Here is a 121,896-nt window from a genome sequence, read left to right on the forward strand (position 1 = left end):
TATGGACTTCCATTACAGTCGACTATGACAGTACACAACACCAGTCTTATTCTTCTTCTTCTCTCTTGTTTAGGGAAATTGGTACGTTATCTTATGCAAGCCGGCAGAATGACATGGACAGCACAGTGAACTTGCACCCGAGAAAAAAAGTTGCACACCATGATGAGTGAGACAGACTTGCGTTACTGTACCGGTCCAGTACATGCAGGTGGTGAAGCTATTACTTTTCTATTACGGGTGGCACTGAGAATACTCTGTTACAAGGGCTACTGCTTAATTAATTTACCTTTCACCCTACAGTGCAAATGAGTACTAGAAAAGGAAAATGAAGAAGCTAACTAATTTGATTATCTATCACTTCACATGGGACGTATTTAATGACAGATGAGATGACTTTAGGTGCTTTGCTTAATATTGAGTGAACAGTGATACACCCACACATGAATGACGTACTACAAGTAAACTAAAGTTATTAAGAGAGGTACGGAGTGTCCACCGTAATAACCAGATATATGCTGTGATTGCAAACGCAATACAAAGTACTGCTACTATTCATGGTAGTATTGGACACATTTACAATTTCTTTTCCTTGCCTTCCCTGCACTGGAACGGACGTGCGGGTGCGGTGGTACATGCTCTTCAAGGTAACACTTACTTCACCTGGCGACCATCTACTCTCTCTAGATACACATGTGCTATCTAAGAGTCAGAGAATACCATGCTCCAGGCATCCATTCAGTCAAAGTATACGCACACATACAGTTTCTGTTTCACCCACCCAGGCTGCTGTCCTTCCACCCATCCTTGCTTCATCATTGACCCAGCCATGCACCATACCATATTCTTTCCTTCCCAGCCACCTCGGGGGCCAAGCAAACACATATCGTTCTTCTTTGCCAGCCATCATACAAGTTCACGTCCCACTTACTTACACCCTTCTTTCGCTTTTCGTTCATCCCATCCATCACGTTCGTCTAAGAACTTATTGGGATTCTTCTCACCAAAAACTTCACAGCTAAGTCGAAGTACATTTCAAGGAGGCTACTACCTGGTTGATTTGTAATTGTAATACACCCGTGCAGAAAGCACACTATGCAGTCTTCAATCTCAATAAGTAAGGAATATATAGCTTACCTGTTTCCGCCACCACCGTTTGATCCCCCACAGGACCGTCCGCCGGCTCTTGCACCGCCTCCTCCCCAGAGGCCTCCGAGTCCTCGCCCAACACAGCCACCTCCGCGCTGGCCCCGTCACCAGATGTTACACCTACAAAGTACATTTAAGAATGTTATAATACACCACTCACTACTATATAATATTTGGTCTAGGAGAAATGTTAAAAAAACAGAATACAATGTAATAATTTGTGACTGTCTACTCCATAGTAAAAATGTCCCATTTTCCAGGGAAGGCTGTTGTCTTGCTGCACTTTTATGCACAACTGATGAATGCTTGCTTTTGATTTTTAACACGCACCACTTTTTCTCCTAACAGACAGAAGCTTGACTCCTAAGAACACGACCAGGATCAAGTTCAAACCAGGTGAGAGCTCGGCTCGACCACAAGAAATGTGTCCAATTAATCGTCAGCACTAACCACTTTTCCGTTTTCAGTTAAATAGTTTTATGACAAAGTAGATTTTAATAAATGTGTTTACTTTTAATAAAGCTTTTAAACTTAAATAGACTCTGTGGTTTTTGTTCCTCTAGACTAGAGTGGATAAGCTAAAGGTTTTGGAATTTTTGCAAGCATGAGTGCCTCTGACACTTCTTGACTGTGCTGTGACTCCGTACTACTCTCTTGTCCTGCGTACGATAATCTAGAGATCATTGGGGATCTATAATCGGTGACTTCGGGAGCTGAATGACTCTGCCACACTATCTAGTCAGTAAGGAGACAGTGCATAGAGGTATTGCTGAATATAATGGGAGTCCAATGGAATTGCCAAATGTCCAATCTTAGTTAGCTACACAGACAGACTAATAAGAATAGTCTAGTAATACCACAGGGAGTCATATTCGAGGCAGGATAAGAATTTATATCCAGTCTACAAGAAGATCAAAGACGATTTAGAAAAAATCGAATGAGGAACGCTAGGAAAAAATAGGTACTGTTTATTAAAATGTAAACTTACTGGGGCCAGCAAAGGAGCCCTCGCCTGCCCGATCCTGGCCTGCATCCTCAGCACCCTCCTCCTGTGTCCTCTTGCCCTTGGGGGGAGCTGATGTACAACATGAAAGAAAGAAAAACCAGAAAACATGGATGAGATTTTTCAACCAAATCAAACATTTCAAAAGAACAATAACAAAATATTTTGGAAAAATAGCAAATAGATAGACAACTATTCCACGGGATCTATCTCATGTGGTATACTACTACGTTATTCGTATTGCCTGATTTGCGGAACGTTGACTTAGAAAGTTCCTATGTAACTCAATAAACAGACTACTAAAGAGGTTTGCCTAGGCCTGGCACTGCAGGCAGCAGTGCGCAGCACGCGAATTGACAGACAAAGTCCATCCTGCTTGCAGATCAGTGAATACTCAAACTATCAATCCACCCGCCACCACCGCCACTATTTCTTCTTATAGCCATGTGTCTAAAGGAAGGACTGGACTTCAGTCTGTTGGGGCTGATTTAGAAGTCCCTTGCGGAAGTTGCGGCTCATTTTCCTCCATTGTTGCGTGCCTTTTGTGACGCAGCGGCAGAACAAAAGACTCGCCATGGTGTTGGTGCGGCGTATATATTAAAAAAAAACACATATGGGCATATGGGCGATGCATCACGTTGTAAAGCCCTGCGCCATCAGGGGGCGTTCCGGCGCAAGGGAGGGCGTACCTGCGCAGGAACGAATCCTAAAAGTGGCCGAGGGAAATCTACAAGATGTCAATCAGTCACTTTTAGGACAATGATGCATGACTCAAACCCTGCGCGCTTGAAGCCGACGTACGGCTTGATGCAGCATTGGGGAGATAGGGTACCCCAGAGCATTGCTGGAGCTGCGCCATCGTTGGCACGCAACTCCAGCAATGCGCTGCCTTTACGGCACAGATGCGTAAGGCTTCTGTGACGTTTTGGGCCAATGGGTGGTGGTGGCATGGCACACAATTACTGCCGCATCCCTGCTACTTTGCAGGGATGCGCCGGTAATTGAAAATATGACCCTTACTGTCTAGCATTACGCAGTTCTTTTCTTTACACTACACTCATACATAATTTCTCAGGCCAATGAAATGCTTCTGAACACAACATACAAAACAAAGAAGCATAGTAGCAAGCAAGGCTACTGAAAAGGAGAGCAGTGCACCTGAAATGCATAGAAGATTTTGAAATATAATTTACCTCAATGTAATCGGCAGCATTATTGCTCTTGGTAAAGAACAAAGATTTGCAAATAACAGAGCAGGATAAAACAGAGTAGTAAATGTACTACTACTACTACTCACCAAGCCCGGGGACCTCTACGCCGAGCGCGTCCAGCAAGTCCCGCTCCCGGTCCATGACATCGGTCCAGCGGTGGGTGGCCTGGTTATATGTGCGCCGGACCCCAGAGATCTTGTACATGGCCCGGCACACCTTCTCCCACCGCTTGCGACGCTCCCGGATGCCATAGCCAGTCGCGATCTTGCCGCCTCCCAGGATCGTCTTGGGGAGGCGGCGCTGGACGTGGAAGATCAGTGCCGCCACTTCCTCCGCGCTGAAGATCTCCCTCGGGACCACTTGCTCCCCCCTTAAACGCCCGCACGGGAGCCGGGCACGGGGTGCGGGACCCTTCCCCTTCTCAGGGTGCTTCCCGGCTCCCTTTACCATGGTCTGGGCAGAAATAGAGTTAAATGATAAACAAGAAATAGAATAGTGAAGAAGAAAAGAAAAGAGTTTAAAAAAGTAGTTTAAAAGTAACTAAAAGCTGCAGAAAACACAAAAATATAGAGCTAGAAAAATAGAGGGATAGATAATAAGTAAAATTAGATCAAAAAAACTTCAAACAAGCAAAGGATGGCAGAGATTGAGAGAGGATAGAGAAAGCATGCCCAGAACCATAGCAATGAATGAGAAACAAGATGTCCGCGCCCGTTCACGACCGCGTGGGTAAGTTCGCGCGAGATTTTTCTTGCGAGTACGCGCGAAATTGTACTAGCGAGCAGCACACTTTGCGAGATTACACATAGCGGGCGGAAACGGAATTACGTCACGCCAACAAGATGGCCGCGCCCGTGTACGACCGATAGGGTAACTTGGCAAACGTATAGCTAGAAGCGCCTCGCGAACACGCGCAAGATCACGCGAACATACACGTCGCAAAAAAAACAATTTTGTATTCGCACGTATTCGCGGCTTCCGAAATCGATCTCGCACGGATTCGCGCCCAAAAAAACGCGCGAAATTGCAGAAAAAAACGATTTTAGCTAAACTGAAAGCAATGAGCAGGTGCAAAAGTTCAAACTTAACATTAGTAACATTCCAGGTAGTGCTTCCTGATGGGCCCCTCCAGAGTTTGCAACTATTCTATGACCCTGCTATGACCCAAACAGCAGGCTCATAGAATAGCTACAAGTAGACCATAAAGGTCCTGTGAAAAAAAAATTCACTGCAACAAAAAGCAAATTACAGTTAAGGAAGGAAGCAGGTGCCAGCCAGACTGGAACTTTCAAAATTACTGACACATTAATGAAATATAAATTAATTGATGGCAGTTGAAGAAGGGCAGGTGTGCTTGCTTTTTTCAACCGCCATAATCTACAGTGATAAATAAACCTAATGGGTGGCAGTGAGGATGTACCAGAGGGTGGCATGGGTGTCCCAGAGGGTGGCAGTGGTGAAACAGAGGGTGCTGTGAACCTGTGATGATAAACCAGACGTAGAAACAACATAGTCGCGGCCGTTGCGAGCCGAAAAGTAAGTTCGCAATTGCGAACTTGTCCCAAAATCGGCGCGAACGCGCGCCAACACAAAAAACGGGAAAATCCGCAAATCCGCTAGAGTTCGCGGATCTTCGCGGATTGCAAATCCGTAAATCCGCAAGTTCGCGTACGCGAGATCCGCTAGATCCGCCCATGCTTACTTGCAATACGATCTCCTTGCTAAGCCTTAGACTCGCCTTTTATTACACATATTACACCCTCAAAGTAGACCCTGGGTAGCTTATATGGCAGGGTGCTGTGTCATTAAAAGGTTGGACATGTACTCTTATGTTTTACATGTCCTGGTAGTGAAAATTCGTTTTACACTAGGGTGAGGCCTACCCCTTCCATAGTATAACAATAGGGACTTCTTAATATATTTATTAAGCTGTAATTTCAGACTGGGAGCAGGTGGCTATGTCATGTTTGGTGTCTATGAAATTGTAATGATAAACCCTATGTAATGGTAAAGTTATGATTATGATTGCAATTTAGAAAATGCCACTGTTAGAAAGTTAAGAAAGGGTTAAAGGCCTACAAGGGAATCATTTCTAGAAAGTTATTTAAGAATTATTGCTTAAATTATTTGTCCAAATAGTAACAGTGGAAACTAGATCAAAACAAAACTGTCAATCAAGTTGGTGGAAGGACTAATCCTAATGAACAGGTGCAATATGTACAATTCTGGAGTGAACATAACATAATTCCACACAAAGATTAATCTTGTGACTCAGATCAAACTTAATATCTCACTAATAAGATCAAAGATGAATGTTTGAGGAGGATTATCAATGTCTTCACACCATGCATTTTGACCTATTAACTAGTAAAGTCCTACAGTAAGAGTTTGGCTCAACTTCGACATTTCGATCTCTGTTGTGCTTGGTCCGCAAGATCATCCTCAGGACCACAATACGTTGGAAATATAAAGATTACCGCTCATGAACTAAAAATGTTACACATATAAAAGGATATTAAATACACATGTAAGGCTGTACAATATTACGTGATGACCGTGATCTAATCCAAGTGCCATACAATAACCTGTATGCTCCGGCGTGTTTGACAATATCAAATTCTGGCGGAGATACATTGACGATGTTCTAACCATTTGGCAAGGCTCCCAGGAATCTCTACTGGCGTTCATCACTTGGCTTAACAACTGTGACCCCAATTTACACTTTACCCACAGCATGGATAAAAAAACAATGGTTTTCTTGGACATAGAAATCCAAAGGGAGAATGACACGCTCACAACAAAGACCCACTTCAAACCAACAGCAAAAAACAACTTGCTAAGATATGAGAGCTTCCACCCACGGCCATTAAGGGAAAATCTACCATACGGCCAATATCTGCGTCTACGCAGAAACTGCAGCGAATTGACTGACTACAAGAGCCAGGCAGAAGAACTAACAACCAAGCTGAGAAACCGTGGTTACCCAACACAGATCATTAACAAATGTCAAAAGAGAGCGAGGAACCAACAGAGGGATACCCTCCTGGAAGAAACCGTGAGGAACCAACCAGCAACTCCATTGACATGCGTGACCACTTACAACGCAATCTCAAACCAAGTCAGTCGAAGCATAAATAAACACTGGTCCATGGTCAATTCCGGCAACCTAAATTGGGACAAGCCACTTTTTTCTTACAGACGGGCGCAAAGCCTGAAGGATAGTCTGGTCAATACCAGACCAAAGAAGACCCTCGAGAGCAACAACCCCACGCTCACGCAACTATGGGGGCTACCACCTGTAACAGGTCATTCCCGTTGTGGCGACTGCAGTGTCTGCCACCTTACGGAAAACACCAAAACGTTAAACCTCGAAAGGGACAAGATCTGGGAACAAAGGAGCCACACGAACTGCAACAGCAGCAATGTTGTGTATCTAATCACCTGTACATGCGGGAAGCCTTACGTGGGGATGACGACCCGTAAAGTCAAGCAACGGATTTGTGAACACAGAAGCACAATACGCTGCAAGAAAAACATTACAAAACTGACCGACCATTTCCTGACAGCCAATCACACCCCTAATGACATGAAATGGACAGTCATAGAGCAACTGCAACCAGGCCCTAATGTACAATCCCGCCTCTTCGAGAAAGAGCAGCGTTGGATTTACAGGCTTGCGACCCATAAACAGGGGTTGAACGATAATATTCCGTGGACCTCTGTGATGAAATGAGCATTTTGTCCCGATTCCCTGTTAAATATCAGATATACAATTCTGGGCCACCCAACAATTGACTGTGCACATTGGCACTGTGTCGAGACTAATGAGCATCTTGTTCAGATTACCTGCCAAATTCCAGATACACAATTCTGGGCCACCCAACAATGTGACCGTCCCCCTAGTTCTCAACAATCTCACGTTGCAGTCACCCTTTTCTCTAATAACAATGTCCTTTTACATGGACTATTGTCCATTTGACACAACCACAAAGTCCTAGGTCTATATTCAAGACCCATCCCTTAAGAGTGATTTCACCCGCCTTTTTGTTTTCATCGGTATCTCCATTGTTTAATCATTCGTATTCATGCTAAAAACTTTTTTTAGCATCTATACTCGTTACGACCTACTAAATATTCGTAACAGCCAACCCTCGCCTCGCCCCCACGCAGGCAATGACGCCTGCATTCTACTTTCCAGCGCGTACTGCGTATCTATGGCAACCGAGGGCCTCGGCGGCTTGCCATACTCCAACCCCGCCCCCCCCCCCGGTGACGCGGACCCACGTGACCGCACCCGGAAGCAAGCATTATCTACCATTGAAGCCCGCCCGGCATTTGCAGCCGAGCAGCGGACGGTAGATGTAGGTAACGGGCCATACTCCATGCCAGACAACTGTAAGTAATTGACCATTCTTACCGGCGTGCACATTTACACGCGCGGTCTGTTTACCGCTATACCGCCATATTATTGTCTTGATCTGAATCACGGACACAACACCTCTTTATTTAGAGTACGTTGTATCGCGTGATGTACCTACCCCCTGCCCGACGAGGCATCAAACAAAAACAAAAATAGTAAGCCTGACCCCCGCCATCCTATATTTTTGTCACCTTCTGTGTAATCCATGTTCTGTCAGTCTTGTTTGTCTATTCACTTGGAGTCACCCCCAGCCACCAGAGTTTGACTCGTGATAAACCACATTGCGCGTCACAATAGCCACGCGCTGCTAAGATAATATGCTTATATTTTTTCTTTTATCCAACTAACCTCAGCGATAATATGGTACTATCTGCATGTGATTTAGCACGCACCTACCAGATATTGATATATCTCCTACTGGCCTAATAATAAGCGGTCACCCACGATATATCACAATGCTCATCAATAATTTGAGGTCCTATAATCACCACTGTGGCATGCAGAATGACTGCACTAAGAATCTGCACGACGTTACAGGCTAGTAATAACGCTTTGCGCCTAACGCCAACTCATTTCTTTTTTTCCCCACAGGTTTTTGTTTTAATTTTAGCTCCACAACGTTGTGAGCATTTTTACCGAGACACACTGTGCCTCAGGTTGCACAAGGATTTAGGATAGGGTGAGTCCTTTAGGAGGCTCATACCGTCCATCTCCTTTGGTCCTGAAGAATACCGGGAACTATCCCATATGGTAGAAACATGTTGACCTAAAAACACCACCAACACATAGAGAGATACGTAGGTCGTAACTTCCCCCTTCCAGTATCTCGCATTTTGTTTTAATATTGTCCAGTTGCTTTTTAATAAAACTCAATTTTGAAAGACAAACCAGGACATTTTTTAACATCACCCTTTTTTGCACTTACACTTCACAAACCCGCTCCACTGTATTTCAGGTGTCGAAGCACACCCTGGTGACGCTAGGCCACCAGGGTGGACCCCGATGATGAAGCATGTCACCACTAGGTGGTGAGTGAGGGGTTTATTAAAGAAAAGGAACATTTCTCCTTTCCTAGTGTTGACCCCCACCTGACACGCCGGAGCATACTCCTTCTTTTGTTTTTCATATCCTTGTCCAGGGGAACAGGAGTACCTTCTGCCCACTTGGAGTGGGCATCATCCCTTGCTCTCTCCTTTGTTTTTCCCATACAATAACCTGACATGGAGAAGGAAAGCAACAACAACAACAAAGGTTCATACAATGGAAAAAACTAGACACCCACAAATCCAACCTCCAGCTTGAAGAAACCCCAGTAAACATGTGACCAAAAGTGCCATTCATGCAGGACCTGCGCTGTTTACGGATAACATATACTGTGGTCTGGTGGTAGACTGACTCTGGATACCAGCCCCGAATATATTAGCCTGTGTTTTGCATTAGCTAGCTCCCAGTGCCACTAGAATCTCCTATTTACCACACTGAGATCAGCAGTAGCAGCAGGATGTGTCTGAAGAGTCAGTGACAAATTTAAAAAAATGTGCGGGCCCACTTCTTCATAAGGAGGGTTTGGTATGACTTAGGTGGAGTTTCAGCATCAACAATGTGATGCCCTACCTCGAGCAAATGTTGTCCCATGAGGGCTTCCAGTAACATAAAGGTAACCCACACTAATAACATTAAAAGTCTTAAGCCTTTGTAGCTTAACTGATGATATTCATGTACTTTATCAATTCCTCACAAATGTGGGTAATATTTTGAATAATTTATAATGAAATGTTTTAGGAAATGGAACCAACATTTTGATTTTATATAGCCAGGATACATTTAATGGTGACTAGGTTCCCAATAGAGATGTTATTTTAAAAAGGAATTTATCGTAATTCATAGACAGAGTCTCCTTAATAGATCTACTAATGTATATAGCCTAGTTATTGGACATCATCTTTTTGATTGTGAATCCTAGGTTTGTAAGGGTACATTAATAGCTGCCTCTAGACCAAGGAAAAATGTAGGTCCTGTCTAAGCTATGAATATATCCAAAGAATTTGGAATATACCTCTATATTTTTCAATACAGGACGAATAGATAATTTTGTTTGATAAACTATTAGAGGAATGTCATCGGAAAAGGCCGCTAGTTTAAATCCTACATTTTTAAACCATGCCCCAGTAGAATGTTTTATCGTTTTTCTAGAAGTGGTTGCTTGGCCACCATTCTATTGCAAATATAAATACAGGACAAGATAGGAGAATGCTCTTTTGGGCCACACAATGTTTAGAAACAAAATATATTCTGAATGTTTAGGAAGAGGAAACAATGGGTTACCTTCTCCTTTGAAAGGTCAGTAACCTTTCAATGTTTGCGACTGCAATTCTGGTCATAAACCATTTACATGGCATTATGAATCGCAGTTTGGAAGGGGCAGTCTAAATTCGCTCCTTCAAAATTGCGATTTACTATGAATTTCTAAATCCATTTTGTGATTCAATAACCAGTTACCAAATTGGAAAATGGGCTTAGCATATCCAAAAAGATAATTTAGCGATTGGTAAGCATGTGATTTAATGAATTGCAAGATTTGATACCAATAAATGGCTTTGTACATTTTTCCCCAAGTCAGGATTGATGATTTAACTATTAGCACTTCCATAAAACTATCTTCATCCATTTTTGATCCAGTCATGTTCTGAAATACATTGTTGAACTTTGCTGTAAGTAATCTCCTAAACTGGCTAAAGTATTCAGTGGGAACTCCATCAGGACACGTAGACTAAGGGGCATATCTATGAAACAGTGGTGCAGCGCAGCAAGTCACCTTGCTACCCTGCTCAGCTTCACTGAAAGGGCAGGAATGTGCGGCATTTGAGGCTTACGGTGCACTCCTGACTTTTCCTCCTGCACTGGCCCACAATGGCTGCCTAGCACCAACGCAGACACCCTTCCACCAAAGTTCTAGGGAGCCCGTGTTGCATGCAAGATTATTTTTGTGCATGAATGGACACCTTCCTGCACAAAACCAATCCTGAGAGGCAGTTTCCTCTTTCTGTGGGTGCTTCGGAATGCAGCACACAGGGAAGTAAGGAGGAGAAATAAATATATTTTTCCTCGTTATGCCGCTCCTGAGGAGGCATATCTTTTTGGTGCATTCCCAGTTTTTCAAGATCTTTTGAAATATGAGAATGCATCAGAAACCAGCAGAGCACCTACACACCTCCCATGAATGCCTGCACAGGGCAGAGTAATGCAACACAGCGATTTGCGATGCGTTACTTTACTCCAGATCTTTGGAGCCACTCAAAGCCAAACAAAGTGGCTTTGCAAGGCTTAAATAATTTGGCTTAAGGTTTGCGGTGCTCTTGTACCACCTTGTGTGGTGCAAGAGCGACTTAAACTGGGCCATATATATGGCCCATAGTCTTTTTTAACAGTGCATGACTACATTAATTTCTGTGATGCTTGATGGATCTTTTAAGTATGGCATATCTACTTTGTTTTTCTTCAGATGTCTGTCAAAAAGCTATAATATTTTTTAATCTATCTATTTTTTGATTAAAGTAAATTCCTATGGATATCTGTCACAATTTTCAACATATCTACTAGAAAAACAGAGTTTCACACTTTTATCTCTAAATGTTGTGATCCTAGTGCACTTTTTACATTTGTTTTCTGATAGCTATCTAGCATCTTACCAATTTTGTTAGCTTGCAAGTAACATTTAGATTTATACTACTTAAGTGACCACCACATTGCCACATTGCAATATTTCTTGCACTTCAATGTTAGTTTGTTTAGTTTAGGTCTTTTTACTCTTCAAATAATTTATCAAAATCCTTTAATATATAATCTTAGTATTCTAAATAGTCGATCTGATCATGTATTATTTTTACGTACAAAGGCAATTACCCTCCCCCAGAGAATTTTTTCCTACAAGCATTCCAATTTGTATTGAAGTATTTATTCATTGAGATGGAAGAAATCTTTCTTTGTATTTCAAGAAATAAGTATTACATCTCCACCAATAAGAGCATGCATGTTTCCTTTCTGTGTATAGAGTAGGGACAGGACAGGACAGGCCAGGGCAGTAAGACACTATCTATTCATTTATTTAATAGGCAATTACCTACGTAAAATAACCTACTCATGAGTGGGTTTTAGTGACTGTGAGGAAAGCATAAATTATTGGAAATCCCTGTGCAGACAAAATCTTCAGTAGTAGGTCACTATCTATTCATTCATTTAATAAACCATTATCTACATATAAATAACCTAAACATGGGTGTTTTTTGGTGAATGTGAGAAAAACATAAATTGTTTAAAACATCTGTAGAGTAACCTCGACTGATTTTATTGTGGGTATCTTTAATCATGTTTAGCCTACATTTATAGGATTTTGTTGACCCAAATACAGTAGAGGATGTACCTTCTCGTATATATCATAAAACCAGCTAGCCATTTCAAATGTTCTTTAAGAATCAGAAGTCCTCAGACAGAAAAAATATTATGTTTTATAATTTATTGCCAGAATGTAGATTGATTTTATTAGGGGTTGAGTTGGTACTTTCTCAAATTCATAAACATCTAATATCTTCATCCAATCCCAGAACATAGAATTTGGAGAGGAAATACTCTCCGTATATAACAATGAAACAATACCTTAACACAGGGAAACATATGCTTTACATTGTACTTTTTACATATATGCATAAAAAATATTTTTAACATTTTGAAAAGTATAAATGTGGTACAAACACAGTCAACATTGTTGCCCTATATCTTTTTATGTCCCATGAAATAAAGAGAAAAAGTACAAGGTAAATCTTATCAGAGGCTTGCAGCATCCTACAGACGAAAAACTGAACTCTGACTTTAAGAATACCCATGAACTACTACAATCATGGCTTGGGGTACAGTAACACTTAGACCCCTCTCTTCCTTTAACCTCTTTCATTTTATGCAATTTCTGTGGTGTATGTTTAAAAAAGCTTCTGTATTTTTCTCCTTATATTTCTCGAATACAGAAGCCCCCTTTCATCATGGCAGACAAATGGAAAAGGGGCGACCGCTCGGTCCCCCCGAACGTATGGATGGGTGCCCCGAACCTCCCGGGAAACCATTTTGGGCGGGGTGGGCGTAGCCCGGCTGGTATGCCCGAAGTGGCGTAGCCGGGGTGCCCCTTCCCCCGCCCGAGAGGGGTTGTCCTAGACACCTCGACGGAAGACCACGCCCCGTAGGCGTATCGGGGACGGGTACACGCCCTCCCACAGAAGAATAAAGGAGCGGGAATCCAGAAGATCGTCCTCTTGTTCCTCGGATCGGAAGGCTGCACCCACTCGTTGCTCGTGAGCCCTCGACGGAACAAGCAGCAATTTTGAACGTAGTAATCCTGTTTTTTCTCTTTCAGTTTCGAAGGACCTTGTGGATCGACCAAGGGCGGAGGACTCGAAACCATGCCTAGCAAGAAAGCAGGAAAGGGTTCCGAGACGGAAAGGGTGTTACGCCTATTGTCGAACCGGATGGCTTGTATGGACCGAAAGCTCGGTCAGGTCCAATCACTCGGTAGAGGTTTGGCGGAGGTGAAGAAGCAATTGGCCGCATTGAATGACCCAAGTCAGCTGAAAAAGGTAATAGGCCCGGCCTTGCCGGGAGTTGTCCCCGGGGCTAGAGGGAAGCGGGTAAAGGAGAGGGCTGTTTCAGGGGGGTCCCAGTCTCAGAGGTACCCCCTATCACCCCCCTCGTACCGGCTGAGAACCCAGATTTAGGCCAGCCGATCCCGGTGGTGATAACCCCGGCCGAGGATGATGAGATGCCCCCAGAATTGGCTGCACAGTTGACGGCATGGCTTAAGTTGAAAGGGGGGGGCACAGTGAGCCCGGGAGATCCGGCCGAGGAAGCCAGAGTACTAATAAAGCAGTTACGGCAATCGAGAGATGTCGCAAAGGCGAGTGTTCCTCTTGTTCCCCCACAGGTGGCACCTGGAGTACCAGCAGCTGGTCAAGAAAAGACGGCGGCAGCAACGGCCGATCCGGGTAAGCTCGCATTGCCAATGGTGGGGGAGGGCTCAATACCCTCAAGGCGGGAAAAGGTTGCACAGCACATTCCCATGGCCACGAAAGAGTTAATATGGGGAGACAAGTATGTCAACATGTTTTCATTGTTAACCGACCATCGCGAGATGGAGTATGCTAAAACGCAGAAAGATTTGTGGCACCCGAGTGTCTGGCGCGCCAAGATGGCCGAGTTCAGGGTGGACGAGACAGTGACGAACTGGGTTAAGGCCTTCTCTATATTTACCGCAGTCATGGGGGAACGTAAACCTGAGGTTATGACTGAGTTGGTCTGCTATCAGAATCGCATTATGGATTTTTATTCAATGTATGAGGGAGAAGAATGGAAAGGCTATGACATGAAGTTCCGTAAAGCAAAAGAATATGATGCTTCTTTGTCTTGGGATTGTTTGGACTCTGTGTCATGGCACAAGCAACTCCTGCCAGGGGCGACAGGTATGTCCTCGCCGGGCGGGAGCGGGTCCGGAGTGGTCCGCCAGAAGCCCGGGGTGCCCTTTCGAGCAGGCACAGGTGGGGGCTACCAGCCTAGAGTTGGCGGGAATGGCGGACAAGGGGGGGTCTGTTGGGGCTTCAATCGAGGCAACTGTAACAGACCACAGGGGACATGCAAGTTTAAGCATGTGTGTGCCGGCTGTGGGAATTCCTCACACCCGGAAAGTGCATGTAGATCAAAAAATGGCGGGACGGGGGGAAAAGGTGGGGCTAAGCAGGAGTGAGGTAGACCTTAGTGACCGATTGCCCACACCCATTGATCTCATGGTTATGATTCCGTGGTTAAACAAATACCCTGATCATGTATCCGCTGGGGTGTTGAGGAAGGGATTCTTACATGGCTTCCAAATCCCAGTGGGGGATTTTCGGGGGAACTCCTTTTGTAGAAACCAGTTATCGGTACAGCACAACCCTGGCGTGGCAGAAAAGAAAATAGCAAAAGAGGTCAGTTTAGGACGAGAGGCTGGCCCCTTTTCCTGCCCGCCGGTGGCCGAGTTCATCTGTTCCCCGTTAGGGGTTGTCCCGAAGAAAGATCCCGGGGAGTTTAGACTCATACATAACCTTTCTGCTCCTAGGGGTTCCTCGGTGAATGATGCCATTGACCCAGAAGTTTGTTCAGTACGATATGCATCGTTCGACGATGCCGTGGCCATGTTGAACCACCTAGGCCCTGGGGCGCTGATGGCGAAATGTGATATTGAATCAGCGTTCCGGTTGCTTCCGGTGCACCCGCAGGATCAGCGCCTGCTAGGTTTTGCATTCCAGGGAAGTTATTACATGGATAAATGCATGCCCATGGGTTGCTCCATTTCTTGTGCTTATTTTGAAATGTTTAGCTGTTTTTTGGAATGGGCCTTCACCGAGGCCACAGGGCATAGACATGTTATGCATTATCTGGATGACTTCCTGTTCTTGGGGGCAGCTGGTGATACGAACTGCACACAGGCGCTGCATGATTTCTGCATCCTCATGTGTGAATTTGGGGTCCCATTGGCACCAGGTAAGACGGTTGGACCATCTACTTCACTGGAGTTTCTGGGAATTGAACTTGATTCTGTGGAGGGGTGTTTCCGATTACCAATGGAAAAGGTGGTCAAGTTCCGGGCTTCCTTGATGCAATGCCTGGATGGGGAGAAGGTGACCCTGCACCAGTTACAACAAACGGTGGGTCAGCTTAATTTTGCCTTGAGGGTGATGCCTATGGCCCGCCCCTTTTCGCGCTCTATCGCGCAAGCAATGGTAGGTCTCACAGAGGGTCACCACCTTACGAGACTGTCGGGGGAGGTTCGCCAGGATATGCGGATTTGGTTGGCATTTCTGGCGGACTTCAACGGTCGAGTCGTGTGGAACTCCCCGCCAGAGTCTTCGGAGGAACTAGGTCTATGGACCGACTCGGCTGGGAGCGTGGGTTTTGGCGCCATCTTGGGTAATCGATGGTCGGCACGAACGTGGCCAACATGGTGGCACTCCAACGGTCTCACAGGTAACATTGGGTTCCTGGAGTTATTCCCCATCTGGGTTGCTCTCATGACATGGACTGACGACTTCAGGGACCGCTCGGTGGTGTTTTGGTCTGATAACATGACTGTTGTCGAGTGTATTAACCAACAGGCAGCACGCTGCAAATTGATCCTGAGGTTGTTGAAAGAAATTGTGCTGCTTTGCATGAGATGGAATGTACAGTTCAGGGCGAAACATGTGCCAGGTGTACTGAATCATGCGGCTGATGCACTCTCTCATTCACATATGCAGGTATTCAGGGGTTATCTGCCCACTGCGGACCTAGAGGCAGCACCATTCCCCAAAGCAATGTGGCTAATCGGTGCCCCCGATTACAAGACCTCGTGGCAGCGAGTCTAGCCCCCAGGACGAGGAAAGCATACGAAGGAGCGTTTCGTTCCTATTGCACATATTTGGGTCCGAAAGAGAGTCGGAACTGGGGTCAGGAGGAATCCTTCCTGGGGTACCTGATTGCACTGCACAGAGAGGGCCGATCAGTGGCAACGGCCAGTAGGCATAGGGCGGCCATTTCCTTCATGGCCCAGGTACACGGAATAAGGGACCCTACGGGTTCCTTTTTGGTGAAGAAAGCCCTTCGCGGCTGGAAGCGCCTTGAGGGTTGCAAGCAAGATACGAGGCACCCGATTGGCTTAGACAGACTGTCTCTGCTTTTGGCAAAGCTGGATGAGACATGTTCCTCCCATTTTGAAGCAGTTCTGTTCCGGGCAGCGTTCACATTGGCATTCCATGGGGCTATGAGGGTGAGCGAACTTGTCGCTAGGAACAAGAAAGATATGGAGGGAGGCTTGTGCAGGGATCACATCCAAATAAGGGGTGATTCGATGGTAATCGTGATAGCCAGGTCCAAGACCGACCAGGGGGCTATGGGAAATAGTGTTGTCATACAGCGCAAACGTGGGTCCCCCATCTGCCCGTTGAAGTGCGTGGAAGACTATTTGGCGCTAAGAGCGGCCGCATGGGGGGGGAGTTTGCTCCGACATATGGATGGCACCCCACTGACGAGATTTCAGTTTCAGAGGGTACTAGCACTGGCAATCGCTGACGCGGGCATGGACCCGTGCGATTTTGGGACCCACTCCTTTAGGATAGGGGCTGCTACAGAGGCTACAGCCAGGGGTCAGAGTGCTGAGGAAGTGAAACAATTGGGCCGTTGGTCCTCGAATTGCTTCAAGAGGTATGTGCGATTGCACATGTTGTGAGTGATCAATTGACATGCACTCACTGTTTTCTGTCTTTGTTTACTTTACAGTTTCGCGAGCCTGCCACGCGGGGCGGAATTTGAGGTCGACCCAGCATCAGGAGACCAGCGGTCAGAGGCCACCGACTGGAGAGAGGATGGTATGGGTCGTGGGCCACTCATACGTGAGGCGCGCCGGCGACGTATTCAAGGAAGGTGACGCGATTCACGCACCTGGCGAATACGGGTTCAGAGTGGCCTTCCATGGGAAGGGTGGGCTCAATTTTGACAACTTTGAGCCATTTTTCGAGGGACTTCTAGGGCGGCATAGGTCACCGCCATCTGTAGTCATAGTACACCTGGGAGGCAACGACTTGGTGACACTGGGTAGACGAGTGTTACTTGAACGAGTTTTGTCGGCTGTTAGCTGGTTGGCTAAAAGAGTCCCGGGGTGCACGATTGCCTGGTCCCACATGATTCCTAGAAGGAGATGGCAGGGGGGCCTTTCGGTGTCAGCACTGAACCATTCAGTTAAACGGGTCAATAATAAAATTGGTAGATTGTTCCGTTCTGCACAGTTGCATAACATTCCTCATGGGTGTATTCGTGGTGATCATATGTATCTGAATGATGGGGTTCACCTGTCCAGGGAGGGGAATGACTTACTCATAGGAGACTTCATTTCATGGCTAAGGGGTTTGAGGAAGCATGACCTTTAGGAGGAGTTGGGGGGACCGGATAGTCGGTCAACTATCCGGTCTGTGGCGGTAAGGTCATGATCGGTGAGCAGTTATTTCAAGGTCCCTAGAGTGGGGCGCCACCCACAATGGATGGGAGCGCCCGGGGGAAGACGGCCATTGGCCCCTTCCACGGGGAGGCGGCACCCACTAAGGATGGGGCGCCTATGGGGAGATGGCCATGGGCCCCTCCCAGGGGGGGAGGCGGTTAGATGCCCCTCCTACTAATTTCCCGGGGGCCGGATATCCGCGACGGCGGATAGAGAGTGTGGGGATGGGGGAGAGTCCACGCTGTCCTTCCTACAGAGACCTCATACGGGAACTCGGACGACCCTTAAGATGGCGTCGAGTAGTAAGGGGGCCCCCACCACGACAAGGGAAGTTACAGTTGGCAATGAGGGTAGAGCCCTCTGCGCATGCGCCGCTCACACAGTGAGGGCGGGAGTCTGGTAGTAGGGATCTGACACCGGTTAAGACCTTGCCGTTGGCCCTTAATGCTAGGATGTACAATTTGAGTTAGAGTGTATGCATTTTCAGGATGATAGCCAAAAGTACATGACTGCATCGAAATGTAATAAATGACAAATTGTACATAATGCATAATGATGAAACTTTTATTTAATGTTTTAAATTTTGTTTCATATTTTAATAAATACGGCCGGGAGGGTGACTCCCTCCCGCCTTCCAAAAGTTCAACTATTCTCCGACTTCCCATCCTTGGGGATATGTGTTGGGAGGGGGTGGCGGGCATCCCGGCCATATGGAAAAGGGGCGACCGCTCGGTCCCCCCGAACGTATGGATGGGTGCCCCGAACCTCCCGGGAAACCATTTTGGGCGGGGTGGGCGTAGCCCGGCTGGTATGCCCGAAGTGGCGTAGCCGGGGCGCGCCTTCCCCCGCCCGAGAGGGGTTGTCCTAGACACCTCGACGGAAGACCACGCCCCGTAGGCGTATCGGGGACGGGTACACGCCCTCCCACAGAAGAATAAAGGAGCGGGAATCCAGAAGATCGTCCTCTTGTTCCTCGGATCGGAAGGCTGCACCCACTCGTTGCTCGTGAGCCCTCGACGGAACAAGCAGCAATTTTGACCCACCCACCAGCCCCTGATAGCAAATGTTTGGAGGAAAATAAAGTTTTTTCTGAGTAATGAAAGTATAGGCCTTTTTCCTTGGTACAGTGAATAAAGGAACTTTTGAGAATAAAGAATGGTTTGCATTGGAGAAACGTCTTCTTGCAGGAAAGATCAGTGATAACAGTAAGATGATGTGAAATTTTTCTTTTCTAGTAGGTAAACAACTGTCGTATTTATTTGTCGGGCGGTAAGGTCATGATCGGTGAGCAGTTATTTCAAGGTCCCTAGAGTGGGGCGCCACCCACAATGGATGGGAGCGCCCGGGGGAAGACGGCCATTGGCCCCTTCCACGGGGAGGCGGCACCCACTAAGGATGGGGCGCCTATGGGGAGATGGCCATGGGCCCCTCCCAGGGGGGAGGCGGTTAGATGCCCCTCCTACTAATTTCCCGGGGGGCGGATATCCACGACGGCGGATAGAGAGTGTGGGGATGGGGGGAGAGTCCACGCTGTCCTTCCTACAGAGACCTCATACGGGAACTCGGACGACCCTTAAGATGGCGTCGAGTAGTAAGGGGGCCCCCACCACGACAAGGGAAGTTACAGTTGGCAATGAGGGTAGAGCCCTCTGCGCATGCGCCGCTCACACAGTGAGGGCGGGAGTCTGGTAGTAGGGATCTGACACCGGTTAAGACCTTGCCGTTGGCCCTTAATGCTAGGATGTACAATTTGAGTTAGAGTGTATGCATTTTCAGGATGTTAGCCAAAAGTACATGACTGCATCGAAATTTAATAAATGACAAATTGTACATAATGCATAATGATGAAACTTTTATTTAATGTTTTAAATTTTGTTTCATATTTTAATAAATACGGCCGGGAGGGTGACTCCCTCCCGCCTTCCAAAAGTTCAACTATTGTCCGACTTCCCATCCTTGGGGATATGTGTTGGGAGGGGGTGGCGGGCATCCCGGCCATACTCAAATGCTCGGTCTATGTGTATGGTTACTTGGGTTAGGTTTCTGAATCTGGGATATCTCCCTGTGTGTAAAAGTCAGAAAAAATATTTTGTACCACTCATAATCTTGGGAATGGAACAGGCATACTCCATTTTGGAGTCTGCAATATCAGTGTATAATAAGCACCATATTCACAATGGAATTGTGTGCTCTGCTTTCTGTATCAGTTGAGGTATCTCAGAGAACATTTTCTAACATCTGTGTTGTGACATTGGTTGTAATGTGTTGCTTAATGGGACTTTATGACATCAAGTAGTTTGTTGGTTCCCCTGTTGCCATGATCTACTGGGGAAGTTAATGCCCTGCTGGCTGGCTGAGGACCTCTTTTTTGGTTGAGATCTGAGCTGTTTAAACCACTAAAATCACTGACTCTTCTTTGTGATCCTTGCTACAACAATATTCGCCTGTTTGTTTTTCTATTTCATGGTTCACATGACCATTGTTTTTTCCTTTCTCATTTTGTGTTGTAATATTGCCCTCGCTTTTTCATTTTTAGGTCTGCATTAGAGAAGACCTTTTCCTTTTACTTAAATCAAATGTGTGATAGTCTTACTCAAAGGGGCTTTCAGCAATCTTTCTCATCCAATGGTCTGTTGATGTGCCACTCACATTTTGCTTCCACTAATACAGCAAACAGCAGAGGGCAAAGGGCCATCCTACTTCAGCCACTAGTTAAATTCACTTTGTGTGTTTGCATTTAGTTCTCTCACAGTAAGCACATAAGCATGCAAGGTAGTTCCCTTCAGTAGCAGTGTTTTTGCTTCTACTTCACAATTACTTTAGTGTTGCCATTGGCCTGATGTATTAGCAGGGCACTTTGATGTGAGCATGGGGAAAATTCCAGCTTTATCATTTCCTGTCTCCTGCCAATGCTGTTGTAAATTCCTTTTGGAGCGGCCTTTGTTTATCTGTCTACTGCTATTTCATAGCATGTCATATTGTGTCCATTTGAAAATGTTCAATATTTGTATCTACTTTTTACTTTGTATTAAATGAAGTATAAATATATCCATCTATTTCAATATGATACACAAACCTAAAGCTTCAAAATTATAGTATGCAAATTCATAAGAGGGCAATTCTGCTGAACACATTTGTAGACATTTATGTCCATTTATATAAGATTTTATAGGTACTTAAAATGTACATGTGAACATTGATATGATATTGCTTTTGAAATGATTTTGGTATGACCTGTTAAAGTGACTTTTCTTGGCTTATGCTAACAAGGCCTCAGCTAAGTTTTAAAGTCAACTTGTTCAAAATGAATATCTCTCCCTGCACATCCACTGTCTATTATTTCTGGTGTACACATTCATGCAAGTCATGTTTGTTTATTTCTGTGAGATGCTGTTCTCAAAGATGTCTCTAGCATTTGCAAAGTAATATTTAAACCTTCAAGGTTTCGTCCTCCTGCTCGCTGTACTGTATTCATTCACAATAGTTCACTGTTGTTTTGTACTAGTTTGTTATGCTATCTCCAGATGATATTTGCATTGAGGGGGCAAATCAATACTCATGAAGTGGGATAGTATATAAGTGGGTAGGCGGTACAACAATCTAATGTTCAATCTTCTAATTTGCTTAAATGATATTCTTTTGCTCACACCATGATGAATCTGCAGTTTTCATTCTGATATTGAAAATATCTCCTATATCAATCCTCAAATTTGGGGGTGAGTCAGGACTCCTATGAGACCTTCTGATGCTACTAGGGATGCTGTCCAAATTCTTACAAATTTTGCTACTCATTTAGAACTTAGGAAATGTTGGATTTTGCCTAAATTCTATATTTCCCTTTTGAAGACAGCATTCACTGTGATGGCTTTATACACCTACACGTACAATACTGTGTTGTACCTGGTGTATTGCTGTATTAAACCTTTCTAAATGTTCTTATTCCACCTTAGAACACACTTATTTAGTCTGTCCTTCTTTAATTGACTGTGTTTTGGAAATGCCGTTTTGTACCTTATCTGGAGACACATAGCCTCATGCAATTGAGGTTTTATACTATGCACGATCCACCGACCCATGGACATGGTTTTGAGGTGGCTTTTGGGATGTAGGATTTTAGGGCGTTCCGATGCCCACATGTTGACTCTGGACTCAGTTTCACCAAATTTTTTTTAATAAACTTTGTCCAGGAAAAAAACAGCGTTTATCATGTTTAATTTGCAGAAAAGTTAATATGTGGACAATTCTGAAGAACACGTTTACCCTGGACTCAGTTTCACCAATGGTTCTTTGATAAACTTTACACAAGAAGAAACAAGCAAACATGGTGTTTAACTTGCAGAACATTTGCAACAATTAGATTTAAACATAGGAGGGGTGTAATTTGGGTTTTAGTATCCAAGATTGTATTTATTTATTTTTGCCATTTATTGAGCGCGAACGAATACCCACAGGCGTCTCGGCGCTAGTTTATTCACATAATTTTCCCAAACTGTACACACTGTGACCTCTAGACAGCACCCAAGAAACATACGGGTGCTTCAGCATTTGCAAATGGAATTACAGTTATCTTTATGTGGCAATAAGATAGCTCATTTAGAATATAACCATATATACTTTTGTAGCTAGTGAGATAACTCAATATTATACCTATGTATACATTTATAAGCCAGACAGACAGCTCTTTAATGTGGAATCTGTGATACCTTCATCAGATGCTGACATAGCTCAGTGGGTTCATTCTGAGTAAGTTATCCACATCTGCAATGCAACCTTGGCCCTCCTGATGCTGTGTATTCTATCAATGGGCAGCATTCTTTGTGTTCTATAGTATATGTGAAACAAACAGTCCATTTAAAAACCCACACACTAAAATATCAATAGTGCACCACCTCTGGGACCAGTCTGGAAAGTTTGCAGAGAACAGAGCCTTTTGAAAGACAACATAAATTCCTTCCTGACTTCTTTCTTTCATTCCTTCTTTCTTTTGACTTTCTTTATATCCTTCTTTCCTTCTTTTTCTTACTCTTTTCTTCTGTTCATTCTTTCTTGCTTTGTTTCTTTCTTTTTCTTTGTTTCTTTGTTTCTCTCTCTTTATTTTCTTTCCTTCTTTCTCCTCCTCTTTCTTTCTTTCTTTCTTTTTTCCTCCATGCCTTCTTTCTCAAGTCATGATGCTAGCAGCCAATGCCAGACCGGTTGGCTTTTTAGGTCAGTGCTAGCAAAGACGTTTTGTTCTTACTAAAATGATGTGTATAACATAATTATAGGGGTTCGAGCGAGCCTCCATCTATTAGTTAATGTTAATGTTAACAAAAGCTTATAAAGCGCACGGTCACCAAAGGTTTCATGGCGCTGATCCTGTGTAATGTCGTTGCGTACAGACTATTAGTAGGCTTGCTCAAACAACCATGTTTTCAAAGCCCTTCTAAAACCCAAGAGGTTATCACAGCTCTTGGTTGTCAATGGGAGAGAATGCCAACGTTTAGGGGCAAGGTAGGAAAACCTACAGCCTCCCTGCCACTTGAGTTTGATGGCTGGGATGGTCAGTAGGTGTAGATGGGCTGATCGTAAATTGCGCCTAGGGACATGCTTTGTGATCATGTCGTTGATGAACTTAGGGCTCTTGCAATGCAGCGCCTTGAAGGCAAGACAACCCGTCTTAAACACAGCCCGTTGTGCCACAGGCAGCCAGTGACGTTTTTGCAGACAAGGCCTGGCTGATTGCCATCTTGGCTATGTAGATTAGTCTTGCCGCCTGATTCTAAACTATTTGTAGACGATTAAGCAGAAACAGCGGCAGACCAACATAGAGAGTGTTTGAAAAATCAAGGCGTGAGAGAACCAACGCTAACACCACCTGTACAAGGGCTGGGTGGGTCAGAAAATGAGCGATCTTCCTGATTTTTCGCAATTGGAAGAGACTAGGAGAGACCACTGCACCATTTGTCCTCTGAGGGAGAGATCTGCATTTATAGTGACCCCTAAACTTTTCACAGGAGGGGAAGGGGTAGGGGGGGGCCTAATTCGCTTGGCCAGAAGTGCGGGCCCCAACATACAACGCTTTTTCCGGGCAACACAAGTTCCGTCTTGCCCGGATTGAGCTTCAGATGGTTAAGGTCCATCCAACGCTGGATATGGAGCATAGTAGTTTTGAAGTTCGCAGAGGAATTAGGAGAGTCCAGAGGAAAAACAAGCTGGGGGTCGTCGGTGTAATTAAAAATGAGTTTGCGGTTGTGTTATTCCAATTTCACTATTACTTTAGAGTTGCCTTTGTGTTGAAAGCCATATGTCATAGCAGGACACTATGATGTGAGCACAGGGCAAATTCCAGCATTATCAATTCCTGTCTCCTGCCAATGCTGTTGTATATTCCTTTTGGAATAGTCTTTTTTTATCTGACTACTTCTATTTCACAGCATGCCAGATTGAGTCCATTTGAAAATGTTCAGTTTTGTTATCAACTTTTTAATAAGCAGGCGCTGAAGTATACATTTATCTGTCTATTCCAATATGATACTCAAACCTTAAGCTTCAAAAAGATAGGATCTGAATTAATAAGCGGACAATTCTGCTGAATACGTATGAAGAAATTCTTGTGCAGTAATATTACATTGTGCATTACTTATAATGAGCATAATATGGATCTACATTCAAATTTGTGTACACTTATATGATGTTATTGCCTTTGAAATTATTTTGTTGTGACCTGTTAAAGTGCCTTTTCTTGGCATATGCTAACAAAGTCTCGTTCAAAATGAATGTCTCACACCGCACATTCACTGTCTATTATTTCTGATGCACACATTCATGCAAGTCATGTTAGTTTATTTCTGAGTAACGCTGTTCTCGAAGAAGTGTCTCTAGCATTGGCACAATAATATTTCAACTTTCAAGCTTTACTGTATTCATTCACAATAGTGAACTTTAATGTTTATATGTTTTATTTTCAGTGTATAATATGGACTCGTTCAGGTATTTTTCAAACCAGATGCCTAAATAAATTCTTTTTTGTTTCCATCTGGTGTCCCGTATTGTTGATTATTGAGCTGTTGCAGTAGCAATTGAGTGGGAGCATTTATGTCTTTTCTTTGTTGAGGGAGTAACCATTGACCTGTGCACAGTCGTGTATCGTGTTTAAGATATCTGGTACGGTTGTAGAGGCCTGCTCAGTAAATTATTAGTGTGTCTATCTTAGTGGAGAGTGGTACAGTTTAGTACTTAGGGGCTGGGATCAATACATACTCGGAGTCTCAGTTTAATTGACTGGTTTGGAAATGCTCTTTTTTACCTTATCTGGAGACACATTGCCCCATGAAATTGAGGTTTCATACTATGCACGATCCACCGACCCATGGACATGATGTTGAGGTGACTTTTGGATTGTAAGATTTTATGGGTTTCCGATGCCCAGATGTTGACTCTGGACTCAGTTTCACCAATGTTTTTTAACAAACTTTACCCAGAAAAAAAACAGCCTTTAACATGTTTCATTTGCGGAACAGTTCATAAGTGGACAATTCTGCAGAACATGTTTACCCTGGACTCAGTTTCACCAATGGTTCTTTAATAAACTTTACACAGGAAGAATACCAGCGCTCATGGTGTTTAACTTGAACAAGAACGACATCACAGGCAGCAGCAGTGCAAGCTTCTTACACTCACAAGGAGACCACAGGCAGCAGAGGTGCAAGCTTCTCACACTCACAAGAAGGACATCACAGGCAGTAACGGTGCAATATTCTCACACTCACAAGGAGATCACTGGCAGTACACACCACATGAACACACTCCATAACACATAGCAACAATACATTGGCATTTACAATGCCATTTGCTCAAACTCAAATAAAGAGTAGAGTGTGCAGAGTAGTGAGTAGTGAGTGCAGAGTAGTGAGTAGAGTAGTGAGTAGTGAGTGCAGAGTAGTGAGTAGAGTAGTGAGTAGAGTAGTGAGTAGAGTAGTGAGTGCAGATTAGTGAGTAGTGAGTGCAGAGTAGTGCGTAATGAGTAGAGTAGTGAGTAGAGTAGTGAGTAGTGAGTGCAGAGTAGTGAGTAGTGAGTAGTGAGTGCAGAGTAGTGAGTAGAGTAGTGAGTAGTGAGTAGAGTAGTGAGTAGAGTAGTGAGTAGTGAGTAGAGTAGTGAGTAGAGTAGTGAGTAGTGAGTGCAGAGTAGTGAGTAGAGTAGTGAGTAGTGAGTGCAGAGTAGTGAGTAGTGAGTGCAGAGTGAGTGTGCAGAGTAGTGAGTAGTGAGTGCAGAGTAGTGAGTGCAGAGTAGTGAGTAGTGAGTGCAGAGTAGTGAGTGCAGAGTAGTGAGTAGTGAGTGCAGAGTAGTGAGTAGAGTAGTGAGTAGTGAGTGCAGAGTAGTGAGTAGTGAGTAGAGTAGTGAGTAGAGTAGTGAGTAGAGTAGTGAGTAGAGAGTGCAGAGTAGTGAGTAGTGAGTAGAGTAGTGAGTAGAGTAGTGAGTAGAGTAGTTAGTAGTGAGTAGAGTAGTGAGTAGTGAGTGCAGAGTAGTGAGTAGTGAGTAGAGTAGTGAGTAGTGAGTAGAGTAGTGAGTAGAGTAGTGAGTAGAGTAGTGAGTAGTGAGTAGAGTAGTGAGTAGTGAGTAGAGTAGTGAGTAGAGTAGTGAGTAATGAGTGCAGAGTAGTGAGTAGTGAGTAGAGTAGTGAGTAGTGAGTGCAGAGTAGTGAGTAGAGTAGTGAGTAGTGAGCAGAGTAGTGAGTAGTGAGTGCAGAGTAGTGAGTAGTGAGTAGAGAGTAGAGTAGTGAGTAGAGTAGTGAGTAGTGAGTAGAGTAGTGAGTAGAGTAGTGAGTAGAGTAGTGAGTAGTGAGTAGAGTAGTGAGTAGTGAGTAGAGTAGTGAGTAGAGTAGTGAGTAGCGTAGTGAGTAGAGTAGTTAGTAGTGAGTGGAGTAGTTAGTAGTGAGTGCAGAGTAGTGAGTAGTGAGTAGTGAGTAGAGTAGTGAGTAGTGAGTAGAGTAGTGAGTAGTGAGTAGAGTAGTGAGTAGAGTAGTGAGTAGTGAGTAGAGTAGTGAGTAGTGAGTGCAGAGTAGTGAGTAGTGAGTAGAGTAGTGAGTGCAGAGTAGTGAGTAGTGAGTGAGTAGTGAGTAGAGTAGTGAGTAGTGAGTAGAGTAGAGAGTAGTGAGAAGAGTAGTGAGTAGTGAGTAGAGTAGTGAGTAGTGAGTAGAGTAGTGAGTAGAGTAGTGAGTAGTGAGTGCAGAGTAGTGAGTAGAGTAGTGAGTAGAGTAGTGAGTAGAGTAGTGAGTAGTGAGTAGAGTAGTGAGTAGAGTAGTGAGTAGTGAGTGCAGAGTAGTGAGTAGTGAGTAGAGTAGTGAGTAGTGAGTGCAGAGTAGTGAGTAGTGAGTGCAGAGTAGTGAGTAGTGAGTAGAGTAATGAGTAGAGTAGTGAGTAGAGTAGTGAGTAGTGAGTAGAGTAGTGGGTAGAGTAGTGAGTAGAGTAGTGAGTAGAGTAGTGAGTAGTGAGTGCAGAGTAGAGTAGTGAGTAGAGTAGTGAGTAGAGTAGTGAGTGCAGATTAGTGAGTAGTGAGTGCAGAGTAGTGAGTAGTGAGTAGAGTAGTGAGTAGAGTAGTGAGTAGTGAGTGCAGAGTAGTGAGTAGTGAGTAGTGAGTGCAGAGTAGTGAGTAGAGTAGTGAGTAGTGAGTAGTGAGTAGTGAGTAGAGTAGTAAGTAGAGTAGTGAGTAGAGTAGTGAGTAGAGCAGTGAGTAGAGTAGTGAGTAGAGTAGTGAGTAGAGTAGTGAGTAGTGAGTGCAGAGTAGTGAGTAGTGAGTGCAGAGTGAGTGTGCAGAGTAGTGAGTAGTGAGTGCAGAGTGAGTGTGCAGAGTAGTGAGTAGTGAGTGCAGAGTGAGTGTGCAGAGTAGTGAGTAGTGAGTAGAGTAGTGAGTAGTGAGTAGAGTAGTGAGTAGAGTAGTGAGTGCAGAGTAGTGAGTAGAGTAGTGAGTAGAGTAGTGAGTAGTGAGTGCAGAGTAGTGAGTAGAGTAGTGAGTAGAGTAGTGAGTAGTGAGTGCAGAGTAGTGAGTAGAGTAGTGAGTAGAGTAGTGAGTAAAGTAGTGAGTGCAGAGTAGTGAGTAGAGTAGTGAGTAGAGTAGTGAGTAGTGAGTAGAGTAGTGAGTAGTGAGTAGAGTAGTGAGTAGAGTAGTGAGTAGTGAGTAGTGAGTGCAGAGTAGTGAGTAGTGAGTAGAGTAGTGAGTAGAGTAGTGAGTAGAGTAGTGTGAAGAGTATTGAGTAGTGAGTGCAGAGTAGTGAGTAGAGTAGTGAGTAGAGTAGTGAGTAGAGTAGTGAGTAGAGTAGTGAGTAGTGAGTAGAGTAGTGAGTAGTGAGTATAGTAGTGAGTAGTGAGTGCAGAGTAGTGAGTAGTGAGTAGAGTAGTGAGTAGTGAGTGCAGAGTAGTGAGTAGAGTAGTGAGTAGTGAGTAGTGAGTAGAGTAGTGAGTAGTGAGTAGAGTAGTGAGTAGTGAGTAGAGTGGTGAGTAGAGTAGTGAGTAGTGAGTGCAGAGTAGTGAGTAGTGTTGATGTACCTAACAATTGAAGATCTTGTTAGTGTAGATTTAAATGATACAGAGACCCTTATGTTTTAATAAAATGTGTGGTGGTGTCAATATATCAACTTTAGAAGGCTGAGGGACTGAGAAGGTGCTAAGAGCAATGTACACAAAGTTTGACTGTAGCAAAGTACTGTGTCTTTACATTTTAACGTTCACATTTTCAGCAGCATTTTAAAGGGAATAAGGAAGGACACTGTGCAGACTTTTATCCCATGAAAGGACAAAAAGAAAGAAATCCCTTAGATAGACAGTCAAAGCATAAATAATGCCAATTTTTTTTCATTTGCAGCGATTGGTTGCAAATTTCATCTATTGTGAACATTTCATCATCAGCCAAATCGAATCTCAGCATGTCAAATGTCACTCTCACACGCACACATACGTTTCCACAGCTTAAGCAACATTATACCCAACTGACCATAGATATTGTTGTGCACACACCAGTGAAAAAGTTCCACATGAGTTTTCATTTGCACTGTGCTGTCTGCTGTGACTCTGCCCTGCATCAACCCTAGCCTGACACAGCTTAAATATATATGTATTTATTTTTTATGCTCTCGATCCCACTTTGTAGCCATTTCTCAGCGTGAGCTAATTAATGGCAGAGAAAACAAGATAAATGGTCTACATCCACAAGTGAAACTAGTCCGAACCACAGAAGCAGCAACAGGTGGGACCTGGTGCAATCACAGAACAATGGCACTGGAAACAACAAGCTGCGATTCAATGAACTACAAGCAGCACCGTATGCTAGCAAGCATTGAGGAGAGGGATGAAAGAAAAAGTAGGGCACTCACAGAAAATATATGGCCATAGGGAAAGGATTCATCTAGCAAGGGGCAGTCACCAGGCCAGGAACAAAACAGCCACAGGGAAGGACAAATATACACTATTCACCATCGAAAACTATGGGTGTGTGGTGGACGTGTTCAAGGCTCACAGAGGGAATAGAGCCTGTGCGATGCCTCTAGGCTTGACCTAAAACCCACCAAAAATGTGCATTAACTACAAACAATTAAATATAAACCTAAATATTACAAAATATATAAATACTTTTGTAAACCAAAATATGAAACTATATTTTATACATTTATAGTAAAACACAAATTAGCAATTACCATAGACGGATTCAACTGATAAAAAAAATCTAACTATACTAAAGCAATCAATAAAATTAAACTATAAACACCGTTAACCAATAAAATCAAACAAACAATTAAATCAACAATATAATATAAAAGGCACACTAACAATAACTAAATACTTTAAAAACAACAATTTCTGTAAGATGAGGAATCTCTGCCAGATTCTTTATAACTCCTATTAACTACAAAATCAAGTATGTAAACCTTTTTTAAAACTAAATCATAACTGTTAGTAAATTTAAAAATATAAAATACCAAATAAATATGAACACACTTTCCAACTTTTATCTTTTTCACACAGACCTCCTAAACGAAAAAATCACAAATGTGAAACCCGATAAACTACCATAAAAAACCAGCCAGCAAAAACAATTAGGAAAGTACGTAGACATTAAAACGAATTATAAACTCACCCAACTAGCAAAGACAAAACTAACAATCTCAGCCCCTAAAAACTATCAACCAAGTAACATTTAAAATGTAACTTATGTTTTTATCAGTCAACACAAAAGAAAGCCGCTGCTACACACTAACACATCTCCAAGGGAAAAGCTGCAAAACCGGGTGAAACATCTAACTAGAACATACATGTAAGTATACAAAATTAAATGCATTTTTAAACATGTAAACGACAAATGTGGAAAAGTTAAAAGATATTATATATTATAACTATTACAGTACTTAAAGATACAATGATAGAGGCCACCCAATTTATCACTTCACAGAAAGGAAAGCAGCTACTAAATCACATGGGGTACACCTACAGCTAAGAAAGTGCATTATCAGAAACAATAAACTAGAAATGTATTAAATACTATGCTAATGCATGCTATGATGTTGTAATTCATGTAAGAGAGCACAAGCACCCCCTAAATGTAACAGAACTAGAAGTCCAAGAAATATTGCAAGATATAAGAGAGGCAACCACTAACCCCTAGGAACCCACAAGCAAAATTGTGAAGGATATCTTATCTAGAGCCCCCGAACACATAAAAGGGCAACTACAACCTAACCCCAGATGAATTAATTGCAAGAACAAAAAAAGCCACCAGCAATACCCCACTTGCCTCTAGAAAATACCAAGAACTAGACATATCTGAACAATTACACAAAAGTAGGAACCTTTCTTTTTACATGACAACCTAAATAATGAGAAACAAGTTCTATATTCTCGACAGCAAACAACTTGATGAAACTTAGCCAAGGTCAAACCTGGATGATGGATGGAACCTTTAAAATGTGTCCCAAACCATGAACTCAGATATACACCATACATAGTGAATGTTAAAACACAACTATCCCTTTAATTTATGCCCTTCTATCAAATAAACAAAGCAGCACTTACTACGAGCTCTTAAACTCCAATCTAAACCATATTGGGGAAGGTGTTGGACACTAAAGAGGTGTCATTTGTTTAATCCAACTCCAATCTAAACCATATTGGAGAAGGTGTTAGACACTAAGGTCCACCCCACTGCCGCACCACCGCTGCATCGCCGATGCACCGCCAAAGATGAGGTCAGACCACCCGCGATATTAGGAGTTTCCACCTGTCTGGCGGGCTACGGATACACCTTGAAAATGAGCACTTCAATGGGAACTGAATGGGACTGAAAAATCCATGCCATGCAGGAACTGGTGTGCATGCACACAGGGGGGCACATGGTGTGCCCCCTGCGTGCATCCACTGCAAGGCTCCCTTTGTTTCCTCTCTGCCGCGGTGTTCACGGAGGAGGATTCTCCATGACACCGCCGGCAGAGAGGAAACTCGTTATACGCTTGATCGGACCACGGCGGTCCCGCCAAGCATATTGTGGCCTCATGACCGCCGCAACACTGCCAGGGGATGGTGGTTCCCTGGTGGCTGTGGCAGTCCAACTGCTTGAATCTTAATAGGGTAGTCGGGAGACTGCCACCCCCACGCCCCCACAAGTCTGGTGGTCCGTGGACCGTCAGACTTATAATCCGAAATAATTTCAAAAAGGGGGTGGTGATGGACAGAGTATCTGAGGTAATCAGAACACTCCTACCCAGTCAACAGATCAGGGCTTGATCCATCACCGTTTTTTAGCTCACTGCACCATCCCAGTTCAGAACCTGGCTATATGCAAATTAGTCTGTCCCAGGCCCAGTGAATCAAGGGAACAGGGCAGACCAAACTACCAAGCCAATTCTTTACTGGAAAGGAAACAAGCTTCCGGGGACCGGTTTCTGGCATTACAGCCGTCTTCGGCCCGGCTTGCTTGAATCCTGATGGTGCAGTGAGCAAGGGACTCACATCTGAGCATACCCTTCCACACTTATGGTGGCCAAAATAATTTCAAAAAGGAGGTGGTGATGGACAGAGTATCTGAGTTCATCAGAACACTCCTACCCAGTCAACAGATCAGGGCTTGATCCATCACCGTTTTTTAGCTCACTGCACCATCCCAGTTCAGAACCTGGCTATATGCAAATTAGTCTGTCCCTGGCCCAGTGCATCATGGGAACAGGGCAGACGAAACTACCAAGCCAATTCTTTACTGGAAAGGAAGCAAGCTTCCGGGGACCGGTTTCTGGCATTACAGCCGTCTTCGGCCCGGCTTGCTTGAATCCTGATGGTGCAGTGAGCAAGGGACTCACATCTGAGCATACCCTTCCACACTTATGGTGGCCAAAATAATTTCAAAAAGGGGGTGGTGATGGAAAGAGTATCTGAGTTAATCAGAACACTCCTACCCAGTCAACAGATCAGGGCTTGATCCATCACCATTTTTTAGCTCACTGCACCATCCCAATTCAGAACCTGGCTATATGCAAATTAGTCTGTCCCTGGCCCAGTGCATCATGGGAACAGGGCAGACCAAACTACCAAGCCAATTCTTTACTGGAAAGGAAACAAGCTTCCGGGGACCGGTTTCTGGCATTACAGCCGTCTTCGGCCCGGCTTGCTTGAATCCTGATGGTGCAGTGAGCAAGGGACTCACATCTGAGCATACCCTTCCACACTTATGGTGGCCAAAATAATTTCAAAAAGGGAGTGGTGATGGACAGAGTATCTGAGTTAATCAGAACACTCCTACCCAGTCAACAGATCAGGGCTTGATCCATCACCGTTTTTTAGCTCACTGCACCATCCCAGTTCAGAACCTGGCTATATGCAAATTAGTCTGTCCCTGGCCCAGTGCATCATGGGAACAGGGCAGACCAAACTACCAAGCCAATTCTTTACTGGAAAGGAAACAAGCTTCCGGGGACCGGTTTCTGGCATTACAGCCGTCTTTGGCCCGGCTTGCTTGAATCCTGATGGTGCAGTGAGCAAGGGACTCACATCTGAGCATACCCTTCCACACTTATGGTGGCCAAAATAATTTCAAAAAGGGGGTGGTGATGGACAGAGTATCTGAGTTAATCAGAACACTCCTACCCAGTCAACAGATCAGGCCTTGATCCATCACCGTTTTTTAGCTCACTGCACCATCCCAGTTCAGAACCTGGCTATATGCAAATTAGTCTGTCCCTGGCCCAGTGCATCATGGGAACAGGGCAGACCAAACTACCAAGCCAATTCTTTACTGGAAAGGAAACAAGCTTCCAGGGACCGGTTTCTGGCATTACAGCCGTCTTCGGCCCGGCTTGCTTGTATCCTGATGGTGCAGTGAGCAAGGGACTCACATCTGAGCATACCCTTCCACACTTATGGTGGCCAAAATAATTTCAAAAAGGGGGTGGTGATGGACAGAGTATCTGAGTTAATCAGAACACTCCTACCCAGTCAACAGATCAGGGCTTGATCCATCACCGTTTTTTAGCTCACTGCACCATCCCAATTCAGAACCTGGCTATATGCAAATTAGTCTGTCCCTGGCCCAGTGCATCATGGGAACAGGGCAGACCAAACTACCAAGCCAATTCTTTACTGGAAAGGAAACAAGCTTCCGGGGACCGGTTTCTGGCATTACAGCCGTCTTCGGCCCGGCTTGCTTGAATCCTGATGGTGCAGTGAGCAAGGGACTCACATCTGAGCATACCCTTCCACACTTATGGTGGCCAAAATAATTTCAAAAAGGGGGTGGTGATGGACAGAGTATCTGAGTTAATCAGAACACTCCTACCCAGTCAACAGATCAGGGCTTGATCCATCACCGTTTTGTAGCTCACTGCACCATCCCAGTTCAGAACATGGCTATATGCAAATTAGTCTGTCCCTGGCCCAGTGCATCATTGGAACAGGGCAGACCAAACTACCAAGCCAATTCTTTACTGGAAAGGAAACAAGCTTCCGGGGACCGGTTTCTGGCATTACAGCCGTCTTCGGCCCGGCTTGCTTGAATCCTGATGGTGCAGTGAGCAAGGGACTCACATCTGAGCATACCCTTCCACACTTATGGTGGCCAAAATAATTTCAAAAAGGGGGTGGTGATGGACAGAGTATCTGAGTTAATCAGAACACTCCTACCCAGTCAACAGATCAGGGCTTGATCCATCACCGTTTTTTATCTCACTGCACCATCCCAGTTCAGACTTATAATCCGGTCATAAGGGCCCGATTGCAAGTGTGGTGCTATGGAAGCAGGATCGCCATGTCCCGTTCCTACACCGCCAAACCTGTGTGTGCACTGTCTGCCAGATTATGAATTTTACAGTCACTGGCGGGTGGTTCTTTGGCGGTCCCACAGCTGTGCCTATAAAAAAGGCACCGCAATGGGAACATCAAAGGCAGCACCTGCACGGCTCGGACTGATGCAGTCCATGCCATGTAGGTACTGAAGTGCATGCACACCGGGGCACCACATGTGCCCCCCTGCATACACCCCATGGCCCTGAGGCAACAAGGGGCCCTGTAGGATCCCCTTTGTTTCCTCTCTACCTCGGTTTTCATGGAGCAGGAACTGCCATGAAATCCTTGGCAGAGAGGAAACTTGTGACATGGTTGGCCCGCCAAGCATATTGCAGTCTCAAGACCACTGCCAGGTATCTCTGATCCCAGGAAGTTGCATTGGTGCAATGGTGGTCTGACTGCCCAAGTTGTAAAATGGCAGATGGACCACCACTGCAACAGTGCCCGTACTGCCACCATGGCTGCGGCAGTCTATAGGACCGCTGCAGTCGTAATCGGCCCTTAATGGGAAACATTTTCTATTCACACTTCAGTCTAAGGCAATTTGGGGAAGGCGTTGGAGACTAAAGGGGTGTCATTTACTATTCATACTCCAAATAAAAAACAATTTGGGGAAGGTTTCAGACACTAAAGGGCTGTACTGTAGTATCCCCACTCTAATCTAAACCATATTAGGGAAGATGTTGGACACTAAAGGGGTGTCAAATACTATTTCCATTCCAATCTAAATAAACCATATTGGGGAAGGTGTTGGACACTATAATTGTGTAATTTACTATTCCCACTCCAATCTATACCATATTGGGGAAGGTATTGGACCCTAAAGGGGTATCATATACTATTCCCACTCCAATCTAAATCACATTGGGGAAGGTATAGGACACTAAAGGGGTGTCATTTACTATTCCTGCTCCAATCCAAATCATATTGGGGAAGTTGCAAGACACTAAAGGGGTGCCATCAAATGATTCCCACTCAATTCTAAACCATTTTGGGAAAGGTGTTGAACACTAAAGGGATGTCATTTTATATTCCATTCCAATCGAAACAATAGTGGGGAAGGTGTTGAACACTAAAGGGGTGTCTTTAAATATTCCCACTCCAATCTAACCATATTTGGAGAAGTTGTTGAATGCTAAGGGCCTGATTCCAATGTTGGATGGAACGGATTCCATCTGACATGGGTTTGGAACTGGAACCAAATGATCTCCTGTCATCGGTTCCAGACCATGAAGTAGGATGCGACCAAACCCTATTCAGTTGCATGCCTATTCTGTACAATAGGAGCATGCATTCCAAATCAATAGATGTACCCTAGGCTGCCATTCGGCGGCTTTGCACCCATGGAGTCCCTGCTGGGGGGTCCCCAAAGACAGATTCCCAATGCCTTTCTGTGTCTGAAAGGCCCGCACAGAAAGGCAGTAGGAAGCTGCCATCATAATCCCTCAGCCGGAAAGTGCCGGCCAAGGAATTACTGCAGGGTTTCCGAATGGCAGATGGGCTCTCAGAGTTCGTCGGAAGCCATTCGGAAAATGGGTCGGTCGGAAGGGAATCCAATCAGCTGATTACGATGTGGGCTGTAGGGCTCCAACTGATGGTCGAAGCTGTTCCAGCCCACATCGTAATCAGGCCCTACACAGTTAAAACTTTCAATGTCCACTTCAAAATAAAATATTTCACATAACATATTGCAAAATAAAAATATTACAAAGACAATCAATTCTACATAATCTCACATTGTTTGTGTAGTATAAAATGCACAAAAATATCTAAAAACACAATAATTTTACTTCAAACCTTCATATTTATCTCTACATTTTAAATTATAAAATTACTTTTTTAAATACCATTAGCAAGTACATTTTTTAAATATTTATTAGCATTTATAATAAACATAAAAAAGACGGACTTAACAATAATACAGTTTTACAAAAGTTGTATGCATTTCATATTTTTTTACTTTATTTTTCCATGTCCATACAGAGTATACATGTCATAATGTCATTGATAGCCATGTAACATTCGTCTATTCATATTGCTATTAGAACAGAAAAACATCAGGGTCCATTTTTGTTCTGGTAGGCATCTCGTGGCTGATCATGTATGGGTGCCTAGTGTGACTGGGTCTCCTCCTATCTCGTTGGCTATTGAGGTCTATTCAGTGCAACTGACTACTCTGAAAATTGGATGTAACGAGTTCACCTATTTGGACCTAACTGGGACGAATAACTCTGTAATGGGAAGGGGGGCTGGGAATGAGGACATTGGGTGCTGCTGGTTTATTGGCACTGGAAATCACTTTCACACTAGGACTTATAAGACAGTCAGGGGTGGGACCCTGTCGGGAAGTTCCAGTGCTGCGCGGGGTGTTACGGGGTCGGACTCCATCTGTGTGAATGCTGGGGAAATCGTGGGGATGTTATGTGTCTGTTTGAAGCTGTGCAGGAGCATTGACCATTCCATAGATATGGGACGTCTCCGGGCGCCCCATGCCTCCTCAAGCCAGATTGTATCCTCTTTGGTCGTGCCCCATTTTTGGACCACCCCCCTCCAGGCGGCTATCGGGGGCCGAATGAAGAGCACCAGTGTAGTGTAATATTGCGCTTAGCGAGAAGTATGGCCAATATCGCCAAGCAAGTCTCCACCTTCCTCTGCTTTTTTTGTTTAAAAATCCCCAGGGCGCTGACTTCCCAGGAGGCGAGGCTGTCAGACCTGTGGCCGTCAATATTGTGGCATGCACCTCTGCCCAATAGGGCTTCAGGGTGGGGCAGGACCAAAGCTTGTGAACAAAGGGAGCCTCTGGTGTGTGGCAGTGTGGGCAATCAAAGTGCGTCGCAGGGAAGAAGCGTTTGAGCCGCTCCGGGGGGAGGTACGCGTGGTGTAGTATGTTAAATTGGATGTTTTTAAAGTGCTGATTACGCTTATGAAGCTCTAGGGCTGTTAACCATTCCTTGCCATGTAATGCCTGGCCAAATTCCTCTCCCCACTTGAGCTGTAATCTCATTAGTTGTGCACATGTGAGGTCTATAATTGATTTGTAGATTCAACTGATAAGGTGTCTCCCTGCGCCCATATCCAATATCACGTGTAGTGTAAGGTGTGTTTTGGGTTCTCCCCGTCAGATCCCACGTCTTTCTACAGTCCGCTATGAGTTGTCTGGGATGTGGAAATTGTCCTGCAGGAAGCCCGCTTCCCTCTGCTAGACCTTCAAATGAGGTTAATTGGCCATCGGTAAACAGGGTATCCACCTCTGTGTGTGCATGTTCTGTCCCGGTTTGTAAATCCATAGATATGTAGTGGCTATGTCCCCTAGGTAGACCCGCAAGTGGCAATATTGGGGAGTACATTGGCATCGTTCGAGAAAGACAGTGGATCCACATCATACAGGATCTGGCCACCTTCACCAAAACAGAGTGGGAGGGATTGGGTCTAGTCCCCGAGCATTAGGGTGATTTCTGGGGCTAACAGTTTCCCCGCTGACGTTTCTGTTTCCTCCATATGACGCCCCACTGTCCAACGCGAGAGCCACTGCAGTTGTGCAGCAAGGAAGTAGGCCACAAAGGATGGGGCTCCCAGCCCGCCCAAGTCTCAAGGGAGCTGTAATGTCGTCAGAGCAACTCTGCGGCAACCTCCGCCCCAAACCAGGATCAACAGTAAGGAGGCCCATGAAGGGATCACTGGGATATTTTCAAAAAAGTAGAGAAGATGGGGGACTACGATCATTTTTGATAAAGCCACCATCCCTATTGGGGCCAATGGAAGCTTTCGCCAGAAGGCGACCTGGGTCTTGATCCCCCGTAGGGCTCAATAGTGGTTGCCCTCAAGGAGATTACGCGGAGTATGGTACGGCCTGATTCCCAGATACCTAGAAGTTGTCCCATTCCTGGCTAACCTGATTTCCCAGGCCGTTATCTCCCAGTGGGGGGTGCCTGGGTGAAGGGGAAAAATAGTTGGTTTGACCCAATTTACCCTCAAGCCCGCGGCTCTCTCAAAGTCATCCAGTGTGGCCCACAGAGGTGTGAGGTCCGCTGTGATGTCTCTCACGTAAATGAGGAGGTCATCCACAGAGGAAGACACACTGTGAATTCGTCCCTCGAGTGGTATATACCCCAAAGCTCGCCCCCTTTCCTAAGTCTGATTGCCAGTGGTTCTATTGCAAGGGTGAACAGCAACTGGGAGAGGGGGCATCCTTGACGCATCCCACGGGTCACCTGAATAGGTGGAGAGATATGTTGGCCTATACGAACCCGGGTGGCGAAGTCAGTGTATAACAACTTTATGTATGCCAGGAGTTGGGGTCCCATCCCTACTCGTTGCAGACCCGCTAATAAATACTGCCATGCCAAGGTGTCAAAGGCCTTTTCCAGTAAAGTGAATCAGGGCTGCACACCATGTTGTCTGCCATGTTAGAGCTGCCGGGGTTCCCTCATTCAGTCATCTGGTCGTGCCATCACCCCCGCAGGCACTCGTGCCCCTCCCGGCATTGACACCACCAGCAGCTAGTGGGCCGCAGCCTTATGTTCAAATCTGCACCACCTCCGCAGCCACGGGCGCAGGCCAGGCCACACCCCCACTCACCGCACCTGGTCTCCGCCGGTAAAGCCGCACTTCAGTACCTGCAGGGGCCACCGGCAAGTCACTTATGCTCCCCGCTAGACTCCGCTCTCATCAATGGCAGCAGCGTGGGCTCAGCTGGCTGCCAGGATTGTCACCGCGGTCACTGGGCACAGCACTTCGTGGTGACACAGCAAGATGCAGCCAGGTGAGTCCCCAGACCTTTTGAGTCTTTCACTTGCCCTGTGTTTCTGAGGCCAGTACACCCCCAGCTTGTCAGCCTCACGATTTGTAGTTATTTGTAGTTACGGCAGGGCGGTGCGGTGGCCATTTTATGTTCCGCGGCGCCGACTTGTCTGAATTTCAGCCAGTTCCTCAGTCCCAGCTGGCCGGATTGCTGATCGGTCAGCAGGGCTACTCTACAGCTCTCTTCCCAGGGCCAATCCACCCCAGGGCCCCGGTTGTTCAGGGTGTCATCCTCGGCCCTGGGCTGCCGCTGGTGGCTGCCATTCTAGAGTCAGGCGGCACTCGCTGCGCGGCTCGCCCAAAACCTGCCAATTCTCCATTTTGTCCTAAGATCTCTGCTTCCGCCAGCCCCTCAGTAGTGCTGGAGTGCAGCGCACGCCTTTCGGTGCACTTCGGGGCCTCCACTGCGGTCGATGGATGCAGCTTGACTGACCGCTGGCGTGGAGCTCTAGCTGGTTGCGTCCGCCATCGTGGCTAGTGAAGCCACGCCCCCCCATATTTCTTTACTTTATAAAGACTTCAATATAAATTACACTTTTTTAAATTAAATGATTTTTAAATATAAAAGACTGCTAAATAATCTATGCATTTAAACATAAATTTGTTTTAAATATTTTTTTTAAATCACACTATACAATTGAAATAATGTGACAAAATATATTTAAAAATTCTAAATGATTAATTTGCATATCTTTAAAATATTTACCTTTTATTTTAAAATTAACACATACATTCTTTGTCTCCCCACGCTTATCCCCTAAAACCCAACATCACGCCTGCTACTAAAAAATATTAATAATTATATACATTCTTACAACTAAAAATACAAACTTCAACATTTTCATAAATACAAATATTTCTTACTAAAATAAAAAATAATAAAACATACAATATTACACATTACAATACAATTCATACTAATTAACACTTACAAACTATATAACAGACAATGGTATTTTCACCATCTATGTTTTTTACAACAATATTCAAAACAACACAAAAATTAACTTTTTACCTTCGAAATTCCTGTACACGATGTGTGTTGTCCAGATATTCTTGGCACAATATTATATATAATACAGTAAACCTCTGTGGTGTTAATCAAGTGGCTGCCTTACAAACATCCGTCAGCGGCCCTTCTCTCAGAAGCCTGACGCCGATCTCTTGCTTTATAACTTTCAGTGCATATTGCGCTTCATGTACTTTACTTATGGTCACAGTCCATACATTCTCTTACCCGCTGTATGAAAAACAATCTGACATGGAGTTGGTGCCCATGCACAAGGTACACCAAAATGAGGAGTCACGTCACATCTCATGACTTACTTTTATGAACAGAAACAACTTGCAAACGTCTAAGCCCAACACAAAATGGAAGGAATATGCTAAGTATGTGTATCTACTGCCACATATGCTATGAACACCCACTTTAAGCGTCTGTACCTTGTTTCCAACTCCTAACATGGGTTTAGATATGGACAAGGAATCCCTATTTGGAAGGGGGATGTTGTATGTGTTCCTTCCAAAAAGCGATTTTTATCCATATGGATCAATTCTCAAGGAGCAGCTGTAAACCACTGAAATGTTACTGACCTACAGGTTGGGGGGTAACCCATTCAGAAATAAGGGGCTCATTACGATGTGTTAGTAAACGTCTCTGACCGTTTCCTAACGCTTCGTAATCAGTCGGTCGGATTCCTTTCGGACCGACCTATTTCGATGGTGTTGGTCAGAGAGGAACCCGGCCAGTCATTCCGACTGGCTTCCACCAGTCGGAATGACTTCAGGTACTTCAAGGGTTGTTCTTTCCTTCCAAAAGATTACAATTTCGCATTCCGACAGCCTTTCTGTTCCGGCCTTTCCGACACAAAAAAGACTGATGGAAGTCGACTTTGGGCCCCCATGGGTACACGGCCTCCGGTTGGTGGCTGAGGGGGCACATATGGTGCCCCCCTGTTGATCCCTGCACCCCGTGGCAGGCACCATAAGGTGCCTGCCACGGGGTGCAGGGATGAACAGCACCTCCTTTGTTTTACAATGGAGCATGTATTCCGGTCGGAATGCATGATCCCATTGTAAAGAATAGGAGTGCGACTGAACACTGTTCGGCCGCATCCTAATTGGTCGGTCGGGACCGCTGACAGGAGGTCAGGGGCACCACGACCGGAACGATGTTGGGCGGTCCTAATCTGCCCAACATCGAAATTAGGCCCTAAATGTTTGTTAGGAAGGAGGCAGAGGCCCAGGGGCCCACTGCCACCTCTCAAACACACTTATTTTTAAATGTAACCTTTGCTTTTTAATCATAGTCCCTTCTCCTTTAAGGAAAATGGACTGCATTAAAAAAGCTTAGTTTATTGAAAGGCAATAACAGATATGGTGGTCTGCTAACCCCAAGAGGCCACCATCCAGATGATGGCCTCTAATGGAAGTGTGTTGCAATTTGTGACCTCCCAGATAACTATATATTTAGGCCAGGTTGAGCCAACTCTGAATTTGAATTTTCCAAACCAACCTATTTATACATAGGTCATTTGGAAAATTATTTACTGGTCCCAAAATTACTTGTCACAAATTGTGACCATTAGTTTTTTACATTTCTTTTTATTTGCTTTTATTTCAAATATAGACATTAAAACTGTAAAATATAAAACACTTCAAAACCCTCAATCACCGCTTACATGTGCATTTGTTACAGGTCATCTAAACAGGAGAGGAAATATAATTGTACATTCATATATGCAATTTTCCTGGAGTAGATCAGCATCTCACCAATGAGCATTAGCAATTGTGGAATGAGAACAAGCCCACCACCCACCCCAGATTATTGTGAGTTTTTTGGAGCATCCTCCAGTGTCATGCATGGCCTTCTTTGCCACTGCCACATATCCATGCCCCTGTGCCACTCGACTAGGGGTGAGGCAGAGGGAGCCCTCCAATGTCTTGCTATGTCTTGTTTATCAACTAAAAGGCCAGTGAAGGCAAGTTTTCTCCATGCCCAATTTCCAGCTTCATCTGAAAATATGCAAAGCAGGATGAGCCTGGGGTCATTTACAAGTGGTATTCCACTAACCTGAGTAGGTGCAGAATGTATTGTCATCGAGTAAGCCTAATTCACTGGGCATTCCCACACTTCGTGGAAGAAGGTTTCCTCAGACATACAGCATCTAAGGCACCACCTATCCCTTCCCCGACCCATTTCAGCAACTTGGTTGGCGTATTGTATATGGAATGCAAATACTTGTACTGGATTAGGCAGAGCCAGGCCGAAATATTTGGCAGGCGACCACCCTGGCCTCCAACAATCCAATCAGTCTTGTTCCTCTAAGGGGCCTAAACCTTCTTCCCACTTCTCCCTTAGGGGTTGAAAGAGATCAGGAGAATTCACCACCAGGGTACCTTTAGTTTTGATCTTACCCAATGTTAATTGTGCTTCGAGTGGGTTGGAGTCAAAAGCGGCAAAGGTTCTCCTTGTGATCATCTAATGCATGTCTGAGTTGTAGGTGCCAGAGGTACTAGGAAATATGCTGATTAAAATCAGCCATCAGCTGCTCAAATGCCTTCAAGCGTCTTGTTTCCCAGACATCTCCCACCTTGGGCATCCCAGTTATATCCCAGGCACCGAACCCAGTCAATCTGTCCACAGACAACAACCATGTGCACAACCACAGGGGTGTCTTATTAATAATGCAGTTATGACAGCCCATTCCCCTCAACGCCCAGTGCAAGTGGTCTAGTGAGATCTTAGTGATTGGAGGGAGAGACAGAGAGAGGTATATCGCAGTACAACATTGACAGAAGTTAAGGAATCTTGAGGGCCTCTGTCTCCAGGCATATTGCAGGGTCCACCCTATCAATGAAGAACCAGCATTTATGAAAAGTAAGTGGGCTGCCCAGTAGTAAAATTGAATGTCAGCAATACCATTCCATAATCAAATGGGGATTGTACACATTTGCTGAAGAGAACCCTTGGTATGCCCCCTGCCGCGAGGTAACCTGTGATTTCGAACTGCAGTGAGGACTGAAATTTGTAGGGAAATAGATAATTATGCAGCACGTACACATTTGAGGCAATGCAATCATCTTACATAGAGTACCGCATTCCATACATTGAAAGCCTTACTTCACGCCACCTCTTCATATGGGATCCAATTTGCAACCAGTATATCTGTCCCAATACTCTGAAACTTGATTTTATCTGTTAAGCTTGGAATGTGTCTTACCTCAGAAGTCTATGCTACTTGTTATCATGCAGAAGCTTCTTGGTGACCCTGACGTTGAGATCCTTGCCATAGTCAAGGCTGGCGCTAGCGACTGAGCCCACATGGATGTTCTTACATTTAAAGGTAAACTTATAGAATTTTTCTTAACTTGTACCACTGAAATATTATTATTTGGCTGCCACTGTAATCTCATAGATCATAGCACGGTTGGTGGCTCATTGAACGAATGCATCTATTTCAGGGATTTGTGTTTTACCTCGTGGTCCCAGGTTCAAATTTGGGAGGGATCCATCAGCCGTTAATCATGTTGAGGTCGATAAAACTGAGTAACAATGGATTTCAATAAATAGCTTTCATTTCAGCGCTTTGAGTATCAAGGATGGACATTTGCTTTCAAAATGCACATGTTATGTTATTGTCAATCTATACTACTATTATAAAGGAAGAACTTTGAACCTTTGAGGCGGGTAAACTCGGGAACCACAGTGCCAATCCACACACCCGATACATCGTTGAAATTGTCAGGGTGTGCAGATGGACATAGGCTATATAAATTAAAAAAATATACGTTATTTAAAAAATTTACGAGAAAACAAAAGTTGTCCCATGGAAGTAGCGCCGGCCGCGATGTGCGTGCTGACGTCAGTGCTGTGCCTCTGCTGTGCCTCTGCGCCGTAATTATTAATGACGTGTTGTTGGTTCCTGCAGAGACCGGGAGCTCCGTTTGAATGTATGCAGTACTCATGGCGCAAGAAGAAATGTGTAGGACACGTTAATGATTTCTAGATCCAGTCATCTAACCACTCATTGCTCTTACCTGACCCAACACTACAAGAATGGGAGTAGAGCACATGAGTTTTGCTTCTAGGAAAAGACGTGCTTCGCTGTTCTTTTTCCAAAACTCGGGTAAGGTTCGTAGCTAGGCCTCCCTCTGCACACCTCTTTTCGCGTTTTGGGGGGTCTGAGGAGAGTCTTCCTGTGCAAGTGCTTATAATCATGGTCACTGCACTCATGCTATTTTCGTGTCGTTTGCCACATTTGCCACATTATCCATCAACTGCTGCATAATCTGAAGATTTTAACAAAAAGAATGTTTTGTTTGTAGCTCACACCGATCAACAGTGACTAAAAGTGTGGTTACAAGTTGCAGTGCAATGGAAGGCCCCTCACAAAGTTTGACTGGTCACCTTTCTCTTGAATATTGCTATATCAGGGTGTTAAACTTTTATTAATGAAATAAAACCGACGCGCAGACAGTGTTAAGAATTGTAATAACGAAGTAATACTATCACAAAATGCGATGCATTATGCAGCATAGTTTGCCTTTTCTTGCCATCAAATGGAGTCAACTCTGAGGCATGATCGTCCCCGCCACATAGTTCAATTAACCCAGATTATAATTAACTGGTTCTGCCCTGGGCCTAATGAATTAGTACCCCTCAGGCAGCTGTGCGCATGTTTAAATGTATGACCATTTATGTCCCACTTGCTCCCCGGACATTTTGATTTCCAACAGCAATCGGGGCGAAGAAAACATTTTCATGGTCGAAATTCACTGTCCAGGTGTACACTATAGCACTGTGTGATCTTCATAATGCCCGTCTGTAGCAGCAGAGGTGTTACCGCTCTTTCCTGTCACATTTCTGTGTGTGGGGGTTATACTGCAAACCACAGACTCTAACATGCAGTCACAGCTGTTGCTCGCCCCCCTGCTGCAACTGAGCAGGAAGGACTAATCTTCTCTTTAGCCCACAACACAATTACACCGAGAGGAAAGCCAGTGGCGTAGTGCAAAATGATTGCCCCCCCTACAGAATGTGATATGGTACACCCGAGTCTCCCATATCGATATCGAGATCGTCATTAGTCTTTGGGCTGCATGGGGCCACCCATTGAAGAATTTTGGGCACACTGGTAGTGACAGTCGCTCATTCCCAAAGCATTATTATATATGGCACTGAGTTGAGGGCCCTTGGAGAATCTGCTCAACCCCTTACAGGAGATTGTGGGAGAGAAAATAATGCCAACTTATTTTTATTTAGCTATCCATATCACCATTTTGTCATTTTAAAGTGCTGTTATCAATGAGTTCTTCTTTTCACAGATTTGATGGTTCTCAGTTCACTGTCCTCGGAAGGATGGAAGGTTGTGTTGGCCTTGGTAGGATTCAAACTTATGGCCTGTAGTCTGGAACAGGCATTAGCAGTGATTATTTAACTAATAGAGACAAATTTCCTACTAAATGAGGTAGAAAACAGAGGAAGGGGAAGCAAGATTTCAAAGAATACTGGCGTGGAAATCTATACTACTATTATAAAGGAACTTTAAACCTTTGAGGCGGGTAAACTCGGGAACCACAGTGCCAATCCACACACCCGATACATCGTTGAAATTGTCAGGGTGTGCAGATGGACATAGGCTATATAAATTTAAAAAATATACGTTATTTAAAAAATTTACGAGAAAAAAAAGTAGTCCCATGGAAGTAGCGCCGGCCGCGACGAGCGACGTCCAGGAGCGCGAGGAGGAGCGGCGGACATGAGCGCGGACAGGACCAGCGGACAGGCGGGGTGGAGCGGTGAGGAGCGGCGGACAGGCTGGGAGGAGCGGCGGACAGGCGGGGAGGAGAGGGGAGGAGCGGCGAGGAGCGGCGGACCGGTGAACTCAGGAGCGCGCGGAGGTGCGGCGGATGAGGTAAGGCTCCGGGGAACCCACGGACAATGTCGGGGCGGGCGGGGCCCTGAAGCCAAGGTCGGGACGGGCTGCTACTCCGGGGGACCCACGGACAATGTCGGGGCGGGCGGGGGCCGGGGCGGGCGGGGGCCCTGAAGCCTGATTGCTCCCGGACAAGGTCGGGACGGGCTGCTAGTTATAGATAAAGCCACACCAGGCCATTCTTAACCTTAGTGGCCAGAGTAAGTTTTTAGCCAAGGAAGGTGACTAAGAACCCCTGTAGTTGCTGGTTGCTAATGCCTGTTTTCCTCCAAAGAGTTTGAATTCAATCGTACATCCATTTACCATACGTGCAATGCTCCAATGTTTTCTGATGAGTAGATGGCCATGCTCTTGTAGTAGTTGAGTGAGATGCTAACCTCAGTTGTATATTTGGCTTTTACAGAAAATGACATGGTTTGCAGCGCTATCTGCTGGACTACTGACATTAATGGCCTTAGCACCAAAACAGAGTTGAACTCTAGACAGATGTCTGTCTAATCCATTAGTGTTAGCTGAGGTCTTTGAAGCTGTGGATAAGATTATTTTCCAGGGGCTAACTGGGAGTTTTTTGAGAAACCTACAATAGGTCAATGTTTCACTATATAGTCTGGGTTCAAATATGTATTTTATTAAATCAGAAGAAGTGCAGTAATAGCTGGTTTCAGTGGAATCAGGAAGAAAAGGAGGAATCTGAAATGCTCAAGAAGCAGGGAGCCAAACAGTGAAGGAAAGAGTGTATTATCCTACAAAGAACACTGCCAAATGTCAGACTGGCTGGTTTAAAATGTCTGAGTAAAGACATCATTTGACAAATATTTATGGGGAAAATACAAATATAGAAGTGAGGTGGGAGATCATATTGTGTAGATCTGGGCTCATGTTTTTGAGGGCTCACCTGAGAAGATAGGAAACAACATTAGAAGTTGCAGCTACCTAGAGGGCAAGATGGCGGCCGCTATCGTGGCTGTGTGAGTGGACTGCAGACCGCTCCTGGCAACTCCCTACTTGGCGGCAATCACCTGCGCGCGGCGGTTTTCGGAGTAAGCTGCGGGCTTGGGCAGATGTCCTGCTTGCTTCGGAGGGTTTTGTGAGGTGTTAATCTGCCTCCCGCGTTGTGTCAGTGCTGGTCAGTTCGGCTGGATTGTGTGCCGGACGCCGACCCCAGACGCGGCTCCAGGGCTCCGGTGCCTCGCAGCGTGGAAGAAGAAGGCGAAGGCGGATCGGGGGTGGAGCAGAACATCTGTGCGGAGCATCGCGGAGCACTGCGGAGGAGTGGAGGGGTGCTGTGGAACCTTCCGTGGAGCGGTGCAGCTTTGCAGAGCAGCGTTTGGTGGAGCACGGAGCACGGAGCCTGGACGGTGTTTGGTGGACTGGAGGCATACGTAGCAGTGGAAGGTGAGGTTGGAGGGGAAAAAAAACTGCAGAAATCTGTGTCAGGTCATTCCAAAGGTTGAGAAGTCGGTTTGGTTTAGCTGTGGTGAGGCAGAGGCAGGCCGTTTACCTGCTGGAGCACCCCGGAGTAGCTGTAGTGTTGTGGACGCTCTGTTGAAAGCTTGCGGGAAGGGAAAAAAAAAAAGAAAATTGCTGGTGAAATACGCCTCAGGTTATCTAAGGTATTTGGCAGAAGTAGGTGGAGAGCAGCTCCTGTGCTTGCTGTGTGGAGTGCATTAACTCGCTGCGGAGTTGTTGGTTGGTAATCTCTGGCGGCATGGCAAGCGGTAGAGGCACGAAAAACCGGGGAGTAACTGTGGTGGATTCAGAGAGCTCTACAAGTTCAGCTAATGAGACCGGTTCAACTGGGGCTACGGATGGAACAATAGTCACTGGTGTTGAGGAGGCTAGGCTGGGTAGTGAAGCTCCAACAGGCTCTGATCTTGCTTCCCAGACCCCGAAATTTCAGAGACAGAAAGAGCACACCCTAGGGGCCCAGCAGGAAGCATGTGAAAAAGTGCGTACAGTCCCGGCAATCTTTAATAAACGGGCAGTATTCAAAGGAAATACTGCTAAAGGTCCAGCAGCCCGAGGGTCAGAATTGGGGCTCGATGTGGGGCTGGGCACTCAGAGCCCGCTACAGAGAATAGTAGAAGTAACTTCAACGCCTGAGGTGCTCAGTCAACCCTCTATTCAACTTCAAGGAATAGACGCGCAACCAACTATTCGCAGTAATGATGTAGTGATTGGGGTAGTCCCCAGTATAGTAATGTCAACGGATAAGGACACTGATGCCGATGCCGGCTCTGAAGGCAAGTTCTATTCAATGTCCGATCTTTCAGCAGTCTCGGAGCCCGATGACGATGACAAGGAAGAGGATGATGAAATCGAGGGGCTTAGTATTGCAGGTGATTGGGCTGATGAAGAGGAGCCTGAGTCAGAACAATCCTCTTTTCATGAAACAGTGAAAAAAGCATTGGACCCGGCAGAACGCCCCTCCCATGTACTATCAGGAGGAATCACTCAGCCTAGATGGGAAACCATAGTTACTGGGGATTCAGTAACCGAAGACGCCTCAAATTTAGTAAACAAGGATGTAGGTACGGATGTAGGCACAGATGCAGGCATGGATGGTATGGATGGGACTCCTGTAACTCTGGAAATAATTTACAAGAGTATTATGGATCATCGTGCTGAGACAAAAGCTGAGAGCCTGCGTATGCAGGGGTCGGTCCGCAAACTACAGAACTCGGTTAGAAGGGTGGTAAAAACATCAGCAGAAATTAATACAAGAGTAGTGGAGGCAGAAGAGCGGATTTCAGGGGCTGAGGACTCTCTGGCTAAACAACAATAAGCCATTGAGATGTTGCAAAAATCTAAACAGGATGTTGATTGGAAATTGACTGATTTAGAGAATCGATCCAGACGCAACAACTTGCGAGTACTTGGTGTAGCAGAGTCTAAAGAGGGGCAGGACTCAAGGAAATTCATTGTGGCTATGTTTAAGGAGGCATTTCCGGAACTTAAGGATTGGAATTGGGACACCGAAATAATAAGGGCACACAGATTCCCTTTTGTGATACGCAAAAGAAAAGGTGATCTGAGATCTGACACTAATAAATTTCCCAGGGCTATCTTATTTGCATCAACAACTATCTGCTTCACGAGGCAATATACGATCTTGCCCGCCCAGATAGGCGACGTCAGGGCATGGGATGTGAGTTCTTTGTGCGCCCTGATTTTTGTGCAGCCACTGTTCAGTTAAGGTGGCAATTGCGTCAGATGATTTCATCATTCCAATCTAAGGGTGCGACGGCTTTTCTCCTTAATCCTGCGAAATTAAAAGTTATACACAATGACCAAAATCGATACTTCACCTCCGAAATAATGGCACAAGATTTTCTGAAGACTCTGGACAATGAATAATGGAACAGTTTATATCTTCGAAAGCCGCTCGAAGTAAGAAATCTGGTTAAAGATACATAAGACTTTTTTCCTATGGACTGGACTGGCTATAGGTCCTTTTCTTTCCTCCCCCTTTTTTTTCTTTTCAGCTGGGGACTTATACAATTTCTTAGTTGGCGTTTGATGCGCTGTATTTAGTGCTCCTTCCTACCTTAGTTTTTATATTTCTTGACCTTCTTAGCAGTTATTTTTTTTTGTTTTTTTTTTTTTTAAACCTTTATTGCACAGAACCATAAACAATTACGGGCCTACGACCAACTGGCCGGCCTCGACAGCAATCGGTGCACCGTAGCAAGCAATATGGCAACTCAGTAGCAACGTAAATCCAAATACAGGCAACCCAAGTTACACGGAAACATTTACACTACCGAGAAGCAGGAGAAAGTAAGGTTTAATTTTATAATGTTCATAAAACATACGTAATTAATAGACGTTAGAAAGGATCAAAAGTCGCAATATACATCCAGAACAGAGGTGGGCGACGTCAATCAAGAAAATCAACGAGCGTTAAGACAGAAGCAAAATGGCCGCACAGTGACAACTGAAAAGGATTGATAATCGCATAGTAGGTCGTGCGCCGATCGCCACCCACCCCACCCCGACCCACACCATTGACCCAAGGAAAAAGAAAAAGAAAAAGAATTAAAGAATAGAAAGGGAAAATAAGGCCCATAGGAACTAAAACAGACAAAACAAAGACCCCTCCCCCTACCCCCCACCCTGCACACACGTAGAGGCTACGGCCTACCCCCCCCCGTAACGGCGTGCCTGTCGCCCAATAAAGAGTACCCGAAATACAGAAAGAAGAGAAAGGAAGAAAAAGTACACATATGAAACCGGAGGAGGGCCAGATTTATGTGTCCTAAAACGAACCACCAGGATATTTTCGGCCGCCCTACCCATCGATCCCCAATTGAAACATATCCAGCGTCCAGTTCCCCTGTCTACCCATCACAGTCCCAGCAAGCAAACAACAGTAAACAAAAGTGAAAAGCATTGTCAACCTTGTCCCTGACGATCCAGCGTGGCAGCGAAAAGCAAAAATAAAACCGCCCACCAGAATAATGTGAACAGCTGCAAGTACCACGGCAGGACAGGGCGCCGTCCACTAATGCCAGTCCAACACAAAGCCATGCGGGCCATCGGTGTACAAAGAAGAGCGGTGCGCAAAATCAGTCCTCCATAGGTGAACAGTGGAAGTAGAAGCGGCGCGCCCAGGACACCATAGGAAGAATCGCCAGCAGATCCAGAATAAGTTGCAGGACATGGCGCCCAAAGGCGACTCCCCCGCAGCTGCGCCAGTACAGGATTCTCCCATCCCTCCACAGTTGTAGCAGATAGAGTCTCAGCAGCATCCAGTTCTCGCACCTCCAGCGTCTCCATGCACCTCAGGATAGACAGCTCACCGTGCTCGGGCTCAGGGTGTGGCGAAGCGCTCTGCACGCGATCTCCAGCTCGGACAGTTAAGGATAGCGTAGATAAAATGGAATCCAAGCGGCCCCCCAGGTCCCGGGCATGACCAAACCAAGCAGCACGCAAGGCAGCCAGGGCGCCCAGAATCTCAGCGATCTTAAGGGGAACCTCCGGAGAGGAGGATAATGTAGCTCCTTGTAGACAAGGGTCGACGACCAGGGGCAGTCCTCGAGCCCATACGCCGGCATCCCCTTCCCGCAGTTCGTCATCCCATGGGTGCCCCGACAAGCACCGCAAGGTCACGGGGACATGGGCAGCAAATTCCATACTGATGCGGCACACGGACATAGTGTGTAGTCGGCAATGGCAAACACCCTCAGTAGTTGGTCAGGCCACCAGGCACAGTCGCCGAGCACTCGGTTCAAAATGGCCCCCCTCACTGCTCCGGAGAGTGAAAGGCATACGAGATACAAATGTAGCACTGGCAGCTGCGAGTCTGAGCAAGTGCGGAGGTGAAAAGGACTGAAAGCGCGCTGCTGCAGGAACTCTAAGCGGCCGCCGCTTTCCGCTGGTCGACTCCGCTCCGCCGTCCGTGGCCGCTGTTGTGGTGGTCGGAGCCAGCCTGCTCCGAGAACAAAGACCCAGTCGCCGCCATTAATACCAGAAAGAAAACAGGGACGCTCAATCAGTCCTGTCGAAGGGATCACGTCGGGGAGCACACCGCTGGAATCAGCATCACTTCCCGAGTCCGATACCGTATCGAGAAGACCGGATAAATCACAGGATGAGCAACGGTACAGAGGGAAGACGAGCGGGGCGGCGGAGCCGAGGGTTTAGGCGGCCATCATGTTTGCAGGCTAGGCTCCTCCCCCTCCTTAGCAGAGTTATTAATGATGTGAGAATAAGGTAGTGTCTTGTTTGGGCAAGCATATATTGCTAAATTACTGGTAAAATGTGATGTAATATAGCCAGGTTAAATGTGGAATATACCAGGGTTTAGTTATGGTGCGGAGTTAGTATATCGTAAGCTGAATAAGAGCATATAGGAAAACGCCTGGTATACAATATTTAGGAAATATCCTCAGTATAGGTGCCCTATTCCTGGGGGAAGGTATCCAGAATGAGAAGATCTATCTTCTTCTTTTTCTTTCTTTCTAATTATTTCTATATCAGGACTGTTGGATAGGGGGATATAAGGTGGGGAATTAGATAATATATTGGAAGAAATTATGCGGTGTGGGCGCTGTCTGGTGGGAGTCGGGGGGGGGGTGGTCTGCAACCATTTCCCATCACAGAGGACATAATCCTCAAACCCTGTTTTGGGTGGTGGGGGTTGGGAGGAGGGTGGGGGCGGGGTGGATGGTGGTTAGTGTGGGTGGGGTGTTGGTGGTGGGGGTGTGGGGGGAAAAATGAAAATAATACATGAGTACAGTATGGAAATGAGTGTTGCGTGCGATCTTTCTGTTTGTTCCATTTAGTATGAGTGGCTAGCGGAGGGAATTCATGCTCAATTCGATGGCAGTTAGGGGTATCAGGATAGGCACGCTGAATGTCAGGGGTCTGAACTCTTTAGATAAAAGACGGCGGGTGGCACAGGAACTACGGCTGCTCTGTTGTGATGTAATGTGTCTCCAGGAGACCCATATAGTTTGGGCAAAAAGGAAATTGTTAGAAGAGTTGGGATTTAATCTATTAGCTTGCACTAAACACACTTGTACGTCTAGAGGAGTTGCAATTCTGGTTAAAAAACATATAGGTAATACCAGTAGAATTTTAACTGATGGGTTGGCTAGGTGAGCAATCGCAGAATGTGTCATAGGTGTCAAAAAATGTACGATCTGTGCAGTATATGGGTCCAATATAGATGAAGCTGCTATTTTAGATTTTCTAAATGTAGAGCTTGCGACCTGGTCAACACCTTTGACTCTGTGCGGGGACCTAAATATAAATCTGGCACCAAATGTACTATGTAATGAGAATGAGATGTACAGTGGTAAGAAACCGCGCTTCTTCAAAGCTCTACAATCATTACTACATGCACATGGGTTGGTAGATGTTTGGGCCTTTCTTAATGGGTCGGAGACTGGATATACCTTTTTCTCCTATCTTCACCAAAAGTTAGTGAGACCAGACTATTTTTTTGCTCCACAATTGTTATTGAATCAGGCATCTATTCAGGTGTATCCACGAATTACATCAGATCATGGTCCAGTGGTTATCTCTATAATATGTATTGCAACAGTCAGTAAGCCCAGGGGGTTTTCCTTTGATCGTAAACTATTATTAGATCAGCAATTCGTGGAGCATATGAAAGAATGGATCACTATTTTTTTCAGTATAAATCGTGGGAGCACTAATGTTGGGTGTGTTTGGGATACATTTAAGGCCGCCTTCAGAGGTGAAGCTCTGAGTGTTGGATTATATAATCAAAAAAAGCAGGCGGCAAAACTTCAACAGTTGTATCAGGGTCTTATTAAGGCTGAGGAGTTGCTCATACAGGGTATTCACATAGGGACTGATATAACCGCCCTTACATTGGTGGTAGCATGGTTCAAAGCAAGGATAAATCTTAATTGGTCCCAGGAAGCTGCTAAAAAATTCTTTATCAAACTGCAACTGCACTATGAGTATGGGGAGGCAAGTGGCAGGTGCCTCGCCCAAAAACTTAGAGTAAGAGAGGCAGCTCAAAGAATCGATAACATCTTGGATTCGAATGGTTGTTCCATTGAGGGTGAAAGTGGTATCCTAGAGGTGTTTAAACAGTTCTACGATACACTTTATCATGGAGATGACTATGACCGAGGATAGGGTGGGCACTTTCCTTCGCCAATACTGTGCGCCAGACCTCCCTGTGGATGAGGCAGAAAGGTTGGATGCTCCAATCACGCTTGAGGAATTGGAAGCAGCGGTGAATGGGTTAGCTATGGGTAAGGCGGCAGGCCCCGATAAATTACCTCTGGAAATTTATAAAACAAATTTTAGTGTACTGAAGTTTGATTTGTTAGCAACAATTAGAGCGGCTCAGAATGGAGCTGCCCCCAAGTCTTGGGATAAAGCATGCATAGTCGTGTTTCACAAAAAAGACAAGCCTACAAATCTACCCGGCTCATACCGGCCTATATCGTTATTAAATGCAGATGGGAAGATTTACTCAAAGATACTGGCTACCAGGCTGGCATCAGTTATTACCCCACTAGTATCTATCTTGCAGCATGGATTCATTCAGCATCGGGGCACGACAAATCACGTAAGTCGGGTAATAACATTTGTCGATCATGTCAATACAACTGGGGAGGCGCTGTGTCTAATTCTATTAGATGCCGAGAAGGCTTTCGACCGAGTCTCATGGTCTTTTCTATGGGAAATTATGAAGGGGCGTGGTTTTGGTTCAGAGTTTATCTCTTTGGTGCAGAAACTATATCGTCAACCCGTTGCCCGTATTTGCACCATGGGACTCGAGTTGGAGGCAGTGTCTATACAGCGGGGTACTAGACAAGGGTGCCCGTGCTCCCCATTGCTTTTTTCATTATATATCAATCCGTTTTTAAAAATATTGGAATCAAGTATCAAGATTCAACCAATAAATATACAGAATTATCAGTTTAAGGTCCTCGCTTATGCGGATGACGTTGCCGTTGGCACGCCTATACCAACTATAGCGATGCAGGAGATAGAGTATTTGGCAGCAGAATTTGGGGCAGTATCTGGCTACAAGTTAAATACAGCTAAAACTCAGATGCTATGTGCCAACCTGCTGACTTATTCTGATCCAAGGGCTTGTCAAGAGGTTACCTATTTGGGCGTTAAGATCAGGGCCTCAGCAACTGCCTTAGTTAAAACACATTGGGATGCTCTTTTGTTGGGGGTAAGGAGACAGTTAGACCGGGCTGAATGTCTACATCTCTCTCTTGTAGGGAGATGTAACCTATTAAAAATGGTGATATTGCCTAAAATACTGTATTTTTACAGATGCGTGCCCTTAGAAATTCCAAAGGCGAGTCTGGCACAATTGCAATCCATCTGTATGCGATTTGTGTGGTCTAGGGGGAAGGCCCGCCGGGGGTATGCAATATATGGTTCTACCTAGACTGTCAGGGGGCTGGTCCGTACCAGATTTTACTTTGTACTACTACGCTTGTATGATCCAAAGAATGAATATACTGCTCATAGGGGTGGGCCCTCTCGATATTGCGGAGTGTCCCTCCATATATCAGATTTTATTGGGAGTGAAAGCTAAAAATTGTTTGTTTTTAAATTTAGATCGGAGCTACTACAAGCGTACTAGATTCAAGGTCTTAGGGGCAGCATATAAAGTGTGGAAAGTCATCAAGAAAATGTATGGGTTCGTGAAAATATCTTGGTATACACCACTGGCAGCTACAACATTTTTCCCAACAGTATTTTGGGACCGTGTGGTCTACAACTGGAGATTAAAAGGGATAAGGCTGGTGGGTGATTTGTATTCGGAAGAGGGTCTTAAATCATTTGATCAACTTAGGGAGTATTACCAGCTGTCTAGAGAGGATTTTTTTAAAGTATTTACAAATTAGGCAGTATCTGCTGAATGTGTGTGGTACTATCCAATCTAATCCCTTGGTAGAAGCAAATTGCAAATCAGCAAAGTCTAATGATTTGGAAGAGCAGATTCGCAAATGGGGGATTAGATTGGGATGACAGGATATATGTTTAGAGGCCTCTATTGAATTGGCTACTCAATTATTTCTGTCTGCTAAACTATCTGCCAACACTTTAAATCAGTTTTTAATCTTTACTACACCCCAGACAAGGTCTCAAAATGGAGTGGGGATCAAAAAGGGAAATGTTTCCGTTGTGGGCATCCTTCTGCAGATGATGTACATATTTTTTTGCGTGCCCATCATTAGCTAGACTATTGAAGCAGCTGGAGCAATTTTTAACAGAGATTTTTGGTGTTGCTACACAATTATCAGCTGTTCAGATTCTCTTAGGGGTGGAGATGGGATCTGGGGCGGCAGGAACACCAAATCAACAGGTTTTTCTAATACTTCTAGCCACAGCTGTATTCAGATTGAGTATAGCCTCGCATTGGCTCCAACAAGAATCACCCACATTCGAGGTCTGGAGGGCACGTTTTTTTTCTGTGTACAATATGGAGCATAGTCTGTATGCCCTTAAAGGTAATCGTAAGAAGAAGTTAGGGTGGCAAATTTGGGGCACAGTTTCGCATTATTTGGATTCGGATACTTGAAACTTGGGTCCATTCTGGTCCCCCGACTGGTCTGTATTATGCCTGCATTTTAACATTTTATGATTTGGATTCACTTGTACTTGTTCTATTTGATTAGGCTACTGTATATGTATGTAAATATTATTTTTCTCTTGAGTTTATTTGAAAGATCTCTGCGCATATTGATTGTATGATATTGATCTGAACCTACTGACTCATGTATTTTCAATAAAAACATTTAAAAAAAAGAAGTTGCAGCTACCTCAATGGTACTCATAATTTTCAATAGTTTTCAGGACCCAGAGTGCTTGAATGGGAACCACCTCAGAATTTGAATCCTTCAGATTTAATAAGGTGGTTCACAAAATTCAGAAACTTCAAGTGAGGAGATTTTGCCGATGAAGTTGATTCACCTCAAAGCAAGTAGCGGAAGTGATCTTTTAACCATTAATGACATCATAGGGTCTTCTCCTAGCCCCACCATAGTGTTTCAGTTCTCTTTTTTGCTGCTGTGGTGAAGCAGGACAGGCATCATGTAAATTAAAAGAAAAGAATTTAGCCATCCTCCAAAAACTTTGGTTCCTATCCATTTTCAACAATGTCTGTTGACCCCTGCAAACAAAAGTACAAGTAAAGAGCCAGGGAAGAAAAGCAAGCCCGGGGGAGCAACTGCTACACCCAATTGAAGTCCATGGGCCTACCAGAGACGATCGAGCGAAATCAATAATATATACAAGACAAATTTGTTTTGGGGCTATTTTTGGCATGTAAAAATATCAGAAGCATTAAAAACAACCGTTTGCTCATACATAGTTACATAAAATCAATACACACTGCCTCTTCTCCCATGATCACATACATGTTCTCTCACCTAATAACGCATAATTTGTTTTGAGTGTCTTCTTTTGCCTTATCGGAAGCTGTTCTTGTGCACCTTCTGACCTAGGGCAAGGACAGCATTAAAGCACTTTGTAAATAGTGACAGAGTTGGTGAGGTCACAGAAGAGTCCACTGTTGAAAGCTTACTGCAATTGGGTTGAGACACAGCCAAGCTCAACAGATGAAGCCAACATTACCTCCTGGTGGATCAATGAGTGACAACAAACCGCGTATTTCAGTATTCGTATTTTTTATTGTTGGAATAGCAACTGGGTTGTTAGCTTAAGGCAAGAATAGTCAACACAAAGACTGTCAAGCAAGGGCAGGCAACAAAGAAGACTGTCAAGCCCCCATAAACCTTTGATTAGGAACTTTCCTTGCAGCTGGACTGAGGGGTCTGAAGGTGCAACACTATGAAGCAAGTTAGTACCTGGCTGCAAGGCTTTAGCACCATTTTTTAAGTTTTCCCTTTCTTAAAATTAATGTCTGATTTTGTAAGCAGAAACAGGGGCTGAAGAGGTTAGGAGGACTTCCTTGCCTTGTGAAGAGCACAGGAACACCAGGCATAGCTTCTCTTCCAGACATGGAATGAGATATGACTTGGCACAGAGAGCCAGAAAGAGGGTGGAATGAGCTGATGGAGATGCCCCCACTTCCTCTTGGGTTGGCTTTAACTCTGTGAGTGGAATCAGAGGACTGGAGGTTCCCCCTTCATCACCTCCTCAATCCAGTGCTTGTAGTTGTTAACCTTGGTATAGAAGCCGTAGCCACGACCGCATTCGATACCCCAGGACACAATCCCTGTGGCGACCCAGCGTTCTGCTTCCTGGTCCCAGACAGTGAAGGCTCCTCCGCTGTCACCCTGGCATGAGTCCTTATTCTTCTTCTTCTTCCCTTCCGGTGGGAAGCCTGCACAGAACATGTTGTCAGAGAACACTGGGGGTTGACCATATACTTTCTTCTCTTTGAGAAAATCCTTGCACTTGTCATTCCTAGCTACTGGAAGTCTGACGTATCTTAGGTGGCTACTTATTGTGTTGTTCTCAGTGGTACCAAATCCACTGACATAGCCCAGGTGTTCCCCTTCATAAAAAGCCTGGCTGTTGTTCTTCCAGGGCAGACAGATGGGCATGATGTCAGCACTCATGGTCACACTTTTGCTCAACTTGATCAGGGCAATGTCATTATCAAAGTTGTGCTGTACAGGGATAAATTTAGGATGAAAGAATACGCTTTCTACAGGGTACGGGGCCAGTTCAATTTGCTTGTGCACATCTATATCGCCCATGAAGACGTGCACATCAGTCACATCGCTCACTTTCTTCTCTGTATCATTGACCCCTTCGAAGACGAGCATATGAGCAGCGGTGAGAATCCAGCGATCGCTGATCAATGCACCACCACCTGGGCCACTTGTGTCCACATACACCTGCCAAGGAAAATTTCCAGCCTTTGCTTTGTCCCCGCCAATAATTTTCCCGGTGTGCTCCACAGGGTGCTTCGGGTTCCCACACACTATAAAAGAAGGAGAAATACATTATCTTTCCCAGCTCACTCACTGTCCGTTCCAGTATATCTTTCTTCTCGCATCACCCTGACAAGATTCAGGCTGGTGGAAAGAACACAACTCAAGAAAGCAAAACATGACATCTCCTCAATGTATATTCTCAAACTTTCTGCTTCCATTCTCTCTGTCTCTGTCTCCGTCTCTCTTTCTCTTTCTTTCTAGCTCATGCTCTGTCTTGCTCTGTCTCACTTTGCCTCTCTCTCTCTCTCTCTCTCTCTCTCTCTCTCTCTCTCATTTCATACATTCCCACACAACTCATTCACTGACTTACGGGGCATATTACCGAGGAAGTGCGATAAATATCGCAAAGCGCGCTTAGTGCTGGTATTCTTATTGCCGGCGATCGCTGGATTTAATCGCCGAGATAGCGTTGTATTATCAACGATTATTTCAAAGGCGATAAGAAATCCAGCGATGTTCCATGGAAAACTCCGCTATCTCTGGATTTAATCGCCGAGATAGCATTGTATTCCCAACGATTATCTCAAAGGCGATAAGAAATCCAGCGATAGCAGGGTTTTCCATGGAACATCGCTGGTTTTCCAGCAATGTTCCATGGAATACGGGGATAGGCTTGATAATAAGGCCCTGTGGCCTTAGCCGCACAATCCACCCCCCATGTTAGCAATGCCTTAGTCAGGAATTTAACAGACATTAAATTCCTGCGTTAAGGCAGAGTTAGCGCAATTAAAATTATCTCTGCAAACTCATTGGTAATATCGCAAAGCTGCCTTTGCGATATTCACCCATGTTGTTTTGACAGACACGCCTACTTTGCATATCATTAGCGATGCGATGGTAGGCGTGCTGAAAACGGTTGGAAAGTAAGGAAAACACGCGCAAGCGTGTCCTTGATGATATTGCGATATAATTATCGCCGCTTTTTGCCTGAAAATGGACGCTAAAGCGGCGATAATTATATCGCAGCCCTTGATAATCTGCCCCCTAAATCCTCATCACTATCACCAGATCATAGCCTACTCGACCACTTATTTCCCTTGACAATCAACCACTCAATTCTGTCAGCCCCCCTCCTTTTACTGTGCAGTAGAAAAATGATAGATGGTGCACTATAGGGCATGGTGCTTGCATCCCCTGGCATTAAGGCCACTGTGATGTACGTATTTCTGTAAGTATCCAGGATCTGTATGACACAAGCAAATTCAAAAGGCTGCAAAGTGCGATATGTGGTCGAAAGCAAGGATGCAGTCAATGAGTGAATAAAGGAGAAGTTGGGTTCTGAAAGTGGAAGTGAAATGTTACTTATAGGGCAAGATGTAGGTAATTCCCATTTACAGACTCTTAAATACCGAATTTTATCGATTCGGTATTTATGGGCCAGATGTAGGTAATTTTTATTTACCACCTCTTAAATACCGATTCATACCGAATCGGTATTTAAGAGGTGGTAAAATAGAGGGGGGGAGATGTAGGTATTTCAGAATCGGTAAATACCGAATCGTTAAGATTCGGTATTTACCGATTCTGTAAATACCGATTCGGTATTGCCCATTGATTCCTATGGGCCTTGCAGCCCATAGGAATCAATGGGCAATACCTATTCTGTAATTACAGAATCGGTAAATACCGATTTTCACAAGGGTTCAGGGGGTGTCACTTTGACACCCTCTGGCCCCCCCAAAACAGGCTCGGGTGCCATGTGGCAGGCATACATGCCCCAAGGGCAGGTCTGCCTGTCATATGGCAGAGGTGTGCATGCACACATGTGCATGCACACCGGAATCGGTATTTTACCATCAAATAGGATTTGATGGTAAAATACCGATTCGGTAAGGCTTGTGGGACTCAGAAGAGTCCCACCTACATCTCAAATTTACCGATTCGGTAAAAATACCGACTCGGTATTTTACAGAATCGGCAAATTTACCGATCGGTAAATTTACCGATTCTGTCACATTGAGTGACCTACATCTCAAATTCCAATTACCGGTCGGTAACGGCCGAATTCGGCCGTTACCGACCGGTAATTGGCCACCTACATCTGGCCCTATGAGTCCGTAAATGGGAAGGGGGCAGATGTAGGTAATTTAAAAATCTGAATTACCGAATCTGTAAAATTCGGTATTTACCGATTCTGTAAATACTGAATCGGTATTTCCCATTGATTCCTATGGGCTTTGAAGCCCATAGGAATCAATGGGAAATACCGATTCTGGGGCAGATTTATGAAGGCCTTGCGCCGCCGGTGCGTCACTTTTTCCCATGTTAAAAATGACGCACCGGCGGCGCAAGGCCTTCATAAATCTGCCCCTCTGTATTTACAGAATCGGTAAATAACGAATCCTGCAAGGGTGCAGGGGGTGTCACTTTGACACCCTCTAGCACCCCAAGTACAGGCTTGTGTGCCATGTGGCACACATACATGCCCTAAGGGCATGTCTGTGTGTCACATTGCACAGGTGTGCATGCACAGATGTGCATGCACACCTGAATTCGGTATTTTACCACACAATAGGATTTTGTGGTAAAATACCGACTCTTAAGGGCCTGTGGCACTGTAAAGTGTGCCACCTACATTTGTAATTACAGAATCGGTATATTTACCGATTCGGTAATTTACCGAATCGGTAATTTTACCGAATCGGTAAATATACTGATTCTGTAATTTTAAGCCCCCTACATCTGAAAACCCAAATACCGGTCGGAAACGGCCGAAATCGGCCGTTTCCGACCGGTATTAGGGCTCCTACATCTGGCCCTATATAGTGATGTAAAGTTATTTGGAGAAGTGTGTCCTCAGCTCTTTCCTGGTTCGGACAATGTGGGAGCAATCATGATTCCTACAGGCCTACGTTTGCAGATCCAGAGTGCATAGATAGAGAACCCTTGTTTCTTTGATGGGATGTATGTTTTATGCATACATGATGCGTCACGTTGGAAAGCCCTGCGTCACATTATACCTTCATCAGGTATAATGTATGCAGGGGGGTGTTCCTACGCAGGAAAGCCTTGTAAAAGTGATGTAGTGAAATCTACAAGATTTCACTGCATCACTTTTAGGACGCCACTGCGTCAAAACCTTACGCCTGCTCGAAGCAGGCGTAAGGAGTGACACAGTGTAGTGGGAATAGGCCACAAAATGCATTGTTGGAGTTGCGTCGTGCTTTTGACACGACTTCCGCAATGCGTGACTTTTGCCCCAACAGATGCGTTAGAATTTCTGATGCATCTGTAAATTCTTCTGCAATTCGGCGCATCCATGGCGGCGCATGCATTTTTTAGGGTGGCGCAAGGAAGGTGCCACATCTCTATAGATGCGTCACTTTCTTGTAAATCTGCCCCGGAATATTTATCTCTTTCCCTAATTCTAAATATGGATGAGTGTGGGGATGTGTTTCCAAAGTCCTCGTTGTGGAGATGGTCAATGCATATCTCAGCTCCTCCTTCTCCCTGTTAACTAATATCCCCTCATCTTTAAATGTAAATGTAGTGCTTATATAGCACACGCTTCACCCCTGAAGGGGTCTCAAGGCGCTGTACACATACCGCTGTGGAACCCTTCCTAGCCTTTCCCTGTGAAGTGCCCACTCCTGGGCACCTCGAAGGTGAAGCCAGGCCCAGCGCTGGTGGGGCCAGTGTGGAGATTAAGCAAGCTATTGCCCAGAGTTGCAGAGTGAGACCCATGCTTAGAATAGGCACCGAGGCGAGAATTATCAGGTCCGGGGAAATTGAGCCCAAGACCCGCCGAGGCGGGAATTGAACCCTGGTCCCGGGCCGGACCTCTGCATCAGGGTCTGCCTCTCTAACCATTGAGCCACACTTCTCCACACTCCCCACTTCTTTAAGTCAACACTCACCTGGTAGACACTGCGGGATGCCCTCAGAGCCATGGGTGTCCTTCCAGCGACGCTCTGCAGTGCAGGTATATGGGCCTGTGGAAAGGAGAGGAGGGCAGTGGGAAAAATGACTGCTAAAGATTCTGGAGAAACAGACAGACAGACTCCTGTGCACAGTCTGATTTCAGCACCAGCGCAAATGATATTCAGAATATGAATTTTCATTCATCTTTCTCTATGAATCTGGTCTAATCCTTTCTCTGTCTGCTGTTAAATGTCAATGCCTGCACCCTTATCACTGAGCCAATGAACACTAGTCTGTGTGCCATGTCTCTGTATTCGCTCATACCCTCATGTGATGAGGTGAGATCTATCTGTTTTTTGGCTTTGAGTTATCTGTGACTGGATGTGAATTAACCCCTTGGGCACGGCCGCGATTCTGCGCCAGTGCGGCGTTTTTCAAAGTGGGCAGGTTTATTACGGCCCCCAGCAGTCATCAGCACACGAGCGCCGTAGTGCATGACGGATGGGGGCCGTCATCAGCACTTAAGGGGTTAAGGCACTCCTGCCTCTGTTTCAATGAACAATCTTCTGTAAGTCAATGTACATTTGCCCCCAAATCAACTCCTGCTTGCTTGAGTCAGTGCACAAATATAAACCAAGAAGAAGAAGACATACAAAGTGCAATGAGTCCAGGCATATACAGTCATCATGTCGCCGATAATAACAATAATGCCCTTCAGGCTTCTGGCAATGTATTTCAAGGCTTATCGTCGCAGACAGCAAATGGCTTAGACCCGCAAACAGCAAATGCCCTACTTTTAGCACTTGAGCTTTGAATCTTGGGAATCAAAAAGAGTAAAGTTTGGAGAGTGTAAGCTCCTTGTTGGGCTGTGCTTGCATAAGTAAGCTGATAGGTTAGAGGATTCCATATCAGAACAGCCTCTATGCATGAGGCATAACTTAAATCTAATCCTCTTTTTTGATGCAGGCAGTGGAAGCTTTTCAAGCTTCAGCAATGGTCTGACACCACTTGAAAACAAGAGATGAAAGATGGAATAAGAGAGTTTTTGCATCTGTATCACTAAATCATTTGCTACATCCTCACAATATTTTTTGATCTACAAGGGTTTGTGATGAAAGAGAGAACAAGATGAAATAAAAGGCTGATCTAAACAGTTCTCTGGTTGGATTTGAAGAGTATTGTGATTTGGTGTAAAACATTTCTCTAAAGGCATGTGAAAGAGTCTATCCAATTGAAGAGTGGGGTGAGCAAGTTTTCTTCTTCTCTGTCGAGACCACTAAATATAATGGGGCATTACCAACGATTAGCGATATTTATCGCTAACGAGGATTAGCAACGACTTTTTTAACGCTAAGCATCGGCAGAAATTATCGCAGAGATAACTTGCTATTAGCAAGGTTTATCTCAGAAGTGATAAAAATCCTCACGCTAACAGCCAAATGAGAGATTATCGCTGGAAAACCAACGATAATCTCTCGAAGTTTGGCGTTAGCTTGATGCTAGGGGCTCACAAACTTAGCCATGATATCCACCTTCCATAGGATATCATGGCTAAGTCAGGAAAATACCAGGTGTAAAAAAAGCAGCGCTAACCGCGGTTAGCGCTCCTTTGTTATCACTAACAGGGTTAGCGAAATCCTTGATAATAGGCGAAATGTTGCTTAACAACATTTCTCCTATTATTTTTCTCTGGAAAGCCCCCTTTGCATCTCATTAGAGATGCAAGGGGAAGCGTAGACAAAAAGGGTGCTAACATGCGAATTTGCGTGTTAGCACCCTGTTGCTGATAGGGAGATAATTTTATCTCCGCTTTCTTGGATTTTAAATGCCAAAAAAGTGGAGATTAATCCCTTGAAAATATGCCCCAATGTTCCTTTGTAACCTTTCTATCGAGCTGTCTTTAAAAAATTCTATACTTTGAAAGAAACGTATCCAATAAGGGCCGACAAGCCTGCATGTGGTCTTGTTAGAGTGTTTTTGTCTTCAGTGGCTACACTCGGTTACCTGCAATGTGGGAGCCGCCTGCCATTTTATAAGCTTAGTTTGTATATGAAACAATGCAAATTGACAGTAACATTCCATTGAAGCATTTGCAAGAGAAAGCCAGGTTATGTTGAGCATAAGAGTCACTCCTTGGCCCTTGGCATCCAACAGGCTCAAGCTGTTACTGTTGTCCTCCCAATATAATTCAACAGGCAAGGGCTAAGGTTTGAGGAGTGCATACAGCCAGTGAGTTTGGTCTATATATTTTAAATACTTTAATCTAACATTTTTATGGGAGGGTGATGAAGTACCAGTGGTTGGCCATGTGTAGTACTGGGCTTCCTACTGGTTTTTTTTTCAGTAGTAACGTGCCCTCAAGAGTTTGTGAATAGCGAGAAGTAGGAAACCAATTAAAAAGTGTAAACTTGCTCAAACGTGTAAGTTATCTTTGTGAAATGGGTACCTCAATGCATTAAAAAATCATGAAATAGATAGCATTGGCTAAATGATGCAGATTTTTCCAGTGTGGTAGTGCTTTACATTTGAAGAACCAATGCTTTGTCCTAAGATATGAGTAATACAGTGGCTGCATATTGAAAGCACAAGAATAAGCAACAATAAAATGGTTTATAAAGTGAAAACTCTTTTTATAACTTTGCAAAACCAGTAATTTTTATCAACAATTTAATTTCATATGCAGTTAGCTTGAAGAATTGTTTTTTAACCATTTTTCCACTTTTACAGGTTTGCCTAAGATGTCCAGTTAAAGCCATTAGGCCATGCGGATTTAGAAGACGTTGAGCTAAATGATTTTCCACCACCATTCAAAATGAATAACAGGCAGGAAACTATGGCAGAAATGTAGGCTTCACAATCACATATTTTGAGAGTTTGAGAGCCTCACCACTGATCAACACAGCCGCTTTACACATATGTTAGAGCTGAAGCACATAACTGAAAATGAAGTAGCTGAACAACTAGCGCAATGCCGAAATGAAGTCTTCAACATTCCAAAATGGAACCTGAACAATGAACATGCTTACTTCTGTGTGCACAGTGATCTACTTCTAGTGCAGAGGAAGAGTCTACTGGGGCTACCCATCTTAGAGACTGCAGACAATGTCTGAAAACAAAATAAATGATAATTTGCTATACCTGCTGTCACACAACAGCAGGTGAAGGGGCACCAGCAGTTCTGGTCTGAAATACCTATCAGGGCATATTATGAGGTCAAGGCTGTCTAGCAGCTGTTGCTTGGTGATACATGAACACTACTGTGTCACCTATCTACTTAATCTTGTCGTTTGGCAGATAGGGGCATTGTCAACATCGCTAAGTTAGCATGAGCTCTGCTGCCATGATGCTGCTTTGGCGCATGTTTCTACAAGACTTGCCAGACTCTGTTTATGCCTTTCACATGAGAACCGTTTGCTTTGTGCATTCTGGATCTATTCCTGGAGTTTAGTCTGAACACCGTGAACAAGGTCGACAAACAATGCCCATTGTTATTCTGTTCTGGTCAGTCCCTAGCACCTAGACAAAACATGCTAACACACTTGTGCTTTGATAATATGTGGATACATGTAGGTTTAACATTAACGCACACTTGGAGAAGGACCTTTCCAGGGAGAAGAGCCATGCGGTTCCTATGATGTAGATATACCATATAGGCACTAAGGTATGGGGCCTGCTGACAAAGCCCAGAGATCCTCTATTATATAATAATACTTCTTCTTACCAAGGGGAGGGTGATTAAGCCGTATAATCCTTTATCCACTGTCTTTATAAGAAGACATCTCCCTTCATAATATATGGACTTGCTACAATGCTAACTGTTTTAGGTTTATGCGTTATGCTGCTGGTAGTAGCTCGTATACTGCGTTATAGAGCATGATAGTTAAAACAAACATTTTAAACTATACCCGTGACTCTGTCAATTCTTATTGTGAACAAGTACGAGTGAGTGAGCGAAAGGGTACGTCTTGTTACCACGAATCCTGAAAGAGTAAGGAGTGTTGTGTTCTGGGGTGTCTAATGATTTGCATCTTCGTGATTGTTTAGGAGAGCGAGTGAGACACTATAGCTAATTGGTCCTTGGATTGTGGGTACCGAGGCGGTAGAAAGGATTAGCCACTATACACCGAGGTCCCATATTCCTGCACATAGTTCTGTGTATGTTCAGAATCCCTCCTTGTCAATGCCCCAAAGCCTGGACACCTATTTTCAAATTTTGTGTCTTTTGCCAGAAAGCAGTAAACACTCTTCTGCTATCTTGGCAAGACAAGCTTGAAAGAGCCAGGGGTCTTCACTCAATAGCAGAGTGAATGAACATCTAAGAAACAGTAGATTTCAAGGGTGATCACATGAGTGTCCAGGACTTCTGCATAACTGCATTAATTGCTGCACCAAGGAAAAAATCTTATATAGTCAACATTGAAAATAATTTGATTATTGTTAACAATTTTGACTTTTAGTTATATTGAAAACACAATTATCAGAATCAAAAAAATTGCCACACTTAGATAAACATATGATATATCAAAAATGTTATTTAACACAATATCGACTACAGTAATATTGTCAAAATAATATTATCATACAAAAATATTTAAAAGTACTTTTTATGTAAAACAATTATTTAAAATAAACATAACACATTTCATACACATGTTTAAATTAAAAATAAATGCATACTATCAGGAACATATTTACAATTTACTTCAATAAAATATACATAAAAGGACATAACTAAATAAAACTAAGCCAGCCTTTAAAAATCAACTATAAACAACATTTATCAATAAATTCGGACAAACAAATAAATCAATAACATAAAAGGCAGACTAATTTTATCAACTAAATAGAAACAGCCAATGCTGCTCGATGAGGAAACTCTGCCAGATTCTATGACCAGACTGTTAAGTAAGACATATATACATCTTCACAACAATCTAACAAAGTAAGTCAATTTTTAATCTAAACTAAACCTTTCTTGTTAATAAATGTAAAAGTGTAAAATAACAAATAATTATCAAAATACTCTTCAACTTCTATCTTTGCCTGTACTTCCTAAAAGAAAATACTAAGGGCCTGATTATGATAATTACGGTCAGACCGCTGCTGCCAGCCCGTCAGTGGCGGTCCGACTGCCCTATTTGAATTCAGGTGATCAGACCAACACTATCCCGATACAACACCACTGCCACCGGCAGGATCGGTGGTCGGGATGGTGACCGAAATGGCGTCGGTGCCGAGACAGGCACCACCGTGGTGATTACGATTTCCCTTTCCAACAATCTTTTCATGATGTGGACTTCACCAGAAAGGGTGGGACGGGGCACAAACAAGGCCCCGGGGCGTCAGAGCCCAGAAAAGAATGTGCTTGTGGGCACATATAGCGCCCCGCTTCCATTGTATGGTTGTGCATGCATTGTGTGTCATGGACGACATGGTGCATGGCACACAGTGCACCAATTTCCTGGAGGTGCTGCCACGACTGTGGGATATGATACAGCCTTCCTATGAGCCTAGCATTCCCCCGCTACAGCAAGACCACCACTGCAGCAGTCATGTCAAAATATGGCGGTCAGGATGCCGAAGCTTGATGGCGGTCGGGCCTGGCGGTCCGACTGCCAGGTTCAAAATTAGCCCTAAGACTTCGAAAAGCAATATGAAGCCAGCAAAAACAGCTATCACAAACCAGCAAAAAGATATAAAACAGTAAGTGTACATAAATTATTAAAAAATATAAACACACCTCAATAGAGGGTAAAAATAAACTTAACTACCTCAGTCTCTAAAAACTAGTAACAAATAAACATTTAAAATAAAGTAGACACTTTTTTATCTATGTGAAAAGAAAGGTCCCCATGTGAAAAGAAAGGCCCTGTTCGACATTAGAACACCCCAACAGAAAAGCTGCAAAATGGCGTGAAACATCTAAAAAGCACATGTTAGTATAAAAAACAGAAGTAGAAGCAGTTTAAACTTAAAAAAATTGTATATATTTGTACTATTGCACTATTTTCAGATACAATGACAGAGAGAGTAATGTATCTCTGTTTCCCAGAAAGGAAAGCAGTTACTAAGCCACATGGGCTACACCTACAACCAAGAAAGTGCAGCAACAGGAAATATGAATATGAATAAGTACCAAATGTTATTCTGAAGCATTCTATGGGAGGGCCACTACAAAAGATGATGTTGTAATTCATGTAAGAGAACACAACCACACCCCAAATGTGACAGAAATAGAAGTGAGGTGTTGCAGGATATAAGAGGGGCAACCACTGGTTCCCAGGAACCTGCAACCAAAATCCTTAAAATATACTGCCTAAAGTTCCCAAACACATCACAGGCCAACGACCACCTATACCCACTTTAAAATGTTTAATTGTACAAACTAAGAAAGCCATCAGCGATACTCCTACTGTCACCAGAAAATACAAAGACACAGACATACATGAACATTTAACAATGACATATAAGGAGGAACCATTCCTTTTATATGAGAACCTAAACAATGATGAAGAAATTGTTATATTCTCTATAGCAGATAACTTACTAAAACTAATCTATTGTCAAACCTCGATGATGGGTTGGACCTTCATAATGTGCCCCAAACCATTCACTCAAATATACACAATACTTAGTGAATATCAAAATACAAATATTCCTTTTATATATGCCTTATTGCCAAATAAACAAAGCAGCACTTACTATGACCTTTTAAACCATTAACCAAATATCTATTACCTACACAAAGTATGCATAGACTTTGTACAAGCCATTATTTAAACCAATTACAATAATTACCCCCACACAGCCATACGAGGCTGTTACTATCATTTCAATCAATGCATATGGAGACCCCTTTTATAAAAAAAACATGATTGCACTAGCCCACGTCCCTGTCCCAAAGGTAGCTAACCACTACAATTGACTAACAGAGAGCCCTTTCTACCAACAAAATGAAGGAAAACTAAGCCCCCTAATAGATTATTTAGAAGACAATTGGGTTGGCAAACTGCATCGCTCCAAACACAGATGCCAACTCAAATCTCAAATACCATGGTGAAATGCCTATACCAGCACCTTGGCGCAAAAAAGGATATCAAAGTAAAAAAATATTGGTTTATTATGAAAAAAGTGATTTCCTAAAAAAAGAAAAAAGGTACCTTCCAATGCCCATAGAACACATTGGAAGCCAAAAATGTAAAGTAAACAAGAAAACCAACCTGCAAAACACATTACAGTACCAAGTTTGGGAATCCAACTGCCCGAAGACCATGGCCGCAAGAAGCGCTCTTCCGATGGCTGTATTAGGAGTTGACCGTGGGGCCTGTGGTGTGGCTACGGAAGTCATACTGTGGTGGGCAATAGTTTTTCATATCTGTTGTGCCTGTGTGCACATTTCAACTGCACATGTGTTGAATGCACACATATTATTGATACATGTGGAAAAATACCACCTTCCCATTGCTGGAGTTCAAACTATATGTAGGCAGTCCCGGCAATGGGTGTTTGGTATCCAGAGCACTTACCTGTGTATCACCGCAGACGGGGTCATATTCCTTGGGGTGAAGATGCTGCTGTATAGGGGGGACCTGGAGAAAGTGATCTACGTCAAACTCTGATGGGAAGAACAGAAAAGGAGTCAGTATGTACCCCAAATCCTTCTTTTCTGCCAACCTTTAGGTGGCAGTCCCACCGCCATGGTCAGCTCATCGAAAAGTCAACTCATTATACGGACGGCAGTGAGATTCCTTGGTACCGCCCTATGACAGCTGATTTGCCTCAACTGCAAACCCCGGCAGTCGGCGGTGTGCTTGCAGTGTCAGTGGTTCACCTACGGTCTTTGCAATAGCAATACTCCCATCTTGTAATATGCCAGTCGGACCTCAGAGCTTGTGACGGTCAGACCGCTACCGCGGCGGTCCACAGACCGCCAAACTCATAAGAAGGCCTTAAATCATTATAAAATAGGTAACATAACACAATGTAACATAACATAACGATACATTATTATAACAGTGTACGAAAACCCTAAACTACACACTAGCAACAAACGCTACTATTACTACATCTCAATGTACAAAAAAATTATTACATCTATAACTAATCTCTAGACCTCCCCTATAAACCCCCTACTCTGAAAACCCTTAAAAAGGACGTACCCGTTCCATGAAACTGCAGCACCTTATCGTGACCTGGATCCCGGAAAATAAACTAAAAATGGCACAAATAGACAACAAAATAGAAGGTAGCCATAAAAAAGGCCGCTAAACGAAACGTAAACAAAGACTATCTTCCTATAGATTCGAATGGTAAAATATTTAAAAATGTTGATTAAATGTATTAAAAGGTTTACAATTATTAAACATGTAAAACACGTCACAAGGTTTTGTAACAAAATGTTATAGAAATGTATACTATGAAATAAATATTAGCATGAAATATATGCAATTATTTAATATATACTGACAAAACCTGCGTTAAAATGTTGTTGGAAATATGTAGATAAAACAAATAAAAAATTATAAACAATGGGGAGAAAGTGGTCAATATACAAAATTCAATACTATTTAAATATTATGTAATTTTTTTATGTAATAACAAAAATACATTTCAAATGTTGTATTTATCTATCTATACATAAATATGTATATTATGTTGAAATATACATCTTTACATTAAATAAACTTTATAAATATATAATTAGAAAATGTGTTACATGTCTTTATTCTATATAAATATGTAATTAATAATGTTATTTATTAGAAACATGCAACTATTTTTTGTATTATATTTCTAAACGCCAACAATACTAATTAAATAACACAAACTATTTCTGCTACATACAAATACAATTTAAACAAATAATTTCACACTAAAATTATAAAATGAAACAATCACACTCCAACGTAAGCCAAGTTTCGGACACTAAAGGGGTGACATTTACTACTTCTACTCCAATCTAAACCAATGTGGGGAAGGTGTTGGACACTACTGGGGTGACATTTACTGTTTGCTCTTCAATCTAAACCAATTTGGGGATGGTGTTGGCCACTAAAAGGATGACATTTACTATTCTCACTCCAATCTATACCAATTGTGGAAAGGTGTTGGACATTAAATGGGTGACATTTACTATTCCCATTCCAATCTATACCAATTTGGTTATGGTATTGGATACTAAACGGGCTACATTAACTTTTACTACTACACTCTAAACCAATTTTGGGAAGGTGTTGGACCCTAAAAGGGTGACATTTACTATTCCCACTCTCATCCGAACTAATTTGCGGAAGTTGTTGGACAGTAAAGTGGTAAGATTTGCTATTCCTTCTCAAATTTGTATCCATTTGGAGAAGGTGTTGGACACTAAAGGGGTGACATTTACTATTTCCACTCTAATCTAAACAAATTTGGGGAAGGTGTTGAATAATAAAAGGGTGACATTTACTATTTCCACTCTAATTGAATTCAATTGTGGAAGGTGTTGGACACTAGAAGGGTGACATTTACTATGCACACTTCAATCTAAGCCAATTGTGAAAGGTGTTGGACATTCAAAGGGGTGACATTTACTATTTACACTGCAATAAAACATTTTATTCAAGGTGCTACAGACTAAAAATGTTATATACACTCAATACTCCATACTCACACATAATTTATGATATAAAAAATAAACAAAAAAGTATTTAAAAAACACACTAACCAAAAATACAAACCTTTATATCATACTTAAACATTAACATATAAAATATTAGCTGTATCACTATTATTAAATAATATATTTTTAATATATTTAGCATACCATTCCTAAACTATGAACCATAAAATAAAAAATTAAATCATAACCCACAATTAACAATCATAAAATAAAAAAGTTTATAAAACCAATTCTTTTAAATAAATAATTGTTTGAAAACAAATATTTTACAATTAAATCTTTCAACATAAAGAAATGTAAACTATTTTAATTATGATAATTCTTTTCACAAAAGTTTTAAAATATAAAATGTTTATTTCATTTTTTAAATGATGCTACTTTACAAAGTTTAATGTTAATATATTTGAATGTAAAAAAGAAAATAATTGAAATATTAATTTTAATTTTTAAAATAAAATCACAATCTTTTAATTTAACATACTTAATATGTATGTTAGTGAAATATAATGATCATTTATTAAAGTTATTAACAATTTACATTTAAACAAGCACTTTTTAAAAATCTCCCCACCCTTTTCCCCCTAACAAACCCACTATCCTCTTGCTAAAAAAATTATAAATGCATTAGGTTTAAACATTAGCTAAAAAGACAAATATCAACAATTTCATAACTAAAAATGATCTTATAAAAACACACATAAAACCAATTAATAAACATATAGAACAAAACACACTACAATAAATTACAAACAAAACAACACTTAGAAATTACGTTACATACAACATTTTATAAATTTATATTTTTTACGAAATTAAAAACAACTCTTAAAAAACAATATTTTTACCTTTGATACTCCTATTGACAATATTTTTGACATCCTGATATTCTTGTATGACAATATTTAGTATTTAATATTTTTTCCAAACACCGGATGGAGAATGGAGATCTGTAAATCTGAAAGGCTGTACTACCTTTTTTTCTCATCATAGGTGCTTGGGTTCTTGGTGGGAATCATTAGAGAATGAACATTGAATCCAGTTCTTATTTTAACCTTTTGGATCTTAAAAATGTAGGGGCAGATTTACACGCCCCTTGCGCCACTTTTGCGTCACTTTTCCCAAGTTAACAATTACGCAAAAGTGGCGCAAGGGCCTTGTAAATAAGCCCCGTATAATATTTCATCCACTTTAAGTGGCGGTCAGCTTGCAATCAGGATCCTCATTGGCCAACAAGACTTTTGGGTAATTTTCTTCAATCCCATGATTCTGGTGAGCACTGTGTGCCAAGAGTTAATCATAGATATCTGTATTATAGAGCCACTTACCCTCCCCACTCTGTTTCACCATTCTGTAGTATGGCTCATTGCATTCATATTTGATCACCGATTGGTACGTGTTGACATCTGGTTTCGTCTGATACTTGTACACTCCATTAGTCAGCTCCTGAGGCGTCATGCAGCTCACGACTAAAAGAAAAAGGGATTTGTTTGTCCAAGCATGTGCATTGTGATTTCACAACATCAGCACTCGGAGAAAGTATATAATCAATTAAATCTACTCTTTTTTGTGGTGTACAATTTCAAATGGATGTATGATGTTAGCACGCACATTTTTACCACGCATACCATTACCGCGCATTTTTTACAACGCGATACCTTTACAACGCATAGTGCTTTGGGTGCTGGATAGTGAATAGTTTAATTTACTATTGCAACACCAGTCCCCTTTGACACTAGGGAAGGTTATTGGATAGTAAATTAACCTATTCACTAGCCATTCCCTATGTCAAATTGCCCCAAAGCGCTATGCGTTGTAATGGTATGCGTTGTAACAGATGCGTGGTAATGGTAGTGCGTTGTAAAAAATGTGCGCTAAAGCCTGTATACCATTTCAAATGTCAAACACACTTTGTTCATAAAATTTGTCGATTTTCCATTTAATTTTTCTTTGTTTATTTTTAGAGAATTGGTAAAGGTGTTATTTTTGCTGGCATTAAATATGATTTGATATTTGGTGATACTACAGAACAGCATTAGGTAGAACATGACATGTATAAATTGTTTGTTAGAATATTATAAGTGTCATTATAGCCAAGTCATGTCTACACCCATCATATGATGTAATAAAGACGGAAAAGATCTCATTGTCACTTAAACTTGTCCCCATAGCATATTAGAAAACAGTGAGAAGGAACATGTGGTGCTTCAATCTTATCCCCCATGCATGGTGCAAATGAGGTAGAATGGAACCGTAGTCAGGTAAGGCTTTTACCAAAACATGGTGTAAGATAGACAGTAGACCCCTACATCAATGACAAACACCTACCTATGCACTGTTAATTTTGTGTTCTTCTCTGAATGCAGAAGAGAGACAGTTACTCATGATTGTAGATTTTTGAGACCACTGCAAAACTGTCCTTCTTGTTCTATTAGCAGCCCATGACACAGCTAATCAATGTAGGTTACTAGCAATGCTTGGGCATCAAACTGACATTCAAAGCTAGGCCCTGAACTAGCTCCCTACTTTCTTCAGCAGCCGTGTTCAAACAGTAAAGAGCAGGCAAAAAATCTAAGAAAGGGCAACATAGTCATGTGATGTTCCTCTGGGCTCCATGCTGGCACCCATATCCATCTCAATCTGTATCTTGAACCTCTGATATTGGTGTTTGAGCAGCTGGTACTCTCTATTTCTCAAAATGTTGAGAATAGACAATTATATCTGAAAATATTGTCCTGAGATGACATCCTCACTCCTTGCTTATGTGTATGTAAACTACAAAAATTGATCAAAGACAGCTTCTTAGCACTCTACTCCCATAGTAACAAATTATTCCACATCACCCCAAGTATATCAGAAACCTTGTCCTACTATTTGGAATTAACTCAAGATAGAAGATGCCACTGTCACCCTCTAAAGAAAATGAAAAGTGCTTCCACCTATCCAACTAAAACTGCACGTCCTGCTCTAATCATTTTTCTACCTGGAGGTTAGCAACACAGTACCAGAGTGTGTCCGTCAATTATATCTTCCCCTTTAAAGTTGTTTTCAATTCATTTTCTTAATGGCTAGCTTAAAAATGAAAATTAATCAACATACCTCTCTCATTTGCTAAACTTATCTGGTGGCTTGCTTGGCCTCAGGATTATTAATTCCTCCTCTTGGAAGCAAGATTTAGAATATGTCACTTCTTACCAGTCATTCATTTCAATCTGCATTTCCTACACAATGTTCTTTCTCTAGGAAAGATTTTCAAACACAACTTTTTCCTAGCCACCTACTCTGACTGATGGATTTTTTTGGTTACACCTTGAAAATTGATCCAGATCTCTGATTCTACATTCAGATTTCTGTGGATAAATGCATTGCTATTTGCTCTCTGTAAAGCACAGTAATGCCTTCAAGTATTAATAAATAAATATGGTTTAACAAGCCTTTCCTCACTACACAGAGTAACAATAAGAGAAGAGACTCATGTTGCACAAGTCTGTCCCCACTACATGGTAAAAGAGAAGGAACAGTGTTGCATAGCCCTTCATAATGCAACAAGGAAAGAAGGGATTCCTATTGCCTTTGACCCACTCCAAATAGTGTACAAGACAGAAATGTAATATATGGTCCATCTATTCAGTCACCATCATATGGTGAGAAGTGGATAGATGAGAATAATCTTTTCAAGCGGCTACATAATGTTCATCAAAAACATAGGGGCAGATTTATGAAGGCCTTCCGCCGCCGGTGCATCATTTTTAACATGGGGAAAAAGTGACGCACCGGCGGCGCAAGGCCTTCATAAATCTGCCCCATAGTCTACAGACATGGTGATGTGTTTCAGTGACTGTCCATCACTCTAAAAATACAAGTGCTCAGGTTCACTTTACAAACCTTTAATTATTTGTCTCTGTTCTCACCCAGGCAAGAACATACTGCCTCCCAAAATAGTGGATAAAATGTGTCCCTTCTAGTTGTCGCCTAATGCTCAAAAAGCATAAAACAATACATAAGTCTCAGTTGAGCTCAGGCTCATGAAGCAACATAGTTCAAACTTGGAAAAGTGGATTTAAATAAAATGTCATCACAGATCACATGACATTCACAGCACCTAACGTGGTTCGAAATAGGCACTAATTTAAGAAAACAAATGCCTATATGATGTTTTGCATATCTCAGTAAGGTGACTTGACCATAGCTCTTAGACTGCTCTCCAAGATTTCAAGCATACCACAATGCCTTCACTGCTGAAAAAGCAAATGGCCCAGTGATAATACACAAATTCAGTGCAATCCATACTCAATTATGCAAAGAGCAGGTAGTTGAAGCAGTGTTATTGCACTTCTCCCCACCACACAGAAAATTAACTACATCCTCAATAGCTTTCAGTCGAGATTCTGCACTTGAAAAGAGACAGCCTTCATTACCAATCAAAATTTTAAATTTATATTTCAAAAATGTTACAACTATTTTAACTTATTAAATTTAATGTTAATATATGTTTATTTTTTTTAAATGTTTGTAATTTACATATTATTTAACTATTTAAAATAAAAAGTATGATTTATTCAATGTAATTAATATATATTTTAAAGAATTATAAATTATAATTTATAAAAAAAAAGAGGCCAGGTCCATATACGAGAGCCAGGCCTGGGCTCTACTCCTCCTTGCCCTCTCTATAACATTCACTACAATTGACCGCATAACACTAAATAATGGTTGTTTTATTTTGGAGAATTAGTGATATGGCCTTATATTGATTGAGCTTTTTCATATCAAACAGGTCTCAGCAGGTCAAACTAGCATCCATCCTCTATCCCACCCTCAACATTTCCATTAGAATTTCCCAGGTGTGAACATAAACATCTCCTCTCTCCTGCATTTACTTGATACCTATTGCTGCTGTCCTTAGCATCTACAACCTGGGCTTGCGCATGGGTGCTGATGATACCCAGATTTATGTTAGACCATTTATTGCAGCAGGTCTTCACTGACATTTCTTGGAATGACTAACTCAAGTCCAAAGACAAATGCATCAAAACTGGCTCTGTCTACCTGCATCACATATAGTACATAAGCATGCCAACTTCCTATTTACTTGACTGGACTAACATTAATGTACAAACCTAAACAACTTCCTAAATTATTTGAAACCTGAGAGCCACCCTTGATGACAGCCTCCATTTTATTCCTCTGGTCTATGGCATGAAATGAACAGTGTTTTTTCATCTCTGTGTCCAAAATGGCTTCTACAGTAGCATCTATTGATGGTCACATCCAATGGATATAGACATTTGTGGACTGACTCATCTTCTGCCGCAAACGCATTGGCTTTATCACAGTAGGCCTGCTAACACTTCAATGGATCAACCTTCGGGTTAACCTTAAAAGGACATGTCTAGTCCAGATTCAAAAAGGCCAGTCTATATCACAAAATCTAGTATGGCCACTCCCCCTATTATCTTCCCAAGCACTTATAAACCAGCGAGATGCCTTAGATCAGATACCCAAAACAGACCCACCATTCTCCAGGTGCCATACAAATGTTTTGGGAGCAGGTCTGTCCATGTACATATCTCCTACCAAGCTCTAACTCAAATTACACATGGTAATACTTTAGGAAAGCCTCCAAACACACCTGTTAAAATAATTATTTACAATATTCCCTAGATAAATAACTTGATATACTTCTTAGGACCACTTAACTATTGCGGCTGCTAGTCTGTGATTAGTATCCCCTTCTTTGTGTAAGAGTCTCAAGCAGCCACCTGACTGCATGAGAGCCATATACATTCATTTGAAAAAAACACTTAACGTGGGGTTATGGCTGTGAATTAAAAGTGAAAACCCTCTGAAAATCACACTTTACAGTTAGGAATGTAATTCTGAACTCACACAACAGACATGCAAACCACAACTCAAAAAACAAATGCAATGCCCATGACCTCTCCCTTGATGTGACAAAAGTAATTGGAAATGTCATAAATAATCTTAAAGATGAGATCCAATATCATAATACCCTTAACACTATGAAAGAGACAAATCTGGATATAGCCTTATTTAATTATTAAAGTATGCATTGCAATTTACTTACATTTTACTTTTTTTGTTGGTATTTATTGGTGTAAATATTTTGAGAGCATAAGCATTACATTTGGTTATTAACTCATGGTTTTTATATCTGTTCTGCAAATTATGGACTGTAGTCATAACCAGCACAGCTCCAAGGTCCAAGAAGTCTGCCTAGGGATCCACAAATCCCCCTATATCACATGCAACATATTCCTGTGCCCTGGTCACTGTGTACAGCCAACCTCTGTTATGCATACATTGCCAGTGTGCAGTAGGGTTGAGCACAGCCCTTGTTAGCCAAGCTGTAGCAGCGACTGACTGTAGGGCCTGGCTTGGGTTTAGGGCCTGCTCCAAGCCCAAAGAAGATGGCTTTTACCTGATGCACATGACTGCAATGACAGGCCTATGGCCCAACTCGCACCTGCTGATGGACAACTCCTGCTGTGCAGAACTGAAGGCCATCTGGGAAGGTGGGTTAGCCCCAGGACCTGGATTGCTGACAGGTTTTATTTTTATTTTTATAGGACTCAAAAATTCTATGCCAGATTTTCCAATCCTGATACCCCTGGAGGATTTCACAGGACCTAGGTAGGGTCCCAAATATGTGATTCAGGAATCCTGCAATAAAGGTCATTTAAAAAAATTATTTATTTCCAATGTGATCCCTTTGGGGTGGGCCATGGGCTGAGGATAAGCTCATTCTTTATGGAGAAGGGGTTGTGCAGCCCCCTCATCGAGCCATTTTAAGGCCCAGGAACCCAAACCTTGGGGGCCAATTTCATTTTAAATGGGGAAGGAGGCACGTGGACCCCCTCCCCGGACCATGGTATGGAGGCGGGCGTGGGTGATGCTGATTTCTCTAAAGCTACTAAACAGATTAACATCAAATCAACAAAAGCACCATCCTTGAGTAAAGTTCTAACCTTGTGACAACTTTAATGTACTGCCATTCACTACAACAGAGCAAAACTTCCCATGGGAATTAAGAAATCGCACTTTTGTTCCCCTCGACCTTGTTTCTCTTCGACAATGCATGACGGATCGGCACAAAACTTTCTATGATGAAGCCAACCTTTAAGAACTTTTTATGGGCAAATTGTGTGCAGATATCATCAAGCAGTGTCAAAGTTATTAATAAAGCAAAAACATTTTGCATATGAAAACTCTGTCTTATTCCTCACTACATAGACACTATCTCCACCAGTGTAGCATGTATATAAATATATATATGTATGACAGAACATGTAACAGACAGACAGGGTCGTTTTGTCCATTACGTACACCATTGATGCATGGGTTATCGAGCTGGGAGAGCACACAGATCTTGTTTGATATGGTAAAAACATTCCCTATGAGGTATGATAGTCCATGATTATGAATGTGGTTATGTGCAGTCCACAGAGAGCAATCATGTCTGGTGCTGATGTTCAAGTCCATTAAAACTTGTGTCTGCAGAAGGAAGAGGAACAATATTGTGTACACTCACTTTCACACCGGGGGAGATCCCTGTGCCATGTCCCATCGTTCTGGCAGATGGCCGTGAAGGATCTCAGCTCTACGCCATTCTAGAAGAAGAAGAATTTCCATGAGAAGCAATGGGCAAACTTGACATTGGAGACTTTAGCCACAGGTGTTCTTAATCTGTCATCAAGTTTATTAGTAGAGATTGGAGATTTGAGATGAGTCAACAAAGAGGGAAGGAGAATAGGGGCCAGTGTCAGTGGAGAAAATGAAGAGCAAATTAGATGAAAATGTAACAGAGAGGGACAATAGAACATGAGAAAATATGATGTGAATAAAGAGAGCAAAAACAAAGCAAATGTAATTAAGAGTGAGGACAAGATGAAAGAGAGGAAGTAAGTATGAGATGACAAAGGAAATTGAGGGAAGCAATGAAGGCATCAAAAAGGGTAGAAGGAAAGGGGAAGGAGAAAAGTGAAGAAAACACATAAGAAACAAAAGGGAGTGGAAGACCAATAGTAAGGTTGGAAATAGTTGAAAGGAGGGCCAAAAACAGACTTAAATCTATGTAGAAAAATGTCAATTTCTGATTATAAGGAATGAGATGAAGTAGATGAAGAGGCAGAAGATGAAAAATGTGCTGTAGATGATAATGATCACTAGGCTCCAGATGAAGAGGGTGAGAGTAACAATGAAGAACGGCACGAAGTACTAATCCATAGAGCATCACTTCCAAACAATGTACATTCCTTCCACAACCTAATGGATAAGGCAGACAGTTGTTTTTTTGGCATAAAGGAGAATCAATAGCAACTAAATATCACCTCAATTGGGAGGCACAGAGGTCCAAAGGCACACAAAAAAAGTTGAAAGCATCTAGACATTCACATTTGTTCTTTCCTAGTCAACCATGTCTAGACCCCATGATAACTGCAGGGATCATAAGGCACTCTATCTTCTGTCTCCTTGATGTAGTTGCATGGATAAGGAAGGTAGCAATAAGGGGTTCAGCTAGAAGGAAAGAACAACACTCTTCCAAACAGGGACAGATTCCAGTTTCCCACCTATTGAGTTTGTAAAAGGTAAGTGTGTAGTCAATTCAGCTGCTAACTTGAATGTTATTCTGGGGATAAGAGGGAAAAGGCGAAAGTCATCATCATGGATGGAGAACTGGCGTTCAACCTCACATCTGATGAGATAAGCATGTCTTTTTAATCTGTACACTTTCACCATGATGTTCAGCCTATAGTTGCATACACACCATAAAAAAGAGAGGGATTAGTGGACTGAGCTGGACAACAAACAATGCATTCTCTCACACAAAGAAAATGTTGTCAGTCATTATGAAAGATTTCCCAGGAACCAGCAGGGGTCTAAATCCTAGCAGTTCCATAAGTAATGCAAATCAACTTTGCCAACCAAATACCCTAGATATCATCATCTGTTTGGGGCTACCATTCAGGACCTTGCAGAAAAAATAAATGGGATGAAGACAAAAACACAGCCTTTCCACCACAGCTAACATCTCTAAATAATGGTATTCGACATTAAATCTTCATGGTGTTCCATCCACTAAGGGCAGTACTAATGCAGAGCTAAGAAGGCTCACATCAGGTCAGGCAGAACCCTCCCAGTCCCAAAGAACCTCACACTAGACCCTAATGACCTTGCCAAGCACCAACCCATCACTTACCTGCCCTTCATCACAATAATCATTGAATAAGCAGTCTATGCTCAACTCCATGAACATATAAATGCTGACCTGGTCATGCCGTAGGTCAGAGACCACTACCTTACACATCATAGACAATGCCCTCCTGACCACAGATGAAGAAGATCCCAGCATCCTGATACTGATGGATCTCTCAGCTGCCTTTGACACAGTCGACCATTCAACGCTCACCCCACACCCTGGAGTCTCGAATGGTATTCACGGGCAATGTCCTTCACTGGCTCTCTACCTACCTTTATAAGCAACACCAATTTATTCACAAGGAAAACCCCATCACTTTCGGAGTCCCTGAGGGTACATTTCAGTCTCCCGTCATCTTTTTAACCTCTACATGGAGCCCCCACGGGCTCTTCTTAGAGATAACAGAATCAGGATTCATCAACATGCCAATGATACACCTGACTTCCTTAAAATTCTCTTCTGCTCTTGACATCCAGCACCTCCAATACTGGCTGCATCTCATCCAGACCCAGATGTCTAGCACCTCGTTGAAGCTCCACCCAGCCGAAATATAATTCATGCTCCTTATTATTATTATTAAAAAATTTTGTAGAGCGTGTAGTCACCCGGGGGTATCCCAGCGCTAAGAACCCTACCCCAACCTGTCAGAGGGCCAGGAAAGGAGGGGGAGTGGGGGAAAGGACTGGGATTTCGATAATCCGGACAAGAAGAGCAAGCAAGAAATAGTACAAACATGGTTTAATTACATGTACCGTGACCAGTTTGAATCTCAATTTTCACCGAATGCCAAGTCACTTGGAAAAACCCAGGACACCAATCTCACCCTCTAGGAACACTCTGCCAAAAAAAGACAGCCTGGTACCAATTCTATATTTTCTAAAGTAAGTGAAACTGTAATTTTCAGAAAGTGGCTTCAGAACTGCTGTTCAAGTTCTCACACTCTTGCATCTGGAGGGTTGTAACACCTTGCTCAACCCCCCCCCCCCCCCCCAACTCCACACTGGCACCATTAGGGCTATCCTTCATGCTGCAGTATGTCTAATCCAGGGTTGGAAGAAATATGATCACATCCTCCTCATCCTGATAGAACCTCATTTCCTCACCTTACTGGCCTGGACCATCTTCAAAACTAGCTGTATCATTTACAAACCAGTCAACAATTCCTTGGAAGGGAAGGTACAGGGCCTTTGATATGTCCCTTGTAACTACTGATGAGATCCTGTTTCTACAAGAAGGAAGAGAAGTCTTTTCTAATGGAGATCAAAAATATTTTCCCAATAATCTGTGTGTAAACTGCCAAAGTGGGAAGAGTATGACCAACACAAGGAGTTGGCAAAAAGGCTTATTGAACATTTTACTGTGCAATAAAATGTGGCTGTCCAAAGAAGCGTTCTTCTCCAGAAAACAGCTCTCAGAATAAACTATTGATTCAGATGTGCTAGCACTCAAGGTTGCTTGTCAATTTAAGATTTTTACTAAACCACTGATAAGGGACAGGCTGATTATAAGATGATCTGATAAGAAAATAAAAGTTACTAACTTCTAGGAAACCTTCACTACTAGAAGCCTAGAAGCTGTTCAGATAGTAAATGGTATTGAAAATGTGGAGCCATGGCGAAAGAACTGATTGAGAAACTGATGAGAAACTGAAGTACACGTTACGAAAGAGTTCTAAAAAGGTGGAATCAGGGGAGCAGGTAAACTGTAAATTCTGGTAATGGTGAAGAGTGCTACCCATATGTCTGGGGAACAAAAAATAAAATATATGGTGAGTGTGGTTTTTGACACCCATTTTCTAGGGTATGCAGAGCAGCAAGGGAAAAAAAAGCCAAAGTCAATGTGGAGAATGATGATGGAGAATGCTGAAAATCCACAAGGTGAGGTAAAAAAATTGCGCTTGACTGGAAAAGAAACCAATGCATTACGCAAATATAAAATTTTCCAAAATGGGGGGGGGACAAGAAAAAATAAACAAAAGTGGTATGGGTTATTAAATTCTAGTAATGGTGAAGGGTGCTAAGAATGAGCCCAACATTAAAAAAACATATGTGGTCTGGAGGTGTTTGCCCGGGTACCCAGTGCACAAACAAAAATGCCTGTGTCAATGTTGTTAGTGATGTAGGAAATTTAGTAGAGAGTTTGAGCAAAACTGTTTTGGTGTTTGAACGAGAAGTGGTGGTGGATGATAGGTAATTTAAAGACTCCTAATTGTGCTTCAACATAACTATATTTGGTTGCACATGACATCCTAAAGGCAGTTTTTTTATTATTATTTCCTGATACTTGTCCAAATCTTCTCCATCATTGAGCACAACTTTGAGAAGAGGTTTGATAGTGCACTCCAAAGTTCAATCCTTGATCCCTAGCTGATTACGCAACGCAAATGTCAATTTGAAAAATATGTTGCAACAACAATGTTCCTTTTAAATGCGGATTGCGGAGATGGTTGTCGGGAAACATTTGAGTGGGTGAAAGGCCAAGCTTCTAAAGGCCTGGAACCTTACAACACCAAATTGCCATGTTGTATCCCTGTAGATGCCAGAAAGCATGGTTTGGGGGCCATTCTCACTCATGGAGAAGGCAAAGATGACTTTGCTGTGGGTTTTGTGCCTGTGGGGTTAAGACAATCATTGAAAAAGAATTGGTGGGCAGTGGAAATGTTTTACAGTAGATGGCAGCCGAACCTGGGGCCAAAAACCCAGGTGACCCCTGCTTGCAAAACCAGGTAGTTTTGTTATAGGCAATATTGATGTCTCCACAATATGTTTTGGGCCCTTGCCAGTCATTGATAATTGGCCCACCCACACAAGTGGGGTACTATTTTTAACGAGAGACCTGGAGGAACTCTGTGTGGTGGGAAATTTGTGTCGGCTCTGTGATCCCACAACTTTCCCATATAGAAATTTGAGAAAAATTCGATTTTCTTCAGCTAAATTTGAGGTTTGCAGGGCATTCTGGGTTGGAACATGTTGAGCGATCCACGCAAGCCAAACCTCACTGGACTCCCTTGGGTGTCTAGTTTTCAGAAATGTCTGGGTTTTGTAGGTTTCCCTAGGTGGCCGCCGAGCGCGGGGCCAAAAACCCAGGTGAGACCCTTTTCAAAACCAGGTCGTTTTGTGATGGGTAATTTTCATGTTTCCACAACACGTTTTGAGCCCTTTCCTTACCATGGGCATTTGGCCCACCCACACAAGTGAGTTATCATTTTTATCGTTAGACTTTGGAGAATGCGGGGTGGATGGAAGTTTGTGGATCCATGCAGATTCCAGAACTTTCCATCACAGAAATGTGAGGAAATTTTTTTTTTTTATACAAAGTTTGAAGTTTGCAAGGGATTCTGAGTAACAGATACTGGCGAGAGCCACACGTCACCCCATCCTGTATTTCCCTGGGTGTCTAGTTTTCAGAAATGTATAGGTTTGCTAGGTTTCCCTAGGAGCTTGCTGAGCTAGCGTTCAAAATCCACACCATGGCAGTGTGCAAAAAAGGGTCAGTTTTCACTGTAGAATTGTGGTGTATTGTCATGGTGGTTTGGCCTGTTTTGTGTTTTGCTTGCACCAGGCCTACCCACACAATTGAGGTACCATTTTTAGAGGGAGGTTTTGGGGAATGCGGGGTAGGAGGAGTTTTGTGGATCCATGCAGATTCCAGAACTTTCCATCACAGAAATCTACGGAAAATGAGTTTTTATTTTTTTTTACAAAGTTTGAGGTTTGCAAGGAAATCTGGGTAACAGAACTTGGTGAGGGCCATACAATTCATCCTAGATTTCCCTGGGTATCTTCTTTATACAAATGTATAGGTTTGCTAGGTTTCCTTAAGTGCTGGCTGAGCTAGGGTTCCAAATCCATAGCTAGGCACTTTGCATAAAAAGGGTCTGTTTTCACTGTAAAAATGTGTGTGTCCACGTTGCAATTTGGGCCGTTTCCTGTCGCGGGCACTAGTCCTCCCCAAGAGAGGTACCATTTTTAACAGGAAACTTTGGGGAATGCTGGGTGAATGGAGGTTTGTAGATCCACGCAGATTCCAGAACTCCATCCAGTGCTTCATTTGCAAAAGAATAAGTGCTAGGGCTATCGTCATGAGGCCAATGTACCTTGCACCACACATTGCCCCTGCCAGCACCGCCTGTGATAGTAACAACACAAGTACTAACATTCACACTCCAACAAGTGTGACAGTTTGGACTATTTCAGGCCCCACAGCTATATTAATGGCTTGGGTGGCAGGTAATATTCATTTTAATGTATATTGAGTTAATTATTGACTATTGTTGTAGTCATCTTTAAATTATCCAGACAGACCCACCTTGTGGTAGACTGTCACAGGCAGCGGTGCTGACAATTAAGTGCCGGTGCCGACCACCGAAAACCACCGGCTAAAATTAAGCACTGTTTCCATCACAGAAATGTGAGTAAAATTAGTTTTTTTTTTACAAAGTTTGAGATTTGCAAGGGTTTCTGGGTAACTGAACCTAGAGAGAGCCACACAATTCACCCCATCCTGGCTTTCCATGGGTGTCTAGATTTAAAAAATGTATAGGTTTGCTAGGTTTCCCTTGGTGCCAGCTGAGCTAGGATTCAAAATCCACAGCTAGACACATTGCAAAAAAAGGGTCAGTTTTTACTGGAAGAATGTGATGTGTCCAGGTTGCATTTTGGGCCATTTACTGTTGCGGACACTAGCCCTACCCACACAAGTGAGGTAGCAATTTTGTCTGGAGACTTATAGAATGCAGAATAGTAGAACAAGTGTTATTACCAATTGACTTTCTTTGCATTTCTGCCTTACAAATGTAAGACGATTTGTAAAAAAAGAAGTTAACTTTGAAAAATGACCTCTAATTCACATGCTTGTATGGGTAACCGCAATTTTGAAGATGTGCAAAAAACCACTGCTTATAAACTCTATATTTTGTTCCCATTTCAGAAATATATTGGTTTCCTTGGTACCTATGTTTCACTCCTTATATTTTACCAAATAAATTGCTATATACCCGGTACACATTGAAAAATCATTGCAAGACGCAGCTCAGTTATTGGCTCTGGGTTCCTCGGGTTCTTGGTGAACCTACAAGTCCTGTATATCTCCACAACCTGAAGTGCCCTGAAGATGTAACGGTATATTGCTGTAAAAAATCTGTTATACTTATCAGAAGTTACAGGTGAAAATGTTGGTACAAATGTCGGGGGGGGGTTTCAACTCAATTTCAATATTTTCTATTTTCGATTGTCAGTTTCTATAACAAAAACCTTGAAGAATCCACACAAATGACCCCTTGCTAAATTCAGAATTTTGTCTAGTTTTCAGAAATGTATAGCTATCCAGGATCCATTATTAGTTTCACACCCATTTATACCACTTACTGGAAGGAGGTTTAAAGCAAGTTTCATGATAAATGTCTGCCTGTCCTTCGAAGCTGAGAAGATGTTGATTTCAGCACCACAAACCGTTGTGTTAATGCTATTTGTAGGGAGTAAAAACAGATGCTTTCTTCTGCAGCAATTTCTTCCCATTTAAAAAAAAACAACTACATTTTGGCTTATTTCTGCGTCCCCTACACGGAAATTCACAAACCCTGGGTACCTTTAGAATCCTCAGAGTGTTGGGAAAAAAGGGCGCAAATTTGACATGGATACCTTATGTGGACAAAAAGCTACAGGGGTCTAAGCACGAACTACCCTGAATAGCCAAAAAAAGGCTTAGCACAGGGGGGAAAAGGCCTAGCATTGAAAGGGTTAAAGACATCGGCAGTCTGCTGACTCTCACAAAAAGGCTTTATGGTTGCAAAAATACTGATCGCAAAATGTGAGCAGAAAGGGCATACATATGGCCTTCAGTTTTCTACTGTGGGTTCAGGGTAACGCGTTATATGTATGAAGTGCTGGTAAATTACACAGGGGAAAAGTAAAAGGACACCGCCCAACCACTGTCACTTCCCCAATTAACTCTAAAGGTCGGCTATGTGGAGGCCCTTTAGAGATTGCTGAGAATTTGCTAAATATACTTTGCTGTAACATCATGGTCAAACTGTATGCATCACAGTGGCATCAGGGGAAGATTCAGGTGGCTTGCGCAGAACTGGCAGTAAGATGGATGTCTTGGTTCAGATAATAGAATCACAAGAGTTGTGGGCTCAGAAAAACATTGCAGCATACCAGCAAACTATGACCAGGTTTCAGTAGAATCCTCAGAGGTCTTAGAGAACAGGACTAAATGAAAGTTAGGTAGTGTAATATTCCAGGGGCAATAGAGGATGGAGGCATAGGTAAGGACTGCTTTAAAGTTTAGTGGTACTGTGTACTTGCCAACATCTTGGAACTTTCATGGAACCTATGGAACAACCATGGAGTGGATGCTTGCCCCAATTGGTGTTCCACATTACCACAAGTATATATTAATTTTCTATAAGGAATCCTAAACTCAACACAGTTTGGGTGTAGCCATTTTACCACAATGTTCTTGGACGCTTCCAAAAATATCAAGAACACATAACGACTTGCCAAAAATGTGAACTCATTATGGAAGAGAATCTCCCTACATTTTTTTATTGCCCTTATATTCTCAATCTCTATGGAGCTGTGAGTATGGTGATGTTAGTGTTTATAAAACATAATACTTCAGTAAACAACCTGTTAAAAATGTTTGACATGCCTTCCTGTCATTTGATGCTCTTCACAGATAAAAACATTCTTAACTTTGTATCTGATTTTGATTGATGGAGCTGTATTCTGTAAACATTAACTAACATGTGTTTCTCCTCCTGTTGATGAATGTCTACATCAGGTTAAATGATTTGCCTTGTTTGAATTAGTGTTTAATGGGAGGTTGGTGCCAGGTTTACTTTTCTGTTTGGCTCATTGGCTACTGAAAAGCCTATAGGTCCAATATTAATGCTTATACTGAGTTTACAAATATAATTAGAGATGCAACGGGCTTGATTACGAGTCTGGCGGTCTTTGAGTGCCAGACTCACGTTGGCGGTCCTGCGGCTGCCGTATTCTGATACTGTCATTCCGACCGCTACCGCTGGGCTAGGGAACTGCCATTCCTTGGTGGTAGTGCAGCGGACAGGGGCATCCAATATGCAAGATGGGACCGCCCCAGTCCACCGAGTATATTTCAAGTTTCTCCACCACCAGCCTTTTCATGGCAGTGAACCTGCCACATAAAGGCTGGCGGTGAAGAAACAAAAGGGGCTCTACAGGGCCCCCATGCCCTTGCCACCATGGGGATGCATTCAGGGGAGCACAACATGTACCCCTGTTTGCATGCACACCAAGTTCCAACACAGCATGGACTTCATAGTTCATGCAGTGATGGAACTGCTTTTGCGTTCCCCTTGCGGTGCCAGTTTTCAGGGCACCGCTGTGGGAACAGAAAAAAAAGTCTGCCAGACGCGAGTTGAACTCGTAGTCTGGCAGACAGACCATGCACTGCTTTGGCGGTGCTATGCCAATGCAAAGCCGGCACAGCACTGCCAAAGTCGGAATGAGGCACAGCGTTCCATGGGTGCTTTATTTTTTTTTTTATTGTGACCACAAGGAGAGCCCAATAGCCAACAAACCTTATTGAGATATGAGGACTGACAAAGCCACAAAGACACTAAGGGGGAAAGATAAGAGAAAAAGAAATACAAATAAGTCTCAGATAGAGAGGGAATAGAAGAATAAAGAGATAGTCATTAAGGTTGAAAAAGAAGAAAGAAGGAAAGAAGGATTAAGGAGAGGTAGAGTAAAATAGGTAAAATGGACTTAATAGAGGAGAAAGATGAATGGAGGTGAGATAGAGGGATGAGAGTAACAGGCAGGAGCCAATAAGTAAACCATGCAGAATATAGGGAGAGGAGACTGGAATAGAAAATGAAAGATGCCCCAGAGGGAGAGCAGGTAAATGATGATCTCTCAAACAAGTGATGAACAAGGAAGGTACAATACAGACATTAGACAAGTAGATCAGGCAGGACCAGAAGAAGGGGTGACCAGACTGGACAATATCTGTGTCAATGACTCACCTCCATGAGCTTGTACCCAGTCTTACAGCTCACGATGATATAGTCCTGGTAACGGTAATCTGCAATCTGAGGCTTGATGATGCTGAACTCATCCAACGGGACTGGCTGCGGGCAGCTTACCCCTTTAGACAGGAACACAAGAGAGCAATGCAGTTTGATACATTAGAGATTGCTTTCTTTGGGGTATGATGGCAGAGTTGTAAACCAGAAAAAACACTGCTGGCAAGTAATGCATATTGCAGTTTTGGCCAGACTAGTCAATTGCATTCAATGCAGGAGTATATCTATCTTATCCCTGTTTCTGCAGACAGCGGATCTCGCTCACAGCTATTTACCTGCGATCATATCATTTTGCGAGGAGGTATGGAGTACAAATATGGACCAGTGAGACTTATGGTCTTGCTGTTCCACAGCCAGTAATTGATCTGCTAGACCTAATTTCCAAATTGCACAACTTGCACAAATTGCACATCTTAGCTCCACATCCTGTATACAAATAACTTGTACCTTAAATTGACTCAATGGTATCCATAGCTGCCTAAGGACCTGTAATATGGACATCTGAAGACACGAGCAAGCCGACAGATTCTGCATTGGATTTACAAATTCTACATAAATTCTACAGTCTGTCTATAACATGAAAATGGGCTGGAGCAATCCTTGTTTGGATAAATGTGAAAAAAAATCCAAAACCTTCAAACAACCCACTTGAGAAAAAGAAGCTTCTTTGTTGGGATTTTATGTTCGAAAGCCCATCACATGCAAGAGTACTGTTGAGACATAAGCTTGAAATCTGTCATGAAGTAAGGAGGCAGAAACGATGTGGTGGCAAAGATAGTAGCCTTACTCTCTGAAGTGTAGCGGATCTTCCAGCCACGGCTGTCCCCAGAGTCGTCTGTCGTGAAGATGAGGTCCACAGTGTGGGTCTTGGTATTGATGAGGCCTGGGCTCTCCCTGCCACAGTAAGTACCAATTTCCTGTTCTCCGGCTTCTATCTGGGGTACAGAAGGTAGTGCATTAGGTCACTCTACTGCAATGTGTGCCTGGAAAAACTATGATCAGGGACTCCAATACTCTGGTGAGGGCAGAGAGATAATAATAAGAAAGCAGACCAAGGTCAAATTTGTTGGACCAATCCCTAACTAGTTAAGTTCCAAATGTTGGGACACAGTAACTGATGGAAGGAGAAAGGAGGGCAAAGTGGATTGTCAGATGGATTAACAGAGTGAATGATAGCTGGATGAACGGATGTTTTGTATGATAAAAGGGAAAACTCCTAAATACACACGGACACATTGAAGATGCATGAATGAGTGGAAGGATGCAAAAGGGTCAAGAGTTGTGTAGATGGACATAAAGAGAACTTGGAAGGATGGACCAAAGTCCTCCTTAATGGGAAAAAGAGAACTTTTGTGCATGGGTAAACCAATTCATCAAAGGGAGAAAGATGACTGCACAAATAAAATGGTTGAAGTGATGAACAATGTGAATGGGATTTGGATGTACGGTGGATAGACTTCTAGAAGAAAAATGTAAGGGGTTGGCGATGGATGCCTGGAAAAAAGAATGGGATGATAACAGTAAACCCCAATAAATGTATGCAACACAAGAAAGTGGGAGGAAGGACTGCTAGGGGAAAAAATAAAGAGCAATTAGCTGGATACAGTAATGGAAAGGTGTTGAACCAATGTTTAGAAAAAGATGTCTTGGATAAAAGGAAAAAATAGGACATGAATGTAAAATTGAAAAAAGGAATTTCAATGAACTGAAGAAATAGAGGGTTTGCTTGACATGAAAGAATGAAGGTGAATCTAGAAATGAGGGAATGATGGGCAGGTATGTACGCACAGCAACAGAAAGAGGGCTTAGATTAGGTGAGACATTAAATTAATGATTGATTGAGGTAAATGGGAGATTTGTATGTATGAAAAATTGAAAGGGCTAGTGGTTGATTTAAAAAAGCATCGGAATCATGTGTTTGAACAAAGAGGCAGGCCACTGGAGATTGTAAATAAGGAAGACTAGGAGGCTGAAAGATGCTGAATGACAAAATAAGAAAGAGAAGACATATGGCAATTGAGATGGGTTGAAGAATGGAAAGAGGACCAGCAACCTGACACGCAAGTCAATGAATGAAATTGTTGAAAGAAAAGGAAAGAGGAAAAGAACAATGAAGTGAACAGTGATGGGTGGGACCAAAGTACTGGCTGCAGATGTAATAATAAACATTCTTAAGGTGGGTCCCCATTTTCTCTCCAGTAACACTTTCTATGCTATGTAGCCGCATCCAAAGGACAGTTCGAGGCACCTTCAGAAGGTCATATGGGCAGCGCACTTGCTGGTGATCATCAATTTCAAACGTGTCCAGAAACTTTAGTGTGATAAACAGCCCTTTCTCGAGGCGGATGCTGTAGTTGCACTGGAGGTTTGGGGGATACGGCTGGGGGTACTCTGGGCTGGAGATTAACCCAGACTCCTCAGTGTACAATTCACTGCTGCAATCAACTGGAAGACAGAGGTCAATAATTAAAAGAGGCCACACAAGATCCAAAGATTAGCTGTGCTTTATGACCTATGGTTTTACCTTGGCAAGTTCTCCGGTCACTCTGCAGCTGGAAACCCGGGCGACAGGAGCAAAAGAAGCCTCCTACATAGTTGTGGCAGATGTGGCTGCAGGGCGGATCTGCTGGGTCTTCATCATCAGTGGTCTGGGCGCATTCATTAAGGTCTGTGGGTTAAATGGAGTCAGAAGATTAGGAGATTACAGCATTGAAGGAGTAGATGGGAGTGGAGGAGAGACTGATAGAGAAAACAGAAAGGTGGACTGAAGGTGGAGAGAATGTGATGTGAAAATGGAAGCGTGAGGTGAGGTGGACCAGCAGTGAAAATAGTAGTATTTTAGAATGAGAAATAGCATGTGTGAATGAGGGCTCTTTTCCAGTAAATCTGGGCCATTTCAGGAGGAAAGGCCCACATACATATCAATCTTGGACATGCATGCAAGCTCAGTAATCATGAGGGTCAAGTTTGAAGAAAAGCCTCCAACCTAGCCATGCTCTCTCAGACTGGAAATCCTAGAAGATTAAGAGGTGTTTTCATTCATCATTTGTTGACTGTCTCATAGAATCTGCATCATTGGGCTGGGGATGCCTGGATGTGGGTCCCAAGCTTCTTATGCCAAAAGTTCAAGGAGCATGTCAGTGAGTTCTAATAGGTTTGCAATGGAACAGGATTTGCCGTGTTCTCATTGAATGAGGGGATGGCCTTCCAAGTCAGAATGGACTTGTCCTTTGGGGTGGAGTCAAAATTATTCTGCATGTGGCTGGTGTTTTCTGACACGTACAAACTAACAAGGAGGGAATACTGCCTAGAACAACATCCAAAGGTTAACCCATGGTGACTTGAGCATTTTCATCTATTATTTTTGGGTTGTCTTGAGTGAGTCTCCCTAAATGGGAAGGGCAAGAGCAGAAATGGGTTCAGAAGAGGCTGTGCTAGGTGATTTAAGCTGCACCTCCCTCATAAGGCTTACTAGTATCTGGAGTTACTTGAGATTCTCGGGGAAGGAACATGGCCTCTGGAGCATTTGTAATGACAAGCAAGGTAGGGGGTAGGTTTAGGCCTGCTAATGGTGTAGTGAACGAAAGAGCAGCAGCCGACAACTCAAATAAAACATCCCTTGTCTACTGTACATCAGAAACCCAAAACATTCCATCTTTTATGTATTAAAATAGTATTATCTCAAAGATGGTGGAATTAAAGTAAAACCCAGGCATAATTCAGCCCCCTTGAAACAAAACAACATGCACACAAAACAGAAGGCCTTACGACACGCACACACAATAACAACCAAGTAACATAAGGCACAAACAAGCAAATCTCTGTAACTGTTCCAGGAGCAACAAGCCAGCATGACTGGAAAACTGAACATTAAAGCAGTCGGAGGAAAAAACTATTTATTATCTAAACCTGATGGGCATTCTGCTTTCTCAATTATTATCCTGTACTATCCCTTGGCCCATTTGTTTTCTGATATCTATTGCTCCACCTACAAATTCCAGGTGTGACAATGGGGAATCTTCCATGATGTCCCAATAATCTACCACAAACCACTCATACAACCTGCACTTGATTTCAAGTGGGTTGGTAAATGTCATTCCCTGTACAAGTCCAGTTTCTACAGGAATCGGATCCATGAGATCTGCGGTAATTACTACCCTACCATACCGTGATGAATTTGAGGTAGATTCGTGGATGTATGAAATATCCCTCTTTGTGTCAGAGAAAACAAACTCTCAATAGGCAGTATTTACCAGTGACAACTTGTATCAAAAAAGGGTGCAGTAAATCTCCTTAAGTTCCAGCCTACTTGGAATCATGGCCTCTGTTACCAGTCACCTACTCTACCCCGCTAGAATGATGGAACTTAGATAATATCATCTGCAACATTTGTGGAGCCTTCACTCAAGCCAAATCACCCTGGAAAACTGACCCTCTCTAATACCTTTCTTCGATTGCCAGAACCCATGCGTATTCAAACATTATTGATTTACTCTGTACAGCCCAGACCCAAGACAGAGCACACCTGCCTCCACCTCAAAAGCTCTAAAGGTGGCTGCGGTGGAATGTGTTGTGTTGTGATAAGCCCATATAACATTGAACAAAGGTACTCAACTAAGGACAACCACGGCTCTCAACCGTTTCTTAATCGTTTCTTAAAAGTCTTAATTGTCTAGATGAAGTTAATATTTTAATACCATGAACAAATATAGACTACTAGGTTTTTTAAATATTTATTGATGAACTTTACACTTCTCTATTTGTTGTAACGGTACCAATGCACTAAATGGACACATTTAGGTCAAGAGGAAATAATGTAAGCAAAAACACAGGACTTAGATAACGCCTGTTTTCTGTTCTACGTTTAAATATTTTAGCAACTATTTGACATATGTCTTTTTATCAGTGATGCATGCTCATCATTGTACTGATTTTTATTAATCAAACAATAAAGTATTCTTCTTCAATGACTTCCTATAGGCTACTACTCATGGATACACCATTCCACCAACCTATTAATGATCTCCAACATACTATACACTTGAGTGTGATCTAAGACCATATTGACAACACTCTTCAAGTAATGTGACATTTTTCTCAAGTGCAATGGACATTGTTGTTTGAAAAAAATCTCTCTAGAAAAATCCTCTTTGAGAAAACAGCCAGTGAAAACCTTGACTATGTTCTTCTTGTGTGATTCAAGTACACATCTGACCGGCACACTTGCTTTAGTCAACTAGAACTGCAGCCTATTTACCGTATTTTGAGAATGAATGGATTGTTGTGAAAAAACAATGAGTTGTAGTCCCCATTATCGAGTAGGGAATATAGATGTACCTGAATATAGTATAAAATACTGAGGAAAAAAATGTTGGTAATTGCATATATATAAGTATTGATTACCTATTCTTAACTCCCATCAATGTATCCTGAGGATATATATCGCCTAAGTGGGTATTTTTGGTGTTAAGTAAAGTAAACTTATTCTTAACAATTATATACTTACCTTGACAATATTTTGGTGCTTGATTTTTTGGCTAATATATGTTAGTCATTTGATATTCCCTACTCAATATTCCATAGCTCTACTGAAACATCTACTGCAGCCCTATCTCACCACCCACTTGGCAATGCTGCATTTTTCAAGGAACAAATTTACTATTCATATATTCAGGTGAACATCTAATCCTTACCTCTATGTCTGTGTCTGGACAGCCCACCAATTGAACTCAGCATGTAAATGTGTTTAAGTCATATTCATGTCAGGATGTACTACTAATGCTCAAATAAAGTTTGCAAAGATATTTTGTCAAAGGATTTCGAATATAATAGCAAAAACTGTATACGACATCTTTCAGATGGTCATCCATGAACAACGGACTCCATGACCTTTCCCAGATCCTCATCTACTCAGAAGCTTTCCTTCACTCAACTTCCATGATATCAAGTATGCCATCAGTTACTGAATCTGCCCAGGCAATGAGACATTCCTTGTCTTCCTTTAGCCGTCTCACCAAAAAGCATCATACTGGACTCGCTCTCCATCAACAACCCAGGTAAGCAATTACTCTGCTCTCAGAGATATAAACCCTCCTGTCATTGAGCAAGAAACATATGGTGTGATCTGGTTTGTGAGCAGGATGGTCAAAACTCCTCCAAACATATCATCTTTGGCATTTGCTGTGATACAGCAGCCAAGGATTAGTGACATTTATTTTCATATTTAGGGTGCAGGAGCATTGACAATGAGATCAACTAATCCTGGCGGTAGTTTAACACCTTCTTTGGAGGCACTGTGTCCTAAATACTCAATCTCTATACACAGAACATGCACTTTTTCATCCTTAAACATCATATTTTTCAAATATATGCATTACTGTATACACTGTTTCTTAATGGCCCTAAGCATCTGACCATAGACCAAAATGGCATCCTGAAACACCAGTACTTCATTCACTCCCCTAAACATATGGAACATAGCATGTTCCAAGGCAGAAGATGGTGATGCCAACTGAAGGGGTATTCCGAAAAGCAGAATGCGTACTTCACATATACATAAGTATTAAGGTGGTGTAAACCTTGATCTGTGGGAAGCAAAGCTAACTTGGATAAACACCATGACCTTCCCAGTGTGCCAATCAAATCATCAACTCATGTTTGAGGATGATAGTCCAGATCCATTCACTATTATTCTATTGCAAAGATCACTACACAACAGCCATTCTTCTTGCATACTATTATGATAGGTGAAAGCCATCGTAAACTTTCAACATGCTTACTCATGCCCTGTTCATTCACGGTTTTCAGGAGACAACACCTTCCTCAAGTGAAAGAGATGTTAAGCAGTTGAAGTTTAATAAAACTGGCAATATTTTTCTGGCATGTTTAAAGTTTTTCCTTTGCACAACAAAACAATCTGTTCATATCAAGGAACAAAGTGGGTTCCACTCTATGTTCCTACAATATCTGAACCCTTTCTTCTGCTTTCAACAGATACTCCACACTGGGTCATTACAAAATGGTTTACATTTGCACCTTGGCATTGGATCTGAGAATCATAAAAACTGTCTATGGTGCTGCCAATTAAACGTGTAAATATTTGTTTGTGTACCATACATTTTGCATCAATCATTGTATTTCTGCTCACAGCATAATATGGACATCTTTGTGCTACATTTGCATCCTATGACAGATCACTGGCACTTGCTTCTTACCACTTTACCATGTTTTATGCAAGTCTTCTCACAGTATGAAGATCCATGATCCACCAATTGCACAAAAAGAGAAATCTTTGACCTGACCCTTAGCATACTGTTCCCCACACTCCAAGACCAATCCACTTTCATTTCGCCTTAGCATTCCCTGTGCCTTCTTTAACTCCTTGCACCTCCTCTGAACTTCCAACAACAACCTTCACTCCAGCTCACTTTTCATTGCTGCAAGCTCTGCAAATTGGTGGGTGCAGTCACAGAAATGGCACTCTATCTAAAATGAAGGACAGCCTTTTGTAGTGCCACTAGGAAAGAAGCAGTCAGATACTTATAGCATGTTTCTGTAATCCACAGCTTCTGCTCTACTACTTGCAATTCACCCTTTCTGTCACTTTCTGCTTTTTCCTGAGGTAGTCCAAATAGCAGCCGGTCCCTAGTAAGGTGTGGTGTGAAGTTCCAAAACTCTCACAGGGTGACCACAACCAAAACACATAAATATCAGGGCTTGTTCCTCACATGTAAACAACATGTGCCAGGCTCTGCAATCGATTAAAACGCCTGTCCAACCCATATACTACTTCCAGATACTTATCCAAAGCATTATCCTCCTCTTCACCTTCCACAGTGGGTAAGTGTTCGAACAAGATCTGGGCTTTGCCATGTAAACAAGCATTGACAAAGTCAAAAGTCCTGTCCCTGGCAAGCTGCTGCAATTGCTAATTAATTTTTTTCTGGCATAAAGTGCACTTTTCTTTAGGCAAATGTGCACATAGGGTCTGACAAAATGGCGTCACTCACAATGCAAGTGAGCCAATGGCTATAACGGGCTGAGTTATTGCCTCGTGTTGTATGCTTTGGTGGGCAGAAGCAAAACGTGAATAACAGTTGAACAGACCAACAGATAAAGAGTGCTTCCCCAAAGCCTCTATCTGTATCTGTTGTATTGAAACATCTATAACATGCGTACTATGCTTACTACTCCTACGTAGGGTGAAGAAGCACTACATAGGAAGGGTGATGTGCTGTGTAGGGCGTGTCATTGGAAAGGTATTGAGCTAACCTCAAAAGCCAACACTAAAAATGTGTATCAATTTCAATCAATCAATCAATCAATCATAGCATTTGTATAACACGCTACTCACCCGGAGGGGTCTCAAGGCGCTGGGGGGGGCGTGGGGGGGTGGGTCTGCTACTGCTCGAAGAGCCAGGTCTTGAGTTGCTTCCTGAAGGAAATGTGGTCCTGGGTCCGCCGGAGGTGGATGGGGAGGGAGTTCCATGTCTTGGCTGCCAGGTAGGAGAAGGATCTTCCTCCGGTGGTGGCTCTGCGGATGCGAGGGCGAGGCTGGTGGAACGTAGCTGGCGGGTGGGGGTGTAGAAGGTCAGGTGGTTGTTGAGGTACCTGGGTCCCAGGTCGTGGAGGGCCTTGTGTGTGTGGGTGAGGAGTCTGAACGTGATCCTCTTGCTGACGGGGAGCCAGTGCAGGTCTCTCAGGTGTCCGGAGATGTGGCTGTGTCGGGGGATGTCCAGGATGAGTCGTGCGGAGGCATTCTGGATGCGTTGGAGTCTTTTCTGAAGTTTGGCTGTGGTTCCGGCGTACCATTCCCCTGTTAAAATGAAGAAGTGGGGGGGATCAGCATGATGGGAAGTGTTTCCGTTGTGGAAAAGATAGCGCAGACATTGTGCATTTGGTCTTTGCGTGTGCTGTATAGGACTCTCTCATAGAATCTATAGAGAGGTTTTTGTCAGAAATAACTGGGGGTCTTGTTAAAATTTCGCAATCTATGATGTTGCTCGGTATTGGGGAGGATGTCCGCCAGGGGCCGCTACTGTATATATACCGTTATATAATTTTTATGGCCCCCGCAGTCGCTCGGTTGACAATTGCTTCACTTTGGCTACATCAAGAGGCCCCATCTTTTGAGATGTGGCGGGCCAAGTTTCTCAATGTATACATCATGGAATACACTCTATATGCTGTCAAAGGATATAGAAAAAGGAAAGAAAGGGTTAATGATTTGGGGGGCGATGAGGGATTATATGGCTGGGTAATTAATTTTATTATGGGTAACATAGTTTGTACCTCATGCTAATTGGATGTTGGGGTCATAGGTCAGGATTGGGGCTTATAATACGCAATGATGGATGTCTTGATGTATGTGCTCAGTTATGTATTATGTATTTTGCTGCTATGGAATTCTAATTTAAAAAAATAAAAATGAAAAATAAAAATTTAAAAAGGAAAGGTATTGTCTTTTTATTAATCCTATGTTGAAAGAGTTTCCATGTCGTATATGATGATCACTGAGGTGCGATTATCATGTTATGGGACAGGGCACTTACCAGTGTGATGAATTAAGAAATGTGAGAAACAGGCAGGCAGTTTATGGTTTTCAGTAAGTTGGCAGCTTTGATCAGCTATTTTGGTCTCTTTATGGTTTTTCTTACAACAGCCCAATAGATTGGTTACTGCACTGGGTTGTCCATTCTGAGATTTTTAGTTTAAAGTGTATGGCCATCTTTTTTTAGCTGTTCAAAGCTGCTATATACGGAACTCAAAGCAAGAATTAACACAGATGGTTGGTTCCATGATAATTGGATGCTAGAAAGAGATACCTGACCAAGCTGCCCACTGTCACCTTTGCTATTTGAAATAGGAATGGAGCCACTGGGATGTAGAGTACACGAAGCATTGGACTAGTGGGACATACTGGTGCAAAACAACCAGGGGCGTAGCTTTGTTAAAACGATCAGGGTGTGTGAGCTTCAGATTTACCATCAATCACGCTGGGGTATTTGGGTAAAGCACAATATATGAGAAGCCGGAGAGGAGGGGTGTTAAGAGGTAGTGGAAAGAGAGAGGAGGATGTATTGTTAGGGGCACTTAACCAACACACTTTTCAAACTAACCAACATTTTTAAGACCTTCAAAACAGAGACGAGAGAGAGTGTGTGTGTGCTTTTGTCAGTGTGGGCATGTGAAATCTTAGGTGAAATTCGACAGACACTTCACAATACCCGACTAAAAGCACTTGTTTGTTATGTTATGCTATTCAGCACTTGTTGCGCGCCCAGATACTCAGGAGTGTCCCAGCGTGGGAGCCAACTGCAAAAAATGGTAGAAGCTGTGGATGGGAAGAGCTGCGTTTTTAGTTAAAAAGCAAGGTTTTAACAGCTTTTTAAACAGCCTGAGATCCTGTGTGTGTCACAGTTTGTATGGGAGGGCATTCCACGCCTTGTCGCCTTAAAGGAAATAGAGCTGCCCCATGTATGAGTCAAACCAAAGGGGATGATGGACGGAGTGTTGAACATTGGAAGCACTCACTCCCAGTCAACTGATCTGGGTTTAATCTATCATCATTATTTAGCTCACTCTGCCACCCCAGTTCAGACATGGCCATATGCAAATCAGTCTGACCCTGTGCCTCATTGGAACAGTCTAGCCCAAACTGCCAAGCCATGTCTTACATGGACAGGAAACAAGCATCCTGGGACCAGTTTCTGGCTAATCAGCAGTCATCAGCCAGGCTAGCTTGAATCCAGTGGCAAAGTGAGCAAGGGACCCACGTCTGGGCGTACCCTGCCAACTTAGGGCGAACAAAGCAAAACCAAAAGGGATTATAGACGGAGTGTTGAACATTGCAAGCACTCACCCCCAGTCAACTGATCTGGGTTTAATCCATCATCATTCTTTAGCTCACTCCGCCACCCAAGTTCAGACATAGCCATATGCAAATCAGTCTAACCCTGTCCCCCATGGGAACAGTCCAGCCAAACTGCCAAGCCATGTCTTCCCTGACTCACTTTGGCACATTTGCAGTAGCACCACCATCTAGGTTTTATGGAAGGCAAAAGATCGAAGGTCGATCATCATGGCTGAAACATCTAGACCCTCTATTTAGACCAGCGCGTTCAACAATTTTTTTAGATCGCGCTTGCACTGTTTTTAACAAATGAAACCAAGCGTTAACCATTAAAGTTTTCTTTTCGTGTGGTAGCCAATTTTAATATCACAACACACATCACTTTTTTCGCACTGCAAACACCCACCTTCAAAAACACTCTTCATGCTTCACAGATCCTAGGAGATCAGACCAACTGACCCACTTGAAAACATCCGTGAGCTCCTCCCTCATAGTGAGGGGGTTGCAGCCTTTGGTTGCACTAGGCTTTGCAACTAAGAGGAGATCCCAAATGATGAAGCATGCCAGCTTGGTAGGTGATGGGATTCCATCCTCTTCAATAGGACTTGTTCTATTAAACATAAGATTCAATGCTTGTCCTGTAGGTGCCTCTGACCTCTCCTTGTGGGAGTGCATCAGACCCGCGGACTTCTTTGTTTATAGTATATTGTACTGGGGATTGTGTCCGCGCAGCTCTCTAAACTTATCCCTTAGACCCTTTAACCATTCTGTGTTTTGTACTTGGTTAAGGGCCAGCAGGAGTCAGAAATAAGAGAGCCCCCTCCCCGCCTGCACGTTGTTGCCGATCGAAAGCAGATAACAACGTGCAGGCACTGCTGAAAGTGTCCCGGGATGAATTCAGCATCTTTATCAGCGGGGCCCCACTTCTTGGCAGGGTAGATGGCATCCACCCTGTGAAAAATGTGGGTGGACACCGTCCACCCGCGTGTACCCCCGACTAGTGCCCTGGTCGCCCGTCTCAGGAAAGAGGTCAATTGAGGAAATACTTTAATTTGCAGAGTGCATTTTAGTCAGAAAAGGGGCAAATTGAAAGGGCACCAATGTTTTACTTTGTAAATCTACAACATATAATTTACAAGAGGTAACAGAAGGAAACACCTCCACATTTTTTTAATTTATGATTTTATATAAAAAGAATCTATTCCAGATATCCAACTTTTACAAATGTATTTTTCAAATACACAGATATTCAGCTATAAAAAAACTGAAAGCAGTTCATGTTAGTGAATGGGTATTAGACGTATATATAACATAAAATTATAGACGGGTAGCCATCAATTACAGGGATGATTTTCACCTCTGGGTTCTGAGTGACATCATGGACAACTCCAGCTTCACTCTCATTTTCTATAACGTCAGTAAAAAATATCCAGTTAATTCTATATATTGTACATGCTGCTTGAACTAAGAGCAGCTGACAACCGGCTACTACTGCATTAGTATTTGATAGTGATTTTTCTATAATTAAATGTTTTGCACTACAACACTAACGTGTAACTCGGAAATGTATTGGATGAGTATTATTCTCATTTAAAATCACCATAGGTAATGTAGGCCGCATATTAAAATGGGTAACATTTGGTTGCCATCTTGTTCCGTGTTGTGTATCTTTCTTTATTTCAGGGCAAACTGAAATGGCAATCTCAAACGATGAATCTTTTTTCTGTTCCTGTGTGAAGTGATTTCTTCATGTAATTCTTATAGAATCTCTAACAAGCACCTGCAGAGCACAGCTTGGCCACATGTATCGTATTATGCTGCAGATAACTGAGGTTCCAAGGGATGTTTAGAGTAACCTCATTTACAGTACTTTGTGAAAATAATGAATATGTGTTATCTTCATGTACCTTAACCAGATTGATGCTTTGCCTGGGAATCATCTGTAAGTCTATCAACTGTTGGAAATTGTGTGATTTAAGCAATTCATTGTAGAAGATTCACCAGACGCTTCTTTCGAGGACCCTTAGGCAAATGACCCTTCACTTGACCTCAGAGCAGATGCTTATCTGAGGCCTTTATGGCAGAGCCTTTTCCATGACTTCCTACCAGAACCTTTTCTGACTTTGCAGAGTAGGGTGCTCTCTTTGTGGGAGAACTGATCTTGCTTGACTTTCATTTTGAGACAACTTTATAATGGTTTGCTTTTAATTATATGACTTGCTTTGAATATATTGACTAACGCCTTTGTGTGTTGGTTATTGATTACAACTAATCCTTTATAAATATGACTTTGAATTGCTTTGAATATATTGACCGACGCCTTCATGCACTGGTTCCTGATTATAATTAATTTGATGATTTCAGTTTATAACTTTACAAGTCATTTAATTAACCTTTATTGTACTGAAAATGAACCACTTTGTCTGCCTTGTGGAGCCAAATCTGGTAGACGTTATTGAAATGTATTGACTTTGGACGTTAGCCTCAGTCGAAACTAAAGACTCATCGACTAGAGCTTCTAGATCCAGTATTTGCATTGAGCAAAGTGCTATATCATATTAGTGAGGACCAGAAGGGTTATATGACACCCAGGGTAAACAGAGGGCAGTCCTTGGTAATGCAGTGTGTACTTTAAGGAGTGATTATTATTCCACTTTGTATCCCAAGGTTATTAGATGATATAGTTATCTTGGAAATTGAATGTTTTCACCTCTCTTCATGAGTCTAAATGTTTAAATATTGGCTGGAGTGAATTTTAAAGATTTGTGTCCTGACTACGAAAGAGGTGCCTTCTATGGATTTGTTATTGTAAGGCGGCATGATGATCTGCGGTACAAACCTGGCATGCTGGGTTCCTATTTTTTGTATTGCTTGAATTTAACTTGGAGGTATAATGGTGATTTTCCTCGGGAGGCTCTGTGGACAATACAGACTGTATTGTTCATTGCCCTTCTACCTATAGGTAGCCAGTTTACTCATATGTTCTTCTGAGAGAAGGGTGAGGTTGTGTTTCGCAGCAACATTTTGGATTAATTGCATTTTACATATGATGAAACTGAGGGTACCACAGTAAAAGCTGTTGACATAGTTATGCTTGGAGCTTACGAGTGTTAAGACAGTGTGTAGCTTTTGTTGTTATAGAAGCCATCCATGTAGCATGCCATTTAAATGCATTTTTGTTCATGTATATACAGAATAATTGGTTGAAGGGGCTTTTAAACTCTAGACTAAAATTATGTTTATATATTCTCTGTTTAGTAACCACTGGTACGGAATCCTGAAGAAGACCTAGCCGAAACGCGTTGGTTTTCAACATATGTCACCAGTCTCTGCATATTTGATTTTTATTGTATGTTAATTTGCATAAAACACACTGTCAGATTATAAATCATCAACTATATCGAATTACCAATCGTGTAAGCTGAAACAGTGAAGGTTCATGTTTATTGCATTGAATTTATGAAGAACAAGCTTATCTACAGGCCCAAATTAATTGTATTGATGGTTTGGATATATATGTGCACGTGGTTCTAATTCTTATTACATCATTTTGATTGCATATCTATTTTGCTATTTGTGATTTCTATATGTAAAGTATATTTTTTATCTCAAAATATAAAGAAAACATTATAAAATAAAAATATTTTTCTAAAGTACCCATTTGCTATGATCTTTATAATGTGAATGTTTTTCTAGAGTTTACATGCCCTTCTGCAGTAAATAGCACTATGCCCGGTGCTTGTTGCTTTTCCAAATAGTTTATTTCCCTGTTAGGGTTGTATCCATTTTTAGGGGCCCCGTTCGTTTTCCAGAATAAGTAGGAGCACCATACACAGGTGTAGCTTCAGATAAGTTAAGGCGTCTACATGTATCTAGAGTTTCTTATGTTCCACTGTAGACAGAACACGGTGCAGCAATTCGAACTATACTGCTAGGGGTTAGCAATGATTTTTATATGGAAGGTCCAGATTGAATGGAGTGCTTCCAAATGGAATAGCTAGTTGTTAAGAAGCTTTGAATTTATTTTCATGCATCACTTTTTGGCTGTTTTAGCCACTCTCTGTGTTGTGTGACATAACTACTGCCCATCAATGTGGCAATAAACCAAGGGTTGGTATCATGTAACTATGAACGCCTTGTGCTGTATCAAACATCACAATGCATAGCATAACAATTCAATATAACACATAACATAACATTATAACAAATGCTGTAGGCTGGAATGAGCTTGAGTTATGTCATTACTGAGGCCTTGTTATAGATCAGGATGTCCTGGTACGGTGTCATGTCTGAACATGGCCTGGAGAACACATTGCGTTGTGGAATCCTTTGCCTGGTGTCACTTACCTGCTGCAGGGTTGAAGGTTAGGATGTATTTGAATGGATTCACATACCTACTGCCTGGTAGTAGGCCAGGAAGCCCTTGTAGAAAATGGTGGTGCCATTCTCCTCATTGGAAAAGTCTGACTTGAAGAACAGCCTCATTCGGTTCCCTCTGGACACAAATGTCCTTTGCTTAGGGTGGTTGCCCAGCTTGGAGCCCACCTGCCCGCAGTACCGACCCAGGTCCTTCTTGTCTGCAGAGATCTAGGGATCAAGAGAAGGTGAGGAAGCTGTGTATGATTGCCAAATACAGAGGCATTGTCAGAGGTAAAGGGGGGGACGTGTTCTGACTGCTGTTGCAGTAATTGATGGACACAAGTGTCTGATTGTTGAGGAGTAAGGGTATGAACATTATTGATGTGCCTCTTTAATATATTATTGCTGAAGAGAGACTAAAAAGAGAGTGAAAGGGTGCAAGGGAGAGAGTGCAGAACTGGATGGATGTGCTCAGGGGTGTGGCTGATGTATCTCTTAGTGGAAAGAGAAGATATAAATGGAGGGATATGTCTATGGTATCCCATCACTGGCGAGAGAGGGTAAATGTGGAGTGCTATGTTCACAGTAGCCCATCACCTGGGAGAGAGGATGCAAGTGGGCTGGTGTGTTAACAGTGTTCTATCAGTGGGGAGATAGAGTAAAAGTGGAGTGGTGTTTTACAGTACCACATCACTGAGAGAGATTAGAAGAGGAGGGATGTGTCTGAGGTGCTCTACCACAGGGAGAAGAGTATATAAGTGGAGTTCTGAGGTGTCCATCACTGGAGAGAGAGGTTAGAAGTGGAGGGATGTGTCCTAGCTCTGTGTTTGAGGTATCCCGTAACTGAGAAGAGATGCGTAGAAGTGGTAGGCTGCGTCTTTGATCTCCCACCACCTCAGAGTTAGTGTTATTAGTAGCACAGTGTGTTTACAGTATCCCATCACTGAGGAGAGAGTAGAAGGGAAAGGCTGTTTCTGGAGGAAAGGGCTTGCAATATACCACTGCTCTGGAGACTGTTAGAGGTGGCATGATGTGTTTGCTGTATCCCTATAACCAAGGAGAGAGTGCTAAAAGTGGAAAGCTGTGTCTATTGTACCCCATCACTGAGAAGAGGGTGCTAGAGGTGGATTTCTGCAAGAATCTCCTGTGATACAGGAAAGATGTGGAGGTGGGGGTGCACTGTAGAACTGTCCAGACCAGACAGAAGCTGTAGAGGTAGAGGTCTATTACTTCAGAATATACTGACAAGTGTAGTACACATGTAAGTTTGTGCATCAGGTTCTGGTAGAGGAACTTACAGAAGTGGAGCGATGCGCCAGGCAGTGAAAGTGGTGTATTAATTCTGAATCTGAATGAAGTGCTTCCGTTAAAAGAGGAGGTGCCTACCTGTATAAGACATCGACAGGGCATGTAGAGGAGACAGGTGGTGGTATGCCTTAGGAATGCACAGAAAAGAAAGTGGTAAAAGAGGAGATGTGCCTTCACTACAGCCTAAAACAGATGTTGAATTAGAACTGGGTGGGAATGCCTGCAAAATCTCCCTAGCACAGAGGGTAGCAGAAGAATAGAGAAGTGGTGCTTGGTGAGTGAACTGAGGAGAGACGTTGAGCTAGAGATGAGGAGGTGGTATTCCTAGACTGAGTGCAGAGTCATACACCTAGAGTACTCATACGTTAGTGTCCTTGATAGCACACGGCTTAGGTGATATTACATTAAACACTCACCTTCACATAATCGTAGAGGCATGACTCAGATGGCTCCAGGTCAAACTGCCAGAATGTGAGCTTCACCGAAAAGCCCTTGGGCACCATAATGTCCCATGAGCTCGCATTGTCATTAGGGTATGGGTTGGGGAAATTGGGAGACTTGATCTCCCCAAAATAAGGCCTGGTTATCACGACCGATCCCACCAGTCCAATGAAGGAACTCCAGACGAGGAACGCAAACCTGAGAACACAAACATAGAGTTACAAATGAGCAGAGTTACCACAGTGTATTCACTCCTGTATTTAAAGTGGCACCAAGAACATTATTACTCTAGGTAACTTCTGGTTTCATAGAAGTACTTCATTACTGCGTGCAACTAATTTCTCGACAGATCCCTCTTCTTAGGTGTCCGCTTTTAGCCAGTGTTGAAGAGTCAAAGTTTTTGTTTCTGTTTCATGAAAGCACATTCTCTTTCTCTGCATATTCTCACAGAAGAAATACTATACTGCCTTTTGCTCCTTGTCACTGTTTCTCCCTGGCCATTGGTCCAGGGACTTGCCATGTTGACTATAGCAAGTTTGAGTTTTTTGCCATCTGTTTGACAGGCTTGCAGACGGCTTTGTGGATCCTAGAAATGCTATTACACTATTCTAACTCTGGCCTTAAATTATCTGAAAACATGCAACTTTCTCCACAATAGTCTATGAGGTGTATTTACTATTCCAACTGAAGCCAACTGGAGCAGAGGAGAGAGTCAGATAAGTCTTGTTTAGAAGTAGATGCCACCAGCTCGCCTCAGGAAAATAGGGTCTCAGATTGGGAATGCAGTAACAGTAAAAATAAACACCAGTGGTAAATTGCAAAAGGTTAAGTAGGGTGGTCCAACCTTGAGGTCACTCAACAGCACAGGAGGGATGTCTTAACTATACATTCGGAATGCCAAGGCACCCCAAGGGATGGGTGGCAAACACAAAACACGAGAATGGTATTAATTCATCACCAATATAGGAGCACCACAACAATACATGTTTGATGCAGACTATAAAAACTATATCCTTTAAATCATAATATTTTTGATGCAGTGAATAGTAAATAACAATAGTTTAGTTCTTGCTAAGCTTGGGAGTCTTTTGCCTAATCGAGCGCACTGAAGAGGAGATCTGAGACTGCTTATAAAATTGTGCCCTTAGCAGCTTAAGGGACAATGAAAGGGGACATGCTCCTGCTACACTCTGAAGTAATACCCTGTATGTTCTAGACTCGGCTCTTACTATCTGGCTGAGGAATAATGAGTCAACTCTTGCACAGGGAGTAATGTGATTTTGTCTGTCAGTTAGATCTAATCAAGTATCTTTCTCTATGTCAATGGATCTGGTACAGGCCTAGTCACCAGCTGCAAGTGAAAACACTTGCCCTAGAGCTGAAGTAATGATAACCCCTGGCATATCCAGTACCAGTGACAAATGTGCAGGTGGTACTAGTTTCCCAGGAAAGGCCACAGGTCCAGGGTTTGAGCCTCGTGTATCATGCCTCAAGCCAAATGACTAACTAGAGCAGTGATACACAAAGTACGGCCCGGGGGGCGCATGCGGCCTTCCCGACCTTTGCATACGGCTCCCTAGGCAGCAGAAGCATTGTTTTGCTGTTTACTCAACTCAGCACTAACATGTAAAACAAAATTAAATATACAGCAAGCACTTGTTTAAAGGTTAATTGCAGTTAGGAAAAGAAGTAAGTAGGCCCTTAACTTTAGGAACACCTTCATTTTTAAAGACAGCCACTAGATATACATGCTTTTGCTTCCCCTACACCCACTTATCATTCCTGCTGGAATCAACTCTCGGTCACACCATAGACCATAGTTTGTGGGCCACTGGGAAAATGTTTGTGAGTACCCATGAACTAGAGGGTCCTGCAAGGTTCCCTAGGGGATGTAAAGGGGCCCCCTGGGTACCCTCTGTTGCAAAGTGGGAGGAAGAACTGACTCAGGGGCAGAGGAAGCAAAAAAAGGACAAGTGGCTCGATTTGAAGTCCACTAGAGTGAGAGATTATGTGATGCCATTATGCACTTCCATGCTGCGAGAGTGGCCCAGTTATGACGAGTGGTACTTGCCTCATGAAAGGGGCCCCAGACAAATATACTTGTAATAAGACCGCAGTGCTGTGCATAGCAGTCCTTTGTGCATCATTTTCCACAGCCACACACAGGCTTGTGCAAGGTAGGGCCTTGTGGAAACACACAACCAGCAGTTGTCCTGAATATCGAATGGAAAATTATCAACTTACAGTAATATTGAGGTTACAATATGGAGAACTGTAATATTGTCAACCTACACTTATAATTAAATCAAAAAAATATTGATTCCACACAATTGTCTTAAAAAAATGATAATGTTAAAAATTATGCAATGCAAAAATATAGACTACAATAAGGTTGAGTTTTTAAATGAACATTAAAATTAACAACAATATTAAGAAGAAAATGTAATGTGACAAATTTGGACGATATAATTTTAAAACATTCAGGGCCAGATGTAGGTAATCTCAATTTACCTATTATTAAATACCGAATCATACTGATTCGGTATTTAAGAATCGGTAAATGGGAAGTAGGTAATTTTTCGTTAAAAATTACCTATCGGTAAGTTTCGGTAATTACCAAATCGGTATTTACTGATTGGGTAATTGCCATTCATTCCTTTGGGCCTGGAGGCCCATAGGAATGAATGGCAATTACCGAATCGGTAAATACCGATTCGGTAAAAGGGGGAAAACATTGAAGAGTGGCAGGGTGTCACTTTGCCACCCTGTTGCGCCCCTCAATTGTGTATAGGTGCACATGTGGCACACATACATGCCCTAAGATGTCTGCCACATCGCACTGTTGGAAAAGCAAAAAAAATGCTTTTTCAAAGGTTTTCATTATTTACCACCAACTTGTAGTTGGTGGTAAATAACTAATCCTTAACTGAGGAATGCACCAACTTGAGTGCTCCCTACATCCTGGATTCGGTAATTTACCGAATCGGTATGTTAAGAATTCGGTATTTTACCGAATCCTTAAATTACTGATTCTGTAAAATACTGAATCCTAAAAAAATGCCACCTACATCTAAAAAGCCCAATACCGGTCGGTAACGGCCGAAATTCGGTAATTTCGGCCGTTACCGACCGGTATTGGGCAACCTACATCTGGCCCTCATGGACTTATGACGAGTTTGGCTGTCCTATCTTAGTGGCAGTCCCAGCGTGAAAAAGTCAGCAGTCCAACTTCTGTATCATGAGTTGGGCCGATTGGCTTTGGGGTGACCGCTGCTGGACCGCCGAGACTTGCAGCAGACCAATGGGTTCGCGATCTGGGGAAGGCAGCTGCCATAAGGCGGTACGGGGGAGTTGCTTCAACACTGTGCATATTATAAGTTGCCTGATCTACGAACGGACTGCCGCGGTCCAACCGCCTGCTTCAAAGTGGCAGTGACAAAGGATTCGGGGTACGTACTCACCCCTTTCTTTTTCTTCCGGGCAGAGTCTGACATGGAGCCCTGTCTCCAGGTCCCCCCTTCACAGCAGGATCTTCACCCCAAGGATTACAATCCTGTGTGCAGTGATAAACAGGTGAGTCTTTTCGTACCATATACCCATTGTCAGGACTACCCACACATGGGCTGAATGATGTTAATGAGTATATGGTATTTTTCCACATATACAATGCATATGTGTGCATCCGGCCCCTATGCAGTTGAAATTCACACACAGGCATCGATATATTTGGAAAAAGCACTCACCACTACTGCAAGATCCCTGCCTCCACACCGCTGGCCTTTTTGTCAACTCGTAATACAGCGGTTTTTAGATCCCCAGCGCTGTGGGCTGCTGGCTGGGGAGAATGTGGTTCTGTGGCGCTCGGACTGCCAAATTTGTAAAAAGGCCCTAAATATCTTTAATCAAAATTCCTTAGAATTTTTATTGAAAGTTGCAGTTCTCTTTAATAAATATTGTATATGATTAAATTGAATTTATTTTGTAATTATTCGTTAAAAATGCATGTTTTAAATTAAGGTTAATAAAAAAAATGTATCACTTTTCTACATTGAAAGATATTTATTTGACAAAACATAGATCAATTTAAAAAGTATAATATTTTATATAAACATTGATTCATCTGAAAATATCAAAACTGAACATCTTCATGAATCAAAGCATTTTTTATTTTAAAAATGCTAAATAATTTCTTCTAAATATGCAAAAATATAAAAAAAAATTAGAACATTTACATTTTTTATAAACTGACATATAGTTGGGAGTGGTCAGATTTACTATTCTATTCCAAACTAAACAACATTGGAAAAAACACAGGATGCTGAGAGGGCATATTTACTGATCCCACTCCAAACTCTGTAAGATTAGGGAAAGTGCTGAATACGAGTAGTGTGGGCAGATTTACTAATCCCACTTCAAGCAAAGCAACACTGGGGAAAGTGTTGAGATCGGAAGGGGGAGATTTACTATTCCCACTCCAAACTAAGCTGTGGTGTGGAAAGCATTGGGCCCTGGGGTGTTCAGATTTATTATTCCCAATCCAATTTTAGCAACATAGTGGAAGATGATGGGTGCTGGAGTGCCACACGGGTCAGATTTATTATTCCTTGTCCGAACCCAAAAAAATGGAGCAAGTGGTGGACGCCGGAGGGGGTCAGATTTACTATTCCCCTTCTAAACTAAGCAGCATTGGGTAAAGCTTTGGACTTTGGGGTGGGAGGTCATATTAACTATTCTAACTGAAAACTACACAAAGTGGTGAAAGTGTTGGGCTCTTTGGTGTAAAATGTACTATTCTCACTCCACGCTAACCAACATTGGGGAAATCCCTGGTCACAAAGGGGGGCAGATTTGCCATTCCCTCGTCAAACTAAACAAAATGGGGAAATGCATTGAACTCTGGAGGGGTCATGTCAACTATTCTCACTTAAAACAAACCAGCATTCAGGAAAGCACTGGACTTTGGAGGATCAATTTACTATTCCCATTAAAAAGTAAGCAATATTAGTGAAAACATTGGGCACTTGGGCGTGGGGCTGGAGTCAGAGTTACTATTCCCACTGCGAACTTAACAACATAGGGGAAAGTGTTGGAGTCGGGGGAAGGGGGAGATTCCAAATTTACTATTCCAGATCAAAACTAAACAAAAGAAAAAATGGAAAAAATTGACATAAATAAATATTTTTAAAAAACAATAAATGTATTAGAAATGTATTACCTAATAAAGTAAAAAAGCAAAATCATATTATTTAAAACATGAAACCTATAAAAGTAATATAAATATAAATACTTAAAAAAATATTATATATGCCATATCAATCTAGAGTTACACAATAATCTAACTCACAAAATGTATCTTTACATTTGTAACAATTAATTAAAACATGTTTTCTCTTAAATAGAAAATTGAAAATGGTTTAAAACTTCAGAAACAAGTTTCTTAAATAAAACATTTTCTTATTAAAATGATTAAAGTTTGTTTATGAATGTTTAACCAAAATATGCACAACTCTTTTTTTAATAACATTTTAAAAAATTTACATTTTAAAAAACTACCTACACAAAACTCCATGAAAAAAACAACCTGAAACAAAAATTTAAATAAACATTTGAATAGTAAATCAAAACAAATATTATGAAACATTTAATTAATTTAAAAAATAATAAAAACTCTATTGCAAAATGCTCCCCACCCAAAACCCCTATTAAACTAATATCTCAAGAATGAATAATATTATATTTTTTTTAAAAAATTAAATCATAAAAAAAAATGCATATTTTAAATAAACATACGCAAAGTTAACTCAACAATAAAAAAGTAATTTCCAAAATTAATGAAAAGAATAAAATAAAACATTAGTCTAAAAATTTTGTAAAATACCTCAATAAAACAGGTATGCAGATCACTGTCACACATCACAGACACTTAGGGCCTCATTATGATGTTGGTGGGACTGCCACCAACAGGTCATCGGTGGCGGTCCCACCGACGGACAGCCCTTCGGTCCGACTGTCACATTACAATGCAGGCGGTCAGACACTTGTCTTTTGGGGGACAGACTTCCCCCTCAGCTAGGATCAGTGATCACGATGGGTTGGAGGTCGGAATCGTGATCCAGTATGGAGACGGTGCCGAAGCGGGCGGGATACATTTTTGACACTACTATAAATGAGACTACTTGTGTCCCCTCAATTTGGTTTGTTTGATTATAAATTCTAACAAATTCCTCATTTAGATGTATTCGCTTTTGGTTATCTAAATTGATTTTGAGAATGTATGTGTCTGAGGCCACCATCTGGGCACTCTTAAGGGATATTTTGATGCAACATTTTTACATGTTTAAACAAAACCCCTTGTAGTCTCCTTTATCTTAAAAGAATGGTGTTACCCAAGGCCACAAGTGTATATTGGATTGCCAAATAAATATAAATAAATCCTATCTACCAACATTAGTAGACAGAGTCTAGGGCCAATGATTAACGTGCTGAAAAGCAGGCATTAAAAGGAGAAATATTTCTCCTTGCTTTTCCAACTTTGCATTATGCACTATGGCCCTAAGGTGTGTGCCTGGCGTAGGGCAGCACAAATCAGCGCCAGCTGTAGGGAGAGGGGAGGAGAGAGTCATAACTCTGTAGTCTCGCCCTGTCATGCAACGCAGTGCAGCTTCTTTGGGTGCTGTGCTGCGTTGCGTGACACCTTTGTGAATCTGGGCCTATGTCTTTAGAGGCAATTAAATTGGAGTGTTCTACCCAGAGACCCAACAGCACTACTTCTGGGCTACAACACGGGTGCGTTCTAGCCCCATTGCTTTTCAATCTCTTCTTAGTGGATCTTCCGGGGGAGCGGAACAGATGCGCAGCCCACGCACCAAAACTAGGAAACATGACTCTGTCAAACTTGTTATATGCAGACGAGTTAGGGGTCGATTAGGATGGCGGACGGACTTTTTCTGTGCGCCATCCCGGTAGAAACGGGACCGTCCACCACGTGTGCGGCAGTCCCGCCATGCCAATTATGATGCACCCGCCACACTGGCGGGCGCATCAGGCATTTTTAACATTGCGGCGGGCGGTGCTGAAAGCACAGCCCGCCGCAATGTAAAAAATGCAGGCATGCATTTGCATACACAAAGCGGCAGGCACCGCTCGGTGCCTGCCCCTTTGTGTATGCAAATGCAGGGGGGTACCACAGGTACCCCCCATGTCCACCCCCCCTCTCGCCTTCACCATGGGGGCCCACAGGGGGCCCCCAAAGTGAAGACCGTATGCCTTTCCATGGCGGCATTGCCGCCACGGAAAGGCATCTGCAGGAGGCCATCATAATATGGCTGGCGGTGTCTGGAAGACATCGCCAGCCATATGAACCCTTTTCTGCCCCAGCCGCAAGGCGACTGGGGCGGAAAAGCGGCGGACGGTGTTTCCGTCCGCCGCGGTCCCCCCGCCATTGTAATATGGCAGGGGGGAAATAGCTGGCGGACGGGCATGGATGGTGGACGGATTGCCACCGCCTGCATGGCGATGACGATCCGTCCGCCATCCTAATCGGCCCCTTCGTTCTGATAAGTCGGACCCCAATTGGACTTTAGCATCTATTGAATGCAACTCATAGATTCTCACAACAAAATGCAATAAAAATAAACTTCATCAAAACAAAAATAATGGCAGTCAACTATCATAAGAAGAAACATCTTAATTAGTTTCTCGATGGACATTGTTTGGACCAAGTAGGAAGTTGCAAGTATCTAGGGGTAATACTGGATCAAAATAACTCGTCGAAACCACAAATAGAATCCTTGAGGAGAAAGGGGGTAATGACCTCTCTAGCCATTAAGCCACTGAAGAAGCTTTTACCGGACCTGACCCTCGACCCTTTGCTAAGGGTCCTGCAAGCTAAACTTCAGCCAACAATAACTTATGGGAGTGAAACGATGATGGGAAAAGACGCAACAATCCTCGACAATATTATACCCAACTCTTACCGAGCGATCTTTCAACTCCCCAGAAACTTCTCCCCAGTCCAAATACAATTGGAATTTGGGTTTCAAAAACAGATAATGGAACGAAGGGGAGCATATGTGAAACGCTGGCATAAGATCAAAGGTGATGATGAAGGCTCCCTGAATGACCAACTCTGGATGGAACTGTCTCGCTCAGGAAAATCGCCAGCAAGAGAATACCTCCAGGAAGCTTAGGTCTAACAGACTTGTGGAACACCTTGATGAATCATTTCACTTTTAAAAAAGCTTTAACAAAGGTAACCCGCTTATTATCTGCTATAGAGGATAAAAAAGCATTGGCCAAACGACCTCATGGCTGGGTGGTCCTAAATACATACAAAGCACTTAAACCCCAACTCTACTTGAAAATGGGAATACAAATCCATACCAAGGAAAAATTCCTAAAACTCTGGCTGGGGGTTGGGCCCTTTAACCCTTTGGCTGCGGGGGTTATTCCCCCGCTGTGCTGGGGGGCGGGGGGCGCGCACAGCGCCCCGGTGCTCATGACGAGCTCAGCTCATCATGAGCCACGGCGCTCGTGTGCTGATGACGAGCTCAGCTCGTCACGGCCACACCCGTTTCCTTAGAACGCTCAGCACAGCAGGGGAATTATCCCCGCGTGTGAGCGTTCTAACGGCCATGATGAGCTCAGCTTGTCATCAGCACATGAGCACCGTGGCTGATGATGAGCTGAGCTCGTCATCAGCATGGGAGGGGTTAATCAATTCCTACCCCCTTGGGAGAGGAAAGGAGGAGATCAGTCTGGTAGTTTATGCGGCTGTGGTGTCGAGGATGTTATCAATGTTACATGCATCTGTAACAAGCTAAGAGACATAAGGATAACCCTGATAAAACCAGTGTTTAGACAGTATGGAGCTCGGTCTTGCAGACACGCGGTAATGTTGTGTTTTAACCCAGAGATAGTGCAGTTAAACTGACGGCTAACTAAATTCCTTGACATAACCGCAAAAAGATTGAAACACCGGTCTGTGTTGGCCAAGGACTAATTACTAGAAGAACTGATATAATTTCTACAAGAATGGATACAGTTGAAACAAAATGTATAGTCTAACATGAGCAATGCGCAGAAAGTTTTAATAATTTGAGCATTTCCTCCAATGACTTATGTATTCCTATTTACTCATTTTTGATAAATGCCGGGATTTTTAACAATGTTTTTATCATTAAAGTGTAAGATATTCTATTTTAAAAGAATTAGTGAATGCAATGGTTTTAATTAATCAAGCATAGTAAAATAAACTTCAAACTTCAAGCACTACCCCTGGGCTTGCGGGCGCCTCTCTTCCCATAACTGCCTTAATGTGGGTTATAACTACCGTATTAGGGTGTTATGCTGAGACATTTGCATCAGATTTGTAACTCAGGGGTCGATTAGGATGGCGGACGGACAAAGTCAGTCCGCCATCCTGTCTGGGGCAGGGACCGTCCGCCACAAGGGCGGAGGTACCTTGCCCCAAATTAGGATGCACCCGCCACAGTGGCAGGTGCATCCCGCATTTTTAACATTGCGCCCCGTGGTGCTGAAAGCACTGTCCGCCGCAATGTCAAAAATGCATGTTGTGCGTTTCACAGCACAACATGACAGGCACCGCGTGGTGCCTTCCATGTTGTACTCTGAAACGCAGGGGGGGGGTACCATAGGTACCACCCATGTGCATTGCCGCCACGGAGAGGCACCTGCATCCGGCCATCGTAATATGGCTGGCGGTGTCTGGAAAACACCGCCAGCCATGTGAACCCTTTAACACCCCGGCCGCAAGGCGCCCGGTGCGGAAAAGCAGCGGAGGGTGTTTCTTTCCGCCACGGTCCCCCCGCCATTGTAATATGGCGGGGGGGGGGGGAAATTGGTGGCCGACGGGCACAGATGGCGGACGGATCGCCACCACCTGCATGGCGGTGGCGATCCGTCCGCCATCCTAATCGGCCCTTATGTTTTTATTCTCAGCATCTCTGGGGATGGAGGGCACAGCTAGCCTCACAGTTCTCTTCCTTTTGATGCAAGGTGGTGCAGTAACTTTGTTCTGGTGCTGTACCTTGCATCATATGTAAGTAGACCTGCCCCTAGATTTTGAGGAACTTTTCTCCACACAGAAGTAAATCGGGAATTCCTGAATCGGAGTGAAGCGGAGTTTGAGTTCAGGGGCGCAGCATCATGTCTTGAGGGGTTCGCTGGACAGCGCGTCCCCGAGCGCTTGTTTTTTTTATGCACCTGCAGTGGATAAAGTGAATTTGTGTAACTCCATATTTCTCTGAATCTGTGCATTATTATAACAGCACTGCTCAGAAATAAAAAGAGTTATATCCTACACACTGTTTCGGAGCTGTGCTGCCCAAAAATATACAAAAGAGGGTGGTGATGGACGGAGCATCTGAACCAATCAAACACGTCCATCACCACCCCCTTTTGAAACGTTTTGTTCGCCATAAGTGTGGCAGGGTATGCTCAGACGTGAGTCCCTTGCTCACTTTGCCACTGGATTCAAGCAAGCCTGGCTGAAGACGGCTGGAATGCCAGAAACCGGTCCTAGGAAGCTTGTTTCCGGTCCAGGGAAGGCATGGCTTGGCAGTTCGAGCTGGACTGTTCCCATGAGGCACAGGGTCAGACTGATTTGCATATGGCCATGTCTGAACTGGGGTGGCTGAGTGAGCTAAAGAACGTGATGGATTAAACCCAGATCAGTTGACTGGGGTGAGTGTTTGATTTGTTCAAACGCTCCGTCCATCATCCCCTTTTGTATCGCTTTGTTCGCCCTAAGTGTGGCAGGGTATGCTCAGACGTGAGTCCCTTGCTCACTTGGCCACTGGATTCAAATAGCCTGGCTGATGAGGATTATGAATCCGAAACCGGTCCCAGGATGCTTGTTTCCGGTCCAGGGAAGACATGGCTTGGCAGTTTGAACTGGACTGTTCCCATGAGGCACAGGGTCAGACTGATTTGCATATGGCCATGTCTGAACTGGGGTGGCAGAGTGGGCTAAAGAACGGTGATGGATTAAACCCAGATCTGTTGACTGGGTGTGAGTGTTTGATTGGTTCAGATGCTCCGTCCATCACCACCCCCTTTTGTACCGCCCAAAAATATAACCTAACTTGGTGAAATGTCGGGTTGAAAAAAATTCACTTTACACACTGCCAGCGCATGAAAGCAGGCTCTAGGCGCTCCGCCAGCGGAGCCTATCATGATAGAGGCCCCTGATCTGGCGTTTGTCTTTGCTCAAATTACGCAATAACACCGTACGCATGCGCAATAACTGCGCACATTCATTTGCACAGTTGCAACACGGCCCTTAACATTGATATGCCTGACCTCTCGTTTGTGCGCACGCATTTTGCTGTGATTAACCCACCAGGCGATGTCAATACCTGGTTTGATCTCTCCAGTTAATGTCTTCACCCCTTTACTTCCAGTGAGTTTGTTCTGCAGTTTCCAGTTAATGAAAAACGAAGCGGTGTCAGAGCTCTGACCAGCACAAACACCCACAATTGCCAAATTGCCGAATATTTTCAATTGCCTGCAGCGGTGATTAAAGTGTGGTTTGGAGACCCCTACTCAAGGGGTCCGCAACAGCTTACGAAAATAAATAAGTGTACCTGAATAAGGAGTTCCTCCTGGAACTGAAAGGAACTTTTATTTTGTTTATGTATTTATTTATTTGTTTATTTTATGCGTTTTTGTATAGCGCGGACTTTACCCGAAGGTGTCAGAGCGCTTCACAATAGGAACAGAACTGATACAAGAAGAGAACATTACAAGCGAACAAATTGCAAAAGCAAACGTTGAGTTACATGAGACAAAAGTGACAATTGTGAGCAAACAAAATACAAGAGCTAGCAAACGGTGCATTACAGCCGGAAAAAGTGACGTGTGCAGGTTACAAAAGCGTACAAAGTACAAGTAGAGGTATAATACTGCAATAAATGGCAGACACTCAAGCACAAGAACAAGAGTCAATAACTTAGTATCAATCAGGGATTTGACAAATGTTTGTCAAATACCTGATTGATATAAACAGAACCGAAGCGAAGTGTACAGATGCACAGACCGGGAATAACTGAACTATCGGGAAACTACGGTAGATCGAGGGGACAGGTGATAGAGCGGTTTACTGTGACACCGCAATGTCACCTCTTATCGCGACAGTTGCGTTTGAAAGAATGTTATGACTCATATCGTCTGTCGTATGTTGTATTATGAGATGTAAAAATATTGTGAGGTACTAGTCTCTGAGTGGGTCTTAGGTGCTCCCCCGCACAAAACCTAAAAATTACTAACATAAATAAATCAATTAATAAAACAAAGAACATAAAAGCAAAAAAAATAACACCCGGTCATACGACGAGGGAGATGGGATTCTAGAAGAGAGGTTCATCTTGAGAAAAGATCTTATTAGAAGGCACAGGGAGAGTCTTTTGAAACGCCTCAAAAGAAGTGATAGTTCTTGCTTTCCCAGGACTTAATATTGTGGGACAGATTTACAAGCCTCTTGCGCCACTTTTGCGTCACTTTTAACATGGGAAAAGTGACGCAAAAGTGGCGCAGGGGCCTTGTAAATCTGCCCCTGTGGGGCAGATTTACAAGGCCCCTGCGCGTCACTTTTCCAATGTTAAAAGTGACGCAAAAATGGTGCAAGAGGCTTGTAAATCTGCCCCTGTGTGGTTAAGAACGTAATTAAAAATTCTTTGACACAAGGAAGTAATTAATGACAGAGCGATGAGAGGGCTGAGCTAGGTAGGGCCTAGTACTGAACTGATGTAGGAAGGGAGGGGGCAGGGGGAGGATGGACGGGGCTGGGGCAAACACTAGGGGCAGTATTTCAGGGTAGATTCGGAGACCCTGTGCGGCTCCAGAAGGCAGCGTGGCCAGGCCAGGCCCGAGCCAGAGGTATCTGCTCCACTCTCACCCCTGCCTTTGGGCCCCCCTCATCACCCCAGCCCCTGGGGCCCCCCCTCATCACCCCCCTCCTCCTCGGACACTCACATGCCGCCGCCGCCCCTGCTCGCCCCGTCTCCGGACACCGCTCTCTGCCCGGCGGGGGCAGCGCTCCCTGGACCCAGCGGATCCCGGCCGAGGGGGCGGCGCGGGGAGGGTCCTGGCTCCAGGCACAAGAATGACACATGTGAGGGAATTCCCGGATTTCTCTCTACATTCCTATCCTGGGCTGTGCTGCCCCCTCCCGGGCACAGAGCAGCTTGGGCCCTGGCCTAAGTTATTGACTCTTGTTTGGTCTTTTTTTGTCTGCGCTCTGTCTTCCTTCGGTGCCCGTACGCACCCCGGCCGGTCTCCTGCGTCCAGCGTTGCTTATGGGTGCAGACAGTTCAGTACATTTCTCCCCTATGCCTGTCAGGGACAACTCCAGGCTGCCCTGAGAGCGCCTGTCCCTACAGGCCCTGCCTGTTCAGTGCACTTTTCTTCTTTTTTTATTTTGTATTTATTTATTTAATCCGATTTTATAGAGCGCGAACTTTACCCGAAGGTGTCAGAGCGCTTTACATAAGAATCAGTTGCAAAACATAAGGACTAAGGATTACATGCGTTACATAAAAGATACAAACAGAAAAAATTGCAAATGTACAAGATGTAAAGCCACACAAAGAAGAGACTAGTGATTAGAGTTATCTCTATATACATAGGGAAGAGATACAAATGGATAAACTCTAAGAGTCACATAGGAATGGTAGACAGTACAAAGGACCGGTCGGTAGGGGAGTACCTGCCGGGGCGGTGACGTGGGGAGGGGGACGGGCAGGGTGGGGGTTAGTAATGTATGGATAATGGAGGTTAGCAGGTAAGTAAACATTTAAATAAATCAAACGAATTTCGTTGCGCGCACTGCATTGCATTTGGGGATGCAGTGCGCGCAACGAAATTCGTTTGATTTATTTACATGTTTACTTACCTGCAAACCTCCATTATCCATACATTACTAACCCCCACCCTGCCCGTCCCCCTCCCCACGTCACCGCCCCGGCAGGTACTCCCCTACCGACCGCGGCTGCTAGTGATTAGAGTTATCTCGATATACATAGGGAAGGGATACGAATGGGTATACTCTGAGTCTCTGTCTGGTCCCCAGCTTTACTCCTGTGGGTTGTCCTATCTATCCCCTGTCTCGACCCTGTGCCTGTCCAAGTCCCATCCATTCTGTCCCATTTCTCTGAACCTTGGACATGGTCAGTCTACACGTTTGAGACAGATGCGAACATTGAAATGGATTCGACACTGAGGATGCTTGAACGGCACGCGTCGCCATATGGCAATCGATGACTCAAACGTAATTGTGATGTAAAGATGATGAATCTATTAATAAAACCTATTTTTTAAATGAAATGAACAGTCTACACACTCTCCAGGTTAACCTGAGCTTGCCCGGTTCTATTATTTCCTGTGTCCCATGCAGTGCTTAATTTGTAAAATAAAAAGTGCCAGGTCCCTGACCAGGAGGTGGCTGCAGCTTGCACCGCCCTTTGCCTCGTCATCGCTGCCAATGGCTGTACCAAAGCAACTACTAACCATCGCTCTGGCCTGTAAGTGTGACATTCAGATTATTCCAGGTCCCCAAAGCTAAGGAATGGCTGGGAAGGCAGGTATTGGTAAGTTTTAATGTATATTGCATTCATAAACAACCGTTGTTCTGCTCCTCTCTAAATTAGATGAACAGCGCCACCATGCGGTAGAGTGGCATAAGTGTGGTGATGAGCATTAAGTGCTGGTGCAGAGCACCAGAAACCACCGGCTCAAATTAAAGACTGGTCCCCTGTCTGCTGAAATCCCATGCAGCCTCCGTTTTTCAACCCACATAAGAGATCACCTTGCAGGTGGGTGCAGTGAGTGACTGCACCCACCTGCAAGGGGATGTCCCCTTCACCCCCCCTTCAGAGGACTGCCATCAGGGGGCGCAGTGTCAGAGCCCCTGCTGACTGCTTTTTAGGGCTCGGACTCCTCCCCACTGAAAGTGGGAGGAGTTTTGAGATCCTAATGTTAAAGAAGAGAAAAAAGAAGTATCTCCTAGGGCTTTGGCGAGACAAATTCCACACATTCCTTAGCGTGTTCTGTCATCTGGCCAGTGATTCGTCTTCGTTGTGTTGTCGTTTTAATAGGCTTGAAGTGATAGGGTAAATGTAGTTTTGTTCCGCCATCTTGGGCATATTTCGTTCGTGCTCGCGCAAAGAAGTACATTAATTATAATTAGGAGCTGTCAGGGTGCCTCCGTAAGTGAATCCAGATGGCCGGGCACGTTCACCATTCAGCAGCGCTCAGCGCGCAGCTGCTGCATGCCAGGCCGGGAAAGGGCTTCATCAGCCTCACTCATCCGGATCACAAACTCGGATCCTCACCATGATGGAACACACCCCTTGCTGATCTAAACTGTTCCAGTTCAGACTGGGCTTCCACACGCAACTCTTATTTCAAAGTTCAGGTAAGGTAAACCGAACTGCAACTCCAAGCTATATTTGTTTTTTTGGTTTCGTAATTGAGGGCAAGACCGAATTTAGCAAAAAACACAGGCTGTGAACACATTGTGTGTGTTTTAATGTTGCACTTCGTTGTAAATCCTTGACATACCTTTTTTCGCACTTTGGCTGCAGCTTGTATAAACCCACTACTCCATTTCTTGTACCTCCTTTATATTGCCCAGTTACTTTCTATCTCCCACGTGGCCTTGGCCTTTCCTCCACCCATACATCCTCTACTTCCCATGCCTACATCGTTTGCTAGTCTTAGTGAATTCTCTCCCTTGCCCTTCCCATCTGTTGATCCATTCCTCTGGCTCTTTCATTTCCTGTATTTCCACTCTCAGCCCCTCAGGGGACCAGCACCACCAGTCCATGCTG

At 43.3% G+C, this 121,896-nt stretch overlaps 1 protein-coding gene across 1 annotated transcript; it reads right to left on the reverse strand.

Moving 5' to 3' along the window:
• Window positions 1–56,980: 56,980 nt before the first annotated feature.
• On the reverse strand, window positions 56,981–119,139 carry LOC144768095 (complement C1r subcomponent-like). The gene is made up of 11 exons (XM_078651482.1): window positions 119,042–119,139; window positions 106,024–106,246; window positions 104,335–104,527; window positions 91,613–91,756; window positions 91,337–91,533; window positions 89,876–90,023; window positions 89,029–89,150; window positions 79,347–79,425; window positions 73,123–73,263; window positions 62,133–62,207; window positions 56,981–58,262 (listed from the first exon to the last, which is right to left on the reverse strand). Coding segments are annotated over exons 1-11 (2,151 nt in total). The 5' UTR covers window positions 119,044–119,139; the 3' UTR covers window positions 56,981–57,435.
• Between the last annotated feature and the right edge of the window lie 2,757 nt (window positions 119,140–121,896).

Source organism: Lissotriton helveticus, chromosome 7, assembly GCF_964261635.1.
Source record: "Lissotriton helveticus chromosome 7, aLisHel1.1, whole genome shotgun sequence".
In the NCBI taxonomy this organism is placed as follows: Eukaryota; Metazoa; Chordata; class Amphibia; order Caudata; family Salamandridae; genus Lissotriton; species Lissotriton helveticus.

What these genes read in the sequence shown, in the direction of transcription:
- LOC144768095 (XM_078651482.1), bottom strand. An exon ending in TGACCGGAGAACTTGCCAAG is followed by an intron (nt 91,534 to 91,612) that starts GTAAAACCATAG and finishes TCTGTCTTCCAG; the next exon opens with TTGATTGCAGCAGTGAATTG. An exon ending in GCCCATATGACCTTCTGAAG is followed by an intron (nt 90,024 to 91,336) that starts GTGCCTCGAACT and finishes TCTGTACCCCAG; the next exon opens with ATAGAAGCCGGAGAACAGGA.